The 131,605-nt window shown below is 41.7% G+C and overlaps 3 protein-coding genes, 1 long non-coding RNA gene and 1 pseudogene across 4 annotated transcripts in view; all 5 read right to left on the bottom strand.

Annotated features, from left to right (window-relative positions):
* LOC132781046 (uncharacterized) overlaps positions 1–18,244 on the bottom strand; it is a 21,807-nt gene extending 3,563 nt beyond the window's left edge. Inside the window, exons 1-3 of the long non-coding RNA XR_009631961.2 lie at positions 17,745–18,244; positions 7,990–8,097; positions 4,573–4,683 (exon numbers count right to left, since the gene is read on the bottom strand). This is a non-coding gene — a long non-coding RNA (uncharacterized lncRNA). The remainder of the gene's footprint in view (positions 1–4,572; positions 4,684–7,989; positions 8,098–17,744) is intronic.
* Positions 18,245–24,281: 6,037 nt separating this feature from the next.
* On the bottom strand, positions 24,282–37,911 carry LOC132780181 (phospholipase A2 inhibitor and Ly6/PLAUR domain-containing protein-like). The gene is made up of 4 exons (XM_060783747.2): positions 37,779–37,911; positions 30,559–30,677; positions 27,102–27,218; positions 24,282–25,969 (listed from the first exon to the last, which is right to left on the bottom strand). Exons 2-4 carry the CDS (start codon positions 30,605–30,607, stop codon positions 25,755–25,757), a joined length of 381 nt encoding a protein of 126 aa, XP_060639730.2. The 5' UTR covers positions 30,608–30,677; positions 37,779–37,911; the 3' UTR covers positions 24,282–25,754.
* Positions 37,912–63,259: 25,348 nt separating this feature from the next.
* On the bottom strand, positions 63,260–69,446 carry LOC132781049 (phospholipase A2 inhibitor NAI-like). The gene is made up of 4 exons (XM_067473414.1): positions 69,291–69,446; positions 67,846–67,971; positions 64,492–64,611; positions 63,260–63,608 (listed from the first exon to the last, which is right to left on the bottom strand). The coding sequence occupies exons 2-4, from the start codon at positions 67,892–67,894 to the stop codon at positions 63,421–63,423; spliced, it is 357 nt and encodes a 118-aa protein (XP_067329515.1). The 5' UTR covers positions 67,895–67,971; positions 69,291–69,446; the 3' UTR covers positions 63,260–63,420.
* Positions 69,447–107,812: 38,366 nt separating this feature from the next.
* LOC137097944 (phospholipase A2 inhibitor and Ly6/PLAUR domain-containing protein-like) lies at positions 107,813–130,467 on the bottom strand. The gene is made up of 5 exons (XM_067473413.1): positions 130,147–130,467; positions 127,193–127,309; positions 125,304–125,456; positions 115,274–115,414; positions 107,813–108,155 (listed from the first exon to the last, which is right to left on the bottom strand). The coding sequence occupies exons 1-5, from the start codon at positions 130,202–130,204 to the stop codon at positions 107,950–107,952; spliced, it is 675 nt and encodes a 224-aa protein (XP_067329514.1). The 5' UTR covers positions 130,205–130,467; the 3' UTR covers positions 107,813–107,949.
* LOC137097938 (aminopeptidase O pseudogene) lies at positions 123,204–124,446 on the bottom strand (annotated as a pseudogene).
* Positions 130,468–131,605: the final 1,138 nt, after the last annotated feature.

The following is a 131,605-nucleotide window of genomic DNA, read 5'->3' as shown; positions in this document are numbered from 1 at the left end:
ATATACAAAATAATACAAAAACATACAATATAAAAAAGCATAGGCATAAACTATTAACACAACATATACATTAAAATCAATTTAAAACCAGTTCCGCTCTCTTCCGCTCTCTAAAGACCTTGGCCTGCATGTTAACACAATTGGCACTGACAAAATTACCATCTGTCATCTGCAAAAGGCCACCTTACTGGGATCTGCACACATTATTCGCCAATACATCACACAGTCCTAGACACTTGGGAAGTGTATGACGTGTGATCCAATACAACAGCCAGCAGAGTGATCTTGTCTGCTGTGGACTCATCTTGTTGTGTTTCAAATCATCACCATCATCATCATCATCATCATCATCATCTTTGTTTATACCCCGCCACCATCTCTCCAAAGGGGACTCGGGGCGGCCAACATGAGGCAAGCCCAAAATTACAATACAGCAAATAAAATACAACAAACAAATAAATAAAATATATAAAATAACAAAGCATAAAATAAACAAACACAACATAACACGGCGGAGAAATGAACAGACAATGGGTGGGCCAAATGCATAGAGAAAAATTGATAAAACCCTGGGTGAGATAAGTATATGGAATAGTATGTGTCTGGAGGAGAACTCGGAAGGGGCGAACAATGGGGTCGATTTTTATTAAGGACAGGAGAAAGTGCATCATGAGGACAAATCTGTAATTGGGACAGACATGGGGATATGTGTTCATTCGTCAAAGGCACATCAAAAGAGCCAGGTTTTTAAGCCTTTCTTAAAGGCTGCCAGGGTAGGGGCTTGCCTAATACCGCTAGTTAGCGAGTTCCAAAGTCGGGGGGAACTTCCTTCCCTTCCTTCATCCCTTTTTCTTCTTTTCTCTCCATTTCTTTCTGTTTCTTTCCTTTCTTCCTTCCTCTTTCCTTTTCTCCCTCCATTCCCCCTTGGCCTTTTCCTTTCTTTCTTTCTTTCGTTCATTATTTCCTTCCTTCCTTTCTCCCTTTCTTACACATGCCACCTAGCAGAAGCTAATCTGCTTCGCTTCTTTCATTCCCAATCATGTGACAAAGGGCAATGTTAACTAACAGCAGCCAATCCTCTTTGTTCTTTTCCTTTCCCTCAGCTTTGCATCTGAAAGAGGTGGATTTTTCAGTCGAAACCTCACTGTTGTTTTGTATTGGATAATGAAGGCTTGTCACAAAAATTTAATGTGCATATTTTATAAATGTGGATTTAATATGATGTGTAGGAATGAATGGAAGAATGGAAGGATGTATGAAGCTAATAATTTTGGAAACACCAGTAAAAGACCCAGGCCTGCAATGACTAACTACCTGCTTGCTGGACTATAATTAAAAGTTGCCAATGAGAAATGAAAAGTAAACTCTGATAAGAACTGGGACAGTGATAACAGAAATGTTTGCAACATTCCTTATGTTAAGAAGGAAGTCAGCACAAGCCTTGTGCTTGTCAACACCAATCAAGAAGGATCAACATCTGGCCAGGAAACTGAGATGGAGGATGGAAGACATCTATCATTAATTTACAACTTTGGGATGACATCAGCAGAATATGCCTATAAAAGACTCAATCTAATAATGCTCAAAGTGTGACAGACATGAGGAGTCTGGTTCACCCACTATGCTGTGCTCCATGGGATGGAGAGAGAAAGTGTACCTATGGATAGTGGCAGATTTGTACGGGAGCAGTCTGGTCACTTTTGGGCTTCTTTCTCAAGGGAAGCGGAAGAAGTGCACTTTTGGAGTCTTAGATTTTGTGCAGGGAGTCAGGTTCTGCTGTATGGAAAACAGAGATCTGGTCCTTCGCATTGTTCTTAGGGAAAGAAGTTATGCTGTTATGGAAGTTTTGGAACTATGCGTTGGAAGGGCTGCAGGAAAACAGTGTCTAGCCTAACAGGTGCTTCTCCAATGAGGGAGAAAGGGATATAATAATATTTGAGAGGACAAATGCATGTATATGTGTGAATGTTGAGTGAAAATGTAATTCTCCTTTGTTTGTTTGTTACCCATGTAATTGTAATTCCAATGTAGTTGCATAGAATCTGTATGTCTGTGTGTCCAATGTCATTCTTTGTCTAAATGTTTTTCTGTAATCTGATGTACCCTCTCACACTAGAAATTGCAATAAAAAGAACCTATGCTTCAAAATTATTGAAAAGTCATTCATGACAGGCTATGTGTACCAAATCTTGTCCAGATCTATCAAGCTATGTAGGAGCCTTTATGGAACAAACAAATAAAACTACATGCATATCCATTTTGCTCTTTTCATATATATATAGCTAGGGTAGAAACTAAGATGTCATAAATATTACAAAATAGTGAGAAAATGAGTAATTGTTTTTACAGAAATATTTTTGGATTGGTATGTGGGAAGCCAAGTTATTATTTATTTTTTATAAGTCAAATGTTGGAAGTTGTTTTTTTTTAAAGTTGTGGAGTATATCAGAAAGTTATTTATTTTTAGTTATTTATTTACTATGTTTATATCCCACCCTTCTCGACGCCGAAGGGGAATCAAGGCAGCTTACAGGATAGGCAATAATTTAGTGCCTTAAAAACAATATACATCCAATATACAATTTACAATATACATCCAATAGACAATATACAATTTCCTCCAGGAAATAAAGCCCGACTGCTCATTGGAGCGAAGGATACTAGAGACAAAGTTGAAGTATTTTGGCCACATCATGAGGAGACAGCAAAGCCTAGAGAAGACAATTATGCTGGGGAAAGTGGAAGGTAAAAGGAAGAGGGGCCGACCAAGGGCAAGATGGATGGATGGCTCCTTGAAGTGACTGGACTGACCTTGAAGGAGCTGGGGGTGGTGACGGCCGACAGGGAGCTCTGGCGTGGGCTGGTCCATGAGGTCACAAAGAGTCGGAGACGACTGAACGAATGAACAACAACAATACAATTAAATAAACATTTAAATTAAAAATTTAAATGATATCATGAGCATTAAAACATACAAAACATTGCAATTACAACTATAAAACCACATTATCTGCAATCATAGTCAAACCATTCCAGTAATCATTACACATAAAACCAAGTCCATCTATTGCACTGTGTTACTTGCTAAAGGCTTGATCCCAAAGCCATGTTTTCACCCTCTTTCTGAAGGTCAGGAGGGAAGGGCCTGATCTAATATCACTGGGAAAGGAGTTCCATAGCCAAGAGGCCACCACTGAAAAGGCCCTTTCTCTCGTCCCCACCAATCGCACTTGCGAAGGAGGCAGAACTGAGAGTAGGGCCTTGTCTCCTGTGTTATTCTAATAATATAATATAATATATACAAATAATATTTATAATATTATAATGTAATGCAAAATAATAATAATATGATATTATAATTATATATTTATATTACATGTAACATTACTAATAATATTACGATATAGTGGTATGGGGCAATATAGCAATGTTTAATGCTGATATTGTACTATGCTAATAATATAATATATTGTATGTAAATATATCTTGTAAGCCGCTCTGAGTCTCCTTCGGGGTGAGAAGGGCGACATATAAATGTCGTAAATAAATAAATAAATAGGGCCTCTCCAGACGATCTTAATCTCCGATTTGGTTCATAGGGGGAGATACGTTTGGATAGGTAAGCTGGGTCAGAACCATTTAGGGCTTTATAGGCTTATTTATTTATTTATTTATTTATTTAAAACATTTATATTCCGCCCTTCTCACCGCAAAGGAGACTCAGAACAGAGCACAGCATATATACAGCAAACATTCAATGCTGGGACAAGAATTCGTTATATGCATACATAAACATTAAAAACATTTATCTCAATATTAAAATACACTGTTTAAAGCCAGCACTTTGATTTTTTTTCTCTTTAGCGGAAGTTTTAGATATAGGTAAGTTTTGGTCCTACTTATCTATCTGAACATATCTCTCTTTATGAACCACCTAGGACATTAAGATCTTCTGGGGAGGCCCTGCTCTCGCTCCTGCCTTCTTCGCAGATGCATCTGGTGGAGGACGAGAGACAGGGCCTTCTCAGCGGTGGCCCCTTGACTGTGGAACGTCCTGACTAGAAATATATGATAGGCTCCCTCCCTCCTGGCTTTTCAAAAACAGGTGAAAACCTGGCTTTTTGAGCAGACCTTCCCAAATACGGCATAGCTAAACTGAATTATGGAACTACTTGATAATGCAATGGAATAACGATTTGACATGGAGACGCTCACGATAATGTTTTAAGATTTTTTGTGGTTTTTATGATTTTTATATTTTATATCATCTGCTATTGTTTTTAAACTGAATTTGATTGTTTTTACTTGTTATAATTGTCGAGGCATCAAATTGTTGCCAATTTGTGAACCACTCCGAGTAGCCTCTGGGCTGAGAGGGGCGGAATATAAATATAGCAAATAAATAAATAAATAAAAATAGGTAAAATAAATTGTTCATATATACTTACGGGGAATTTTGAATACGAATGTAATATTGTAACTATTTAATAACAACACAAAACCATAACAACAAGGGGGCACTGTAGGCACATGGGCTTATGTGATTTGAAGCTGGTTCAATAAGTTACTCACTGTCTTTGGTTTCCAGAGCCATAGAAAAACAGACATCCTTTTCAGGAGGACAAGTTACATTCTTAGCAGTGCAGCCAGGCATTTTGCATTGTTCACACTGCAAAGAGAAAGCTAGAGGAAGAAAGAAAAAAGCTTGTCATAATTAGTAGCATGGTGTAACCAGGGCTCACAGGGTCAAAAACCCCAGACACTTTGGTAAGCAGGGACCATAACATCATATGCTGCCAGCCCTAGATTGCCTGTTCCTTTTCATTTGAGCCAAAGTCTCCTCAGTAGCTGGAGGAGAAATGAATACTCCATTAACTGAACAGTGACAATGCCAGAATGGTGTAGTTGTTTGAATGACTAGGGGTATACCTACATGAACCACTTAAAGTGGATTCAAGGCAACTCAAAAATCCAGTGTATAAATGATGCACAACATGAACAAATGTGAAATAGAGGCATTAATCTGAGATAAGAAAAATCACAGCATATTCCAAAACAGTGCCATATTGCGTATGAGCGCACATAGAATAATAGAATCATAGAGTTGAAAGAGACCTCATGGGCCATCCAGTCCAACCCCCTGCCAAGAAGAAGGATTATTGCATTCAAATCACTACTGACAGATGACCATCCAGCCCCTGTTTAAAAGCTTCCAAAGAAGGAGCCTCCACCACACTCCAGGGCAGAGAGTTCCACTGCTGAACAGCTCTCACAGTCAGGAAGTTCTTCCTCATGTTCAGATGGAATCTCCTTTCTTGTAGTTTGAAGCCATTGTTCCGCATCCTAGTCTCCAATGAAGCAGAAAACAAGCTTGCTCCTTCCTCCCTGTGACTTCCTCTCACATATTTATACATGGCTATCATATCTCCTCTCAGCCTTCTCTTCTTCAGGTGTAAACCACATTGTATGGTGTAACCAATTAAAGAATGGTCCCTTCGGTGAACCACACAAATACATGGTAACCATGGCAATTTTAGTGGTGTCAAGCTGCATTAATTCTGTAACGTAGATCAAACATGGGCAAACTTCGGCTCTCCAAGTGTTTTAGACTTCGACTCCCACAATTCCTTACAGCTTGTAAGTTGTTAGGAATTATGGGAGTTGAAGTCCAAAACATCTAGAAGGCTGAAGTTTGCCCATGCCTGGTGTAGATACATCGATTGTCTTTTATTTCAGGATGAATTTTTTTCTACTTAAGAGCAGTTCTATGCAGACATTATATAGGGGTGTGTGAAATGGCAGAAATCCATTCTGTTTTCATTTCGAAACAAACAAACGGTCAGAATACTAATGTTGAAAAATAAGCCAGAATCAACTAATCTCACCTGAATTTAGCCAAAAGATTTGGCGGCCCATGTTTCATAAGGCTTCGGAGGGGGTCCTTCCTGATTTGTATTGGCAGTTTGATACACATTCCACCCCAGGGCCTCATTTTCAAGGATCACGTGCCAACACCCCCAGGAATTGGTTCAAGGCTTGGATGGTGGACACAGTATCTGCTGAATGCAGGGGCGGCTCAACCCATTACACAAAGTAAGCATTTGCAGTATAGTTGATTTTGCCCAGGGGTGCTCTTGAGGCGCTCTTGGGGGAAAATAGACCTTGACATATGCGAGTTGTAGTTACTGGAATGTATAGTTCACCTACAATCAAAGAGCATTCTGAACTCTTCCAATGATGGAACTGAACCAAATATGGCACACAGAACTCCCACGATGAACAGAAAATATATATCAGTGATTGGTTGGGGGGGGGGGGGGCACGCCAAACAATCTGTTTGCTTATCGTTGAAAATTACCTAGGGCCGCCTCTGGCTGAATGCAAATCAGAACTGAATCCAGAAACCGCAATATCAGTTTTTTTCCCCCTTAATCAGTCTGCTGAAATACATTGTTGTGCATATACATGTCTATTCAGGATCAGTGCTGGATTATGGCAGGGCACAACCAATGAGATTAAAATGGTTGAGAGTGTGAGTTCCCATGGGAATTATGTAGGTTCTCCTCCTGTAGAAGTAATTGTTTACCTACTGGGCAGCTATGTTTTTCCATTTTTAATAGTGTTCAGTGCTTGGCGTCTACATTTTTTGATTCAATTTCAGACTTTGCATGGGATATATTCTGATCAGCTGCAGCACGTGGTTTGGCTTGTTTCAGATTCCCTGGCAAGTTTTTTTTAACATGCTGTTTCTAGCTCGATAAACACTACAGTATAAATTGGGATGTACATTTTGTGGACACCTTGACTTCAAGCCAAATTGCATGATAGTATTTGTGTAGCACCGCTAATGATGAGGAACAATTGTCATGTTGGCCAGAGATCGGTTCAACATAGCGGGTGGGGACTGCCTTCCCATGTTCCCAGACTGCCCAAGCCCAGGGAAGGTATGATGGCAGAGAGGACAGTTGAGGACAGTTCCATTGGGTGGGAGGAGGCAACTATCTCCACTGCAAGCTCACATTTCCTAGACTTGGGCAACCCAGGGAAATGGGATGGCAAGTTTCCTTCCCCACCCCTACATAGACTGACATTGACCTTGCCCAGAATGTGTCCAGAGGAGGGCAACTAAAATGATCAAGGGTCTCGAGAACAAGCCCTATGAGGAGGTGGGCATGTTTAGCCCGAAGAAGAGAAGGCTAAGAGGAGACATGATATCCATGTATAAATATGTGAGAGAAAATCATAGGAAGGAGGGAGCAAGCTTGTTTTCTGCTGCTCTGGAAAATAGGATGCGGAAGAATGGCTTCAAACTAAAAGAGATTCCATCTGAACATGAGGCAGAACTTCCTGACTGTGAGAGCTGTTCAGCAGTGGAACTCTCTGCCCTGGAGTGTCATGGAGGCTCCTCCGTTGGTGTCTTTTAAACAGAAGCTGGATAGCCATCTGTCAGGGGTGCTTTGAATGCAATTTTCCTGCTTCTTAGCAGGAGGTTGGACTGGATGTCCCATGAGGTCTCTTACAACTCTATGATTCTATAAGTAGCCAGTGTAAATGAGGCTTTATTCTGTGTGAAATGTGCATATGCTTGCCTTGTAAAAAAAACTGAATTTCTCTGCTGAAATATTGTTTCTGTGCAGAAAATTCTGTTTCTTATGCAGAAAATTTCTTTTTCATGCAGATCAAATATGTGCACATTTTGTATTTTCATGATTTCAGGATTTTTCTCATCAAGGTTAGCAAATATTTGAAAAACTTTTTAATGTTTTCCAAATATTGTTTGTATATTCTATCCATCCTTCTTTGGATGCTTGTAATTATATTTCATCCATTCCAACTTGATAACCACTTTTGAGAAGCCCGTCTTCTCCATCTTTGAGGAGTTCCAGTGGATTCCAATAATGATTAAAAAAATGGCAATGACTTCTGTATGGCTCCCATCTGGCTCCACTGATCCTAAGAGAAGAAGGATGGGGATACAACATTCAGTACCTTTAGTTAGAAATACAGAGAAAAACAGGAGTCCTAGGAGAGTTTGCATGGTGACGGAGGTGCAGTGTAGTCTCTTTCTAAGGAAGAATATATCTTGGGGTGAAGAGTCTGCAAGACACAAACACACAAACACATATATATCCAGAACACACAAAGAGAAAGAGTCCACCCTCCATATCCTTGGAGTCAGCTATCCATGACATGAAAAATATTTTTAAATAAAAAAATGCCTTTGTCAGTTTGTATAAGGGGCACCTCTTTAATGTCATTCTCTATCATAGGACTTGAGTATTTATAAATTTTGGTACCCACGTGTGGCCCTGGAACCAAATCCAGTGATAATCAGGACCCACCTTATACCCATAAACATCTATGCACACATATATCCATGGAAGAGTTTAAACAGGTGATCGCTGTTAACTTACCCGAACAATTTACCCCACAGTAGTCCGTGCTCTGGTTACATCCCATATAGACTACTGCAATGCGTTTTATGTGGGGTTGCATTTGAAGACTGTTTGGAAGCTTCAAATGGTCCAACCCATGGCAGCCAGATTGCTCACTGGAGCGGCGTACAGGGAGCATACAACCCCCTTCCCCCCGGTTATGTCAGCTTCACTGGTTTCCAGTCTGTAACTGAGCAAAGTGCTGGCTTTAGCCTATAAAGTATTAAATGCTTCCGGCCCAGCTTACCTGTTCGAATGGATCTCCCCCTATGAGTCATTTCAGAGTATAAGATCGTCTGGGGGGAACCTGCTCTCGGTCCCTCCTTCCCGATCTCCCCTTTGAGCCATCTTGGAGTTTAAGGTCATCTGGGGCGAACCTGCTTTTGGTCCCTCCTCCTTCGCAGGGGGAGATCGAGAAGGAGGGAACGAGAGCAGGTTCTCCCCAGACAATTTTAAACTCCGAAATGGTTTATAGGGGGAGATCCGTTCAAACAGGCAAGCTGGGCCGGAACCATTTAAGACTATGAGCCATCTTGGAGTTTAAGGTCATCTGGGGCAAACCTGCTCTTGGTCCCTATTCCTTTGCAGGCGAGATTGGCAGGGACAAGAGACAGGGCCTTCTTAGTGGTGGCCCCTTAGCTGTGGAATTGCCTCCCCAGGGGTATTAGATCAGCCCCCTCCCTCCTGACCTTCCATAAGAGAGTGAAAACGCGGCTCTGTTACCAAGCTTTTGGAGAACTTACGTAGTAGATATGGAATGATGTACAATGGCTATTGGAATGGCCTGGATTACGCGGAATTTTACAATATTGTGAAAATATTATCTTAAATGTTTTTAAGATAAAATGTTTTAATGTATTTTATAATTCCATTTAAAGGTTTATTTTAATGGTGTATTGTTTTCTGGCACCAAATAGTTTTCTGTTTGTAAGCCACCTTGAGTCCCCTCCAGATTGAAGAAAAGCAGGGTAGAAACGTCATAAATAAATAGAGTTCCCTATGAGTATGTAGCACAGACAACCCCTTGTTTCTAGGATTAGGTAGCTATAGTTAAGACTTTCCATTGAAATGGAAGCATGTGGTTAATAGTCCTCAGCATATCTTCGCCCTATTGTCAGAAAACCCAGCCTCACCCTTTTTCCTGCTTTCCAAAAACATAACAACAAATTGGCCAAGGCAGTTGAGGATCATTGCCAGCTATGTTCATGCAGCAAGTGGATGACAATGACACAATCCTTTGGATTTTTCCTCTCTTAAAAGAATGTCCTTGAAACTTGCACAATTTTTAAAGACGTTCCCTATTGTCTGTTTTCCCAATTAATGTTAGACAAACCGAGAAGCTGACAGACAGCTGAGGAAATATTTATTGCTTCAGACTCCAGCAGAGCATTGTAGACAAGATCTGGCAGAAACAGTGCCTTCTGCTCATTAAATACAGAAGCAGTAAAATGTTCTTTATAGAAACATTACACAAGACATGAGTATTTCCTGTGTGCCTTAGAGCCACTTAAGACTTGCAGCAGCCCACAGTTGAAACTATCACAAGATTTTCTTGGTAAGGCTTGCAATTTCCTTCCTCTGAGACTGAAGGCTTATCTACTGGTGTTTAACCTATGGTCAGGAAAAAGCAGCCACACATGCACATGCCAATGGCAGGGCAAAGCCTCTATGAGCCCGCTTTCCTAAGCACACCCCTCAGCTTTCCTTAGTGCAGGGATCAACCAATTTAACCAGGTTTATCTTAGGGTTAAACCCTTGTGTCTGTGGGACTGATGATCGATAGGTCAGAGGTTCAAATACAGGGAGAGTGTGGACGAGCTCCCTCTGTCAGCTCCAGCTGTCCATGCAGGGGCATGAGAGAAGCCTCCCATAAGGATGGTAAACATCAAAACATCCGGGTGTTCCCTGGGTAACATCCAATTCTCTCATACCAGAAGCAACTTGCAGTTTCTCAAGTCACTCCTGACACACACACAAAAGAAAATCCTACAGTTTCTCCCATGATAAGGAATAAAAGTCCCTGGATATCTTGTTGACATCTAGGAGCAACGTCGCAGCCACTTCAGATGTTTGGGTTCATGTTGATGAACCTTGAGAGAATATGACTTGTCCAAGGGTACTCAGTGGGTTACAAACCCTGCGGTCTAGAACTGTCATTCAGCACTTGGAACACAAAACAAAAACAAATACAAAAAACAAATGCAACACGGTTTAAACCATTTGTTCTCTCTCAATGTAATTAATAATTTCATTAAGTACATCCCTATGAGAAGACAGTCCTCAGCAGATGTTCCAAAGCACCAAAACACTCTTACATGTATGGCTCGCCCAGTGATTTATTTATTTATTTATTTTAAATATCTTTATTGAGATTTTCTATAACATGCTTGAAATCAAAATCAAAAAGGGGGGGGGGGGGGGAAATGGCCTTAAAAAGGCAAAAAGAAAAGAAAAAAAAGAAATAATAATAATAATAATAATAATAATAATAATAATAAATTAATGAAAAAGATAAAAAGAAATTTCAGTTTCTTCATGATTTCCTGAGTATCTTCTGTGAGGTATCCTCCTTTTCCCTTTTTCTCTCTCTTTCTCTTTTATTCTTCTTTCTTCAGTCCTTCTCTCTTTCTTTCATATGAGGTTGATTCCATGAATTTATATTATTGTCTTATAGTTTTTTTTTCTTTTAAATATTCTGTGACTTTCGCCCAGTTTGTCTCTTTTATCGGTGTATCCTTGTATCTGGATAGCAGGTAAGTAAGTCTGTCCATGTTTCTAATATCGAGCACTTTTTCTAGCCAATCTTCTGTCTAGTATTTCTTGTTTTTTCCATAGTTTTGCATAGCAGATTCTAGCCGCAGTAGTTGACAGAAACAGTAATTTATCTGTGTTTTTCTCCATTTTTTTGTTTCGTCATTCCCAGCAAAAATAGTTCAGGTTTTAGGTGAATATCTATGTCTAACATTTTTTGTAATGCCTCTTGTATTCTCTTCCAATAAATCTTTGCTTTTTCACACGTCCACCACATGTGGAAATATGTGCCCTCTTTCTTTCTACACTTCCAACATTCTGTGTTGACATTTTTGTAGCATTTTCCTAATTTATGAGGGGCTATATACCATCTGTGTTATATTTTTATCCAATTTTTTTTAAGGTCAGATGCATATGCATATTTCAATTTCCTAGTCCAAATTTCTTCCCATTCCTCTATTTTTATATTTCTTCCGATGTTTTCTTTCCATGTTTTCATATATTCTTTTTCTTCATTTGTTTCCTTATTCCACTAGTAGTTTTTTAGATATATATCTTCGTTATTATCTTCTTATCTGTCTGTATTATCGTGTCCCAAAACGTTTTTTGTTCTTCAAAGCCTATTTTTTTTGTCCTTTTTGAAACACTCCCTTATCTGCCAGTATTGGAACCATGAGATTTTTTCATTTACTTCCTTCATCTCTTGTTGCAATTTCAATATTAGGAATCAGTTTTCTTTTTTTCCGTTAATTCTTTGTATTTTGGCCAACCCTAACTCTCTTCTTTGCAGAGCTTCTAGTGGCAAGGCCCATAGTGGAGTTTTCAACAAATTTTCTTTTTGTATTTTTCCCAAATTTTGTAAGTTGCCGATCTTATAAAATGATTTCCGATTTTTTTCCTTTTTTCACTCCCTCATACCAGAGATATTTATGCCACCCAGCTCTCAATTCTATTCCTTCTAAGTTTAATATTTTTTTCATTTTCCAATGTTATCCATTCTCTTGTCCACATTAATGCACATCCTTCAAAATATAATTTAAATTCTGGAACTGCTAAGCCTCCTCTTCTTTTTTTTTCCTCTATCATATTTTTAAAATTTATTCTTGGCTTTTTCTATTGTCATATGAATTTCATAATATCTCTATCCTATTCTTTTAGCATTTTTTGAGTTCTTATTATTGGTAGATTTTGAAATAAAAAGATCATCTTTGATAAGATTTTCATCTTTACAGTTGCGATTCTCCCCAGTAAACTTAGGTTTAAACTTTTCCAATTTTCCAGATCTTTCTTTATTTTCTTCCACGTTTCTATGTAGTTGTTTTGTAACAATTGTAATTTTTTTGTTGTTAAGGTAATCCCTGAATATTTTAATTTTTTCACAATTTGTATTTATTTTAGACATTTATATCCCGTCCTATCTCGACCTCCACAGAGGGACTCAGGGCGGTTGACAACAAAAGCATAAATATACATCTTAGGTAAAAACAGTATAAAACATTATTAAAACATCATAAAAACAGTAAAACATTAGAACAATCGCCAGAATCGTCTTCCTACACACAGTCCATTTGAGTCCATCAGAGTCCAAACCTTTCTTTTCCGACAAGCTTTTGATGAGTGAATAACTCGGGACTATATCTGCTCTCGTTTTTATTGTATTTTAAAGTTGGTTGTATTGTTTTAATCTACTGCTGTAAACCACGCCGAGCCAAATTGGAAGTGGCGGTATACAAGTCAAATAAATAAATAAATAAATAAATAAATAAATAAATAAATAAAAAATTAAACCATAGCTCTACCATCATGTTGGTCTAGTCTGCAAAGGCCTGATCCCACAGCCAGGATTTCACCTTTTTCCGGAAGGTCAGGAGGGAAGGAACAGATCTGATTTCACTTGGGAGGGAATTTCATAGCTGATGGACCACCACAGAGAAGGCCCTGTCTCTTGTCCCCACCAATTCTAGACTCCAGCAAAATCTAAGTACCCACTGTGCAAGGCTAATCCAACATCTTCTCCTGTAGATGATTGAATAGGACATCCTCTTATTTTCTTCATCATTCAATGTAACCTCCAGAAGAGAAGCCTTCTATCTGCATGACTCAACCAAAAGGCTTCAATTCCTAGAACTCTAAATGCTATAGCATCAGATGGTACGCCAAAAATGTGCATTTTCTTCTTCAATATATGTGCCAGTGTTCCACTTACAGATGGCACAGTGGTGATACCAAATTGAGAGCACACATAGTTTAAATATTAAAAAAGAAATTTCAACGCACAATTAAAAACACAACAATAAGAAGAGAACAGCAACATTAAACCAGCCAATGTCACCTCCCTGTTCTTGCAAGAACTCTGCTTTGATATAAAACACCAGCTTTTGACTGTTGATAGAAAGGAGTGGTTGAGCTTGCCTTCCTTAGTAGATTATTCCAGGAACCTGGGTGTAGCAATACAAATGTTTGTTTCCAAACAGCATTTCCTAATTTGCAGCTCCTGAAATGACTTCCTATCAGAAGCCTTGTCTCCCTGCCTGGTGAGCCATGTATAATAGATAGCTTCTTATAAATATACAATATACCATATAGACTCTTGGATGTGTCCAGAAACTGTTGACAAACAAAAAATCTGGGTTGACTTATCCATGAGCCAATGTAAGTATTGCACTTTGACTCTTCTTAAAAAGGAAACCTCTCCTTTTTTGAGTAGGGTCGGAAAGGGTGAGAATGTAGTCCGTTCCAAGAAAACTCAAGAGCACTGAATTCCACTACCGCTTCTGGCCTTTTTAAATACCAGGGGCAGCTGACCAGCTGAACTAGAACTGGCACTTTTCCCTCTCCACAGAAAGAACCCTAAACTTATCCACAGGTCACATAAAAACCCATCGTTTTGGCCACTCTCGATTTATACATGAGGTCAACATATATAGTAGCTATAAAATAATTTTAAAGAGACATTGTACACCTGTAAATTCTTCCTTTGGGGTAAGTTTTCATAATTTGGTATCCTTCAGAGCTGCAACCAGGGGCATAATGCGTAAGGGCAAGGTGAGACTATTGTGTCTCCAAATATGAATTCCAGACTCTGTGTGCTCTCCCCAATCCCCACCCAATACCTCCTCAAATCTGGAGAACAAGCCCTATGAGGAGTGACAGAAGAGAAGGCTGAGACATGATGAGGGCCATGTATCAATATCTGAGGGGAAGTCACAGGAGGAGGGAGCAAACTTGTTTTCTACTGCTCTGGAGACTAGGACATCCTATATGATTCTGGCCCAGCTTACTTGTCCAAATGTATCTCCCTCTACGATCTTCTTCAGAGTTTATAATCATCAGGGGAGGCCCTGCTCTTGATCCCGCCACCCTCACAAGCGCGGTTGGTGGGGACAAAGGACAGGGCCTTTTCATTGGTGGCCCCCACCTATGGAACACATTCCCCGGTGACTCCCTCACTCCTCTCCTTTATATAAAAAGGTCAAAATACAGCTCTGGGAGCAAGCATTTGGGCAGCTCGCTGAGCAGTAACAGCTATTGACTGACGAGAATTAACTATGAATAGACATCAGACTGGAACTCTGGACTTTGATTTGGATTTGTGATTTGGGCTTGGTGTTGTTTTAATGTTTCAATTTTTTAACGTTTTTAATATTTTAATGTATATTTGTAATCCTGTTGTTCTCCTAATTGTCAATTTGTTTTGTAATGTGATTGATGTTATCGTCAGCATCTAATGGCTGCCATCTGTAAGCTGCCCTGAGTCCCCACCTCGCGGGTTGAGAAGGATGGGATGAAAATATTTGATACAAAATAAATAAATAAATAGGACATGAAACAATGTCTTAAAACTACAGGAAAGAAGATTCCACCTGAACATGAGGAAGAACTTCCTAACAGTGAGAGCTGTTCAGTGGTGGAACTCTCTGCCCTGGTGTGTGGCGGAGGCTCCTTCATTGGAGGCTTTTAAGCAGAGCCTCGATGGCCATCTGTCGGAGGTGTTTTGAATGTGATTTTCCTGCTTCTAGGCAGGGGGTTGGTCCACTAGATCTCTTACAACTCTATGATTCTATGATTCTAAGTTCTTTCCCCTCCCACATATGTATGAAGAAGCAATGCTTTTTTAATTCCCACCCACCCTGAGAAGAAATACTGAGAAGTTTCTCGGGAGTACAATGAAGATTGGCTTCCCTGAGCTTATTTTGCAATAATAAGACAGCCAAAGGGAAGGCTATACTTTCAAACCCATGAGATTCCCCGCCCCATTTGTCCTACAACCCCATTTTGCTCTAGACTTCTGGAATACATCTTCAAAGACTTCTCACCATATGACATCTTTTCTTTGAGCTTACAAGAGCTGCTATTGGCTCAATGACAGAACATCAAACAGTGTTTTTCTTGTTTGCTTGCTTTCAAGAAAGGAAAAAAAATCTTTTTATGAACAATTAAAACCAAGACCTTGCTCAATCTTCTGGCACTCAGTATCTGAGAAAACAAACTCGGCCCATGGTTGGAATTTCATATTTATGCTGCCGGTAATGTCATTTGCTGAGCTACCCTTGCAACTAAGGGAGCATTTATACTATAGAATTATACAGCTTGGTCCCCCTTTAACTGGCCAAAGGCTATGGATTCCTGAAGTTGTAGTTTGTCGAAGCACTAGCATTCTGAAAAAAGGCTTTGCAAAACTACAACTCCAAAATTCCAAAACATTGAGTCATGGCAGTGGGACCGGGGACAAACTGTAGTAATTCTATAGTGTAGATCAGGCCTAGGCAAACTTGGGCTCTCCTGGTGTTTAGGACTTCAACTCCCACTACTGGCTGTTAAGAATTGTGGGAGTTGAAGTTCAAAACACCTGGAGGGCCCAAGTTTACCCAGGCCTGGTGTAGATGCATTCAAACTAACTGAACGTTGGTCTGAGAGCCAGAGATAGTCCAGACCCCAAAGATGGCATCCTTTCTAATTCTTGCCTTGCAGAGAGACTCCTGATTTATTCTGTCACCCCACTTTTTTCATCGGCTTCCCAAATGTCCCAGTTTCTCTCTCCTTGTTCCACTTTCTCCTAAAACTCCTGCAGACGTCAAAGTGCAAAAGTAGTTTGCACTCAATGAACTCAAGAGGGGAAAAGAGAAGACTCAGGCAAAAGCAAGCCTCTCCTAGCTTGTGCATCCTTTTGGATTCATTACTTTTTCCATGTTGATCACATACTGATGTTGTTTGGGCAGATGTCTCCCAGTTTCATCTGTGAAATATTGGAGAAAGATATCATAACATCAACAGGTCTCTGATTTTGCATACCTGCAATTCGCAATATACTTCTTAGGTGTTCCCTGCTCACATTTAAATTAGTAATATACTCCTTAGGTGTTCCCTACTCACCTGAGAACCTGCCTTCATCAGGTGTGAAACTTGGGAAATTGTTTCCCCAGATCTCTCCAAGGGCCATATTAGTTCCAAAGGGAGCAAATAAATATTATCTCACTTGACACATCCAATTATGGTGAAATTATAGCAATACTGCTCAATATATCCATCTTGTAGTCTTACAAAATCTTTAGCTTTCTCTGCTGGTGCCTCCCCAAACTACAAATCCCAATATTCCATACATTGAGCCATGGCAGTTAAAGTGGTGTCAGAGTGCATTAATTCTACAATGTAGATGCACCCCAAGTCTAATTAGACTGATACCAGGTCAACCGCCTGAAGTTCTTCCCACAGAATTCCGGAAATTGTACTTTGATAAATTATCAGAGTTCTCTTAAAGACCATTTTTATTCCTGCAGAAAACTACAAATTGCAGGTTTTTAATATGATGGCACTATGGTACACAAAGTGGTGTCAAACTGCTTTGTTCTGCGGATACACCTAAAGATAACTATAAAACTACAAATCCCAGGATTTTATAAGAAACAGCCATGATATATACACTGGTAACAAAATTACTAAAATGTTGCCCGAGGACATGCCCAAAGATAACTACAAAACTGCAGATCCCAGGATCCTGAAGGGAAGAACAGTGGGTGTTAAAGTGGTATCAAATTGCTATAACTCTGCATTGTGGACACACCCAAGATTGCTTTCCATTCTGTTCTCTCATCCACTTCTCCACAGCTGAAAGTGAAAATAGCTTGCAAGATGAAATGAAAAACAGATTAAAAGCACAAGTAGCAGAAACCATGCCCAAAGCGATGATTACAAGAGACTTGGACCTTGGATAGCATTACAACTCTAACACTGAAGGAAAAAATAAAAGGAGAACAACACTTTATTCTTGTGAAATAATTGGTTACAAAAACCTGCTACAATACTAATAATACTAATAAATAAAGTTTTCCCCTGTCAATGCCAAGACAACAAAGAGAGAATCTGGGATTATAGCAAGAACAAGGGCCTGGAACAAATCCACTAATTTGGGAGTGCCATACACTATGCCTGAAGCAGATGAGACAATCATTCTGGGAAAAGCATCTTTTCAAGGGCGACGTGCAATGGGCAGGCATGGGCAATTGAAGGATGCCACCACCCCATAATAATAAACCCAAAGCGTAGCTCAACGGTACTCACCAGTTTGCTGAGAACCTGGAGTGGAGGCTAAGAGGGATCAATGCGAGATTTGACCAGGTGACCTTCTTTGGAAGTGTGGGTTGCAAAGACGCTGCTGCCTCTGTTTGATGTAATTGTGGGTGTTTTCCAGAAGCAATGAAGGAAAGAATAGATTTTGCAAGAAGGGGAAAGGTGTTATCAAAATCTCCCCTCTCTTCCACCTTATTCCCAGGCACAGGATACAACGAGGTAAGGCTTATCAGATCTCCAAGGTAGGACTTGCTGAGAACGCCAGAATTGCTTCTGTTCTGTTACAACCCTGAGACATAGGCTGAAGGATGGGATGCAGCTCACAAAATGCTGCTCACTGATGAAGGAAAACCACAGACTGCTTTTCAGCCATATCCCACTTTGAATCACTGCTGGCTTTTATATGCTTTGGCTTTCATGACCAAGCTTTCAAACGAAATGGTCCCAGCTGGGTTTCAGAGATACGGCAGAGCTTGCAGCCGGAATGGAATCGACGTCATACTCTGTGATCCACAGCCTCGCACATGCCAGTTCAATTTGCTTAAAAACCCCTGACTGATTACATGAGAGGCTTGACCCATCTTCCTTAAGATCCCATAGAGGCACAAAAGGAAAAAGGGACAACAAGGGTTTGGGGACAATGGAGCCTTCCCTTCCTTTTCTCGAAATTGCATTGTGAGCAAGGAGAAATAGCTTCATCATCCATACAGGCCTGGTTTGTTTTTCAGTTGCAGCAATTTGAACCAAGAATGTAAGCTGACTGGGGAAGCATACCAGCAAAATTCATGCCGCATGGCCCTCTAATAATGACAATCATGGAATGCACAGAACAGTTACAAGGCAAAGCTTGTAACTCCGAAGCTAGACATTTGCTTGGCTTTGAAAACGGATGGGGCACATTTTCTTCCACTTTTGAATTTTATAAATTCCCATGGTTTTTTTTTTTACCATCCAGACAATTTGTCATCCCAGAATCCATGTATATTTCTCTCCTTCCTTCTTATGCAACTGCACAAATATTTATTTATATTTAGCTAGTATTGTGTCATCTGACATTCGTCGGGAAGTAGTAACCAATAATGAAAGGACCAAGGCAGTGACATCTTTGACCCATCCTCTGTTCAGTCATCAGCCAGCATGCCAACAGCTTAAATGAAGTAACAGCCTCCCAAGATTGAGAGAAATACTCACAGGAACACCTCAGCAAGTAAGAATCCAAAAGTGGCAGGTTAAAACCCATCACCTTAATCAGTGGCTGAGACCAGATGAGAAACTCCCTCCTGGCCACACAGAAGATTGGGCAACCTGGAAGGTGCTGAACAGGCTGTACTCTGGCACCACAAGTTGCAGAGCCAATCTTAAGAAATGGGGCTACAAAGTGGAATCCATGACATGCAAGTGTGGAGAAGAGCAAACCATAAACCACCTACTACAATGCAACCTGAGCTCTGCCATATACACAATAGGGAGGACCTTCTCACAGCAACACCAGAGTAACTCCAAGTGGCCAGCTTCTAGTCAAAGGACATTTAGCATAATGCCAAGTTTTAAAAAAACTTTGTGTTTTTAAATGCATTTTAACTGTACACTCAGCTCCACTCAATCAACCACAAATGAGTCCACATTAAAGAAAAAAGGAAGATGACACGCCTTGTATCAGTAGCTGTCTTTTTATAGGAAACAGAAACAACAATTTTATTGTATTGTCGAAGGCTTTCATGGCTGGAATCGCTAGGTTCTTGTGGGTTTTTTCGGGCTATAGGGCCATGTTCTAGAGGCATTTCTCCTGACGTTTCGCCTGCATCTATGGCAAGCATCCTCAGAGGTAGTGAGGTCTGTTGGACATAGGACAATGGGTTTATATGTCTGTGGAATGGCTGGGGTGGGGCAAGCAGCTCTTCCTTGCTGAAACTAGGTGTGAATGTTTCAGCTGACCACCTTCATTAGCATTTGAAGGCTTGCCTGAGCCTGGGAAAATCTTTTGTTGAGAGGTGTTAAGATGTGCCTGGTTGTTTCCTCTCTGTTGTTTTGCTGTTGTAATTTTAGAGTTTTTTAATACTGGCAGCCAGATTTTGTTCATTTTCATGGTCTCTTCCTTTCTGTTGAAATTGTCCACATGCTTGTGGATTTCAATGGCTTCTCTGTGTAGTCTGACATGGTGGTTGTTGGTGTGGTCCAGCATTTCTGTGTTCTCAAATAATCTGCTGTGTCCAGGCTGGTTCCTCAGGTGCTCTGCTATGGCTGACTTCTCTGGTTGAAGTAGTCTGCAGTGCCTTTCATGTTCCTTGATGCGTGTCTGGGCACTGCGTTTGGTGGTCCCTATGTAGACTTGTCCACAGCTGCATGGTACACGGTAGACTCCTGCAGAGGTGAGAGGATCCCTCTTGTCCTTTGCTGAACATAGCATTTGTTGGATTTTCTTGGTGGGTTTGTAGATTGTTTGTATGTTGTGTTTCCTCATCAGCTTCCCTACGCGGTCAGTGGTTCCCTTGATGTATGGCAGGAACACTTTTCCTCTGGGTGGATCTTCATCTTTACCTCGTGGCTACCTCTGAGGATGCTTGCCATAGATGCAGGCGAAACGTCAGGAGAAATGCCTCTAGAACATGGCCCTATAGCCCGAAAAAACCCACAAGAACCTAACAATTTTATTTCTTATCCACCTCTCCTCGTAGCTCGAGGGGGGTCACAGCACAGTCAAACCACACAAATATTGCGATTGTTTTCTAAATATCCATATTAAAATATAGTTCTATAAAATACATAGTTTATCCACTATACAGCATCAGTTCCTTTATTGTCCAAAGATAGAACATTTACACAATATCGTATAACCTCAGAATCCAGACTTTGTGTGGATGTGCAAAACTACTAATAGTAGCAAACCCCCAGTCTCAAAATAATCATAGAGTTGCACTGAAGAACCTAGCTGCCTAAAACCAAAAGATGAGAGCTGTGTGTGCAGAGTATCTGCACACACAAATCATCCATGTGTATAATGCAAAGTATCTGACACAATGTTGGGCTTCTTATTGCAAACTTATCTTTACCTAATAATGTTGGGAAATACCTTGCATCCCAGCCCTTGGAGACAGTGGGTTGTAAATCAAATAAATAATGGACCAATATACACTTCTGCTTTTTGTGTAATAGGAACTTGTGTAATACAGATACAAACCCACACTAAAAGGCAAATCTTTCCACACCCATCTTTAAACCACAGCACCAGGAGGGTTGAGTGATATTGAGTGTGGATTCACTGCCCTTCTCCATGAATTTACTCTAGACTTGGTGGTAATATCATGAAAAAGGGATATCTTTTTTAAATTTCTGCATACAACATTTGCTTCATTTAAAATATATACAGTAGAGTCTCCCTGATCCAACCTTCTCTCATCCAACATTCTGTATTATCCAACGCAGTTTGCCTCCCGTTCAGATCCACAGCTGTTTCAATACATTGCAATGTTCTGGTGCTAAATTCGTAAATACAGTAATTACTACATAACGTTACCATGTATTGACCTGCTTTTTCTGTCAATTTGTTGTAAAACATGATGTTTTGGTGTTTAATTTGTAAAATCATAATGTAATTTGATGTTTAATAGGCTTTTCCTTAACCTCTCTTTATTATCAAACATTTTTGCTTATTCAAGGTTCTGCTGGCCCATTTGTGTTAGATAAGCGAGACTCAACTGTATAGGAAAAATACAGGCAAAGTGTGAATGTTAAGGGTTGAGAACACAGAGGAAACGATGTCCCTTTTCCATGTTCTAATGCAGTGTTTATCAACCTGGGGGTTGGGACCCCCGGGGGAGGTCACGAGGGAGTGTTAGAGGGGTCGCCAAAAACCATCAGAAAATACAGTCTTTTCTGTTGGTCATTGGGGTTCTGTGCAGGATGGTTAGCCCAATTCTCTCATTGGTTGGGTTCAGAATGCTATTTGCTTGTAGGTAAACTACAAATCCAAGTAACTACAACCAAATGTCTAGGTCTGTTTTCCCCAAACTCAACTAGTGTTCACATTTGGGCATATTGAGTATCTGTGCCAAGTTTGGTCCAAATCCATCACTGATTGAGTCCACAGTGCTCTCCAGGTATAGGTGAACTACAACTCCAAAACTCAAGGTCAATGCCCACCAGACCTTTCCAGCATTTTCTTTTAGTCATGGGAGTTCGTTGTTCCAAGTTTGGTTCAGTTCCATTGTTGGTGGAGTTCAGAATGCTTTTTGATTGTAGGTGAACTATAACTCCCAGCAACTGCAACTCTCAAATGACAAAATCAATCCCCACCCAACTCTACCAGTATTCAAATTTGGTCATATCAAATATTTGTGCCAAATTTGGTCCAGTGAAAGAAAATATATCCTGCATATCAGATATTTACATGACAATTCATAACTGTAGCAAAATTACAGTTACGAAGTAACAACAAAAATAATTGTATGGTTGGAGGTCACCTCAACATGAGGAACTGTATTAAGGGGTCGTGGCATTAGGAAGGTTGAGAAACATTGTTCTAATGGTTGTGTTCTGGTACAGCTGTACCAGGAGCTCCAATTTTATTGGCTTTGTGTTTAATATTTGCTCGCACCCTGGGTTTCAGGGACTCTGCAGATAGGTGGCTTCCTTTGGTTGCAGTGATAGGGCAAGTCACCTGTCCATCATCGTTAAGTTTTGGTCCCGCCCCTTGCTCAGGGCAACTGGGAAGGGAAGGGAGCCATTTTTTAGTTAGTCTCAGCAAGGTTAACCAATGTACAGGACGTGTGTAAACTTCCCCTGTACAAAAGCTTCAACCTTTAAGAATTTTCCAGGGAAAGAATTTCCAGGAAAACAGCCCTAAAGACTAAAGAACTCCAGCTGGAGAACATCTACTGCCTTGCTGGTAGGTCCACTCGGTGTTCAAGACGCAGTTCGACTCGGTAGCGGAGTCCACATCAGTAAGGGTTAGATTACAGTCAGCCTGGGAGAAGTTAAAAAGGGGATTTTCCTTTAAAGAAGAAGTTATTGAAGACAGTTGCCTTAGGAATTCACCAGTTACCTAAGATTAGGAATTCACCAGTTACCTAAAAGTTTGGAATCATTTGCTTAACTTTACTGAAGACAAGAGACGTTTCTGTTTGATTGTTCATTAATAAAAGACTTTGTTGTACTTCTCAAGCCATCTAAAGACTGTTTGTGGTGGAAACCTCTGAGAACTTCTCTTTGGGCCCCCTGGCTTCCCGTTGGGCAAAGGTTGCACGTCCTGTTTTAAAGACAACTATTTACAGGCCCAGCATGCGACAGAACAGGTTGTCTCATTTGAATCCACAGACAGAGTCCAACTTGTGTTCAATCATCTGGTTTGCTTCAAGCATTATTATCCATCTGGGACATTAACAATCTTATGAAATATAAATCTGCTTGGAAACTGGTCATCCCAAAGTTACAGTATGGGCTTTGATTTTGAAAAAAAAGTAAAACACAATCCAAAGTCCGAAGCAACACTTTCGTTTGGCCACCCCAAAGGAGCAAATGTCATTACCTTTGAAGCCCATTTGCCTCTTCTTTGGGAGACATCTTGGTGTGGTGGTTCAAGAGTTAGAGTATGACTCTTAAAAAATTGGATCCCCCAAAAGCCCTGGAAACCTACTATGACTTTGGGCAAGTCACGTTCTTAGAGAGAGGCAATGGAAAATGTTTTATGAATAAATCTAGCCAAGAAAACTCAATGCTATGGAATCATGGATGCTGTAGTTTTAAAAGTTCTTTAGCCTTCTCTGCTGGTGCCTCACCAAACTACAAATCCTAAGATTCCATAGCATCAAAATGATGTCAGAGTGCATTAATTCTACAGTGTAGATGCACCTCAAGTTATGGCTCTGCATCTTGTTGGAGCATGTAAGAAATCAGTTAAGTGTTTGTTGAGTCAACTGTAAAATAAGATGCAGGAAGCTGATTGGTTGAGCTATGCCTGGGGAGCCAGCTGAGCCTGGGACTTTTGGGTACTGTTACTTTTATCAGGCTTGAGCTATGCAGGTGCTTGGAGAAAAGCAGAGAGTGAAGCACAGAGAGAGTTTTGGAGTGTGTTCTTGCTTCATGAGCTGCTTGAAGGAGTTTATCCACATGGAGAAAGACCATTTTAAATATCTCATAAAAGGGCATTATGTGAGTCGATGCAACTGATCATATGATTGTAAATATGCTGTTCTGAATTATGAAGAGTAAACTACTTGTTCTTTATTGATCATCTATGTGGCATATTTCCTTTCTTTGGAAGGCAGTCTGTAAGCTGATCAAAAGTGAGCTATGCATCATTTTCATTTTGTCACAACTTTGGATTTTAGTCTTCATGGCTGAGGTACGTGGAGGTGAGAATCAAAGCCAGTCACTGGAATCCCAGCAGTTTCCAGGACTAAACCAGCTTCCTAAAAACCTCAAAAATAAGAACATTGATTTCCTTTGCCAATGACTTTGAATGAGATCTTGATCCAACTGTTATAACTGGCCCCTTAGAGCCTATGATTAATAAAACTCTAGACGAGAAAATGTTGGTGAAGCAGCAAATTTTATAAAATTACCTGCAGGTAGGTGTGTTTTACAAAATAATACACAATACAGTGAAGTTCACATCGAAACCCCCCCTTTCTCCATGATGCATCCCTCTTGGATCATGTCAGGAGCATTGTCAAAAGAGCCTTTGACCAATCACATTTCCGCTAACACAGAGCCAGCTCACTGCTGTATCTTGAGTTTCATCAGTGTCCTTTGGCAAAGCTGCACATTTATCTCCTCCCCACTCCCCAATTTGATTTTAATTATCTCAATTCTATGTGACCAATCTCATCAGTCTTTAAGTCTTCAATTCTTCCAGCATTAACAGCCTACTTTTATTCAACTCTAATTTCTTCCTTTGTTTTGCCTGTTTTGAATATCAATTATTATTTCTGTGGGATGCCTGTGTAACATTTGCCATTCCTATAACCTGTCAACTATTCTCTATCATAGGTAACAGACTAAAGGCGCTTTTAATGGAAACTCCTTCTCTTTAGATTATTATATCATTTCTATTTATCCCTATTCTACTGAGTGTGAGTGTATAAACTAGTTGTCCCCTGCCACCCGTTGCTGTGACCCAGTCTATATGTGTTTTGTGTGTGTATATGTGTGTATATATTTGTGCATATGTGTATATATGTGGTTTTGCACATGCATTCTAATGTATTATTTATTTTTAAGTCTCTTCTGCTGTGTTTTTCAGTGTTTTTATGAGTGATGGTCACTCGTTGGCCTGATATGTGTATTGTGTCCAAATTTGGTGTCAATTTGTCCAGTGGTTTTTTTTAGTTATGTTAATCCCACAAACACACACACACACACACACACATGTATCATTAGAATTATTTCTTACACAACCAACATTGCTGAATGCCTGAAACATGGCCTAAGAAAACAGCAAGACCTATTTCATTACACCTTGGTCCTGGAACAAATCCAAACAATCCAGGCCTATTTTCAGATCAGACAAATTCATTTGGGAATCACAGTTTAGGCATTGCATAGTTGCCCAAATCTGCCTCAAAGCATGGCTGAGTCTCTTTCTCTAGAGGTTTTTGGGCACAGGCTGGATGGTTATCTGTTGAGGCAGCTTTGATTCTATGTTCCTGCATGATAGGGGGTTGAACTGGACGTTCTGGGGTTGGACTGGATGACCCTTGTGGTCTCCTCCAAATCTGTGATCCTATAATTTGATGAACATATACATTTTTGCATCTAATATCAAGCCAATTGGAGTAGGAGGAGTAAATTATTTCCATATATTATATTATATTTCTTGCCTCTCACCCCTAAATGAACAGTAGCAGACAATAACTGAATTTCATTTTTTATAATTTGATTTTTATTTTACCCCCATTGAGTAAAATGTAAGTGATAAGCATAACACTGAAAGCTTCAAAGAAAACTGCACACATGCAGATGATAAAGAGTAGCTTTTCCTAGCTGACTCAGATGCAAGATGCTTTAGAAGAGGAACTTCTTCAGCAGGAGAGTAAAGATGGCCAACAGGAGGGATGTAGAAGAGGCGGAGGCCTTGTTGCACACCACACTTTTAATAACAGATCCAGCTTGAAGGTTCATAAATTGTGCAGAAACAGGCTTCCCCACTTCTCCCTGTAATCTTCGACACTCAGATTTCTGGTTACATCCCTTCACAGCAGTTGTAAAGCCTGCTCCTCCTAGATGTAACAAGAGAGAGAGAGAGAGAGAGAGAGATGGACAATATAATCCAGGCTTATAGCGCCGTGGGTTAAACCACTGAGCTGCTGAACTTGCTGACTGAAAGGTCGCAGGTTCAAATCCAGAGAGCGGGGGTGAGCTACCACTGTTAGTCCCAGCTTCTGCCAACCTAGCAGTTTGAAAACATGCAAATGTGAGTAGATCAATAGGTACTGCTCCGGTGGGAAGGTAATAGTGCTCCATGCAGTCATGCTGGCCACATGACCTTGGAGGTATCTATGGATAATGCTGGCTCTTTGACTTGGAAATGGAGATGAGCACCAACCCCCAGAGTTGGACACAGCTGGACTTAATGTCAGGGGAAAAGTTTTACCTTTACCGTATTTACTGTGAACCAAATCAATTCATCCATGCACTTTCTACCCCATCCTTTCCCTACTGTGCTACAAGGTATCTAGCAAAACTTTAAGGAACAATCACAACACAACCATGTTATCTAAGGACCTTCCTGCTATTACTGCAGGGAAGAGGGCTTCTGTAGTGTAGATGCTATTACTTCTTTCCACCTACTGCTAAGGAGGCTGTTCAGGTCCTGAACAGGTGGCAGCAAGACTGCTCACTGGAACAGGGTACAGGGAGAACACAACTCCACTGTTACACCAGCTCCACTGACTGCCAATCTGCTACTGGGCACAATTCAAAGTGCTAGCTTTAGCCTATAAAGCTCTAATTGGTTCTGGCCCAGCTTACCTTTGCAAACATTTCTCCTTCTATGAACTATCTAGGAGCTTAAGACCATCCAGGGAGGCTCTGTTCTCATAGGCAACCACCAGAAGTTGCCTTGTGTCATGTGATGGTCTGATGAGGTCCCAAGTCTTTGTGGGTGTTCATTGTGCTACACTAACCTAGTGCTGAAGTAGCCGATTGTGCAGCTCAAAGCACCCTGGAATGCACCATAATGTGCTCACCCTTGTAAGCATCAGCATTACACGTACCATTTTGCTTCCCTGACCTTGAACTGAATAAGGATGCTCCATACTGGACAAAATTAGCGAGCTATTTCCATAGGAGGAGGTTTAAGAAACCAATCAAATTTTGGACTTTATGACCTGGGAAATCCCCTCAACTCACCTGATTTCGTTTCAGTCACCATAGCGATGCAGACATCTGAACTAGAAGGACATGCTTCTTGCTTGCCAGAACAAGTGTCACCTGCTGCAAAACATGTTTCACAATGCAACCCAGCACCTAAAAAGTGGGAGAGGGGGAATGACATGTCATTGTCAATATGAGATAAAGTCAGTCACTACCTTGGTGCATTAATTTAAAACTACAGTAGATCTACATATCCTAGTATTCCCTTTCAGGGTCCTTCATGTAAACCATTTTCACATACAATGGAGCTAGTTTTCTTGCCTGAAATTATCTATATCTTGGGTTTCTTGATGAAGCATACCATAGAATCACAGGATGGTAAAACATCTGGGCGTCCCCTGGGCAACGTCCTTGCAGACGGCCAATTCTCTCACACTTGCAGTTTCTCAAGTCGCTCCTGACACATACAAAAAGATGGAAGATCTAGAAAATGCCTAGAGAAATATTCTTTCCAAGAATGCCTATGATCAACTGGTAGAACATCCAGCAAAAGTTGACCATAGAATCTGATCTCATAATCTCCACTCAAAGGTTTTGTGAATCTCCAGTTGTCCTATCCTGTGGGAGACAAACTATGCCTAGGGCTGAAATCCAGCATTAGGACTGTGCGTAGGGTTGCACCTTGAATGATGTAGAAAAGAAAGAATTTCAACAGGTGTCATGCTATTGAATTCCCTCTTTGGCACCACTGTAAAGGTATAGGGGTTCTCTCCATTTTCACGCAAGATCCTGTATTTCTTGGTTTGGTGTGAGTAGATGTCATAGAATCATTGAGATATTATTATTATTATTATTATTATTATTATTATTATTATTATTTGGGGTGCTTCTACCCCGCCCTTCTCAAGCCCCTAGGGGGGACTCAGGGCGGCTTACAAAAGGCACAATTCGATGCCCAACAATTCACAAAATACAATATACAAATTACAAATTACAATATAACGTCAACAGTTATAACTAGTTAAAACAATCAAAACAATACAATAGCAGCAATAAAATCATCTTGTGGTCAATGTTCACCAATTCATAAATCCATAATCCATCTAGCATCGTCAGAGTTGGAAGGGACCTCGTGGGCCATCTAGTCCAACCCCCTGCCAAGAAGCAGAATAATCTCATTCAAAGCACCCCCGACAGATGGTCATCCAACCTCTGTTTAAAAGCTTCCAAAGAAGGAGCCTCCACCACACTCCGGGGCAGAGAGTTCCATTGCTGAACAGTTCTCACAGTCAGGAAGTTCTTCCTAATGTTCAGGTGGAATCTACTTTCCTGTAGTTTGAAGTCTAATGTATGATGTATTCCCAATGGGCTGTTGTAATTCACAATGAAGAGAGATAAGTTGTGTGGGTCATTAGCTGTTTGGAGATGAACAAATCAAGGAGCCAAGGCACACCCATGGAAATCATGGCAGAGGCATGCATAGAAAAGTAATTAAAATCTAGCTCCATGTTTCCAGAGTGTTTGGGGTGTCTTTCACCCAGAGAGTGGGACTGAGTTTGCTTCTGGTGTCTGTATTTCATACTTGCCTTATTCTATCTGAGCTGTATGTGTTCCAAGCACCTTTGCTCAACTGATATCTCAAAGGGAGGAAACATAGACCAACAACCAAGCATTTGATATGCAGAGAAATAGTTGCAAGTAATGCTGGGAACAGTAGGGGACACCTACAAGATCATGGGTGGGATATTGCTTCTCTTCTTCCTTCCCAGTTAGCCATGCAGAACAACTTCAAATTGTGCCTCAGCTGCTTCTTGCCTATAACTAGGGTTTGCCAGAGTGAAAACCCTTAGAGGTTTCCTATACCTTTAAGGGTTGCATGCAAGAGGGAAATTCAGCAAATGTTGGTTGCTACTCAAGCTGGCAACACACAATACTTTTTCCGTGTAGCCATTTAAGGTATAAGAAACCTCACCAGTTTTCTCTTTGGCAATCCTACTAATAAACTCACGCCATAGCACTAGATCCACAGCAAAATGGTCACAAACAAGGGTCTTCCTATTGTGAGTTTGTGCTGCTGTCAATTCTTCTTATTTACTTATTTATTTATAGTATTTATATTCCGCCCTTCTCACCCCGCAGGGGACTCAGGGTGGATTACAATATACATATACATGTCAAACATTCAATGCCATAGAAACACAACATATATAGACAGACACACAGAGGCCATTTAACATTGAGGGTATTCTGGACACCAGGGGAGCTGTTGCTTCACCATCCATTTCTGACACTGATGGAGTACTTCCTCATTCTTTGCATGCTTGCTGGAGATTTTTAAGGCGTTGTAAGTTAGTTAAATTAGCCTTCCTGCATAAGCGGTACCTAAATTTCCTACTTGACAGATGAAACTGTCTTTTGGGCTGCAAAGGTCGACAACGAGGTACACAATGGTCGGAAGCTCACTCCGACCTGGGCTTGCTTCGAACTCATGACCTTTTGGTTAATAGTGATCTAATGCATCTGACTCCCAGCCAGCTACGCCACAGTCCCAGTTGTTATATAAGGCCTGCCTCAAGTCTTACCAGAAAAGGGAATTTGACATGATCCCAAATCTTTTCATGAAAGTTGAGGTTCATATAGGTTCATATAGTTGAGGTTCATATAGGTCTGCCTCACATGTATCAACCAGTCTTGAGCTGACTAGGGATCAGGGAATATTGTCTGGTGCTGGTATCTGACAAAATGAGCAACACTAATAGAAATGGAGCAAGATCTAAACTAGTGGTTTTGAACCTTTGAGTCTTCAGGTGTTTTGACCAACAGCTCCCAGAAATCCCAGCCAGTTTACCAGCTGTCGGGATTTCTGGGAGTTAGAGGCCAAAACATCTGGGGACCCACAGATTGAGAACCACTGATCTAACACATCTTGACTCAGATATGTCTAGATCACAGTTCAGAAACGGTTCCTTCCCAATATTTATAGCTTATAACTTCCATCATCCCTAGCATGTATCATCAATGGGAACAGATAATTGATGCTGTGTGTTCACATGGCGGGCCACATTTGCCCTAGATTACCTTTGAACCCTCTTCATTTTGTGTGCCTGCCTTCAGCAAAACCTTTCTCCATCTTTGACCAACTCTAACAGGTTCTCACAGAAATCAACCAATGCCAAATTTCAGAGTACATTTGCCCTACACTATTATATTAGTTCGATCAATACCCATTTAATTGTTCTGGCTCAAACATGTGGAGTCTTGAGAGCTGTGATTTGGAAAAGCTTCTTCTAGAGAGCTCTTATGCACCCCTGAACTACAGATGCAAAAAAAATTATAAATATATCATGAAACAACAGATCCTAGAGTTCTGCGGGATGAAGGAGGGGCAGCTGAAGTGGTATCAAAATGCTGTAACTCTGCTGCACATGCAGCATTGTTTGACCGTAACAGAACAAAACTGATCCCTTCTCCAGTGAGAGGCATCACGCAATACCTGTAGCCAGGAAAACAGAGAAGAGAAGGAGTCCCAGAAATGCCTTCATGGTGATTGGGTGGTGGTTGTGATGGGAAAAGATCACTTTTCAGTCAAGGAAATCCTGTGGACCAATGTGTCTGCAAAAACAAATATACAAACACACATAAGGACGGATAGATGGGTTGCAGCATAAAACAGGAGCCTTCCGTTCATATACTCCCACCTGGCTGCCCTGCTTGGCACAAGTCTACCTACATGAGGCAGGTAAACATAGCATTGAATGAAACATGCAGAATAATCACAGGATGTCTTAAACCTACACCTGTTGATAAACTCTACAAGCTAGCTGGAATTGCCTCCCCTGATGTGCAACAGGAAGTTGCTGCTGTGAGAGAAATAAGGTTGAACACTGTGAAAGCCACCCACTGCATGGCTATCAGCCTCCTCCCAGTAGACTCAAATCAAGGAAAAGCTTCATGAGAACCACCACTCTTCTTAACATTTCCCCAGCAAGAGTATCCCCCTGGGGAGCTAAGCTAGGAAATCTCAATCGGATGAGGGTCTACCTCCAGGGGCAAATCAAGAATGGGCAACTTGGAAGTCCCTGAATAGATTGTGGAGTGGGCAGATCAAAAGACAACCTGGTAAAATGGAACTACCTAAAAGAATTCCCCCACCTTGTGGGACTGTGGAGCAGAACAGACAACTATGCATCTGTATGCTTGTCTGCCTCATATACAGAGCAAGAATTGTTTGAGGCTACAGACAGTGCAGTCACTGTTGCCCATTATTGGTCAAAAGATGTTTAGCCACTTGTGCTCCTTCTATTTCTATCAGTTCGATACTAATTTATGCAATGTTTTTGATACAAAATAGATAAATAAAATATCCTCCAACAATTCAAAATTTCCCTGAACATGTTCAAATCTTTATGGGATAATCACATACCACCCTTCCTATTCCAAGAAAGGACTGGTAAGCTCCGATCATATCTTATATTCCAAATGATGCCAAACAGCATGTGGTAGGAATTCTAAGCAGTAAGCATGTTGGGTTGCTGTAAGTTTTTCGGGTTGTATGGCCATGTTTCAGAAGCATTCTCTCCTGACGTTTCACCCACATCTATGGCAGGCATCCTCAGAGGTTGTGAGGTCTTTTTGAAACTAGGAAAATTGGGTTTATATGTCTGTGGAATTTCCAGGGTGGGAGAAAGAACTCTTGTCTGTTGGAGGTAGGTGTGAATATTTCAATTGGCCATCTTGATTAGCATATTCATACCTACCTCCAACAGACAAGCTGCTTTCAAGGTGTGGCTTCAAGTGAAGCTCCAGACAAGAAACAAGCAGGGAAAACTAATCACCTTTCAACAAAGGATACCCCCAGGCAATAAGAAGCCACAGTTTGTAGAAATGATGCGCCAGGAGAGTGGGTGGGGGGAGAGGAGTGATTTTCTCCCCCCCCCCCCCCCGCCCAGCTCTACTGGTGCATAATTTCTGTGTGCTGGGAGAGCTGCTGCAAGAGTGTACTGAAGGCTGGGTAAGTTTTCTTGACTTTTCAAAGAGGTTTGGGGGCTTTGGGGAAGGGGCTAGAGCTTCCAGATGTTCTCGCGGGCCAGTCCTGCAAGAGCAACTGTACACGCACCCCATAAATCATGTGCTTTATGGGGTAGGTGTGGACAGGTCCCCAGGAACATCCACGTTTTTAAAACGCGAATAGTCCTGGGATAACTGCCTGTCTGGAACCGCCCTGAGGAAGGAGGAGACGAGACAGTTCATTTCTGTGGTAAGCAAGACACCACCAAAAAATACCACAGTTAGCTTGGGATTCATTGTGATAATAGTATGTGAAACTCCATTGACAAAAGGAATCACAGAAATCTGGACTAGTTTAAAATTGCCAATTAATTCCAGAATTTTAAAAAGTGCTGGTTCTTATGGGAAGAAATGGGGTCCATCAGAAAAAATTACAAGCCAAACACTTGAAACAGGACAGGACCCTTCTACACTGCCATATAATCCAGATTATTAAAACAGATCATCCACATTATTGTCTTTGAACCAGATTATATGAGTCTGCACTGCCATATAAGCCAGTTCAAAGCAGATAATCAGGATTTCCAATGGCAGTGTAGAAGGGGCCATAGTTCTCATATCGTAATTCCTCTTTTAAGCATTGAATAATACTCTGCTGTATTGCTTCCATAAATGGAGAAATGAGCTACTGGAATGTGACTTACTGCTGAAAGATGATCACTAAAAACAAAGTTCCCACAGACTTGGCTGTTCATGCGCAATGATCTAGGAGTGCTATAAAAATGTCTTGGTGCATTGTTTCTGCACAAAACAACAGAGACAGAAGGGTGTGTCTGTGAGAGAGAAAACTGAGGCCGTGTCTAGCTCAGATATAACCTCACCACGGAATTATCTACGAATGACACTAATGAACATCTGCTTAATGTCAGACTCTTTTCAGGAAGAGCCAATAAGCGGAAGCCCGGAGGCTTGTTTTTGTGAATTTCTCCCTTAACCCATATTTAATTCAAAAGGGCTGAAGAGAGATGTCCAAAACATGGGCACATTTAGTTTTGCATTGCTAGCCAAGTACCACAGCAGCAACAACACATTCTAGCAAAATAGTCTTTAATGAAAACAACAACCGATGTATTGTCGAAGGCTTTCATGGCCAGAATCACTGGGTTGTTGTAGGTTTTTCGGGCTGTATGACCATGTTCTAGAAGCATTCTCTCCTAACGTTTTGCCTGCATCTATGGCAGGCATCCTCAGAGGTTGTGAGGTCTGTTAGAAACTAGGAAAATTGATTTTATATATATGTGGAAAGTCCGGGGTGGAAGAAATAACTCTTGTCTGTTGGAGTTGGGTGTGGATGTTTCAGTTGACCACCTTGATTAGCATTAGATGGCCTGACAGTTTTTAGGTGTGGCTTCTTACTCACTGGGGGAATTCTTTGTTGAGAGGTGATTAGCTGTTCCTGATAGTTTCTTCTCTGGAGTTCTATTGTGTTTGAGTTTTGTTCTTTATTTACTGTTATAATTTTAGAGGGTTTTTTTAATACTGGTAGCCGGATTCTGTTCATTTTCACGGTTTCTTCCTTTCTGTTGAAATTGTCCACATGCTTGTGGATTTCAATGGCTTCTCTGTGTAGCCTGACACGACAGTTGTGCGAGTGGACCAGCATTTCTGTGTTCTCAAATAATATGCTATATCCAGGTGGTTCATCAGGTGCTCTGCAATGGCTGACTTCTCTGGTTGAAGTAGTCTGCAGTGCCTTTCATGTTCCTTGATTCGTGTTTGGGTCTTGCTGCGTTTGGTGGTCCCTATGTAGACTTGTCCACAGCTGCATGGTATATGGTAGACTCCTGCAGAAGTGAGAGGGTCCCTCTTGTCTTTTGCTGAATGTAGCATTTGTTGAATTTTCTTGGTGGGTCTGTAGATAGTTTGTAGGTTGTGTTTTTCATCAGCTTCCCAATGCGATCAGTAGTGATGTATGGCAAGAACACTTTCCCTCTGTGTGGATCATTGTCTTTATTCTCGTGACTTGTTCTTGGTCTTGCAGCTCTTCCGATGTCTGTAGTGAAGTATTAATTGGCCTGTAAAGCCCAGTTTAGTTGGTTCAGTTCATCTTGGACGAAGTGGGGTTCGCAGCACCCAAACACGAATCAAGGAACATGAAAGGCACTGCAGACTACTTCAACCAGAGAGGTCAGCCATAGCAGAGCACCTGATGAACCAACCTGGACACAGCATATTATTTGAGAACACAGAAATGCTAGACAACTCTAACAATCACCATGTCAGACTACACAGAGAAGCCACTGAAATTGACAAGCATGTGGACAATTTCAACAGAAAGGTAGAAACTATGAAAATGAACAAAATCTGGCTACCGGTATTAAAAAAAACTCTAAAATTCTAAAAATAAAATAAAGAACAAAACTCAAACAAAGGGGAACTCCAGAGGAGAAACAATCAGGGACAGCTAATCACCTCTCAACAAGGGATTCCCCTAGGCACTAACAAGCCACGCCTAAAAACTGTCAGGCCATCAAATGCTAATCAAGGTGGCCAATTGAAACATTCACACCTAGCTCTAACAGACAAAAATTCTTTCTCCCACCCTGGACTTTCCACAGATATATAAACCCAATTTTCCTAAATTTCCAACAGACCTCCCAACCTCTGAGCATTCCTGCCATAAATGCAGGCAAAACGTCAGGAGAGAATGCTTCTAGAACATAGCCCTACATCCCAAAAAACCTACAACAATCCAACAACCGAACTACCAGAATAGTCTTACATTTAAAAAAAACACAACTTTCTAGTTATCTGACCTTCAAAGTCATGTCCAAAGAAGTATTGAGGACTAGGTCTGGATTATTATGATTCATCCCAAGTAAAGAAGGTCCATCAAATCCATGGGATTTACCCAAAAATTGACTTATTCTATAACTGAACCAATGAATCTACTCTAGTTTTAACTATTTTCAGTAGGCATCAGGACTGGGGAGCCAGGTCTACCCTGCCATTATACTCAGTGGGTGGGTCGAAACTCTGCTTCTATATGCTCAACAGAAATAATAAGTTACTGTGACACTAGATGTTTTGGAACTGAAAGAAAATGTAGGAGAGTGGAACTCTTATGGCAGGAGCAATGGTGTTATTTTAGCCCCACCTCAGCTACACCTATTACATGCATCATAAGGAATGGAGCCCCCAGTGGCACAATGGGTTAAACCTTTGTGCCAGCAGGAGTGCTGACCGAAAGGTCGATGGTTCGAATCCAGAGAGCAGTGTGAGCTTCCGTCTGTCAGCTCCTGCTTCTCATGTGAGCACATTTAAGAAGCCTCCCACAGGATGGTTGTTATTATTGTGTAGTCTGTAATTTACTGCCATGGTTAGAGGATGGCAGCTTGATTGAGTCTTAATTTTGTTTTTATATGTAATTTACTGTATTTTATTGTATTTTATATTGTGTTCACTTTTATGTTTTGTTTTTAGGCACTTCGTGCTGTCTATAAGCCATCCCGAGTCCCTTCAGGGAAATGGTGGCGGGATAAGAAGTTATTATTATTATTATTATTATTATTATTATTAAAACATCCAGGCCTCCCCTGGGCAACATCCTTGCAGACGGCCAATTCTCTCACACCAGAAGTGACTTGCAGTTTCCCAAGTTACTCCTGACATTGAAAAAAAATCATAAGAAATACTCTGCTTACATCTTTCTATCTCCCACGACCCAAGACCACCCGGGTGTCCCATTTGCCCTCTCCAAAAACTAAATTGTATATCTTAAATTGTTTTAAAAATACTTTGTTTGTAGATGTCCTACATAATGTTGATTTTCATGGCGAGAAGTGACCCGAAGTGACATTAATTGCTGACATACAACAGATGTGTGTTGAAATGGCTCTGCTTGTTTTGCAGTCATTGATTTATTTTGGCTCTTTGAACTCAAGGTTTACAGGCATTCAGAAGACAACACTTTTAAATAAATATTATTCTGAACAAAAAATCAAGAGATTCTTCATATCTAGAATTTCTATGTGTACAGCAAATGTACGCAGCACTTTTAATCTGATCTCTGAGACAAAGAGTGGGCTGGAGTCAAGATTAGAGCAGTGTTTCTCAACCTTCCTAATGCTGCAATCCCTTAATACAGTTATTTGTGTTGTGGTGAACCCCAACCATAAAATTATTTTTGTTGTTACTTCACAACTGTAATTTTGCTACTGCGTTGAATCACAATGTAGATATCTGAGATTCAGGATGTATTTTCATTCACTGGACCAAATTTGGCACAATTACCCTATACGCCCAAATTTGAATACTGGTGGGATTGGGAGGGGGGGGGTTGATTTTGTCATTTGGGAGTTGTAGTTGCTGGGATTTAGAGTTCACCTACAATCATAGAACATTCTGAACTCCACCAAGGATGGAATTGAACCAAACTTGGCACACAGAACTCCCATGACCAACAGAAAATACTGGAAGGATTTGGTGGACATTGACCTTGAGTTTTGGAATTGTAGTTTACCTACATCCAGAGAGCCCTGTGGACTCAAACAATGATGGATCTGGACCAAACTTGACATGAATACTCAATATACCCTAATGTGAACACTGGTGGAATTAGGAGAAAATAGATCTTGACATTTAGGAATTGTAGTTGCTGGGATTTATAGTTCACCTACAATCAAATAGCATTCTGAACCCCATCAACGACAAAATTGGGCCAAACTTCCCACTCAGAACCTCCATGATGAACAGGAAATACTGTGTTTTCTGATGATCTTTGGTGACCCCTCTGACACTCTCCTTGCGACCTCCCCAGGGGTCCCGACCACAGGTTGAGAAACGCTAGACTAGAGATATGAACAGTCTTTCCATTTTTCTCACAATTTACAATCCTGTTGTCAGTAGCAAATCCCCCCACCCTTCTTCCTTAGCTAGTCTGTTTTCGTACTCGTCTTTTTTCTTTCTTTTATATCAGCCAACACTTAAATTTCTTAAATGTGCATTTGAAAAACACACTTCTCTCACCTCCCTTGAGAATTTACCTTGAGGACAATCAACCCGGGAAACCTACAGCATTTTGTAATATCCCTTTATGCTCAAATAAGTATGGTCTGCAAAGAGGAGCAGGCAGACAACTGTCTCCAAATACCAAAATCCAACTGCTCAGCTCAAATGGAGTCAGATGTGTTACAATGATTGTAGAATGGTAAGTCAATATTTATGCAAAATCCATTGTCTTAGTTGGTCTATGCTAGTAGGAACTAAAAGCAATAGCCTTGTAGGGTTTTTTCCAACAGGGATTCACAAACTGAAGAGAACAAGAGAAATAAAGTGAAGATAAAACAAAACTGCAAGTTATTTTTAGATATCCCAACTCTCCAGCCCTACTTGTCAGATCTGCTGATTCATGGTCATCAAGTTATACCAGAACACTATTTCTACAGTATTTTACAATGCCAGGGAAAATATATTAATTACTTCAATGCTATGGGTCTATTTTAATATGCTAGAAAAAAGATGTTAATCAGTTCACATGCCCAGAACTACAGTACAGTATTCTTGTTCTAGATAAGATGATAATTCAGAGAACAGTTGTTGTTCAAGTAACATTTGCCATTTGGCATTATTCACCCAAATAGACCCCCAGCCTTGGCCACAATTAGTCCGCAAAGATTCCAATCTTGAATCACCAAAAATACTCACCAATAATTATAAAATTATGGCAGCAGCTAAGAGAAGCCAATTCCAGGTGTGTTGTTAGCAAGGTTTGACTGCAGCAAAGTTTCTGCCTGTGAGTAATTTAGCTGGGAGGACTTTTCAGCAGAAGAGAGAAAACACATGTAAAAAAGAGGAGGAGCAATTGAATAGTCCCACATCCTTCTCCAAATCACTGGGGATATGTCAAGGTGGCGTCTTCTGACTTTTCTAAACAAGAGCAAACTGGGAGAGCCATGAAACTCTTTGTTTTAATGTAACAAGTAGTGTGACTAAATTACACATTATTATTATTGTTGTTGTTATTGTTATTTTACTAATACAAAACACAGTATGACACAGGAAATGAGATATAAATGCTGGATTTCATATCACAAAATCACAAGTTGAACACTTCCCAACAACAACAACAACAATTCCATCAGCAACCACTGAAAAAGGGGGCTGACGAGGAGATAGAAGGGGTTTGGGCATCTATCAAAAATCAAAAAAAGGAGCACAATACTCCTCACAAAGAATTGGTGGGGTCACAAGCCTGAAAAAGTTACAGAAAATGAACATGTCAAAGTCCTCTGGGACTTCCGACTTCAGACTGACAAGAGTTTTGGAGCACAATACTCCTGATCTAACAAACGGTATCTCTTCCTTTTTCCATAACTTTGCGGCAAGAATATGCTACACAAAGTTATGGACAAAGGAGGAGATACCGGAAGAAGATTTTTTTTTTTGTCATGTCAGGAGCGACTTGAGAAACTGCAAGTCGCTTCTGGTGCGAGATAATTGGCCGTCTGCAAGGACTTTACCCAGGGGACACCTGGATTATTTTTGATGTTTTTATCAACCTTGTGATAGGCTTCTCTCATGTCTCCATATGAGGAGCTGGAGCTGACAGAGGGAGCTCATCCGCCTCTCCCTGGATTCGAACCTGCGACCTGTCGGTCTTCAGTCCTGTTGGCACAGGGGTTTAACCCACTGTGCCACCAGGGGCTCCACTGGAAGAAGAAAATTGGCTGGAAAAGATAGTGGACTTACGAAATATGGACAGACTCATCTACTTGATATCCAAAAATAAAGGAAAGCCGATAAAAGAAACAGACTGGGAGAAAGTTACCAAATACTTGCAACAAAAAAATAAGAAGATACTAATATAAAAAGAGTACATCGCTCCCATAAGAAAGGAAGGGAGAAAAACAAGTAGAAGGTAGAAAATAGAAGAAGGAAAAGGATGACTCCTCACTGAAGATGCACCAAACCTTCTTTGGTGGTGGGTTTACTGTTTTATTATTGGATTTTTTTAAAAAAAATGTATTAAGGCTGTTTATAAATGTTGTTTTTATTTATAATGAAGCTCTTTTTTCTGTTTTGTTTTGCCTTTCTTTTCTCTTTTATTAAAATTCTCAATAAAGACTTAAAAAAACACCCAAAATAAACCAAAATATAGATAATTGATGTTGCAATCCCAGGCGACAGCAGAATTGATGAGAAACAACTGGAAAAGCTGACACAATACGAGGATTTAAAGATCGAACTGCAAAGACTCTGGCGCATGCCAGTAATTGGCACACTGGGTGCAGTGCCTAAAGACCTTGGCCTGTACTTGGACACAATAGGCACTGACAAAATTACCATCTGCCAGATACAAAAGGCCACCCTACTTGGATCTGCACACATTATTCACTGATACATCACACAGTCCTAGACACTAGGGAAGTGCCTGACGTGTGATCCAATACAACAGCCAACGTAGTGATCTTGTTTTCTGTGTACTAATCTTGTTGTGTTTCAAATAATAATTTTATTTCTTACCCACCTCTCCTCATGGCACGAGGTGGGTTACAAAACAATTAAAATACATAAACACAGCAAAAAAACCCCCCTATAAATATATATTAAAACGTACCTCCGTAAAAGTTACATACCAAAACTTATCTCTATGAAATACATTTTAAAACAGACAACACAGAGAATATTTATTTATTTATTTTTTACCGTATATTCCGGAATACAAGGCGACTGGGGCTATAAGACAATCCCCCAACTTTTAAATGCAAAACAGAGAGTTAGGGATATACTCACCGTTTAAGACGACTCCACATTCCATTCTTCCAAAGGCCACTGGGCTCCCAGAATGCTTCCTTCCATATCTTATGGTCACTCTTGAGGTTTCTAGATCCAAGGTGCGGTGACATCATGGCTATGGTGGTTTCTTTTTCGTCACCCCTACATCTGTCATGCAGTTGCATCATGGCGTAGTCTCGCGGGACAAGAGCCGCTTCTTGTGAGGCTTGGCGGGGCTGGGAGGCTGGGGCATGATGGCGGTGGAGTGGGGCTGGCATCAGGAAGAAGGAGAGTGGCCCGAGCAGCGCAGGAGGCCCTTCCGGAGGCAGCGCTGGAAGCAGCCCAGGGGCCCGGGTGCCAACGAGGGAGAGGCCTGGGCCTGAGCAAGGAAGGCAGCCAGGAAGGGAGGAAGGACAGGGAGCCCACCTGGGAGGCCGTCATGAGCCAAGGCAGCGAAGGACTTTAGGAGAGCTTATTTCCGAAAAATGAAGGAAACACTGAGCAGCATTCCGTGGAGACAGATACTAAAAGACAAGGGAGTTACGGATGGATGGGAGTTTTTCAAAAGTGAAATACTCAAGGCTCAATTGCAAACAGTACCAACAAAGAGGAAAAATAGTACAAGTGCACAGAATGGATGTCCAAAGAACTTCTCACTGTGCTAAGACTGAGAAGAGACATGCACAAGAAGTGGAAAAAGGGAGAAATCAACAAAGATGAATTCAATCAAATAGCCAACTCCTGTAGGGAAAAGGTCCGCAAGGCTAACGCACAAAATGAGCTCAGGCTTGCCAGGGACATTAAAAACAATAAAAGGGCTTCTTTTCTTATGTCAGTAGAAAAAGGAAAAACAAGGAGGCGATAGGGCCTCTTCGAGGAGAAGATGGGGCAATACTGATAGGGGATAGAGAAAAGGCAGACCTTAATGCCTTCTTTGCCTTGGTCCTCTCACAAAAAGAAAGTAATCTTCAACCTCAGCAAGATGGAGTGGATGAGGGATTAGAGGACATCCAACCCCAAATTGGGAAACAAGTCGTCCGGGAATACCTGGCTGCTCCAAATGAGTTCAAGTCCCCAGGGCCTGATCAACTACACCCAAGAGTATTGAAGGAACTAGCAAAAGTAATCTCGGGCCAAAACTAACAAAATGAAGTTCAACAGTGACAAACTCAAGATACTCCACTTTGGCAGGAAAAATGAAATGCAAAGATATAGAATGGGGGGACTTCCGGTGGGTAATGGCTGCGGGCAAGCCACGCTGAGAGGGAGCTCCGGCGAGGCACCAGCGTAGAGGTGGTTTTGGGTGAGCAGATTGCTCCCCCACCTTCGCCGGATCGAAGGCGAAGGTGAGGCGAACCTGCAGAGGCCCGTAGAGCCCCCAAGAACCCCTTTCCCTCAAGGAGGGGGGTCGAGGGGGATCCGGGTCAGCGGGAAGCAACCGCCCCGCTGGGATCAGGCGCAAGTCTGTTTCAACCGTAGCCAGCCCATACACAACAAAGAAGAAAGAAATAAGAAACTCGGGGGAGCTGCGCATGCGTCAAATAAGATAGACGTGCCTAAAAGAGCTCCCTAACTGCAAAATAAATAAAGCTTACTTTAAAAAGCCCAGGAAGACCGTAAACCTGTCTCCAACTTGGACCCGGTCGGGGAAAAGGAGGAAGAAAAGCAGATCGCGGTTTGAGTGACTGAAACTTGAATCCTCATAGAATAAATCAGAAGACCAGCGAAGGAAAGAACTGAACGTGAGTTCCATAATGACGGAGGGAGTGGAATGGGGGCAGAAGCTGGACCAAATATTACAAACATTGAATGAACTTAAGATAAGCACTGAAAGCTTAAGGAAGGGGAATGATGAATTAAAAGAACAAGTTAAAATGATTAATACCCGGCTGGGATCAATGGAGTCAAAGGTGCAGCAGTACGAAGGAAAATTTATGGAGGTGGAAGAGGAGACTAGAAAACAGAAAGAGGAGATAGCCAACTTAAAACAACATTTAGAAAGTGCAAAGCAAAATCTTCTAAACAAGATTGCGGACCAGGAAGATCGGTCTAGAAGGGCAAATATACGTCTGAGAACAGCAGGGCAGGATCTTCAGATAAATGACAATTTAAAACAAAATATTGTTAGTTGGCTACAGACTTTGACCCAAATTATACCAGACGATATAGAAAGAGTGCACTGGGCTTACAGAGGCAGAAAAAAACCCAGAGACATTTTGATCAAATTCTCAAGAGAGGCTTTGAAGGAAAGAGTTTATAATCAGCTCCGAAAAACAAAAGACCTTACCTTGGCAGGCAAAAAGGTCTGGCCTCTCCTGGATTTATCATCAGAGACATTAGATAAAAGAGCACAAATGAAGGAAATTACAAGAGTCCTGGAGGAAAAGAACCAGCGCTATACTTGGGCTTTTCCAGCCACTCTAATTGTCTATAAAGATGGCAAATTATTTAAAGCTACAGATTTGGCTAGTGGTAAGACCATGCTTAGACTTTTGAGATTTTGTACAGAAGGGGGAGTGTCGGATGAGACAGAGGAATCAGACAACGAAGAGGCCCACAGAAGTCTCAAAAGAAAGAAGGGGAGGAAAAAGGCCAAGGACACTCTACAGCCAGCTGGACTGATAACATCAACAGAGCTGGAAGCTGCAGACAGAGGCGAGCGGACTGAGAGTTTATTTGTTATTGGAGACTCGATGAACAGGGAAGGAGAGCAGGGACAAGATTTACAAGAGACTATAGATTTAAGAAATTTGAAGCAAATGGACTTGGATCAAATACGAACTTTAGAAAAACAGTTGAGAGAACTGAAAAAGCAAAAGCTGAAAGAGGAATCAAGAAGAATGGAGACAAGATCCAAGATGCAAGCATAAAAAAAAAACTTTTGACAAACTGGGTTTAAAAAAAAAATTATCTTTTTTTTTTGCAGGAGGGGGAACTGGAGAAGGGCAACGCAGCCACCAAAAGGACTCTGGGAAGGGAAGAGAATATAACTCTTTCAGATCCTTCTCTGATGAGAGAAGGGGAAGCACTGGACTCAGAGGGGAAGGGGCACATTGGGGATCCAGGGAGGGGGGCAAAAAGGGTGAGAGGAGAAGAAAGGAAGCTGAAGAGACAAGGGGGAAATACAAAAATGAAATCAAACAAAACAAATGTGTGATATTTCTATTCTTGCACTAAATTTGAATGGAAATGCAGATCTCAAGATTCATAGATTGTTGAAATTGGCAAGGGACTGTAAAATAAATGTGATGATGTTATCGGAAACTCATAAAAAGAGGGGGAGGGATAAATTGATTAAGGATAAAACATGGAATAGAATTTTTGAATCTAGGGGGACAGGGAACTCACGAGGGGTAGCGATTCTTATTAATGAAAATGTTCCATTTGAGGTGCTTGATGTTCAAAAAGATAGGGAAGGCAGAACTGTATTCGTGAAAGGGAAGATAAATCAGGTTAAAATAACATTAGCTGTGATGTATGCACCTAACAGAAACACAAAACAGTATATACTGAATACAAAAAAGAAGCTGGATAATTATGCGGAAGGGACATTGATTTGGGCAGGTGATTTCAATTTGGACTTAACTACTAAAATTAATAAAGCAGTAAATGTAAATAAGCTTAATATGGTGGATGCACATGCAAATCAGAGTATTAGAGATACTTATTACTCAGCAAGACATAATAAATTTAGCTGTATAGATTATATTCTAATAAACAAAGCAAGTAAAGCTCAAATAAAGAAGGTAGAAAGGAAACCAATATTTTTGTCGGACCATAGTCCCCTGATTGCAACTGTGGGATTGAGCAATGAGATAAGACAAAGAATTTGGAGGTATAATTCGGTGGTAATAGGAAAGGATGAATATAAAAGGAAGCTTCAGGAGGAGATAAAAGAATATTACAGAATAAATGATACTGGAGAATTATCTAAAGATGTGGTATGGGACTCATTTAAAAGTGTATTACGAGGACAATGTATTAGTATTGAGTCCCATATAAGGAAAAGTTGGAGAGAGAAAAGAGAAAAATGTATAAAAGAAATCGAATTAATACAGGAACAACTGAGAATAACAAGGAGAAAAAATATAAATAGTATTCTAAAGCAGAAAAAGAAAGAATTGGAATTAATGGATGAGGTGCAATGGAATAAAATGAGACAGTGTGTGAGACAACGAATCAATGGATGGGGTACAAAATCAATGAAACAAATGGTGAGATATTTAAAGAGGAGAAAGGAAAAGTCATGCATAACAAAACTTAAAGACAAAAATGGATTGGTGAAAGAAGGGAGAAAGGAACTAGAAAACATAATGAGAGAATTTTACAGGGATTTGTACCAAAAAGAACAGGTGAAAAATGAAGAAATAAAAATTGGGAATAAAGTAAATGAGGAGGATAAAAGCATGCTAAACGAAGAAATTACACAGGAAGAAGTAATTCAGGTAATTAAAGGACTGAAACAATTTAAGGCACCGGGTATAGATGGATACACAGCAGAATTTTATAAGACCTTTATGCATGAGTTGGTACCATATATGACAGCAATGTTTAATGAGGTATATTTGAGAGGTATTGTCCCAGAAACATGGAAACTTTCAGAAATTATTCCAGTTTTGAAGCCAGATAGACAACCAGAGCTCCCAGAATCATATCGTCTGATCAGTTTAGCAAACCAAGATTATAAGATATTTATGAAAATTATAGCCAATAGATTGGAAGTTATTCTACCAAAGATTATAGGAGAAGACCAATATGGGTTCGTTAAAGGGCGGGGAATCAATGAGCCAATAAGGAATGTTGTCAACGCGATTTGCCATTCGACAAAAATGAAAAGAAAACTGTCAATTCTAAAGTTAGATGTGTACAAAGCTTTCGATAAAGTAAACCATGTATATTTGTACAGATTATGTAAAGAACTAAATTTGGGAAATAACTTTTGTGAAATGATCAAAAATGTATATAGGGAAAATACAGCTTGTATTAGAGTGAATGGACAAAGAACGGAAAACATTCAAATTGAAAATGGGACCAAACAGGGGTGTCCGTTATCTCCAATGTTATTTGCTCTGGCAATAGAACCCCTAGCACATAGAATAAGGACGGATGAAACATGGGAAGGGTATAAGATTGGGAGGAAGGAGGAATTGAGATTGAACCTGTATGCGGACGATGCAATAATTTTGACACAGAGACCAAGGGAAATGATTAAATCAATTCAATTAACTTTGAGGGAGTTTAAAAAAGAATCAGGGCTATCAGTTAATATGGAGAAATCAGAGATATTATTTATCAATACACCCCCAAGGGAACAATTGGAGATAAGGAAGGAATCAGGGTTAAAATTGGGTATTAAAAAGATTAAGTATTTGGGAATCTGGATATATAAGACACTGGAATCTGGATATATAAGACAGATGGAAATTACAGAATGGCATGGAAGAGAATGTTAAAACAATTGAGTAGGTGGAAGAATAAAAATTTGAGACAGATGTCTAGGATAAGGGCATTGAAAATATTGATAATTCCAAAAATTATATATCTATTTCAGGCTCTCCCAGGAATCCCTCCCTTGGCAAAATTAAAGGAATGGGATAGGAAACTAAATTATTGGGTTGAAGGGGGGAAAAGACCAAGAGTAAGGAAAAAATTGAGAATTGCAAAAGAAATGAAAGGGGGATGGGGCTGCCCATGCCTAGAGCTATATAGTGATGCCTTCCAAATTGAAAGAGCAATAGAATTACAAGTGACAAATAAAAAATGGGTGAGATTTGAAAAGGAAATGAATGGAGTTAATTGTGAAGAAATAATTTTTAGAAAATGGGATAAGAGAAATATAGATAAATTAACAGGACCAATGAAAGGAACAATGCAAGTGTGGAAGAAATGGCAAGGGAGAATAAGTAGTTTAAAATCCAAAATGTCAACAGTATGGATAATTAACAAGGAAAAGGAATCAAATATGAATAGAAATATCCAGATATTGAAGGAAAAAGGAATAGAGAGAGTAGAACAATTATATGACAGAGAGGGAAAGGTAAGGGAGAATAAAATTAAACAATGGCTTGGGCAAGAAAACTGGTTACAGATAAGAGCAATTTGTGCATATTGCAAAACAAAAGAAAATATCAATATGGTTAAGAGAGAAGATACCGCCTTTGAAAAGATAATAAGAGAAAAAGGGGAAGGAAAGAAGGCACAGGCCAGCAAAATATATACAATGCTAATAGAGGCCGATGGATGTACAATACAGGACTTGAAAACTATGTGGGAAACGGAGTTACAAATCTCGGAACAAGAAATGAGAAATGTGGTAGAGATAATAGGGATGGAAAGGAATACTAAAGTACGAGAAACGAGGAGGAAAATATTGCACAAATGGTATCGCACACCCTGCCAATTAGCATACTACTATAAAGAGGGGAGTAGTCAGTGTTGGCATGGATGCCACCAGAAAGGGCACTTTATGCACATGATGTGGGAATGTGAATATGTACAAGACTTTTGGCAGACTATACAAAATGTGGCAAATCAAATATTAGGAAATGAGTGGGTCATAACAAAGGAATTAGCGGTATTAGGGAAAAGAGAGGAAATGGGAAATAAAAGGGAAATAAAAGAAGCAATAATTGAATGTGCACAAGCAGTAATAGTATTAGGGTGGAAAGATAAATCAAAATGGACAATAAATAAATGGTACCATTATATGGTGGAGCAAATGGAATTCGAAATTATGAATGTGAAATTAAATGATTTAAAAATCAATGAAAATCGAATGAGAGAAATGGAAGATAGATGGACAAGGGTAATGAACTATATTATGAATCATTCTGGAGATCAGGTCATAAGAAATAAGATACAAATGCTATATAGCATACAGGATGGAAATGTATAAAGATAAAGAAATAATGATTGTCTCAAAAAGAAATGAATATGTGAAAGATAATAATCCTCATGTTGGTGGTGGGAATTGTAAATGTTTTGTGTGTGCAAGGTATGTATTTTCTGTATTGTAAAAATAAAAAGTTATAAAAAAAAAAAAAAAAAAAGAAAGAAATAAGAAACTCGGAAGAGAAAATCGAGAAGATCTCATTACCAGGTACGAGATTTATGTGAAACAGTCAGAGCTTGAGAGAGAGGAGCAAGAATTTGGGAGATTTGGAGATTAGAGAATTGAAGAGGAGCCAAGAAGAAGCAGTGGAATATTATAAAAGAAAGAAGGTTAAACAAAAACGGAACCGGGAAGGAAATTAAGAGTTAATTTGATGAAATCGGAACATTAATTAATAAATTTGAAGCTATATATAAATTGCCGTGCTGAAGGAGAGGATTAGAAAGAAAAAGAAATAAAACCCAGCGCTGAATTGGAAAGCTAAGGGAGTTGTTTACTTGCCGCTTATCCGATTGTGTTCTCCTCTGCTTCTTTTCCCTTCCCTGCCTCTCCACCTCCTAATCTGGGCTAAGAAGAAAAACAAAACTCCGACCTTGAGCGCCATATTGTTGTGGCTAGAGTCCCCTTCTTTATAAACAACCTTCCAAAGAGGTTTCAGGAAGTGACGCAGGAGAAGAGAAGAAGGAAGGGGAAGTGACGATAAAGGAAGAGGCGGATCAATTAAGAAGAAAGGCGGAAGAAGGCAGGAACCATAGAGAGGCAGGAGGAATCATAGAGAGGCAGGAGACACCATAGAAAAAGAACGCTACGGAGAGGCAAGACACAACGGAAAGCGACAGGGCAAAAGCGAGGACGAGAAGCAGACGCGGAGCTGAACGAGGACGAGAAGAAGACGAGTTACGAGGAAGAGAAGCAGACGAGAAATTTAGGATCTACAGGGACCAGGACGAGAAGAAGACGAGAACCAGGAAGAGAAGCAGACGAAAGGAGAAAATTGAGGCAGGATCCCAGAAGAGGCCGGAAAGGAAAGAAGAGGCTGGAAAAGAAAGAAGATAAATGAGATTGAATGTGATTGGATACAGATAAGATAAGATAAGATAAAACAAATTATATAATTGACTAACTGATATAATTGATTAATCAAATAGGCAAACAAATATAAATTGAGTTTTAATTGGATTAAATTTATAGTAATTAATAAAGACTATCCCCAGGAAATTAATTGTAACTGAAGAAGATAAATTTATTACATAAATTTATTATTGTCTGATAAACTAATTCAAAATATTGATACATATCTAAATAAAATTAATTACTTTGATATATAATTAATTAAAAATTAAATAATTGGTGCTAAGAAATTTTTAATGAATTGAAGAAAGCAAACATAAATTGGTGGTGTAATTGCTGGTGTAATTAATAAAGAAATAGATGTCATTAAAAGGGAAGCAAGAGAAGGAGAAAGTCCAGATAAGAAGAGGGTCTTTGGATACCAGTCTCAATATGGAGAATATTTTGAAGGAAATAAAAAAACTGTCGGAAAAACAAGATGCCTTAAAAAAGGATATGGCGGATAAACAACAAGAGTTCTTCAATAAGCAAGAAAAGAATTATAAAGCGATGACGGAAGAGTTTCAAGGAATGAAAAAGAAGATGGAAGAGGAATTTGGGCAAATAAAAAAAGATATATCCCATTTATATGGAGAAGTGAAGGAATTGAAAACCAGTAAGGAGAAGATTGAGGAAACACAATCTCATATGTTGAAGAGAATTAAAGGTATAGATAGACAAAAGGAAAAGATGGAAATAGAACAAGAAAAGTTACTACAAAAACAAATGGACTATTATTTAAGATTCAGAAATATCCAAGAAGATAAAGAAGAAGATATCGGCCAGTTGATAACTACTGTGATAGCAAAATGCCTGGAATGTGAGGAAGACGAATTGGAGATGGAGCTAGATCAAACATACCGAGTTTCTTCATTTTACTCTAGGAAAAATAAAACACCACGTGATGTGATAGTACAATTCACACGAAAGAAGACTAGAGATGAAGTGCTGTACAGAAGTAATAAGAAGCCAATTTATTATAAAGAAACGAAGATTGCAGTTCTGAAAGAGTTCCCACAAGCGACCTTAAGTAGAAGAAGAAAATACTACTTCCTTACAGATGAACTTAAGAAAAGATCAATTAGATTCCGATGGGAGAGAATTGAAGGAATTATGGTGACGTATAAAGAAGAAAGGTATTGGCTGACATCTGAACAGAAAGCTAAGTCTTTCTATGAGAATCTAATGAAGGAGTCAGAAAAGCCCGAACCAGAAGAAAGAAAAGGAGACAAGAAAGCATTAACACCAGGAAACGGAAATGGAAATGGTAAAGAAAAGAAAAAACCGAGAATTGAAACCCCAGAGGAATACAGAAAATTCAGTAAATCATTGGGGAGTACTGTACCAATAACAGAAGACTTAGGGGAAGGAGCATATGGCCCGGACATAACGGCGCAAGGGATTTCGGAACTGAACTTAGGTGACATTGGATAAGACACAGATTTAATGGGATAAGATGGCAGACAGACAAATTAAATGCTTCTCAAACAACATCAACGGTATGAATTCACCCCAGAAACGCAAAAAATTATTTGGAAAACTACAAAAGGCAGATTTGGACATCATACTATTACAAGAGACACATATATGCCACAAACATGTGGCGCATTTGGAAAACAAAAAAATAGGCAAGACATTCTATTCATCATATGAAAAGAAGAAAAGAGGAGTTGTCACATACATAAAAGAAAAACTCTCCCCGGAATTGGCGTTTAAGGATTTGGAAGGAAGATGTGTGGCAGTTAAAATTATGATGGGATCTTTAAAAATTCTTATCTGTAACATATACGCACCAAATGGCCCAAAGACTAAATTCATCCAATTTTTATCAACAAAATTAAAAGAAACAGAATTTGACGAGCTCTTAATGATCGGAGATTTTAATGGAGTGATGGACAAGCAAAAAGACAAAAGTAAGACAAAGAGGAACGGAGATGGAGGGGGACTATTGCCACAAAAAAATTTTGAATTACAAAAGGAATTCGATCTGGAGGATACTTGGAGAGTCAGAAATGAAAAGAAACAGGACTATACCTTCTATTCGCATCGCCACCAAACATGGTCAAGGATAGACATGGCATGGATATCAAAAAAATTGGTGACAAAAGTAGTACAAATGGAAATATTACCTAGGGATATCTCTGACCATTGTCCATTGGAAATAGAAATAAACCAAAAAATTATCAAAGAAAATGGAGACTGAACGAAAATCTGATTAAGACAGAGGAAGATAAGAAACATTATAATACAATTATTAAAGATTACTTAGAAATTAATGATATTGAAGAGACAAAAATACAAGTAACGTGGGACGCGTTGAAAGCCGTTATGAGAGGACATTTTATTCAACATGGAGCTAGGAAAAATAAAGAAAGAAACAGACAAATGAAAGAAGTGATGGAAAAGATCGGAGACAAGGAGATGCAGTTAAAAAAGAGACCAGATAGCAAAAAGTTAAATAAGGATCTAGTGAGACTAAAACAGGAGAAGTCCCGTTTGGAGATAGAAAAACAAGCAAGAGAGCTAAAGTTTTTAAAACAGCAAACGTTTGAGAATTCGAATAGATCTGGGAAATGGTTAGCAAGACAAGTACGTAAAAAGAAGCAAGCTACACAAATAACGAAAATAACGGAGGGAGACAAAGTCTACACAACGGATAAGGAGATTATGGAAGAATTCAGAAGATATTATAGTAAATTATATACTAGTGATGGAATAAAGAAGGAAGACATTGCTGAGTACATAAGTCAACTTAAATTAGAAAAAGTTTCAGAAGAGATACGGGAAAAATTGAACAAGGAAATTACAGAAGGAGAAATCGATAGAGCTTTGAGTAAAATGGATGCAGATAAGGCCCCAGGCCCTGATGGATTTACAGCGGGCTTTTATAAATCAATGAAGAATACTGTTCTACCAATGTTGAAAAAAGTCTTAAATGAGGCCTTGTCAAATCAAATAATTCCAGAATCCTGGAACCAGGCTGAAATAGTGATGATACATTGACGGTACTACCGAAGTTATTATTTCTATTCCAAAATATTCCCGTAATCAGAAGTAAAATAATTTTTAAAAACTGGAATAAAGAACTCCTGAAATTCGTATGGGACGGAAAGAGACCCAGAATTAAATATATAAATTTAATTGATAAAAAAACAAGAGGTGGACTAGGTTTCCCAGATCTACAAACATATTATGACGCAAGTGCTCTCTTGTGGATAAGAGATTGGATGTTGCTAGAAAATGAAAAATGTTTGAATTTAGAAGGTCATGACTTACGTGTGGGCTGGCATGCCTACACGTGGTATGAAAGAGAGAAAAAGGAAAAGAACTTTGGAAATCACTTTGTTAGAGCATCTTTGTTGAGAGTTTGGATAAAATATAAAATTTTTTTTTATAACAAAACACCCCTTTGGGTCTCACCAATGGAGGCACATCAAAGAAGATTATTAGGCTGGAGAGCGTGGCCGACATATAAGGATATTTTGAAAGAGAATACAGGGGAGATTAAGTCTTATGAGCTTTTAAAGGAAAAAAATAAGAATATGACATGGTTACATTATTTACAAATGAAAGACTATATTAAACAAGATAATAAGATAGGCTTCGCCTGGGAAGGATCGACTTGGGAAAAAATTTTAAAGGTGAAGAAAAAAGTTATCTCGGTTATCTATAATACTCTTCTGATGTGGGTAACGGAAACTGAACAGGTCAAACCATGTATGATAAAATGGGCACAAAACATAAGAAGACCTATTCAATTCAAGGAGTGGGAACAGATGTGGAACAAGAAATTAAAGTATGTTTATGCAACTGATTTAAAAGAAAATTGGATAAAAATGTTCCACAGATGGTATACCACTCCCAAAAAATTATCTCTGATAAACAAGAATTCTTCGGATAAATGTTGGAAAGGATGCCAACAGACAGGTACTTTTTATCATATGTGGTGGTCATGTAAAGAAGTAATGAAATACTGGTCTTTAATTCACGAAGAACTTCAAAAAATTTTGAAAAAAACATTTAAGAAGAAACCCGAATACTATTTACTGGGCTTTACTGACTGTGAATTACAATTACAAGAAAATGAGGATAGACTCTTTACTTATATGACAACGGCGGCGAGAATCGAATTAGCAAAAGTGTGGAAACAAGATAGTATGCCTACTAAGGAAGATTGGTTGGGAAAAATAAGAGAAATAAGGGAGATGGACGAGTTGACTTTTTATTTGAAGAAGAATACCGGAAACCCGATAAAGAGGACAGATTGGACATTTTTTGATAAATACGAGGAAGAAGAGAAAAACTAAAAAAGAGTTAAAGTTTAGAAAAACAATAGAGACAATTTTGGAGATACCACACCTGACGATGAGATGGAAGTCAAACCTTTTTATATATATATTTTTTTGCCTTTTGTTTTTATTATTAGAATTTTGTAGTTTTGTATTTTTCTTTTTCTTTTTATATAGCACGTTTTTTCCTTATGCACTTTCTATCTTTTTTCCTACTGTTCTATCTTCTTTAAATGTTCTCACTCTTTCGTTGTATTATATAAACACCTTAATAAAAATCATTTAAAAAAAAAAAGATATAGAATGGGGGATGCCTGGCTCGAGAGCAGTACGTGTGAAAAAGATCTTGGAGTCCTCGTGGACAACAAGTTAAACATGAGCCAACAATGTGATGTGGCAGCAAAAAAAGCCAATGGGATTTTGGCCTGCATCAATAGGAGCATAGTGTCTAGATCTAAGGAAGTAATGCTACCCCTCTATTCTGCTTTGGTTAGACCACATCTGGAATACTGTGTCCAATTCTGGGCACCACAATTCAAGAGAGATATTGACAAGCTGGAATGTGTCCAGAGGAGGGCGACTAAAATGATCAAGGGTCTGGAGAACAAGCCCTATGAGGAGCGGCTTAGGGAACTGGGCATGTTTAGCCTGAAGAAGAGAAGGCTGAGAGGAGATATGATAGCCATGTATAAATATGTGAGAGGAAGCCACAGGGAGGAGGGAGCAAGCTTGTTTTCTGCTTCCTTGGAGACTAGGACGCGGAACAATGGCTTCAAACTACAAGAGAGGAGATTCCATCTGAACATTAGGAAGAACTTCCTGACTGTGAGAGCCGTTCAGCAGTGGAACTCTCTGCCCCGGAGTGTGGTGGAGGCTCCTTCTTTGGAAGCTTTTAAGCAGAGGCTGGATGGCCATTTGTCAGGGGTGATTTGAATGCAATATTCCTGCTTCTTGGCAGGGGGTTGGACTGGATGGCCCATGAGGTCTCTTCCAACTCTTTGATTCTATGATTCTATGATTCTGGAACCATTGGCAATCATCTTTAAGAGTTCTTGGAGAACGGGAGAAGTTCCAGCAGATTGGAGGAGGGCCAATGTGGGCCCAATCTTCAAGAAGGGGAAAAAAGATGACCCAAACAATTACTGTCCAGTCAGCCTCATGTCGATACCAGGCAAGATACTGGAAAAGTTTGTTAAGGAAGTGGTCTGCAAACATTTAGAAACAAATGCGGTGATTGCTAATAGTCAACATGGATTTATCAAAAACAAGTCATGCCAGACTAATCTAATCTCTTTGTTTTGATAAAGTTACAAGCTGGGTAGATGCGGGGAATGCCGTAGATGTAGTGTACCTGGATTTCAGTAAGGCCTATGACAAGATCCCCCATGACTTTCTGGCAAACAAACTAGTCCAATGTGGGCTAGGCAAAACTACGGTTAGATGGATCTGTAATTGGTTAAATGGATGAACCCAAAGGGTGCTCACCAATGCTTCCTCTTTATCCTGGAAAGAAGTGACATCCTGGGTCTGGTCCTGTTCAACATCTTTATTAATGACTTAGATGAAGGGTTAGAAGGCATGATCATCAAGTTTGCTGATGACACCAAATTGGGAGGAATAGCCAATACTCCAGAGGTCAGGAGCAGAATTCAAAACAATCTTGACAGATTAGAGAGATGGGCCAAAACTAACAAAATGAAGTTCAACGGGGACAAATGCAAGATACTCCACTTCGGCAGAAAAAATGAAATGCAAAGATACAGAATGGGGGACGCCTGGCTCGAGAGCAGTACGTGTGAAAAAGATCTTGGAGTCCTTGTGGACAACAAGTTAAACATGAGTCAACAATGTGATGTGGTGGCAAAAAAGCCAATGGGATTTTGGCCTGCAACAATAGGAGTATAGTGTCTGGGTCCAGGGAGTCATGATACCCCTCTATTCTGCCTTGGTTAGACCACACCTGGAATATTGTGTCCAATTCTGGGCAACACAATTGAGGAGAGATATTGACAAGCTGGAATGTGTCCAGAGGAGGGCGACTAAAATGATCATGGGTTTGGAGAACAAGCCCTATGTTTAGCCTGAAGAAGAGAAGGCTGAGAGGAGACATGATAGCCATCTATAAATATGTGAGAAGAACTCACAGAGAGGAGGGAGCGAACTCTCTGAACTGCTGCCATGGAGACTAGGACGTGGAACAATGGCTTCAAACTACAAGAAAGGAGATTCCACCTGAACATTAGGAAAAACTTCCTAACTGTGAGAGCAGTTCAGGAGTGGAACTCTCTGCCCCAGAGTGTGGTGAAGGCTCCTTCTTTGGAAGCTTTTAAACAGAGGCTGGATGGCCATCTGTCAGAGGTGCTTTGAATGCAATGTCCTGCTTCTTGGCGGGGGGTTGGACTGGATGGCCCATGAGGTCTCTTCCAACTCTATGATTCTATGATTCTACGAAGAGGAGGAAGAGGGCCTGAGGCCAAGGCCCTCCACACCAAGAGGCTCTACCGGTGAGGAGGAGGAGAGAGAGAGAGACCCCCAAGGGCTGCAGCGTGCCTGGGATGGGCTCACTGCGGCATTCTGTTTAAAGACTATCTGAGTAGACCTGCCAGAAGCGACAGGTCTTCACTTGTCTTAAATTCCGACAGCTGATCTAGTTGTTGGAGCTCTACCAGCAGGTCGTGCCACAGCCTTGGGCGGATCAATAAAAGGTCCTCTGGGTGGTGGTTGCCAGTCAGGTTCTGGCTGGTTGGAGCAGACACCCTCCATCCCGCTGAACAAAGTGTGTTGGATGGATTGTATGGGAGAAGGCAATCCTTTAGGTAATCTGGACCCAAACTTGGTTTGGATACAGCTGAGAAAATGTCATGGATGGAAAACATGCAAAAGCACTCCTCTTTGGATGATTTACTGAATTCAGAGCAAAGACTGGTCTGCTTTTGTTCTGTGGTTCATGAGAAAGCACTGTCTCTCACTTTGCTGCTAGCTTACTTACTTACTTACTTACTTACTTAGGCGAGCCCTCATAGCCCAAGAATGATGGTCCTCCACGTGTAGTGTCTTGGCAGTGGGTCCGTAGGTGGCTGTGGAGCCCTATTCTTGATCCGCATATTCTCCTGCAGTGAGGACATCAGTTTCCAGGTGGAAGGTGGTCCCCAGTGAAGGTTGGCTTGATGCGCCTTTCTCTTGGCACATTTTTCCCTTTTGCCCTCCATTTGGGCCCTAATTCTGCTTTCCAGTTCTCAGTGCCTATGCCACAGGTTGGCTTTAGGACCATCTTTAAATCTCTTTTCCTGTCCACCAACATTACATTTCCCATTCTTGTGTTGGGAGTATAGGAACTACTTTGGGAGATGGTGATCGGGCATTCATAAAAAGTGGCCACTGCCAGTCCAGCGGAGTTGATGGCGTAGGAGCATTGCTTCAATGCTGGTGATCTTTGCTTCTTCCAGCATGCTAACATTTGTCTGCCTGTCTTCCCAAGAGATTTGCAGGATTTTTCGGAGACAATACTGATGAAATTGTTCCAGGAGATGCCATCTGTAGACAGTCCATGTTTTGCAGGCGTATAACAGGGTTGGAAGGACAATAGCTTTATAAACAAGCACCTTGGTCTCCCTACAGATGTCCCGATCCTCAAACACTCTCTGCTTCATTTAGAAAAATGCTACATTCGCAGAGCTCAGGTGGTGTTGTATTTCAGTGTCAATGTTGACTTTTGTGGAGAGGTGGCTTCCAAGGTAGTGGAAATGATCAACATTTTCTAATGTTACACCATTAAGCTGTATTTCTGGCATTGCAAAGAGATTGGCTGGAGACTGCTGGTAGAGCACTACGATAGTAGAAACTGTAGCCTGTTCGGAAATAGCAAGCTCACAGCACTTTATATCAGTTCAATTTACTTGAACTCCTTGATGGATTCCAACAACTGGCTGTCCTCTCCTGCTCAAGAATGGCCTGACCAAGAGCCCATTAACAAAATAAAAAGAATAGGAATAAATATAAATAGCTGTACACACAATGGTCCTTGTTCCTCCCTCTCCCAAATCCGTTTTGTAGGTTGAGATAAGATTGTTTTAGCATTTCCTCCATCATTCTAAACCAAAAATGCACCCACTGAGATGGAAAGCAAACAGAGCTTCTTAACTGCTTGAAACTGGATAATAAACTAAATAAGACTTCAGTGGTGTTAATTGTAGGAAAAAAATGACTTGGGCTTTAAAGCATAGAGAGTTGTTCCCATGTCAGCAATGAGATGAATCTACTCTTTGTTTTAGTTTTGATACTTTTCAGAAGCCTATCTTCTGCACCTTGTATTATTATGATTATTATTATTATTATCATCATCATCATCATCTTTATTTGTACCCTGCTAGCATCTCCCGAAGCAGGCATGTAGCCGGGGGGGGGGGGCGCTCGGGGGGCTTCAGCCCCCCCCCCCCCCAAATTCTCATGGTGGTTCATGAAAAGGCCTTACTGGTGCATTATTTAAACTGTTATGTTTATTCATATTATGATCTGATCACCATACTCAATATATCCCATATGCATGGGGGTATTGGGGTAATGATACAAAAGGTTTGCTAGGCTAGACCCTCTTTCACTCAGACTCAGCCCCCCCCCCCTGAAACTCAGCCCCCCCCGAAACCCCCCCTGAAAAAAATTCAGCACCCCCCCCCCCCCCCCCCCGAAATGAAATCCTGGCTACGGGCCTGTCCCAAAGGACTCAATGCGGCTTACAAAGGCCAAGGCCACAATAAAACAACAATATAACAATTACATATAAACCAAAGCAAATCAAAAACATTAAAGCAATAACAGTAAACAGCAAAAACAGCACACCGTGACACAATAAAACTAGGCCGGGCAAATGTACTGGGTACAGATTAAAAGTGCTGAGTATGCTGAGTGATATAAGGATTTTGGATAGGTGCAATGTGCGGACAATCTTAATCTCTAATAAAGTGCTTTTGGGACGTGTTGCTGGGGTTTCCTATTCTGGAAAGGCACACCGGAATAGCCAGGTCTTCAAGCTCTTCCTAAAGAATGCCAATGTAGGGGCTTGTCTGATGTCCTTGGTGAGGGAATTCCAGAGTCGGGGGGCTACCACAGAGAAGGCCCTGTCCCTCGTCCCCACCAGCCGCGCTTGCGACGCAGGTGGGATCGTGAGCAGGGTCTCTCCGGATGAACGAAGAGAGCATGCGGATTCATAGACGGAGATATGGTCCCGGAGGTCATCCACCAAGGCGACCAAAGCCGTCTCGGTGCCATGGCCAGGCCTGAACCCAGACTGTGACTGGTCCAGGTAATTGATGTAATTGTAATTCTGAACCTGGTCAGAAAAGCAAGACACAAACATGGACTATACAACTTGAGAGCAGGGAAGACGAATATACTGAATGCTCACACAACTTTTACATACCCTATAGCAAAACAAAGAAGAGAAAGGTTCTTTACACGACCCTACATGCTTATCTTTTAAAACTTGCATAGCTGAACTGTGACATCCACTGCTTAAGGAACAGATCAAAACCAGTTTGGATTAACCTTGTAGTTCCATAGTCCCCTTATCTGTATTTCATAGACAAAGGTCATGAAAAGTATAAAATACAAAGGAAAAACCCGAAGAAACACAAAATGCAGACATTTATTTATTTATTTACACTGTGGTCTATTATTTTAAAACCTCTGATAGTCTGACCTCTATAGGAAGTATCCAAGGTACTTATTTAGGGAGAAGATTCAAGACCTTGGCTGGCTCCCTATAATATTGAGATTAAAACCCAGTAGACCCCACTGGCATAGAAACCACCAGTTGCCACTAGCATCTATATTCACCATTTAGAGAATTAACATTGTGGATTTTAAATTCACAGCACTACTAGTTTGTGAAGAGCTATGATAGTGGGGAATAAATCCCTCTTGCTCTTTCAGTGAAATGAAGTCATTGTTTTTCTTCCTTCTGTCTTGTGAATTGCAGCAGGGATGGGAGGCAATAGCCACTAGGGTTGTTCAATTTGACTGCATCACTATCTGTTTTCTGTATCTGAATTTCATTGGATACTTACCTACATCCGTTTTCAGGAGCCTCCCGAAATCGGCTAATGAAAAACCTGTTTTTGGCTCAACAACCGAAAGATCCAGGAAGATTTGGCCCTTTGGTGGCAATGGGGAACTTACAAGGCTCCCCTTTCTGGCTTTGGACTTAAGAAACACCGTTCCTGGAATCCTTTCACTTCTGACTTTCAAAGAGACCTGGGTTTAAAGCAAGGACTTCATAAACCCTCTTTCTGAGATCCTTTCCCTTCTAGTGGCTGCCTCCCTCCCCGCACTCTACGTGTAGCAGAAAGAAGCTAAAAGCAGTCATTTTTTGGCAGACACTTTTCTGTTGCAGCTGGGGAAAAATGGCAGTGGGGGCCATGCTGTTAAGGGCGTCCGAATTAGCCAAATCAGCTGATGACCATTTTTGAAAATGGATCTGTGCGCAACCCTAGTACCCACTGCTCAACTGCCTGCTTTTTTCCCCTCTACCTCCTTCCCTCTTTCTTCCCTTTTTTCCCTTCCCCTTTCTAACCACAGTAACACTTTGTGGGTCTTGACAGCTGCTGGAAAGAGGACACTTTGGATAGATCTCAATAACTCTTGTGACCCATTGGAAACAAGGCAGATGGAATTGTAAACTTCAAATTTGGTATACATATGTCAGGGTTACAGTCAATTCCATTCTTGTTTTATATAATATTTTGAGAAGTGTAAATTAGGTTAGTATGCATTAATAGGTGAAACAAATACTGACAAGACAGAGGTCCTTCAGGTCAGTCACACGTCGGATCAGGGTATAGGGTGGCAACCTGTGCTTGACAGGGTCACACTCCCCCTGAAGACACAGGTCCGCAGCTTGGGGGTACTCCTGAATTCTGCGCTGATGCTTGATGCTCAGGTGTAGGCAGTAGCCAGGTGAGCCTTCGCACAACTAAAACTCATGCGCCAGTTGTGACCGTACCTCGTGAAGTCTGACCTGGCCATGGTGGCCCATGTCTTAGTTACCTCTAGATTGGACTATTGCAATGCACTCTACGTGGAGCTGTGCTTGAAGATGGCCCGGAAACTTCAACTGGTCCAGCGTTTGGCTGCCAGACTTCTAACTGGAGCAAATTACAGGGAGAGGTCTACCCCCCTGTTTAAGGAGCTCCATTGGCTGCCATTTATTTTCTGGTCCCAATTCAAGGTTCAGGTTATTACTTACAAAGCCCTGAACCGTCTGGGACCTGTCTACCTTTATGACCACATTTCTGCCTATGCACCTGCACAATCCCTTCAATCATCTGGGGAGGCCTTCCTTTCGCTCCCACCTCTGTCGCAAGCGCAACCTGTGGGGACGAGGGAGAGGGCCTTCTCTGTGGTGGCCCCTGGACTTTGGAACTTGCTCCCCGGTGAGATTAGGCACCCACTTTGGCAGCCTTCAGGAAGAGCCTAAAAACTTGGCTGTTCCGGTGTGCCTTCAAGGAATGAACAACATGTCCCTTACCTTGACCAACTCAGTACATAATGTCTTTCGATGTACTTTATCTCACCCTTCCGTGAATTAAATTCCATTGTTTGCCCCATCCAAACCTCCTACCAGATACATTACCCTACTCATCCATCTCACCCAGGGTTTTAAAAACCTTATCTGTTGTATTTGGCCTTGCCCACTTGGTTCAATGTTTTGTTATTTATGTTATAATCTGTGTTTACTTGGTACTATTTTTAAATTTATTTTTATTGAATTCTATTTGATGTATTATTTTATGATTTTATGTGTATTCTTTTGCTTTGTTGTAATTGTTGGGCTTGGCCTCATTTTAGCCGTGCCGAGTCCCCTTGGGGAGATGGAGGCAGGGTATAAATAAAGATTATTATTATTATTATTATTATTATTATTATTATTATTATTATTATTTAACAGCCTTCTCACAGAGGGAAAACAAACTGAAACCAAATCTGGTGATAATCCGATGAAATCCACAGAAAAAAATAGGAGACATGCTCAAGATGACCAAAGCATGGTGGTTTTGTTAACAGAAAAGCCCAAGCCATTTTGGCCTATTTGTGATGTTAAGGCTTTCTCCAGGAACTTGTTTAAAATCAAATTTCAGAAAGCTGGGAAAGAAATTAAAAGATAAAGTGATGCATGACATTTTTTGATAGAAACCAATGGAAACTGTTGGGGCTCTCATATCCCGATTAAAAACAAGGGCAGTCTTGAACTCAGGGGAAATGAACTGTTTGTTTAATTGAGCTGTTTGCATTTTCTCCTAGAAATCTAAATGCATCACTCTGTATTCTCAAAGATTATAATAAAAATGGTTGAATTAGAAGATCTGAGTGTGTGTTGCAGTTTTTCCTGAAACAGACTTCATTATTGCTCCATCCCCCCAAACTTTTGAAAAGTTGGATGGGTACAAATGACTCTATATCGTATGGAACATTTTGTGGCTTTCACAAAAGCTATTATAACCTCTGGACAGCTGTGTGCCAGCCTAATAGGCTTTGCACATCTACTTAATGGTATCTATCTACACTCAGTACATGGAAAAGGTTTCTAAGAAGTCTTTCGGTTTGTAAGAGGCTTTGTATTTACCAGTGTTTGAATATGTAAGTAGCAGTTATGCCTTGCCAATATTTTCTGCATAGGTAATTTGCACAGAATGAGTCCCAAACCTCAAAGATTCTTGCTGTTCTAGAATAATTTGCATCAAGAATGCAGATGTTTGTCTGAATATTTTGAAATATCTTTCAATCCTTATGCCCAGTTTGACTATGTAAGAGTTATCAGTCATAGAATTTGCAGTTTAAAAATGTCTGAATTATACTCGGTTGCCTGATTTAGCTAATCCTGTTAGTCAAAGGTGGACTGGGACTAGAATCTTCTTGATTATCACCATCAACGTAACCAGAGGTCCTTTGTTGTTGTTGTTGTTTTTGTAGAAAAGGGAGGAAACTGTGGGCTGTTGGGCTTTGCACAAGCGTTGCAAAAGCAGGTTTCCAGTACCTCCTTGCACAATTCATTTCCTCCTGAAATCTAGATTGTACATTGGCACATTCTCCCTGTCCCCAACATGACAATGATTAGTCATGTCAATGCACCTATGGATTTCATTACAAGGAGCTAGAGAAAATGAGGGAAAGTGGTGGGAAAGGGGAGAGTTTCATGGTATTCTGTCTTTAAAGAAGATGAAGAATTGACACTCCCATCACACAAAGATCGCCTCCTCCAGCTTCTAGCTCAACCATCTGCTTAATTCCCATCACATGGACAGGCCAGCACACTTTTAAAAACAGGCATCATTTAAGGCAGCACTGCATTCAAGACCCTACCACTGAAGCAGATTTCAGGCATCTTTCTTATGGTGATACTTTCTATGGCAGTGGTTCTCAACCTGTGGCTCCCTAGGTGTTTTGGCCTACAACTCCCAGAAATCACAGCCAGTTAACCAGCTGTTAGGATTTCTGGGTATTGAAGGCCAAAACATCTGGGGACCCACAGGTTGAGAACCACTGCTCTATGGGGTTGTTTGCACTCAAGACCCTTTTACTGAAACAGAAGCACCTTTCTTATTGTGGCACTTTCCCTGGGGTAATTTGCACTGAGTTTTCCTCCCATTTCGATTATTTATCTTTTTTTAAAAACAAAACTCACCCCAGATCATAGGACGTGGTTTCCCAGAGCCTTTGCATTGGTAATTGATTTTCAATTCAAGGGGCAGGTGATTACCTACAAAGCCCCAACTGTTCGGGATCTGCCTATCTTTGCGATAGCATATTTTCCTACGAACCAGCATGTACCCTGAGATCATCCGGGGAGGCTCTGCTCTCCCACCGCCATGGTTGGTGGGGATGAGAGAGAGGGCCTTCTCAGTGGTGGCCCCCCAGCTTTGGAACTCCCTCCCTAGGGAGATCAAACGGGCTCCCACTTTGTCCATCTTTCGGAGGTAATTATAAAACTGGATGTTGTGTTGCACCTTTGATTAGGCAGTTTCACCAGAGAACTATCCTGTCCCTGCTCTAAGTTCTGCACTTTATCTCCTATCGGTTACCTAGACATTTTCACTTAAGGTATTCCCTAGTCCTTGTTTATTTGATCTCCACACTTTCCATCGGCTCCTTTTAGGAATTGTTGTACTCATTGAGCCTGAACTCAGGTATAACTTTTATCTCAGACACATTGTTTTAAGATGATGTCTATGATTATGTTAAGTTTTTAATATTTTTATTTGATGATTTTAATTATGCCTTTATTTTATCTGTAATGTTTGGGCTTGCCCCTTTGTAAGCCACCTCAAATCCCCTAGAGGAGATGGTGGCGGGGTATAAAAATAAAGTTAGTATTGTTATTGTTATTCCTATTATTCCTATTATTATTATTATTATTATTATTATTCTCCAAGACTCTGCCTTGGTGATCTGGGGAAATGGGGAGGAGCTGAAATGGGCATTTCAGCTCCTCTCACACACAGTGTAATCATTTTATTTAGAAGTGGGTAACAAAAGCAGGCAACAAGGATTAACATCACATGGGGAAATTGGCCATTTTGCCTGTCTCTATGCAGGGAATTTGAAAAATAAGTCTATTGCCAACTGGCTTAGGAATCATTGGAAAAACCAATGTTTTAAAAAGGGCAAAATACCACACACCAACAGTGGAAGCTTGCATCGTGTGAAGGTCACCATGGGTTGCCGTTTCTTAAATGTGTAGAAACACTGATTTTACTGCGTGTGATGAAGTCATCTGTGTCATCCAAGTATTATTGAGCAGCCGGGAACAGAAGGAAACTCAGCCTCTAGCAAATGATAACTCTAATAGAATGTTAAGTCCTTTGCACACTACACAATTGTTGTGCTTTGATTCCACTTCGTCTGCCATACCAACACCCTATGTAATTCTGGGATGTGTAGTATAGTGTGGAATATTTCAAATTCTCAGTCAGAAAACGCTAGTGCTTCACTAAACTACACCTCCGGGGTTCCATAGGATTTTGTCATGACAGTTGAGATGGAATCATAGTGGTGTGAAAGGCTTCTCAATCTTTGTCTTTCTTCTCCCATCTTGCACATAGATTGAAACCAAAATCCAACCAACTGAATTTGAGTTCTCTTCCCCATTTGTGTTTATTTGATACATTTTGACTTAAGAATCAGAGCTGAAGACAGTTCTCTTTGGGAAAGTAGGTGGCCAGTAAAAGAAAGGGCTGCATGGAAAGGACATGGAAGCCCTTTTCCGGGCGGTGTTGCTGGGAATGGTTCGTTACAGGATCATCTTCATCAGCAAGAGCCCAGAGAGACACAAGAAGGAAACTGCTGCTGGCGAGGCATTGTTATGACATTCAATCCTTGTAACAGTAACAGCATCTGGTATCTGAATATTGGGCATTTCAGTTGTACAGGCAGATTTTGGAATGCAGGTTTTTGTTACTGAATTGCTGGACACATCTCCTGGATAAGAAAAAGAAGCATATCATAATACAGATGAAAACCGGGATTTGTGTGGCCAAGAAATATTGGGGTATGATCAAGAAAGATAAAGGCAACGGTTTTGCCCTGGCACTAAGTCCAGTCGTGTCTGACTCTAGGGGCTGGTGGTGATCTCCATTTCTAAGCCAAAGAGCTGGCATTGTTCGTAGGGAAGTAGGGACGCTATACTGTATATGTACTGCCTCAGCAGGTTCAAGGCATAGGACTGCCCCCTCCTCGGAGTGGCTCCCCCCTCTCCCCCCCCCCTCTCTCACTCAATCCCTTCGCCTTCTCTTTCCTCTCCTCTTTCCCCTCCGTCCCCCCTCCCTCCCCCCTCCCCTTGGACACTACACTTCCCACTGGCTCCTTGCGTGCCTGGCTCCCCCTCCTCCTCCTCCTCTTCCCCTTTCCCCTCCTCTGCTCGCGCGCACCTTCTTCACCTTCCTCTCTTCCTCTTTCTCATCTTCTTCCTCCTCCTCTTCCTCATCTTCTTCCTCCTCCTCCTCCCCTCCCCCCCCCCACAGCTCCCCCCCCCCCCCCTCGCCTCCCTGTCAGTGCAGTGGCTGCAGGAGAAGGAAAGGGCTGTCAGGGAAGGAAAGAAGGAAAGGAAGCAAACCCTCCTTGCCTTTCCCATCGCCGGGTGAAGAGAGAGAGGAAAGGGAAGGAAGGGAAGGACCTTCAAAGCTGGAGAGAGGGAGGGAGGACGGACTGAGAGGAAAACCGCAAAACAGCAAGTCCGTGAAAAGCGAACCGCAAAGTAGCGAGGGAACACTGTAGTCTTTTTTTACATAGGTGGTGATACTCAGGGCCATATTTGGACATCCAGCAACCCTAGACATAGTAGTACAGCCAGCTTCTCACCCACCTATTGTGATTTCTGTAACAATAGTGGCACAAGTATCATAACCAGCTTGACATGACATGTTCTTGCCAGTACAAGTAGGCATGCCAACACCAACACAAGTTTCGCATTCTAAAGCAGTACCTGGTGGGAGAAAGAGAAATCATTATAAATTAGTTGTGATCGCTAATTTCTAAGCTATATGCAAGAGAAAGGACATTTTCTTCACACACAGTTTCCTTTCTTTTGTATGTAGCTTAGCAATATGAAGTTCATCTAAAGTTATTTTGAGCTGCAGTTCAGCAAGGCCTAACCTTGCAGCTGTTGAAGTTAGAGACTGTAGTTTCTACACCATGTGTGCAGCCTTTTAGCTGGAACACATCTAAGTACACCCTGCAGAGACACAGCAGAATGCAGGTGAAACATTGCAGACATGAATTCATTTCCTTTCCTTCCAGTCGTTATTTTCTTGTCTGACCCAGGGCGGGGATGCATCAAATTTTGAAAACGTTATTTTTCACCCATTAATGCAGTGTTTCTCAACCTGGGGGTCGGGACCCCTGGGGGGGTCGTGGGGGGGGGGGTCAGAGGGGTCACCAAAGACCATCAGAAAACACAGTATATTCTGTTAGTCATGGGGTTCTGTGTGGGAAGTTTGGCCGAATTGTATTACTGGTGGGCTTCAGAATGCTCTTTGATTGCAGGTGAACTACACATTCCAGCAACTACAACACCCAAATGTCAAGGTCTATTTTTCCCAAACTACACCAGTGATCACATTTGGCAATACTGAGTATTTGTGCCAAATTTGGTCCAGATACATCATTGTTAGAGTTCACAGTGCTCTCTGGATGTGGGTGAACTACAGCCCTCAAACACAAGGTCAGTGTCCATCAAACCCTTCCAGTATTTTCTGTTGGTCATGAGAGTTATGTGTGCCAAGTCTGGTTCAATTGCATCGTTGGTGGTGTTCAGAATGCTCTTTTAATTTAAATGAACCATAAATCCCAGCAACCACAACTCCCAAATGACAAAATCAATCCCCTCCCCAACCCCACCAGTATTCAAATTTAGGCGTATTGAGTATTTGTGCCAAATTTGGTCCAGTGAATGAAAATACATTCTACATATCAGATATTTACATTATGATTCATAACATTAGCAAAATTACAGTTATGAAATTGCAACAAAATAATGTTGTGGTTGGGGGTCACCACAACATAAGGAACTGCATTAAGGGGTCACAGCATTAGGAAGGCTGAGAACCACTGCATTAGTGTGTGGGTGGGTGAGAAATAAGGTGTCCCCCCCCCCTCCCAAAAGAAACCCTGCTTCCTACAACAAAATAAAGCTTTGAGGAGAAGGGGAATGAAATTATGAATTAGATTCTTTTTCACCTGCATTTTGGTATGTTTTTAGCGCAGTAAATTGATGTAAAGTCAAAGAACTGATACAAATTAACAGAACTAAAATTAGCATCTACTTTTCAGTACAGACATCATCAACATAGGTTTTATCCCCTAGCCTTACAACATAAAAGTATTGCAAAGGCATACTAAACCAATTTTCTTATATTTGCTCATCCCTAGGGATAGCAAGGTGCTTGTTTATAAAGCTATTGTCCTCCCAACCCTGATATACGCCTGTGAGACGTAGACTGTCTACAGATGTCACATGCAACTCCTAGAACGATTCCATCAGCGTTGCTTCTGAAATATCCTGCAAATCTCTTGGGAAGAAAAGCAGACAAATGTCAGCATGTTGGAAGAAGCAAAGACCACCAGCACTGAAGCAATGGTCCTCCACCATCAACTCTGCTGGACCAGCCCTGTTGTCTGGATGCTCGGCCACCGTCTCCCAAAGCAGTTGCTCTACTCCGAACTCAAGAATGGAAAATGGAATGTTAGTGGGCAGGAAAAGAGATTTAAAGATTGGCTCAAAGCCAACCTTAAGAACTCTGGTATAGACACTAAGAACTGGGAAGCCCTGGCCCTTGAGCGCTCCAGCTGGAGATCAGCTGTGACCAGCAGTGCTGCAGAATTTGAAGAGGCACGAGTGGAGGGCAAAAGAGAGAAACATGCCAAGAGGAATTCACGTCAAGCCTACACTGACCAGGACAGCCTTCCACCTGGAAACCGATGCCCTCACTGCGGGAGAACATGCAAGTCAAGAATAGGGCTCCACAGTCATCTATGGACCCACCACCAGTACACCGATCTTGGAAGACAATCGTATTCGGAAAACGAGGGTTCGCCTAAGTGAAGTGATATTTGCTCAGATCTGGGTTCTATCTGGCTTTAAAATATGAATGGAGATGAACTATGCAAGCCTTCTCTTGCTTGAGATGGACTGTTCAAATACTCTTTTACTTGTTGCAATTCTGTACCAGCTATGGAATTGTGAGAGTTGTAGTTTTACAGAGTCTTTAGCCTTCTCTGCCAAGGAGTCATGGTGCCTCCTCAAGTTACAACTCCTAGGATTTCATAGCATTGAGCCACAATAGTTAAAGCAGCAACAAACTGCATTAATCCTACAGTGTAGATACACCCTAAAAGAGAGAATATACAATGGAGGGAGTTACCATTCAGAACCTGCAGCGCCTGCACAGTCAGTTCAGAATCTTCTAGAACTCTTAAGATACATTTTGGTGGAAGCCTGGTCCACACTCCCCATGGAAGTATATAGCCAGTGGGAGGGGCTACCGCCTCAGTCCCCATGTCCTCCGCATGATGGCAGCAAGAGAAACTGAGGCATGATAAAATAGCGGGGAGCATGGGCGGAGATGTGCGAATTTCACAGATGACCACTCTTTACCTTTACTTCTCCATCGTGGTCTCTGTGAAATCACAGATATGGTAGACTAGCAAGATACTAATCTAGGATGGTGGGAGTCATGCCACCCAAGACAAGAGGACTACTCTTCCAAGAGACCGGCTCTGCTGTGAGACCCTATCTCTCTCGGAGAGTGCATTCACTTGTAAAAGGTAACAAGGTGAGAGGGATAGATCAGCCCTCCCCTCTTCTCCCCCCTCCCCATGTTATTATCCCACCCACCCCCCCCCCATCCTTATCTTTACCCATACCCATGTCCTTACCCGCTGCCATTCCCCCCATTTTTCCTCCTTGTTTTGTCTTTTTTAATCTATATAACAAATAAAATTCTTAATAAAAAAGAAAGAGAATTCCTCCTTTAAATAAGTTGCAAGCCCACCCAATATTTTTTAAACATTGCATAATGCTCATAATGTGTGGCCTCTTAAAAGGGACACAGATACATTGCAGTTGCCCAATCTTGCTTTATCTTAAATTAAGTTGGATTGAATTCTGTTCCTCTATAGAAAAATCTGCTCATGAGATATATTTCCTGTTGTCCCTTACCTGCTGTTAGAAAAGCAGAGATGATGAAGAGCCCCAAGATAGCCTGCATAATGGTCAAAAGGTACAGTGTGGCAGGTGATATGAAGATTAGCTCTCCAATGAAGCAAATTCTTTGGTCAGAAGTGTCTGGGGAAAAAAATCAGGGTAAGCATGGTTTGGACAGATTAGTTTTTTTCAATTTGTGCATCCGGATTTGGAATTGTTTCAAGTTGTATTCTGAAAGCTTCCTTCTCCTTTATTTTCTTTCCTGATAGCACAAGGAATATTGTTGTTCAAGTGTGGAGTTCCAGAACATTTTATTCACACGCACATGGGGTGTATGTACAGAATTAATGCAGTTTGACACTACTTCGACTTCCATAACACAATTCCATAACACAATAGTTTGGTGAGTCACCAGCACTTTTTGGTTAACAGCCTTGTACAATTACACAATTCCTGATTCCATAGTATTGAGTCATAGCACTTAATGTTAAACTGCATTAATTCCATAGTGTAGATGCACCCACTCATATGCAGACACACATACTTCAACACTTTGAGTATTACAGTGTTCCCTCACTTATTTTGGGTGTTACATTCTAGGACCACCCGTGAAAAGTGAAAATCCGTGAAGTAGGGACGCTATATATGTATATCGGGTTCTGAGGGTGAGGCAGAAGCAAGGAGAGATTTAAAGACACCATGCACATTTTTTTTTTTTTTGCTAGCTAACTCTGCTTTGGTTTCTTGTAGGTTTTCTGGACTATATGGCCATGTCCTAGAAGTATTCTCTCCTGACGTTTCACCTGCATCTATGGCAAGCAGCCTTGCCATAGATGCAAGTGAAATGTCAGGAGAGAATGCTTCTAGAACATGGCCACATAGCCTGAAAAACCTACAAGAACCCAGTGATTCCAGCCATGAAAGCCTTCGACAATATATCTCTGCTTTGCTTTGCAATTTTTCTTGATTGGCTGCCTCTCTCCTCAGGAGGAGGGTGAAACCCCCTTCCACACTCCATCATTGCTAGGAAATGGGATTAGAACGCCACTCTGGACAATGGCAACCATTCATAAACTTGGAGGCAAAAACCCTTAAATCCGCGAAAAGCGAACCGCAAAGTAGTGAGGGAAAACTGTATTAATAATTGGCTTTATAATCAGCCATGGTGAGATCATGAGAGAGACTTCAGTGATCTCAAAACTCCTGGGAATTCAGTTTATTGTTGCTGTTGTTATATTTGTTTCTTGTCTATCTCCCAAAATTGGAACTCAAAGTGGGTTCCAAAACCCAACAAAATAAAAAAAACATACAAAACATTGAAATAGAATCGAACTTTGGACAATATTAAAATAATTTAAACCTGGTATGGATAGATGAAGAAAGTTTTCGCTTTCCTTATGTATATTCCTGTATATTCTTGACTTCCTTAGTATAAGGAAAGGCAGGATTCTGTAACTTACCTTACGTCAATAAGGATTGTAGTCTGGATCCTTACCAGCAAAAGGTGTTCTGATCACTGTCTTTAACTGCTGAATGTCATACTTCCTTCACTCATGCACCTCTTATAAAGGAGAGAACACTTCAATGCTTGATTGAAAATATTCACTTTCTATTCTCCTGCTTAAGTTTCTTTTTCTGCCTTCTGATGCCAATTTTGATGAAGCGTTGGAAGTTCCCTCCCATGCCAAGCTGGCAAAAGGAAATACCAAAAGTTCTAGAATCTTGTAAATCTTTCTAGGGATGGCATACAAGGCTTATTCTTACATTTTGTGATCTCTCCATACATTGACATATTGCAGCTGTCAAGACCTGGGAGTCCATTGCTGATTTTTAATGTTGAAGGAAAGGAGAACGTGACTCACGGTGCAGCTACACTTTATAATCAATGCAGTTTGATACCATTTCACTGCCATGGCTCAAGGCTATGGAGTCATGTGAGCTGTAGTTCAACAACTGCATTAATTCTACAGTGTCTACATGGTCTTTAGCTTGTTCTTGCCTTGTCAAGCAAAACCCCCATGATTCCATTGAGCCATGGCAGATTTATTTTATTTTATTATATCGTGTCAGAAGCGACTAGAGAAACTGCAAGTCGCTTCCGATGTAAGAGAATTGGCCTTCTGCAAGGACATTGCCCAGGGGATGCCTGGATGTTTTGATATTTTACCATCCTTGTGGGAGGCTTCTCTCATGTCCCCGCATGGGGAGATGCAGCTGACAATGGGAGCTCACCCGTGCTCTCCCCAGATTCAAACCTCTGACCTGTCGGTCTTCAGTACTGCTGACACAAGGATTTAATTCACTGCACCACTGGGGGCTCATGCCATGGCAGTAAAAGTGGTATTAAACAGCATTAATATACCACAGTGTAGATGTGCCCTCGGAGGACGAAGGATCTGTTTAATGCAGCTTCAAAATGACTTCGAAATCCAGTTGCTACAAAATCCACACTGCCAATGTGAGCTTCAGCATGATTTAAGGCCAGTAAACCTCATGAAACAAAGTCATTACAAAGTTCGAATTAAGGTCCTCCATGTGTATCAGCAAGCCCCAACTGTATACCACATCAGAAGGTGAAATCTGCAGAATGAGAAGCACCTTGTAGAAGCTTCATAAGATTCAGAACATGGGAGCTGGGGGAGGGTGGTGTACAGAAAAGCACCCCAAGGGCATGGCAAGGCAGCAGATAGCAAAGCAATTCCTTGGAAGGGGTAATCATTTTCATGGCCTCAAACCAGTCCTAGACTTGGCAATGCAGTCGTCCACCCAGAGAAACCAATCTGTCAAAGCGATCCAAAACAACATACATGATAGTATAGATCAATCTTTCTCAATCTTCCTAATGCCACAACCCCTTAATAGAGTTCCTCATGTTGTGGTGACCCCCAACCATAAAATTATTTTCGTCGCTACTTCATAACTGTAATTTTGCTACTGTTATGAATCATAATATAAATATCTGATATACAAGATGTATTTTCATTCACTGGACCAAATTTGACACAAATTCCTCACACATCCAAATTTGAATACTTGTGAGGGGGGGGGGGGCAAGTCTATTTCCCCCAAACTCCACCAGTGTTCACATTTGGATATATTGAGTATTCATGCCAAGTTTGGTCCAGATCCATCATTGTTAGAGTCCACAGTGCTCTTTGGATGTAGGTGAACTATAACTGTAAACCTCAAGGTCAATGCCCACCAAATCATTCCAGTATTTTCTGTGGGAGTTCTGTGCCAAGTTTGGTTCGGTTCCATCCTTGGTGGAGTTCAGAATGCACTTTGATTGTAGGTGAACTATAAATCCCAGCAACTACATCTCCCAAATGACAAAATCAACCCCCCCCCCCCCAAACACCACCAGTATTCAAATTTGGACATATTGGGTATTTGTGCCAAATTTAGTCCAATGAACAATGAAAATTATTTTATGGTTGAAGGTCACCACAACATGAGGAACTGTATTAAGGGGTTGCAGCATTAGAGAACCACTGTATTACATGAACAAGTACTGGGATATTTCAAAGGAATCCGATCAGATCTTGAATTTTGAACAGACTCAGGAGTGGAGTTGGCAGACCAAAAGACAGCCCAGCTAAACCGCACTACCTAAAATAATCCTCCACCTTGTGTGACTATGGAGCAGAACAAACAACTTAGCATGTGTATGCTTGCCCATAATGCCCTTTCTCATGCACAGAGGAAGAACCGTTTAAAGCTATAGACAACGCGGTCACTGTTGCCCGTTTTTGGTCTTAAATTATTTAGCTGCTCGTGTTTCCTCTATTTTTATCTATTTTATACTAATATATTTATGCTTTGCTTTTGACCTGAAATAAACTTAAAAAGATCAGATCCTGATCCTCTACTTTCTAATATGAAGGAAATCATGGACGATGGGAGTTCAACAAAGCAGGCACACCCAAGATTATTATCTGGGAGATTCAATTGTGAATTTTAATTAGATTTGTTGAAGTAACACGTTAGCTGAAGAAAAAGGAAAATTCTAGCCAGCACCACTCATGAGGATAGCAGACCAGAAATATTCAGAGAGTCTTAACTTGTCTATCTGTCATTTTAATCAATTTTTATTTAATATAGCTTGAATTACACATGGATTCCTGTTTATTTCGTTAAAATCAGGAAACGAAGAAAAGGCTTCCTGTTACCCTTGAGTGAACTTATCTAAAACAGTCCTAAAAATATTTATAGGCATTTGCTGTAAGAATAAGTTTCATTTTGCAGGAAAGAGAAACTTAAAGGCCCTTGACAAAGACATCCGGCCAATTGTCATTATTCATTTCCATTGCACTAAGACCGAGAAATATGCCATGCATTGTTCCCATGCTTAGTTCCGACCACAAACTATTCGTTCGTGTCTTCTACTACTAATTTTTGCCAGCTTCCCTTTCTTTGTTATATTTATTCTAGGCTCTATCAGGTGCATGCTTTGAAACCACAATGATTGTCTTCGTGAAAATAAGAATGCACTCTTTCAAATGTATATGCAATTCTTTGAAAGCTGCACAAACAAAAAGAAAGGTATTAAAGACTACTGCTGAATAAATATGGGATCCTGTTAATGATGTTCCCAGTTAACTTCATGTTGTGCACACACCTATGTCTGTTTTTGGATATGAGCGAGATTCTCTAGAGTGTGGTAGGCACAATATGACCAGCTCTATTGATGATGTGCCATGGAAACTAGGAGGACTTTTTCAACAGACTGATCCCACAGGATGAAAGATGGGTCCATCACGATGATCCTGAGACTAAAGTCCAGTTGAGCCAATGGAAGCATCATGACACACCGCCTCCAAAGAAGGCACGTAGCCAACTCTCGGCAGGCAAGATCATGCCCACAGTATTTTGGGACCAGCATGGAGTAGTACTGGTGGATTTTCTGACAAAGGGTACGATGATCACTAGGGCATACTATGCTTCACTGCTGCAGAAATTGTGGGAGGCCATCGAAACCAAGAGATGTGGCATGCTCATCAAAGGTGTCCACCTTCTCACAGTTCACAACTCACTTGTTGTCCAAATGGAAGCATGCTCTTACGGTTTTGAAATTCTACTGCATCCCCCTTATTCACCCGACCTTGCACCATTGGACTTCCACCTCTTTCCAACAAGAAAGTTATTTTTGAAGGGCAAGCATTTTTAGATAATGGGACTCTGATTTCCAAAGTCACAACATGGCTTTTGGAGCAACCTGTCGACTTCTACAAACAAGGTGTTTCGATTGTTTAAAAAGATGGGAGAAGTGTGTGTCCCTAGGTGGTACCTATGGAGAGAAGGACTTGTAACTGTGCCAAGTTTCATTGCTCTCCGTCCACAGGAAGTGGGTGAGGGGAAATCTTTAACAAACACCCCTCGTAGCTTGAATTACACATGGATTCCTAATTATTATGTCAAAATCAAGAAACTAAGAAAACGCTGTCTGTTACCCTTGAGTTAACTTATCTAAAACAGTCTTAAAAACTGGATTGTTGTAGGTTTTTTCGGGCTATATGGCCATGGTCTAGAGGCATTCTCTCCTGACGTTCACCTGCATCAATGGCAATCATCCTCAGAGGTAGTGAGGTCTTAAAAACATGAATACACATTTGCTGTGATAATAATTTTCAAATGTGCTCTTTCAAACATATATGCAATTCTTTGAAAGCTGCACAAATAAAAAAATGTATTACATAAATTTGGCAACAGAAAATTAAATATACATATGCAGTAGAACTAAAGGAGAACTGGATCAAGATGTCACATAGATGGTATATGACCCCATAGAAATTAGGAAAATGTTATAAAAATATAAACACAAAATGTTGGAAATGTGAGAAGAAGGAAGGTTCATATTTCCACATGTGGTGGTCATGTGAGAAATTGAGAATATATTGGAAAAAATACAAGCCATTTTACAAAAAAATTAAATATAAAGATTCCTCTGAAACCAGAGATGTTCCTGCTTGGAATAATGGACAAAAATACTGACAAACTCCTCTTTCTATTAAACAGTGAGAATCTGTTATGCAGAGGTATGGAAAAATAAAGAGATTCCAGAAGAAGAGGATTGAATGGGAAAAGTTGCAGACATCAGAAATATGGACAGACTTACATACTTTATTTATTTATTTATTTGGTAGTTTTGTATACCGGTCTTCTCACCTCCATTCGAGGGACTCGGTCCGGTTTCCAACATCAATATTTCTAAATCACACTAAAACATTAAAACATTGAAACAATGAAAATGGCAAAAATACAATCATATGACTACAGTGGTCAGTCGTCATCAAAGTTATTATTCGTCGTCATCCATCCATATCACAGGATCATGGCTCATTCGTTGAATGCCAATCCCCAAAGCCAGGTTTTCACCTGTTTCCTGAACGTTAAGATCGAAGGGGCAGTTCTGATCTCCAGTGGAAGGGAGTTCCAGAGTCGAGGGGCCACCACCGAGAAGGCCCTGTCTCTCGTCCCCACCAGCCGCGTCTGTGCGGCCGGTGGGATCGAGAGCAGGGCCCCTCCAGATGATCTTAATAATCTTGATGGCTCATAGGGGAGGATACGTTCGGACAGGTAAATTGGGCCGGAGTCATTTAGGCTTTATAGGTTAAGACCAGCACTTTGAATTGTGCTCGGAAGCTGACTGGCAGCCAGTGGAGCTGGCGCAACAGAGGAGTAGTATGCTCCCTGTATCCTGCTCGTGTTAGCAACCTGGCTGCCGCACGTTGGACTAATTGAAGCTTCCGGGCAGTCTTCAGAGGCAACCCCACATAGAGAGCATTGCAGTAATTTAAACAGGATGTAACCAAAGCATGGACCACCGTGGCCAAGTCAGACTTCCCAAGGTACGGGCACAGCTGGCGCACAAGTTTTAATTGTGCAAAAGCTCCCCTGACCACCACCGAAACCTGGGGCTCCAGGCTCAGCAATGAGTCCAGAATCACTCCCAAGCTGCGAACCTGCACCTTCAGGGGGAGTGTAACCCCATCCAGCACAGGCTGTAACCCTATGCCCTGTTCAGCCTTTCGACTGACCAGGAGTACCTCTGTCTTGTCAGGATTAAGTTTCAATCTGTTGTCCCTCATCCAGTCCGTTACAGCAGCCAAGAACTGGTTCAGGACTTGAACAGTCTCCTTAGTAGTAGGTGGAAAAGAGTAACAGAGTTGGACAGCATCTGCGTACAAATGACACCGCACCCCGAAACTCCAGATGATCTCTCCCAATGGCTTCATGTAGATATTAAATAACATAGGGGACAGTATTGAACCCTGCGGGACTCCACAGTACAATGGCTGTGGGGTCGAGCAGGAGTCCCCTAGCGACACCTTCTGGGATCGCCCCACGAGAAAGGACTGGACCCACTGCAAAGCAGTACCTCCAAGGCCCATTCCCGCGAGGCGTCCCAGAAGGATACCGTGGTCAATGATATCGAAGGCCGATGAGAGGTCCAGCAGAACCAACAGGGACACACTCCCCCTATCCAGTTCCTGGTGAAGATCATCCACTAAGGTGACCAAGGCTGTCTCGGTACCATGCCCCGGCCTAAAGCCAGACTGCGACGGATCTAGATAACCATGTCTACCAGGAACTCCTGGAGTTGTGAGGCCACCACACGTTCCAGGACTTTGCCCAAATAGGGGAGATTGGAAACTGGCCGAAAGTTGACGAATTGAGTGGGGTCCAGTGATGGTTTTTTCAACAGCGGTTTTATAACAGCTTGTTTTAAGGTGGCTGGAATGTTGCCTTCCCGAAGGGAGGCATTAACCACCACCTTTACCCGCTCTGCCAAGCCCCCTCTGGCTTCCTTGACCAGCCAGGATGGGCAGGGATCTAGGATGCATGTGGTCGGCCTCGCCTCCCCAAGAATCCCAATGACATCCTCGAGTTGAACAGATTGAAACGAATCCATCAAAACTGGACAAGCAGATGCTTGTGTTACATCCTCAGAGACTGCCGTTAACATGGTGTCAAAGCCCGAACAGATCAAAGCGACTTTGTCCGCAAAGTACTGAGCAAAGGCTTCACAGCGAGCTGCCGAGTTGTCAGGGGACCCTTCCTGAGAGGTGGGATTCAACAGCCCTCTGACTACTCGAAACAGCTCAGCTGGACAGTTCCTTGCGGACGCAATATTGGCTGAGTAGAAGGAGTTTTGTGCGGCCTTTATTGCCACGCCATACGCCCTTTGATCAAGGCGCAGGCGTGTTCGGTTTGACTCTCTAGGATCTTTCCGCCACACGCTCTCTAGCCACCTCTTTGTTCGCTTCATCTCCACCAACTCTTTGTTAAAACAAGGAGATGGTTTGGTTTGGCGACATAAGAGCGGGTGCCAATATCCAAAAATAAGGGGACGCCAATAAAAGAAACTGATTGGATGAAAGTTACAGACTATTTGAAACATAAAAATAGAAACATATTAATATAGAAGGAAGGGAGAAAAAGTAGTAGAAGAAGAAGATATAAGAAGGAAAAGGAAGAATCCACATGGAAGATACCCAGGAAGTCAACAAAGCTTATATATTTTGGTTTTTTTTATTTTGCTTCTTTCTTTCTTCTTTCTTTCTTCTTCCTATCTTCTTTCTCTTTTTTCTTTCTTTTTTCTCTTTCTCTTTGTTTTCTTTGGTTATCCAAAGATTTTATATACATTTTTATTTTTTATTATTTATTATATGAATATGTGGTATTGGGTCACACATATTAAAGAGGCACAAACAGGTATTTTAAGTCATCTCTCTCTCTCTCTCATACAAGCTTCACTCATCTCTCAAATATATATAAAATAAACAAAGCCTCCGCAACATGCACCACTACTATCTTAGTCTCCTCATCACCCTGGTTTTGTATTTTTGTCATTTGTTCATCATTCACCTTTTACAGCATCATTTGGACACTTCCGATAAAAACTGAGACAGGTCCTGGTTTTGGGGTTTGTCTGGATGGGCCCTCAGCCATGAAAACTCATTGAGTGACCTTGGACAAGCTCTATTCTCTCAGCCTGTGGTGAAAGTAATGTCAAACTTCTACTGAAAAAATCTTGCCAGCCCCCCTTTCCTACAATAGGCTCATTTTAGGGTCACCATAAGTTAGAAATGTCTTGAAGGCTTTCAACAATGACAAGAACACCATGGAAGGCTATAATGCCTGCTGCATACACATAGGGCTCCCAATTCTTTGCCTTGAAAATGCACTTCCTGTTCACGTTCTGTTTTAATTAGCTTCTCCTGACCCTAAAGTAGCCTACAAGAGCAAAGAAGTAGCTTAAGGGGGCAGTTCCCCTATACCACGTGGAAATAATTGGAGGTAGTATTCTGGATAGATAAAAACTGACATACGAAAAAGCATATGGTCCAGAGGCCACACTATGCCCACCTTGAGCGATTTCTAGCCCATACTGTTGCAAAGTGTTGGTTTCCTTTGTGTGACTGTGGTTTAGTTAAGTAATGTAGGCAGTTCTTGGAAAAGGCTCTCACAACTGTGAAAAAAAGAAGAAGCTCAAGATTGATGCAAGATATTTTGTTGACTTGAAAACAAGGAGAAACATTTGTCAGCTGTACCTCTCCTTTGAGCCGACCTTAAGGTGGGTTGAGGGTGGTCTTTCATTTGATTTTGGTCATCCTGCCATTTTATTTTAGAGATTTTGCTGCTTACCGAACTCCTCATACTTCCCATAGAAAGCATTATCCACTATTATTTCTGTTTGGGTCTTAAATGAAATGCAGGAAGCCTTAGTCCAGTGATTCTCAACCTTCCTAATGTTCCGACCCCTTTATAGAGTTCCTCATGTTGTGGTGAGCCGCAACCACAAAATTATTTTTGTTGCTACTTTTATATCTGTAATTTTGCTATTGTTATCGTAATGTAAAAATCTGATATGCAGGATGTATTTTCATTCACCGGATCAAATTTTGCCTAAAGACCCAATACAACTGAATTTGAATGCTGGTGTTATTGATTTTTTTATTTGGGCGTTATAGTTGCTAGGATTTAATGCAGGGGTCCCCAAACTAAGGCCCGCGGGCCTGATCTGACCCCCCGAGGGCATTTCTCCGGCCCGCGAGGTGTGAAGAAGGTTGAGAAGTGGCGGGCAAATCGGCGACAAAGCTGCTTTGCCCCCCGCCTCGGCCTGTGCTTCTCCTGCCTCCGGGATAAGGCCTGGCCTTATCCCAAAGGCAGGAGAAGGGCGGAGGCAGGGAGCGAAGCGGCGCCAACGCTGCTTTGCCCCCCGCCTCGGCCTGCGCTTCTCCTGCCTCCGGGATAAGGCCTGGCCTTATCCTGAAGGCAGGAGAAGGGGGGAGGCGGGGAGAGAAGCGGCACCAAAGCTGCTTCGCCCCCTGCCTCGGCCTGCACTTTTCCTGCCTCCTGGATAAGGCCTGGCCTTATCCCAAAGGCAGGAGAAGGGCGGAGGTGGGGAGCGAAGCGACACCAACGCTGCTTCGCCCCTGCCTCGGTCTGCGCTTCTCCTGCCTCCGGGATAAGGCCTGGCCTTATCCCAAAGGCAGGAGAAGGGCGGAGGTCAGGAGCGAAGCGACGCCAATGCTGCTTTGCCCCCTGCCTCGGTCTGCGCTTCTCCTGCCTCCGGGATAAGGCCTGGCCTTATCCTGAAGGCAGGAGAAGGGGGGAAGCGGGGAGAGAAGCGGCACCAAAGCTGCTTCGCCCCCCGCCTCGGCCTGCACTTTTCCTGCCTCCTGGATAAGGCCTGGCCTTATCCCAAAGGCAAGAGAAGGGTGGAGGTGGGGAGCGAAGCGACGCCAAAGCTGCTTCACTCCCTGCCTCGGTCTGTGCTTCTCCTGCCTCCGGGATAAGGCCTGGCCTTATCCTGAAGGCAGAAGGGGGGAGGCGGGGAGAGAAGCGGCACCAAAGCTGCTTCGCCCCCCGCCTCGGCCTGCACTTTTCGTAATGTAAATATCAGGAGAAGGGGGGAGGATAAGTCCTGGCCTTATCCCAAAGGCAGGAGAAGAGCGGAGGTGGGGAGCGAAGCGATGCCATCGCTGCTTCGCCCCCTGCCTCGGCCTGCGCTTCTCCTGCCTCCGGGATAAGGCCAGGCCTTATCCCGAAGACTGGAGAAGGGGGAGGCGGGGGCGAAGCAGCTTTGGGGCCGCTTCGCCCACCGCCTCCCCAAGTTTATATTTTACTAACCGTCCCCAGCCACGCATTGCTGTGGCCCACATGGGGGTTCTGTGTGGGAGCTTTGGCTCAATTCTATCGTTGGTGGGGTTCAGGATGCTCTTTGATTGTAGGTGAACTATAAATCCCAACAACTACAACTCCCAAATGTCAAGATTCTATTTTCCCCAAACTCCACCAGTGTTCACATTTGGGCATATTGGGTATTTGTGCCAAGTTTGATCCAGATCCATCATTGTTTCAATCCACAATGATCTCTAGATGTAGGTGAACTACAACTCCAAAACCAAAGGGCACTGCCCACCAATTCCTTCCAGTATTTTCAGTTGGTCATGGGAGAACTGTGTGCCAAGTTTGATTCAATTCCATCGTTGGTGGGGTTCAGAATGGTCTTTGATTGTAGGTGAACTATAAATCCCAGCAACTACAACTCCCAAATTACTAAGTCAATTTTTGAGTGAAGAACATACATTGGGTTGTTAAGTGTCTTGTGTCCAAATTTGGTGTCAATTCGTCCAGTGGTTTTTGAGTTCTGTTAATCCCACAAAAGAACATTACATTTTTATTTATATAGAAGTGTGGGTTTGGGGTGTTTTTGTTTGTTTTTTTGCACTGCAAATAAGATATGTGCAGTGTTTTTTTTCAAATTATAATCCGGCCCTCCAACAATTTGAGGAACTGTGACCCGGCCCTCTGGTTCAAAAAGTTTGGGGACTCCTGATTTAATGTAACTATCTGATATGCAGAATGTATTTTCATTCAGTGGACAAAATTGCCATAAATATCCAATATGCCCAAATTTGAATACTGGTGGAGTTGTTGTTGGGATTTACAGTTCACCTACAATCAAAGAGCATTCTGAACTCCACCAATGATAGAAGTGAACCAAACTTGGCACACAGAACTCCCATGACCAACAGAAAATACTGGAAGGGTTCAGTGGGCATTGACCTTGAGTTTGGGAGTTGTGGTTCACCTACATCCAGAGAGCACTGTGGACTCAAACAATGATGGATCTTGATCAAACTTGGCCGAAATACTCAATATGCCCAAATGTGAACACTGGTGGAGTTTGGGGAAAATAGACCTTGACATTTGGGAGTTGTAATTGCTGGGATTTATAGTTCACCTACAATCAATGAGCATTCTGAGCCCCACCAATGATAGAATTGGGCCAAACGCCCCACACGGAACCCCCATGCCCAACAGAAAATACTGTTGACCCCTCTGACACCCCCAGGGGTCCTGACCCCCAGGTTGAGAAACACTGCCATAGTCACTTTGCAACAACTATAAAAGCAACTTGACTGCAACCCATCCATCCATGAAGACTTCACTGAAATGTCTTCCTCATTTTTCAAAAGGGGAGTGGCATACAATTTGTTTTCTATTGAACATAAAAAGTTGAAAACCACAGAGTATCTGGGTGGGGCCCAGGATGCTTCTTTACTTTTGCAGCATGAAATGGGAAAAAGGATGTGGAGGTTGTTTTCTCCTCCATTCTGCCCGTGCCCTGGCTTTGTGACGTCAGTACTAATCAAATCGTACATTGGCTTCTAATGCTCTTTTCCCCTGTGATCAATATATTATTCAATAAAGCAAAGATGATAAGATTTAGTTCCAGGAATGCATTACCGAGGGATGAGTCACTTTCTTAATAGTAAATCAACTACACTACAGAAAAAGATTTTGAGTTAGCTTCTCCATCCCAAATCAAAATGTTGGCCAAAGAAAATTGGAAAGAGAGAACTAGGGGCCTTTCCAAACAGGTCGTTATCGCAGGAGCGTCCACGTTTAAAAATGCAGATGTTCCTGGGAGTCTGTTCACATACACCCCAGAAAGTGTGCGCTTTCTGAGATGGGTGTCCAGATGTTGTACTGGGACTTCCCAGTAAAAAATTGGGACACCATAACCCCCTCCCCAAAAGCCCTAAAATCCCATTTAAAAGTAAGGAAAACTTACCCGGCCTCCAGTTGAGTGTTGCCAGAGTTATTATATTATTATTATAACTTTATTGTACCCCGCTAGCATCTCCCGAAGGATTCGATGCGGCTTACAACAGGCCGAAGCCCAAAACAATACAGCAATACAATACCTAGCAAATAAACAGTCAAGCAAAAAACCATAACAATAGCAACACGACAAGACATTATTAAAAACTGAGTCGACCGGAGTAGGGGTACAGGATTAAGAGTGCTGATGTATCGGAGGGGTGTGGGATTATAATATAAGTGCGGTGTGCAGTGTGCGGTGGTCTTGGTAACTAAAGTGCTTCTGGGATTTGGTCCTGGGAGATTCCTAATCTGAAAAGGCACATTGGAACAGACAGGTTTTCAAATTCTTTCTGAAGACTGCCAGTGTAGGGGCTTGTCTGAGATCTTTCGGGAGGGTGTTCCAGAGGCGGGGGGCCACCACGGAGAAGGCCCTGTCTCGCGTCCCCACCAAGCGCGCTTGTGACGCGGGCGGGATCACGAGCAGGGCCTCTCCAGATGACCGGAGTGAGCGTGTGGGTTCGTAGACAGCGATGCGGTCACGCAGGTAGGGTGGTCCCAAACCGTTCAGGGCTTTGTAGGTAAGCACCTGCACCTTAAATTGGGCTCGGAAAATAAACAGCAGCCAGTGGAGCTCCTTAAACAGGAGGGTTGACCTCTCTCTGTAATGGGCCCCAGTTAACATCCTGGCTGCTGCCCGTTGGACCAATTGGAATTTCCGAGCCGTTTTCAAGGGCAGCCCCACGTAGAGCGCATTGCAGTAATCCAGTCTAGAGGTGACTAAGGCATGGACCACCCCGGCCAGATCAGCCTTAGCGAGGTACGGACGTAGCTGGCGCACAAGTCTCAGTTGTGCAAAAGCCCTCCCGGTCACCGCCGAAGCCTGAGCCTCAAGCGTGAGCGATGAATCCAGAAGGACTCCCAAGCTACGGACCTGTGGCTTCAGGGGGAGTGTAACCCCGTCCAACACAGGTTGCCATCCTATACCCCGATCTGGTTTATGATCGACCAGGAGGACCTCTGTCTTGTCGGGATTAATCTTCAGCTTGTTCGTCCTCATCCAGATAGACACAGCAGCCAGGCACTCGTCTAGCACCCGAGAGGCCTCCTTGGAATTGGGTGGAAAAGAGTAGTAGAGTTGTGTGTCATCTGCGTAGAGATGGCACCCAACTCCAAAACTCCGGATGACCTCTCCCAGCGGTTTCATGTAGATGTTAAAGAGCATGGGAGAAAGAATAGAGCCTTGCGGGACCCCATAGATCAAAGGCCAGGGATCCGAGCAGGCATCTCCCAGCTTCACCATCTGAGTTTGTCCCTCCAAGAAGGACCGGAGCCACGACAGAACCGTGCCCCCGAGGCCCATCCCAGAGAGGCGACCCAGAAGGATACCATGATCGATGGTATCGAAAGCCGCTGAGATGTCTAAGAGAACCAGCAGGGTCACACTCCCCCTGTCCAGTCCTCTACGGAGGTCATCCACCAAGGCGACCAAGGCTGTCTCGGTGCCGTGACCAGGCCTGAAACCTGACTGTGCCTGATCTAGGTAATTGATGTCATCTAGGAAGCCCTGGAGCTGGAGGGCGACCACCCGCTCCAGCACCTTACCCAAAAAAGGGAGGTTGGAGATCGACCTGTAATTGTTCAGCACCGTAGAATCAAGGGAAGGCTTTTTAAGGAGTGGGCGAACCACAGCCTGTTTCAAGTTAGATGGAAAAATCCCTTGCTCTAACGATGCACCTGGAGGCGAATCTAGTGATTCTGATGGGATTTAAGGAGTAGCCTTGGGTCCATTATGTTGCAGAGTTCAAAGTGTTATGTACCTGTGTATTCTGCTGTTAACTCTTGCCTTGAGTCCTTGCATCCAGAATCGTGTTTCCGTGACCGTGCTGACTACTTTGCCTGCCTTGGAACTGTGAGTCTTGTCTCCTGCCCTGACCTTGGACAGTCTTGACTATTCTGTGATTCTGCCTGTCTCCTGCGTTGACTTCGGACCGTTCCTCATTCTGCTTTTTGCTTTGTGATTTTTGAACTGCCTGTATTCCATTCTAACCACGAACTGTTTGTCTGTTTTACTTCAGTTTCCTTTTTTCTGCCCAGACTGCCTGGGTTGCTGCCTTGTTTACATTCCTGCAAGCTCTTTTGTTTACACGCTCTGCTGATAAGAGTCATTTGACTTGTTAATTTGCCATTAAACACCTTTTGTTAACCCTTAAGCTGCTGTTTCGCCTCGTTGGTTCGCCTGGGACTTGACACAAACTGCTGCAGCATCTTCAAACTTGGCTGTTCTTCTTCATTAAGAACTTTTGTCCTCTTGACCACTATCTGATGTTTCATAGCCAAACTTTTCTCCTGTGAAAAGTTGTGGGATACGCAACACTGAAGTTTACTGATATCTCTAAGCATGTAGCCACTTGTGACCTGAGAATGTGAAGCATAACTGCAAACTTTCTCATCCTCTACATGTCAAAACAAACTGTTGAGTCAGTTTGGTTCTTTGAGCAAGAAAAAAAGGGCCAACGCCTTGGTGTCTAAATCCAGCAGTTAATCTCAGGTAAACCCAGAGGATTAGTGGCATTTATATAAGCAATGATTTACTATTTAGCAATCAATGCAATGAATCTGCTCTAATGAAGACAAGCTTTTGGATTTCTTGCTATTTATTTATTATTTATCATTTCTGAATTATTTATTATTTCTGAACCTTTCTATCCCATCCATTAATCATGAGATCTCAGAACAATAAACAGGTAAAACAATAGAATACATGTATACCATTTCCAGTTAAAATAAATGATTTAAATGTGATAAAAGCAAGCCAAACAATTGGAAAGAAGTTTAAGGAATTGAAAAAAGAAGTTGAAACTAAATACAGTAATCCCTCTAAGGTCCAAGCTTAGGGCCCCAATGAAAGCAAAAAGAAAACACAAGACATTTACAGAGAAAACACAGTATTGTAGCATTGAGCCATGGCAGTTCAAGTGGTGTCAAAGCCCTAAACAGTTCTGGCCCAATTTACCTGTCCGAACACATCTCCCCTTATGAGCCATCTAGGACCTTAAGATCGTCTGGGGAGGCCTTGCTCTCAATCCCGCCTTCATCACAAGTACGGTTGGCGGGGACAACAGACAGAGCCTTCTCAGTGGTGGCCCCTCGGCTATGGAATGCCCTCCCTAGGGATATCAGATCAGCTCCCTCCCTTTTAACATTTTGGAGGAAAGTTAAGACATGGTTGTTTGAGCAAGCGTTTACAAATGCAGAGTAACTAACATAGGAAATGGAATGACTAGACGATGGAATTGGACAATGTTTTAACAAGGAGACGCTAATGATGCTGGTTTTTATTGTTTCTGTTGTGGTTTTATATTGTATTTTAATGTTTCTATTGCATTTTGATATTATGTGTATTGACTTGCTGCCTGTAAACGGCCTTGAGTCACCGAAAGGCTGAGAAAGGCGCTATACAAATACAGCAAATAAATAAATAATAATAAATAAACTGCATTGATGCCACAGTAAAGATGTACCCCTAAAATGAACATTTTGATTAAATCAGCAACAAAAAATATATCTGCTAAAGTCAAATCCACAAATGTGGAGGGCGGTCTGTATGGACCTAAAAGTAAAATAGACTTCAAGGACTTTAATAAATAGCCATAGCTTGATTTGATACCAAAAGGAAACCAGGAGAGCCTTCAACATGCCACTAAAGCAGTGGTTCTCAACCTTCCTAATGCCGCGACCCCTTAATACAGTTCCTCATGTGGTAGTGGCCCCTAACCATAACATTATTTTCATTATATTCATTTTCATTAATTCATAATGGTAGTTTGGTAATGATATGAATCGTAATCTAAATATCTGATATGCAGGATGTATTTTCATTCAATGGACCAAATTTGGCACAAATACTTGACACTGGTAGGTTTGGGAATGGGGTTGATTTTGATCATGTGGAGATATAGTTGCTGGGTCTATAGTTCACCTATAATCAAAGAACATTCTGAACTCCACCAATGATGGAATTGAGCCAAACTTGATACACAGCACTCCCATGACCAACAGAAAATACTGGGTTTGGTGGGCATTGACCTTGAGTTTTAGAATTGTAGTTCACCTACATCCAGAGAGCAGTGTGGACTCAAACAATGATGGATCTGGACCAAACTTGGCATGAATACTCAATAAGCCCAAATGTGAACACTGGTGGAGTTTAAGGGAAATATATGATGTGCTAGAGTTGTATTTGCTGGGATGTATAGTTCACCTACAGTCAAAGACGTTGAACCCCACCAATGATAGAATTGCGTTAAACTTTCCACATGGAATCCCCATGAGCAACAGAAAATACTGGAGGGATTTGGGATGAATTGGCAGTAATTTAGGGGAGAGCCCGCCTGCTCTCACCTCCCTGTTTGGAGTCTCAGAAACAGCCTTCCCCTTGGCAGAGAGGCCAGGCGAGAGGCCTGCCAATCACAGCAGGAGGAGAGTTTTTGGTGGGAGGATTCGCTGTCTGTTTCCAAAAAGGAAGAGAAGAATCGGAGGAGAGATCTTCAGCCTTCTCAGCCAGAGGATTCCTAAGACCATCAGAAATATATGTTTTTTGATTATCTTTGGTGACCCCTCTGAAACCCTCATCGCGACCCCTCCCCAGGGGTCCCAAACCCCAGGTTGAGAAATGTTGCACTAAAGGCAGCATCCAAAAACAAATGAAACCACATTATCGACAATAAAAACATGTTTTTAAATGACCATAAAGGCTTTTTAAAAAAGACTATAAAGATCTCTCCTGCTTATATGGTAAAAGTCTTATTAAATAGAATTTAATAGTCCCCAACCCTTTGACAGTTTTAAGACCAGGAAAAGTCTGTTTTAAATAACAGGAATGTTTTTTTTAAATGAACTTTCCTAGCTAGAAAATGACTGTGGGAAGGAAACAGAGTGAAAATGCATTGCCTGTTTCCTGTGTGGCATTTGGGGACATCTTGGAGCAGACATTTATAGAAAACATATACTTTGAAAAATAAACAGGGGGGACTTGAGCCCATAGAAGTAACCCCTAGAAGTGCATGTATTGTGCTTGATGAAACAAAGGGAATAAGGAGACTTTAGAAAGCTATGTTTCCTCAGGCCTGGGTGGGGAGGACTCACACTGATAAATTAGTGCTCTCTGAAATATCTGGAGGTGTTGCATTTGCTTCTAGGGATTGAAGAATTAGCATTTGGTGGGCAGCCCAAGAGAAGCCAATATTCTTTTAGTAGCTGCATATTTCTAAACCACATCCCAGATTACTCAATTAATATCCAATATAGAATCACAGATTTAGAAGACTATAAGGATCATTCAGTCCAACCAGATACTGCCTCTCAGGAACACACAATCAAAGTAATCTTGTCCGATGGTCATCAGTGTTGTTTAAGACAGGAGACTCTTATCTAGCACCACTACCCCCATCCCTAATATAAGGAGCCTCCAGTGGCACAGTGTGTTAAACCCCTGTGCTGGCGGACTGAAGCCCGACAGGTCGCTGGTTCGAATTCGGGGAGAGCATGGATTAGCTCCCTCTCTCAGCTCCAGCTCCTCATGCGGGGACATGGGAGAAGCCTCCCACAAGGATGATAAAGCATCAAAACAGAAGCAACTTGCAGTCTCTCAAGTCATTCCTGACACGACAAAAAAAATCCCTAATAAAAAGGAATTTATAGTTAGTCATGAAAGGGGTTTACAATTCTCCAAGGGCAAGGGGCCAAAATGAATTGCAATTTCGCCCTTCCCTCTAGATCAGCCATGGGCAAACTTGGACCCTGCAGGTGCTTTGGACTTCAACATCAACAGCTATTAGGAATTGTGGGAGTTGAAGTTCACAATACCTGAAGGGCCCAAGTTTGCCCACACTTGCTCTAGATGAAACCTTTCACAATCTGGCATGGACCGGCAACAGACTACATTCCCCATGAAGTCCATTTTTTTCCATTTACACTTTTTGGCCCAACTCCAGTGGTTCTCAATCTGTGGGTCCCCAGATGTTTTGGCCTTCATCTCCCAGAAATCCTAACAGCTGGTAAACTGGCTGGGATTTCTGGGAGGCCAAAACATCTGGAGAGCCACAGGTTGAGAACCACTGCTTTAATATAAGCTGATCTGGATCAGTGCATGTTCAAAGGGAATTGGGATACCCCAAATGTGCACTCCATGTTCTACAGGAGTTAAGATTCCCCAAATGTGAACCCTAGGATCAAGTGTGGATCACTTGGAGTTGGGTCTACCCAAGATCGTCTGTCGTGGAGTCCAGAAATCTTTAATGGATGCACCAGTCCTAATACTGCTCTAATGGAGTCAACCTTGGCTCCCTAATTGGCGCAAGTATGCACGAGTGTTTGTCGCAGGGACTGTGGCCTCAGTGGGAGGTTTCTCTAGGGACACAAAGTATCCAGTTTACCAAAATGAAACATCCTTTTGTTGTTGTTGTTCATTCGTTCAGTCGTTTCCAACTCTTTGTAACTTCATGGACCAACCCACGCCGGACTCCCTGTCGGTCATCACCACCCCCAGCTCCTTCAAAGTCAATCCAGTCACTTCAAGAATACCATCTATCCATCTTGCCCTTGGTCAGCCCCTCTTCCTTTTTCCTTCCATTTTCCTCAGCATAATTGCCTTCTCTAAGCTTTCCTGTCTCCTCATGATGTGGCCAAAGTACTTCATCTTGGCCTCTACTATTCTTCCTTCCAGTGAGCAGTCAGGCTTTATTTCTTGAAGTATAGACTGGTTGGATCTTCTCGCTGTCCAAGGCACTCTCGGCACTTTTCTCCAACACCACAGTTCAAAAGCATCTATCTTCCTTTGCTCAGCCTTCCTTATGGTCCCGCTCTCACATCCATAGGTGACTATGGGAAATACCTATCCTTATGATGCTCCAATGTATCTATTTCCATGGGATTCTTAACACTCTCTTTCCTTATGTCTCATTTTTCTCTTTTTTTCTCTGTATATCCACAAGTGTGCAGGAGCTAGATAACAATGAAATAAAGGGAATAACCTTTTCCACCCCTCTTCGATGAATGACACTTAGATCTCTCAGAACCCTGCTTCTCTCCCTATTTCCTTGACTAAGAATTATGCTTGATTCTATGTTATTCTTTTTATTAACTTTTGTAAATATATAAAATAAAAGGCAAACTTCAAATGAACTGTTTTAATCTCTGCCTGGCCCTGGGCAGGGTCCACATTCCCGGAATTTCTTTCCAATGCCTTAAGCGAAGGCGCAACCAAGATAATTATCACTCAAACAGTATCTTCCTGTCAACCTGCTGATGACCGCAAGATTGTTATTTGAGATACCACTCTGGGAGGCTCAGGCCATTAGTCAGACTAAATTCACGGACAAAGAAATATGATTGCTTTGCCATTTCAATAGATATTTTTGGACACAGCCATTTTTATTCAACCTGAAATCAGACCCGGGGGCTTGCCAATCATGGTCCCCTACATCCTGCACTTGGCATTAACCTAAATCCACCATTCCATTTGTTTCCCAAATTCCATCAATAAACATTCAGAGTGGGAGCCCACCTCCAGCCCAAGGAATGGCTCTGGCTGCTAATTGGAGGACCCAGGATGTTGTGACTCAGCTAGAATCACAAAGTGCCTCTGATGAGGATGATAGGATTCAGGTTGACAATCTGGCTCAAAATGTTCCTGTTATAGTCAATGAGGAACAGGATGTGGAAGTTCAGTTTCCCACAGCAAGAAATGAGTTAGTTGATACTGAAACTAGCCAGGTGCAGGTGCAAATTGACTCAGAGAAGAAGGAAAGTTCTCAGCCTGATAATGAGCAGGAAGGCAAACTGGATAACACTAACGAACAGACTGACCTTGACGAAATGGGAACCTTAGATTGTGCTGACCTTTTGGAATTCAGAGTTCGAAGGAGTGTGAGAATAGCCAAGAAGGAGGAGGTCAGAGGCCAAAGAAATGCCTTCATGTTTTGCAAAGGGTATTAAGCAGTGTGTTTGGGACCAAACCTTTGTCAGAGCAACTTTTCATTTAACCAAGAAACTTGCATTTTGCTTGTCTAGATTATCTTGCAGTTCTTGTGTTCATGATCTCAGGACTCAGTCATGTTCTTATGGGATTTTGCTTTGCTGGTGCTCTTTTGGATCATGCTTCAAAGTGTTGTTTTATATTGATCTTTTGGAACATTACTTTTGCTTTTAAGAACTTTTTATCTTTTACTTTTTAATAAACTATGAAGACTTCTGGCTGTATGCAGTTTGGTGTTTTCAGCAAGGTGAACCTATTCTGAGGTGCAACACAGGACTTCTCCACATGGTTGGAAGGGAATCCCCAGTTGTCTCATCAGGGCTGGAGCCAATTGCAGCATGCACCACCTAAGCCTCTCCCAGCCAATCAGAAGTGGAGGCGGTGCCAGCTGGCTTCCAACACTTGGCCAATCAGGGAGAAGGAAGGGAATTTCATGCAATGTTAATACATGGTGTTTCTTCTGTATAAAAGTCACTGCATCTCCCATATAGGTTATGTTTGTACATTTTGGTATCCATTGTGTTACATAGCATCTCTTCTGTAGATTGAATAACTCTTCTGTTGTCTGCCTTCACCTGATAGGGCCTAATATCTGTTCCGAAACATTATCGGTTAGCAGAACTTGCCGGGCAGCCCTTGTTATCCATAGGCTTTAGAAAACTAAATTTTCTACCTCAACTTTACCATATTTTGAGGCAGCATATTCTACTGCTGAACAGCTTACCTTCAGGAAGTTCTTTCTAATATTCAGATAGAAATTCTTTTCTCTCTCCTTAATATGACATCCTTTCAAAAATCTAAATGTGGCTGTTATGTCCCCTCTTAACCTTCTCTTTTCCAGACTAAACATACCCAGTTCCCCAAATCTCTCCTCATAATGCTTGGCTTACAGCACTTTGACCACTTTGTTTGACCTCCCCTGGAAAACTGGGAAAATTTATTGACTCAAGCATAAGCCAAGGGTGGGAAATGCAGTAGGTACTGGTAAATTTCAAAATAAAAATAGATACCAATAAAATTACATTAATTGAGGCATCAGTAGGTTATATGTTTTTAAATATTGACATAAAACTGTAATTTAAGATAAGACTGCCCAACTCTGAATAAATCATTATTCTAACCTTCAGTGTAAATGTGCTTATGTATCCTTCCAATAATCCCCATACATTTGGGGGAACCATACATTTGGGGGGAAATGCTATTGTTCTGTCATGCGCTGGGCCTGTAACAATTTACTTTGAATAGGACGTGCACTTTGTGCCCAGCGGGAAGCCAAGGCGCCTCAAAGAGAGGCCCTCAAGGGTTTTCCTGTAGAAATGGTTAGAGTCTTTAATGATTTAACAAAGTCCTTTATTATTTAACAAATTAAACAGACTTCTCAAATCTTCAATGAGTCAAACAAATGCTTCAAGGCTTTGAGTCAACTGGTGGCTTCCTTACTTTTGTCCTCAAGGGACAGGCAACTGTCTTCATTAACTGTTCTTTCACTTTAAGAGGAAAACCTCTCCCAGGCTGTCTACTATCTAACTCTTACTGATGTGGGTTCTACTACCGGATTCAAACTACATCTTGAGCACCGAGTAGACCTATCAGTAAAGGCTTGCAGATTCTCCAGCTGGAGTTCTTTGGGTCTGTAAAGCTGCTTTCCCCCGGAATTTCTTAAGAAACCTTTTAGGGCTGTTTCCCTCAGATGCTGTAAAGCTGAGAGGCTGTAAGCTCCCTGCCAGAGCTTTGAGACTGTTCTCCCTGGAATTCTTAAGAAGTGAAGCTTTTCTGCGGGTGAAGCTACTCCACGTCCTATAGCTTGGTTTCCTTCTGTAAGACTAACTAAAAATGGCTCCCTCTCCTCCCATGACCCTGGGAGAAGGGGCAGATCCAAACTTAACAATGATAGACAGGTGGCTTGCCCTGCAAACCAAGGGAAGTCACCTTTTGAAAAATCCCTGAAGCCTTGGAATGCATGCAAACATTTAATAGAAATAAAATAAAGTTGGAGCTCCTGATACAGACATACCAGCACAGCTATGCGTATATGAGTGGGAAAGACTAACGCCAAGAGAGGAGGAAAGGAAGGCCCACGCTGCACCGAGAGAGGAGGAGAGGAAGGTGAATGCAGCACTGAGAGAGGAGGAAAGGAAGGTGCGTGCTGCGTGAGAGAGAAGGAGAGAGAGCTGGATTGCTGTGCGGAGAGGTGAGGGAGGGTCCTAGGAGGACCCTCACCCGAGTATAAGCTGAGGGAGGCTTTTTCAGTCTAAAAAGGGGGCTGAAAAACTAGGCCTATACTTGAATATATAAAGCAATTCAGTAGAGAACACAGCTCAATAACAACAAGCATTCTTGTTGTCTTGGGGATGCTGATTCGGAAAATTAAATTGGATAGACTGTGTCAGGTCTAATCTCATGATTCTTTTATGGGCAAGCAGATGAAGACTTATATATTGCGTATGTTATCATAAACTAGAACGGATAGGGGGAAAATGCCACCATTTTTTGAATCAGTAGGTCAAAAATATCCAGATACAGGCCTAACAATTGAGGTATCAAAATGTGTTTGCCTGTCAATTAATCCCCTTTTACTGTCAAGAGTACAATTAAAATATGTATCAACTACTTTGGTACTATTATTAATAAAAAATAAATAAACATTTATTAATTTCCTTTGTGACAAATTTTAAAGATTAGAGTTTCATGAAATGAATTAAATTTGCTTCTACCAGCCTTTTATTTTTATTTATTTTATTTATTTACAGCATTTTTACCCCACCCTTCTCAATCCCCGGAGGGGGACTCAGAGCAGCTAACACAGGCAGAAATTCAATGCCACGATATCAATAAACACCAGTATAAAACCATAAATAAATAGAAGGTTAAAACAATAACAATTAATAATAATAATAATAATAATAATAATAATAATAATACTTTATTTGTACCCCACTACCATCTCCCCAAGGGACTCGGTGAGGCTTACATGAGGCCAAGCTCGCAGTACATCAATAAAACGAAGGCAATAACAAAATAATCAATACAAAACAGTAAAATAAATCTCAAAACAAAAATTAACAATAAAAAATAACAATAACATACAAGCATTTAAAAACCTATGGCCGGGCCAAATGTAATAATTTAAAAATAAAAAAATAAAAAATAATAATTATATAATCACAATTAATTATATAATCACATAATCATATAGCCGTTGCCAATTATCATAACAGTCGTCAGGTCCAGTTCCATGTTCAAAGTGCTGCTGCACCCACTAGCTGAAAGCCTGGTTCCAAAACCACAATTTTAGTTTTTCCCTGAAGGAGGGAGCACGCCAATCTAATCTCTCTGGGGAGCGAATTCCACAAGCGGGGGGTCACCAACGAGAAGGCCCTGTCCCTCATCCCCAATTATAATATTTATCAACTACTTTGGTACTATTATTATTAATAAAAAGCAATTAAATTAACATTTTCAATCTCCTTTGCAACAATTTTTTTTAAAAAAATTAAGGTTTCATGAATTTAATGAAATTTGCTTCTATCAGATCTCCCTGATTACTTCACAATTTTGAAAAAACACTACACATTCTTGGTTTTGGTTCTTGTAAGCTCAGTATTTATTTTCTCCGAGGAAAGGAAAGTAAATTCATCTGCCAGGCTGTTTAAACAGAAGTTGGAGTCCTGATTGAACACAGCGTAATCGTACTGCTATGTAAATGTGTTCTACATGAAGATCTTCATCAGCAAGAGAGCAGAGAAGGGTGTCAAGAAGAGGCTGGTGGGTTGAGATCCCTTAGAATGGGTTGCTTTACATTGAGCCTTCTGGACATTGTCGAAACCATACCAGAACTGGGGAGGTTGTGATTCTATTGTAGCACACACGCTCTTACTCGTGCAGCCCATCATTATTTCGTCCAAGTAGCCTCCACCTTCACACAGGAAAAAAATGGGTGGTCAAGGGAATTGTCAACACCAGCCATGGTTCTCCAAACAAAGGTCTGTCTGGTCCCTTTGGTTTGGTTTGCTGGAAAGAATCTCTGCCATTGCCATGTTGTAAACTGTAATCTTATGCTCAGACAGACCTGAGGAATCTATGGCTCTCCAGATGTTACATCCCCAGACAGCTTGGCCAATGACCAGCAAAGCTGAATCATCAAGATTTAGGACTGAGCAACTGTGAGAGGTTGGGGTGAGGGATTTGCCAATCTGAATATCTAAAAGAGGCACACTACCTCACTTGTACGCCCCCCAAAAATGTTGTGTTTATATTACTACTAGCTGTCCCCTGCCATGCGTTGCTGTGGCCCAGTCTGTGCATATGTGTTTTGTGTGTATATATATTTGTGTATATGTGTATTTGCTTATATATATGTGGTTTTGTACATGTGTTGTAATGTATTTTTTGTTTTATAGCTTTTAAAGTATCTTCTGCTATGTTTTTCAGTGTTTTTATGATGAATGATGGTCACTCATTGGCCTAATAGGTGTGTCGTGTCCAAATTTGGTGTCAATTCATCCAGTGGTTTTTGAGTTATGTTAATCCCACAAACAAACATTGCATTTTTATTTATATAGATAAATGTCTTCAGAAGAGGTGGAGGTCATGATTTTATTCACCCTGTCCTATATTATGTTGTGCTCAAAACTAATCTAGTTCTTAAAGAGATAATGTGCAGAAAGTAAGTTCTGGTCACATTCTGCTGTGTGTGTGTTTTTAATTCTTTTGGGTCTAAAATAGCTAAGAAATAATAATAATAATAATAATAATAATAATAATAATCACAACTTTATTTTTGTAGCCCTCCTTCATCTTCCTGGTGAAGGAGGGCTACAGGTGACTTAAATATGGCACAAAGTGCCAAGACAAAATAAAATAAACACACAGCACAACTACAGTAATTTAAAACTCAAAACAACGCCTAATGACCTATAGTGACAAATGAAAACATGGTAAACACACAGCACAACTACAGTAATTTAAAACTCAAAACAACGCCTAATGACCTATAGTGACAAATGAAAACATGGTAAAATTACCTCACAACCCCAAGCTGGGTTTGGTTTGAGTACCAAAAAACATAAAAGAAATTTACCCCAGTAGAGGAACTGGAAGTATAAAATAGCCATAGTTAAGGAGTGTGCAACACTCATCTAAAATTCTGGAAGACTTAGAGCAGTCAATTGTGCTATTCTTTCCTCTCTAGAACATCCCTATTATCTCTATTTTTCATTTGGAGAATTCTAACCCTAATGGCTATTGCTATCATGTTGAACTATGGGAATATATCAATACCAGACGTTTGAGCATGGATGGGCATTTTTGTAATGGGAGTGTAATCTTTTCACTGGTTTTCATTCCAAAAGAAACAACCAATAATCTTAGCAGCTTTCTTCCCGCTGAAAAAAAAGGGATTCCAAAAATGTTGTCAAAAACATTATCTGCAGAAAATTCTATTTTCTACATAGAAACTGATGAGGGACCATGATGGCGCAGCTAGTTAAACTGCTAAGCTGCAGAACTTGTTGACTGGAAGGTCGGCAGTTCGAATCCGTGATAAGGGGTGAACTCCTTTTGCTAAACCCAGCTTCTGCGAACCTAGCAGTTCAAAAACATACAAATGTGAGTAGATTAATAGATACCGCTTCAGCACTTCATGCAGTCATACTGGTCACATTACCTAGGAGACGTCTACGGACAACGCTCTCCAGCTTACAAATGGAGATAAGCACCAAGCCTCCCCCTCCAGAGTCAGACTTGATTAGACTTAATGTCAAGAAGAAACCTTTGCATGTACCTTACATAGAAGTTGATGTTTTCCACACAAAACAATTGCATGCAAATTGTGTACAAACTGGATCTTTAACAACACATTTTCAGCACATACAATAGCTTTTCTGCACAGAAAATTGTATTCATGCACAGAAATAACTGTTTCCTACACAAGATAACCACAGGGAAATTTTGCATGGAAGATGTTGGGAAAACTAACAATCTTGCATGCATTTTTGAGGAAGGTGAATTTGTGGATTGGGAAAAGGTGGATTTAGCAAAGCGGCATGGGCAGGGCTATGAAAGCAATGGGGGCTGGTGTCAGGGAGGCACTTGTTCTCCCCTCTCTCCCCCATCCCCCCTGTTTGCTATTGTGTTGTTTCAATTGCACTTCATGACATTTTGCAATAGAGCTTACCATGGTTTCTGCACTTTAGATCTCAATCACATACACAATGTGTGTCTCACTCACATACGCATAACTTTGCTCCTGCATCAGTCCATAACTTGAACTCACCATCTAAGATGACGGGCTCACTTGACCTCAGAGAAAGGGCATATTCTTTTTGTAGATGAAAATGAAGGCACTGTCATCTGTTTTCCCAGGTCAGTGCTGACCACCTGCAAAATGCGGGAGTAGTAAGATAGCCTGCATATCAATGTGAAATCACTCACCATGTTCAACTGTTAATCTCGCAACCATCTCAAGGCATTTGTTATCTTTTCCAGTACACTCCACCATCTTTGGAATGCAGTAGTCTGCAAAGGTATTGCATGAGGGGCACAGGTTTCCATTGGTTCTTTGCTCCAGTGGTGGTACTGAAAATAGAAAGGAAGGGGTGTTCAATTCATTTCTGGTGGTCTTCCATCACATAGCGCCCTTCAAACACGTTGAACTACAACTCCCAGAAGCTCCCAACTTAGGGCATTGGGAAGGTGGATTGCAACACATTTAGAGGGCACAAAGTTGGAGCATGCCGCATTTAGGGTTGGTGCCCAAGGTTAAAATATGGCATTAGCTATCTATACATTTATTTTTGAGTGAGTTATAGACAACTTCAGATGGGCTTAATCCACAAGGTATGGTTATTAGGCTTGTGCTTTTGAGGTAAACCTTGGCCTATTTCATGTCCCGGCTATCGTTGGGGGCTCTGATCCATTTTCAAGAGTCTCCCAAAATCAGGACGGTTATTTTTTATTCAGACCATTATTGGGAAAGGGGGGGGGGGGAGTCCCACTCACTGGCTCCTCAGCATTCTTCTTACCTAGAACCTGCTTTTTCTCCTCTAGAGTACCAGGCGCTCAGCTGCAGGCACTCCAGACTTACCTGCATGCCCTGCCACACATGCCCCTCCATATTCTCTGACAGTGCATGTGCAGACAGGCCTGGATTGTGCCTGCAGCCAAGCTCCAGGCCTGTCTGTATGCCCCACCACACACTCTCTCTCTTTCCAAGGCAAGGAGGCAATTTTGGCTTGACATAACAGCAAGCTTTCGTGTCAAGCAGATTTCCATGTGTGGAGGGGGCTTTCCATTTTGTGCTTCTGAAGAAGTGGAATTTCTGCAAGGGAAATGGGTCTTCTGTATAGCTTTCTATGGGATTTCTGGAATGTTGTTTAGGTTAGTCAAAGCCATAGTAAATCCAATCTTTAAGTGTGGTCGGACCACATGCCCCCAGGGGATCCTTCTGCCGGGGCAGGAGTTGGTTACTGGAGGGTCAGGGTGGAACACTGGCCAACAGTGGCCAGCTAACCTAAGAGGCACCCCACCCCATGGCTCTGGGGGTTCATTCTGCTGGGCAGGACTTGGTTCCTTCTGCTGGGGCAGAACTTGGTTACTAAAGTGGTGGGGTTGGAACACTGGCCAATGGTGGCCAGCCAGTCTAAGAGGCACTGTGCCCCATGGCCCCAGGGGTTCCTTCTGCTGAGACAGGACTTGGTTCCCTCTGCTGGGGCAGAACTTAGTTACTGGAGGGGTGGGGTGGAACACCGGCCAACTGTGGCCAGTCAGCCAGCCAAAGAGGCACCCCTCCCTTTGCCCCTGGGGATCCTTCTGCTTGGGCAGGACTTGGTTTCTGCCTCCGTTGTCCAGACTTGATAATTTGTTCTGAGATTTAAAGGCTCTCAAGATGGCCACTGAGGGACTTCCGCCGGAAACCTCAGCAGTTTTTTAAAAACCTTTGAGATGCAGATATGCAGATATGTGGAGATTTGGTTACTGCAAAAGTTCCATTTTTTGCCCTGGCCAAAAAAAACCTGTGCCCTCCAGACATTTCATGAAATATCTACTGCACAAACAAACCTCATAGGGTAGAACCACTAATGTCAGCAGTGCACAAACAGGAACACACAGTTTTAAGCCAGGAACAGAACTTTTTCATTATCTCCTATTTTTAGCACCTGACTGCCTGGCCACCTGGTTGTGGCATCAAAAAACAGGGAGCTGCTCTTGGGTTATACTTGGTGGTTCCTGATTGCCCTTCTGGTGAAGAGATATACAACATTTACTAGGAGGCCACAACTTTGTCCTGGCCAGAGAAAATGTGCCCTCCACACATTTCATGAAGTTTCTGGCACACAAACATTTTTTTTTTTTTGCCTTTTACTCAAGTGTCACCTTCTTTTTAGGAACCGTCCAATCAGGAACAAATATCTAAAACCCGGGAACAAACCCAGATAAAAAGAATCCCGTTATTTCCGATTGCAGAAACATACAGACATGCGAAGATCTGTATATTTGGCTGAAAACCATGATAGCCCCACACCTGGAAATCTTGCAAATTTTGCCTTTTGTAGCAATTGCTCCTGGGTTTACAGGGAATGCCATCTGGTCACCCTCCTGTTTGCTGCAGAAGATTCTGGGATAAATTCTATCTTTGAGGAAAACCTTTAGAAAGGTCATAGAGTGATGTAGAGACGTAAATGGATTGGGAGGAGCCAGCCTTCCGTAGTGAGTCAAGCACAGTATTTTCAAAACGTGAGAATCAGGTGTTATGAGAGTATGCATCCCATCTCAATGCAGTATGCATCCAGTCCTAAAAGATATGGGATGCATACTGATATAAGCGGATTATATCCCAATGCGATAAGGTCCAAACTGTAGAACTGCAATTGTATAGCAGTACCGCTGTAATCCACAACTACTTAAAGTTTACAGGTTGCGGACCAACACTCTTCTTGGACATACCCCGCACATCCCCCACAATCCTCTCTTAAACAAGACACAAAGCAGCTAAGAAAGTGAAAGGGGGAGGAGGGGGGAGTTGAAAATGTTATACATACATGAAACAGAGGCAGTTTTGCATTCCTCTCCTTTGCAACAGGTCCAGTTTTTCCTGATGTGAACTAAAGGACCCATATAAATGTGAAATGGGGGTAATGAGCATCGTTTAACATTGTCACAGCGTTTTATGGTTTCCTGATGTAGTACGTTATCTATGTGGAAAGACAGAAGGAGAGGAGAACATTATCATCATCATCATCATCATCATCATCATCATTATCATCATCATCATTATTCAGATGTCAGCAAAAATTCCCATTTCTAAGACAAGTCAACTCTTTCATACTGATGTCTAAGGTCCCTGTGGCTGGTAATATATAAACAGGGAGGGAGGAGCCCCCGGTGGCGCAGTGGGTTAAAGCCCTGTGCCGGCAGGACTGAAGACCGACAGGTTGCAGGTTCGAATCCAGGGAGAGGCGGATGAGCTCCCTCTATCAGCTCCAGCTCCTCATGCGGGGACATGCAAGAAGCCTCCCACAAGGATGTTAAAACATCAAAATCCTCCGGGCGTCCCCTGGGCAATGTCCCTGCAGATGGCCAATTCTCTCACAATTCTCTCTTTTGGTCCTGACATGACCAAAAAAAAAACAGGGAGGGGAAGAAATTCCCCTGAGTTCAGACCCAAAGGTCTAAATGACCCATATATTAAAAGAAAGTACCTCTGCCCAGTTTTCCCAATTATTTCCTTGGCCACTTATGGACACTGGAACCAATTCTTCTTAGGGAAATGGGAATCGGGAAACTTTATTCTAACATATGTATGTCCAGTGAGAAGATGGACACAGATTAAAGCATGAATCTTTGCACCACATAGAGAAGAAGGAAGCTAAGTAAGTCCATAGAACTCCTGGAGGACCATATAACCTCTGGAGACTTAGTTCTGGCAACCCCCCTTCTCTCCCCCCCCCCCCCCACAAGCATATTCACCCCACATTGGCAATATTGAAGAGCAACTAACCCCACACTAGAAAATGTCATGCTTGGGTGTTGTGAGTTTTCCAGGCTGTATGGCCATGTTCCAGAAGCATTTTCTCCTGATGTTTTGACTGCATCTATGGCAGGCATCCTCAGAGGTTATGAAAGTCCTTTTGGCTGAGAGTAATTGTGCTATAGCATCTGTGTTTCTGCAGCGTAGAAGAAAAGTCAGAGAGCAGAGTAGATGTGCTTTCCTGGTCCTTAGTTTTTCCAATTTCCATGTGTCATGGAACAGTTTCTCCCCATAGAGATGTTCAATGGATTGTCGAAGGCTTTCATGGCTGGAATCACTGGGTTGTTGTGAGTTTTCTGGACTGTATAGCCATGTTCCAGAAGCGTTCTCTCCTGATGTTTCACCTGCATCTTTGGCAGGCATCTTCAGAGGTTGTGAAAGTCCTTTTGGCTGCGAGAAATTGTGGTAGAGTATCTGTGTCTCTGCAGATAAGAAGGAAAGTCAGGGAGCAGAGTAGATGTGCTTTCATCATCCTTCGTTTTTCCAATTTCTATGTGTCTTGGAACAGTTTCTCCCCATAGAGATGTTCAATGTATTGTTGAAGGCTTTCATGGCTGGAATCACTGGGTTGTTGTGAGTTCTCCGGGCAGTATGTCCATGTTCCAGAAGCATTATCTTCTGATGTTTTGCCTGCATCTATGGTAGGTATCCTCAGAGGTTATGAAAGTCCTTTTGGTGGAGAGGAATTGTGGTAGAGTATCCGTGTCTCTGCGGGATAGAAGGAAAGTCAGGGAGCAGAGTATATTTGTTTTCCTGGTCCTTCTTTTTTCCAATTTCTGTGTGTTTTGTGAGTTTTCTGGGCTGTATGGCCATATACCAGAAGCATTCCCTCTTGACGTTGTGTTTTCATCAATGGTAGGCATCCCCAAAGGTTGTGAAAGTCCTTTTGGCTGAGAGTAATTATGGTATAGTATCTGTGTCTCTGCAGATAAGAGGGAAGGTCAGGGAGCAGAATAGATTTGCTTTCCTGGTCCTTAGTTTTTCCAATTTCCATCTGTGTTGGAACAATATTTCCCCATAGAGAAGTTCAATGCATTGTCAAAGGCTTTCATGGCAGGAATCACTGGGTTGTTGTGAGTTTTCCAGATGGTATGGCCATGTTCCAGAAGCATTCTCGCCTGATGTTTCACCTGCATCTATGGCAGGCATCTTTAGAGGTTGTGAAAGTCATTCTGGCTGCGAGAAATTGTGGTGTAGTATCTGTGTCTCTGCAGATAAGAAGGAAACTCAGGGAGCAGAGTATATGTGCTTTCATCATCCTTAGTTTTTTCAATTTCCATGTGTCTTAGAACAGTTTCTCCCCATAGAGATGTTCAATGTATTGTCATAGCTGGGATCACTGGATTGTTGTGAGGTTGCTTATGCTTATGGGGTTTTAAAAAATAAATAAACAGAAGGAACCCCCCCCCCCCCATGTCCCACCACATTTGCCTCATCTGTAAGAGTTCAAGGATGCAATCCATATTGTTTCCACATCATTCAACATCTCACTGGAGAAAACAGGGACACAGGTGGATAAGAAACAGCAAATTGAGACAGTTGGGGGGCAAATGCTTCTATGTAATAGTTATGAAAATCCATTTCCAAATCAGTTACCAATGTATTTGCTTTATTTAGTTGATGAACCATCAACTCACAGTGGATGATATGTTCATATGAGATTATACAGGTTTCTTCGCCTGTTTTACAAGGTTCCATGCGGCATTTTGGGCCTCTACTAATACACGTTTCACACTGTAGAGAAGCACCTGAAGGATGGAAGAAAACATGATAATAATCATTCTCCTTTTCTATGGATAATAGAATGGATAATAATTCCAGTTTTCAGCTGGACTAGGTGGTAGAGAAGCAGTATTACTCTAAAGGCATTTCTGCTCCAGACTAGACCCAGAATAAATGGCCAGTGCAAAAACAGCACCAGGGAATGCCCAAATTCACCCTTCAGTTTCCTTGCCTGAGCAGCAGACAAAATCCCGACTTCTAATCCAATGTTCAAGCCATTTGGATCAAACACACTGGGTCAAAGGAATTTTTACCAGACTCTCAATAAACAGAGCTTTCCTTCTTTACTGAACTCAGTGTGGTTCTAGATCAGTGGTTCTCGACCTTCCTCATGCCGTGACCCCTCATGTTGTGGTGACCCTCAACAATAAAATTATTTTCATAGATACTTCATAACTGTAATTTTGCCACTGTTATGAATTGTAATGTAAATATCTGATATGCAGGATGTACTTTCATTCACGGGACCAAATTTGGCATAAATACCCAATACGCCCAAATTTGAAGATTGGTGGGTTTGAGGGGGATGGATTTTGTCATTTGGGAGTTGGAATTGTTTGGATTTATAGTTCACCTACAATCAAAGAACATTCTGAACTTAGCCCACAATTGATCTGCACCAAACTTGACACACAGAACTCCCATGACCAACAGAAAATACTGGAAGGATTTGGTGGGCATTGACCTTGAGTTTTGGAGTTGTAGTTCACCTACACACAGAGAGCACTGTGGACTCAAACACTGATTGATCTGGACCAAACTTGACACAAATATTCAATATACCCAACTATGAACACTGATGGAGTTTGGGAACAATAGACCTTGACATTTGGAAGTTGTAGTTGCTGGGATTTATAGTTCAGCTACAATCAAATAAGCATTCTGAACTGCTCCAATGATAGAATTGGGCCATACTTTCCACACAGAAGCCCCATGCCTTGAAGGGACTCGCTGGTTCAAGCCTCCCTCCAGCCTCGCACGCTCTCCCTAACACACACATGTGCACCGAGCATGCCTGCTCTCCCCTCCCCACTTGGAGTCTCAGAAACAGCCCTCCCCTTGGCTTATAGGCCAGCCAATCACAGCAGAAGAGGGCCTTTTGCCATTTGTTTCCAAAAAGGAAGAGAAAGACAGGCAGAGAGATCTTCAGCCATCTCTGCCAAAGGGGTTCCTAAGGTCATCAGAAATATATGTTTTCTGAGGTTCTTTGAGGGTGAAACCCCTTTGTGACCCCAAGGTTGAGAAACACTTTTTTAGATTTGGTCAGATCTCACCTGGAAAACTGTGTCCAGTTCTGGGCACCATTACTTGCGAAATATATTGAGGGGGTGGGGCAAAAAATGGTCAAAGGTCTGAAAACCATGTATCTCCATGAGAGCAGCTTAGGGAGCTGGGTATGTTTAACCTGGGGAAGAAAAGTTTAAGAGGGACATGAGCCTTGTTTACACGTTTAAGAGCCTTGTTTACACTTTTGAAAGGGTGCCATATTTAATGGAACAGGTCTGTTTTGTACTGATCCAGAGATATGTAAGTGGAGTAAGGATTCAAGCTGCAGGAAAAAAAGCTATTCTACCCAATACCAGGAATAACTTCCTGTTGGTAAGAGTGGTTTGGCAGTGGAATATGTTCTCTGGGAGTCTGGTAGATTCACCATCTCTGGAGGTTTTTAAATAGAGCCTGGATGGCTATCTGCCAGGAGTGCTTTGGTAGGGATTCTTGCATGGCAGAATGGGACTGGAATGAGTGGCCCTTATGATAGGTATCTTCTAACTCTATAATTCTATGACTGAAGTGTTTTGAAAATCATCCAAATTGAAATATGTCCCCAGAGGACAACTACGTACATCTTACTTACCAGTTGTTAGAATTGTGAAAAATAGGAGGCATTTGAGAAGCAGGCACGATGGATCCATAAAACTCTCCTGATGGTAAGTCAGGCTCTCCAGCTTAATGGCCTGGAATGACATTCAAGGGAAGCATATTTGGAAAGGAAGACTGCACTATCGTTATCATTTAAACACACTTAATAATCCTGGAACATTGGCTGAATGTACAATGTCATCTAATGTGGTGTATTATATAGTCAGTGTGGACTCATATAACCCCACTCTCATTTGTTCTGCATTCATTTCAGAGAAGCCCCAGCCAATATTGTGTTGCTTCAAACTTTAGTGTCTTTCAACCAAATAATAAGAAATATTTGAGCATACTTTTGTGCCTTCAAGGCATGAGGTCCACCAGATTTCAGAGAAATGGGCCGGGAGGGCGGACCTTGTCTACCCTAGTCAGTAAATCCAGGGCCAGGTTGGAATAGAAATGGTCACAATGATCAGGTGCTCACACATAACTTTGTAGCTAGCCGGGATCCCAGTTCAACTCATGATATTTCCCAGAAGGGAAAAAACGTCATAGGGACAACCAGGAGCCAACTCAAGGTGTATCAAGGTAAAATGCTCATGTAGCCGAGTCCAACCAAACTGGAACTATTGAACCAATGGGATTTGCATGCTGCTTCAAACTTTAGTGTCTTTGAAAGGGAAAAAAGTCGACCCTGCAAACTACAGACCAATTAGCCTCCTCAATACAATCAGTAAGTTATAGGCAAGACATCATCAGTGGAAACTCCAGGACTGGCTGGAACAAGAGAGCATACTTGCTGAAGAGCAAGCTGGGTTCAAGGAAGTTTGATCCACCATAGACCAATGTCTGGCATTGCAACATCTTGTTGAAAAATACTCCTCCCAAAACATACCCTCACTCTATGTCACCTTAATTGACTTTAAAACAGCTTTCAACTTCATCTCTTGAGTCAAACTATGGGAAAAATTGGACAGCTCTACAATCGATCACCAAATACTTCACCTAATACACCTGCTTCATGAAGGGACCTCACTGAAAGTAAGAAGCAACTCTCAGGGTCACCTCATCAAGGCAGTTGGAATGGGAAATGGTGGCAAGCAAGGCTGCATCCTGGCCCCTCTACTATTTAACTTTTACATCAAGTCCATGGTGGACCATCTTCACAACATGGATTTCCACTACCCCCCCCCCCCCCCCCGCCCCCAAAATACTGGTGGGAAGACATATTTCCATCTTACTTTATGCAAATGATGCAGCTATTTGGAACTGAAACAAGAAGTTGAGACTAAATACAGTAAGCCCTCACCAGTCTAAGCTTAGGGGCAAATAAATGACCCAGGAGGACTTGAACTCATGAAAGTAATCCCTAGAATCACATGTATTTTGCTTGATGAAACAAAGGGAATAAAGAGACTTTAGAAAGCTGTGCTTCCTCAGGCCTGGGTGGGGAGAACACACCCTGACAAGTTAATGCTCTCTGAAATATCTGGAGGTGTTGCATTTGCCTCTAGGGATTGAAGAATTAGTCATTGGGTGGGTAGCCAAAGAAAAGCCAATGTTCTTTTAGTAGCTGCATATTTCTAAACTACATCTCAGATTACTCAACTATAATCCAATATGGAATCACAGATTTAGAAGATTATGGGCGAATCTAGATACCCCTAGATTCGCCCATAATCTAGATACAAGGGGGACATGATAGCCTTGTTTACATATTTGATGGAGCAAGTCTGTTTTCTACTACTCCGGAGAAATGTATGAGGAGCATTGGATTCAAACTGCAGGGGGAAAAGGCTATTCTACCCAATATCAGGAATAACTTCCTATTGGTAAGAGTGGTTTGGCAGTGGAATATGTTGCCTGGGAGTCTGATGGATTCACCATCTCTGGAAGATTTTAAACAGAGCCTGGATGGCTATCTGCCAGGAGTACTTTGATTCTTGCATGGCAGAATGGGATTGAAATGAATGGCCCTTATGATAGATATCTTCCAACTCTATAATTCTATGATTGAAGTGTTTTGAAAATCATCCAAGTTGAAATATGTCCCCAGTGGACAACTACGTACATCTTACTTACCAGTTGTTAGAACTGTGAAAAATCGAAGGAGTTTGAGAAGCAGGCACGATGGATCCATAAAACTCTCCTGATGGCATTCAACTGCCCTGTAATGACATTCAAGGAAAGCATATTTGGAAAGCAAGACTGCATTATAGTTATCATTAAAGCATACTTAATCTACAATGCCATATAATGCAGTGTATTATATGGTCAGTGTGGACCCTTATAACCCCACTCTAATTTGTTCCCCATTCATTTCAGAGAAGCCCCAGCCAATATTGTGCTGCTTTAAACTTTAATGTCTTTGAACCAAATAATAAGAAATATTTGAGCCTACTATTGTGCCTTCAAGGCATGAGGTCCACCAGATTTCAGAGAAATGGGGAGGGAGGGGAGAGAGAGAGCCTTGTCTACCCTAGTCAGTAAATCCAGGCCCAGGTTGGAATCGAAATTTTCACAATGATAAGGTAACTTACATATAACTTTGTAGCTGGCCAGAATCCCAGTTCAACTCATGATATTTCCCAGAAGGGATGAAGCATCATAGGGACAACCAGGAGCCAACTCAAGGTGTATCTTGGTAAAATGCTCATGTAGCTGAATCTAGCCAAGCAGAACTATTAAATCAATTGAATTTGCATGCTGCTTCAAACTTTAGTGTCTTCGAACCAAATAATAAGAAATATTTGAGTATACTATTGTGCCTTTAGATCAGACTAAAATATTGCCTCTCCTGTCCCTCCGAATGATGTCATGGAACAGCAGAATAGAGTCTGTTTAGGAAAGGATGGAAATGTCCCCACACACCTATGAGCAGGAAGTTGAGATGTTGCAAGCTGAGACGTTGAATAGAGGACAACAGAAAGGTGGGAAGCAGGGGGAAGAGAGAGGTGTTGCCATGACAAAAGTTGGCATGACATCCTTACATAGTATGACTCCTCCTGTGTCATAGTTGGTTGGTCATATCACAGCCCTGTGGGACCTGGAAGATCTACAGAGGGGACTTTGTCCAAACATGATTATGGTGATAATGTTGATTATTGTGTGCCTTCAAGTTGACTCTGGCTTGAATAGTTCCTAACACACATCATTTTCTTAGCAAGATTTCTTCAAAGGAGTTTTACTGTCTCCTTCCTCTAAGATTGAAAGAGTGGCCACCATTTTTTAAAAAGATTGTTAACCTCTGATCTTTTATGTTTAATTAGAGTTTTGTGCAAATCTCTATAGACCTCCACCAATATGACATGCATTAAACCAGAAGTGACCCCTTTTAACTTCAATACACAGAATCTCCCAGTGAGTGTGATCAATATTAATAGTTTAAACTTGCTAGCAGGAGGGAGGGTGAGCACTGGTCAAGGAGGTAGTGAAGTCTTCCTTCTCTCAACACCCCCCCCCCATAAATATATACATGTTAGGCTTGTGCATTTCAGCTGAACCGCAATCTGTTTCTGTTCTCTAAATTTCAGCGGACACGCGGATCCATTTTTGTGCACCTTCCAAAAACGAATGTACATCCAAAAATCCATTTTCAATCCACAGCCAAAAAATGCAGAAAGATCCGGCCCATTGCCAGCAATGGGGGAGGGGGCTTCATACGCTCTCCTTCCCATCATTTTTAGGGTTAGTGGGATGAAAACCAAAACTTTTCACATGTATTGACAACTATGGCTGCGTCCCCAAGGCTTGCACTCATTGTCCCCATCTACAAAAAAAAAAGGGGGGGGGGGAGGTCGACCCCTTCAATAGAAACTCCAGGAGTGGATGGACCAGAAAGCATACTTGCTGAAGATCAAGCTGGATTCAGGGAAGGTTGATCCACCATAGACCAATGTCTGGTATTGCAACATCCTGTTGAAAAATACTCCTCCCAAAACATATCTACACTCTACGTCGACTTAATTGACTTTAAAGCAGTCTTTGACTGCATCTCATGAGTCAAACTATGGAAAAAACTGGAGAGCTCTACAATCGATCACCGACTACTTCACCTAATACACCTACTTCATGAAGGGACCTCACTTTTTTTTGTGTCAGGAGCGACTTGAGAAACTGCAAGTCGCTCCTGGTGTGAGAGAATTGGCCGTCTGTAAGGATGCTGCCCAGGGGACGGCCAGATGTTTTGACGTTTTTACCATCCTTGTGGGAGGCTTCTCTCGTGTCCCCGCATGAGGAGCTAGAGCTGATGGAGGGAGCTCATCCATGCTCTCCCCAGATTTGAACCTGCGACCTGTCGGTCTTCAGTCCTGCCGGCACAGGGGTTTAACCCACTGCACCACTGGGGGTTCGCTGAAAATAAGGTACAACACTAAGGGCCCCTCACCAAGGCACAGAGAAAAGTCCTTATGACTCTTCAATCATACTTCTTTTGTGGCTCATGACATCTCCATCCTGGCATCATTTAGCTTGCTATGTGTATGGCCATGTTCCAGAAGCATTCTCTCCTGATGTTTTGCCTGCATCTATGGCAGGGATCCTCAGAGGTTGCAGGCAAAATGTAAAGAATTCTTGGGAATATGGCCATACACCCGGAAAACTCAAAGCAATTCCACGTGATTCCGGCCATGAAAGCCTTCGAAAACACATCATTTAGCTTCACGCTACTGTCTCTTGCTCTATTGTGTGGCAAGGTAAATGGTTGAGGAGGGTTTTCTTTTAAAGGGCGAGAACTGCAGTGCATAGCATTGAGATTTTTAAGGTAATTCAATTGCATCAGCTCTAGTTTCATGATTCTTTTATGGGTGAGCAGATGAAGACTTGTATATTGCATATGTTATCATAAACTAGAGTTTATAGGGGGGAACTGCCACCATTTTTGGAATCAGCAGGTCAAATAGATCCAGAAACAGGTCTAACAACTGAGGAACCAAAATGTGTTCGTCTGTCAGTTAATCCCCTTTTACTGTCAAGAGTAAAATTATAACATTTATCATCAACTTTGGAACTATTAATAATAAAAAAATTAGATTCACATTTCTTAATTTCCTTTACAACACATTAAGGTTTCATGAAATTAATGAAATATGCTTCTACCAGTCTCCACTGATAACGTCACAATTTTGAAAAAAAAACACCACACATTCTTGGTTTAGGTTCTTGTAAGCTTGGTGTTTATTTTCCCTGAGGAAAGGAGAGCAAATTTATCTGCAAGGCCAACCTGCAGGCAGTTTACATTGAGCTTGTGAACCTTGGAGCTCTGATTGAACACAGAGTAATTGCGCTATGCAAGTGTGCTCTACATGAAGATCTTCATCAGCAAGAGAGCAGAGAAGGGTGGCAGGAGGAAGCTGGTGGGTCGACATCCCTGAGAACGCATTGTTTCACATCGGGCCTTCTGGATATTATCAGAACCAAACCAGAACCGGGCACGTTCTTTTTCTATTGTTTCACAGACAAACTTATTTGTGCAGCCCATCATTGTTCGGTCTATGTGGCTTCCATCTGCACACAGGAGAAAAATGGGTGGTCAAGAGATCAAGAGAATTTTCAACACCAGCAACGGTTCTCTAAGCAAAGATCTATATGGTCTCTTTGGTTTGGTTTGCTGGAAAGGACCTCTGCCATTGCCACATTGAGTCTTAATGGAAATTTGTTTATGGCATTTCTACCCCACCTTTGTCCAACCCAAAGGGGACTCATAGCCGGACAACCATTAGATACCTTCAGAACAAAGTGCAAGTAAAACAAACATTTAAAATAAAAATAATAAAATGCATACATTAAGACATTCAAAACACATACAAACAATACCTTCACTGTTAGGGTGAAGTATTGTTTGTTACTGTAAAGAAGCACTAATCCCACCGCTTGTCAACAAAATTATGTGAGGAACCTTCTTTTAAATATCAATTAAGCTGCCACCAATATGTTTAGAGACGCTGGATTATGTCTCTGTTTATCTTTAGTTGTGCTGTGAGGTGATTTTGGTAGTGTGGAATGCACCAGGCATGTAAGCAATCGAGGAGGCAGGTTTGAAATATAAAGAGAACAAGTTTTATTGTTAACAGAACGTAATTGTTGCAGTTTTGAGACTTTGAACTTGGCACAAGGCTTGATGTTACAAAATGGCTGGTTTGAGATACATGCTTCTGATGATACAATTCTACAAACTTCTTCTTAGTGAAGTGCTTATACTACTTCAGAGTTCCCAATTGTGAATGTCCACACTGTTTGCCCTATACTCGGAACAAACCACTGATCACCAGTCTTTCCTTACTGGCAATCCTGAAAACCCCCTCTGTTAGATTCTTTTAACCTAAGCAATCTAACAAGGTAACACCTTCAGCTCTCTTGCTGAAGAAATATTCACAAATTCTAGGAACTACTGAATTCTCACAGCTTCACAACAGAGCCCTAACTGGCTATCCTCTTCCCCGGGTCTCTTCCACCGGACTGGAGCTTAACTGCCACTTTCAAACCTTTTCCTCCTTAAGCTCCGCCCACCTCCTCTGAGGCTTTGTCTTGTCACCATGGCAACCTATCCCTCACAGCTAGGCCATGGCAATAAATGTAATACATAAATACAGTTTAAATACAGTATAATAAACACTCTATAATAAACATTTCTCTACACCTTCCCCCCCAGAAAAATATTTTTGCATATTTCTTAATCCTAGAATAGCAAAAATAATCCTACATATCATTTAACAATAAATACATATACACCAATTCTGAAAGGTAAACATATTAGGGTTAAATACATTTCAATTACACATACATACAAACCTTTAACTTACGAAATTCTAGTATCATCTATGGATGTGGTATCCAAGTCTCACATTTTTATATTTATACATATATTCGTAAATATCTATTGCCTATTGTAAAACATATATATCTACCACACTTTATTATAATGGGATTATATCTTATATCTATGGTATGAAACATATACAGTTCACCACTGTAATAACATCCTATATTTTATAAGTTTATAATAAAACAGTATACCCATTTGGTTTAAATATTACACTATACTATTTTATACTATATTACACATACATTACCTTTATACATTAACATATATAATTGACCTTCTACCTAGTCTGGTCAATTTATAAGACATTTATCTATATACCATACCACAACTTTTCTCCATACATATGGTCTCAATTTGTTAATAGCCCATTCAATAGTTAAACTCCCACATTTGATCATTGACATAGATGTCTTAGTGTCCAATGTCCCATGGTTCAAACACAACCTCGGTTGTATTGGACCAACTGTCTACAGCAATGTCTCTTTATGATGATCTTTTAGCTTCTTTTTTCCACTTCTTCGTTTCTTCTTTTTAGGTTTCTTCTTTTGTCTCTTGATGTCTTTTCGATTACCTGGAGACATGGTTTTCTTCCTCACACGATGTCTGCAAGACTTTTCTCCTCTTTTTTTTGTTGCTGGGGTATCTTCTTTTAATCTAACCTTCCAATTATCAGGAACAGTTCTGTTTCCATCGACTTTCAGGGCTTGAACAATGGCTTGCTTCCATGAAGCATCAGGTTGTAGTGAATAATCTGGAATTCCTCTAGCATCTTTTCTTGGCACTGAAGAGAATTCACTGTCATTAGAAGAACGAACACAAATATTGTCCTTCTTCATGGCAAGCTCATCACTGCTATCTGGACAAACTTCTAAAGCTAGAAATTGCAGCTTTTTCTTTTTATCACCACCAATATAGTCTGCGTACATCAGCTCTCCTGACAGTCCATCAGCTCGGCCTCCACTCTCTCCTTCCTCTCCGTTCAAGGATAAAGGAGATCTCTCTTCCGACACATGGCCAAATCTTCTCTTTCTGTTCACTTTCTCTTCAGATGTATGGATCTTTGTTTCACAGAAGACCCCTGGATATTCTGAACTCGCATCAGCTTCTACTGTCACATCCAGAGTTTGTTTTTCTTCAGCTTTCCCTTTAGATTTTAATTTATTGTCTTTGTCAAAAAGTTCAGCTGAGGTAATTTCTTTACGTGGAGCTGAAGGAAATACATCTTTTAAGGCCAAGGATTCCTCTTTCTCCTCAGAGTTTATCACTTGTCTTTCCAGACCTATTGTTTCTATACTCTCTTCACTGGTTCTCAAATAATCAGCCACTGGAATCGGCTCTGCTGCAGGGCTTGTTCCTCGTTTGCATGGTCTCTTCTGGCTGTACACTTCTGACTTTATATTTGGAACACCATCTTCAGCAATAAATCTATAGGGTTGTTCTTCTGCTTTTTGTTCCTGTTGAATTTCCTCAACTCCTCCTGTCTTCTTAACAACCTTAGCAACTGTAGCACTGGCTTCTGGGCTCTCATCCCCATCTTGTCGGATGGCAAAACACAGGGCTTTCTGTTCAGGGCTTTTGTTGATACATTTTTTCTCCCCACACACCATCTTACAGTATTTAATCTCCTCAGCCAAATCATTTCCAATTAAACATTGGTATGGTATGTCAGGACTGACTGCAAAATCCCACACACCCTTCCATCCTTTATATTCTATCGGCAAGGTCACCACGGGTATCGGGATCGCGGGACCTAAACCTTTTAATTTTATTTCAGAGGTTGGCTGTTGAAATTTCTGAGGTATTATTTCAGGGTGCGCGATGCATACTTCGGAACCTGTATCTCTGAGTCCTTTCCTGTCTTTGTGATCAATAGAAATGGTTTCTAAGTAGTCCTTAGATGGGCTGCCTGACAGGATGAACAGACATTGTTTCTCTTGAGGCTCTGAGCTTGAACTCTCCTTTGAAACAGTATCTGCTTCTGCCCTTGGTGTTTCTTTCATTTTATTCACAAAGAGGGTTGTTTTCTCATTCCTTAACAGAGGACATTGATATTTTATATGATCCAATTTTCCACATTGATAGCACCGACGTTTTACCTCAGGAGCAGTTGGCCTTATTACACTCTGCCTCCTATAGGTGGTGTCTTCTAAGTCAGCACCCTTTTCTTGCTGTGGGCGCTTTTGTTGTGAATAAAATGGCTGCCTGTTTGTTCTTCTGTCCCCTGGCAGATCCTCCCTTCCAAATCCTTCTTTCAAGGTTGTTATTTGATCTGCCATACCCGCTGCCTCTACAATCGTGGATGGCTTGCGATCTTGAATCACCCAACGAATTTCATAAGGAACTAATTGGAAAAATTGTTCCAATTTCAAAAGTTCCCTCAGCTGTTGATAATCTTCTACCTCAGACGTCTTTATCCAACTATCGAACAGTTGAGACAATCTAGAGGCCACCTGAGCAAAACTTTGTGTTTTATCTTTCTTCAACGTCCTGAACTTAAATCTATAATATTCAGGAGTCAATCTATATTCCTGTTGAACCTGTTTCTTAAACAGATCATAGTCTCTACAAGACTCCTCCGGCATCTGTCCATAAATCTGTAAAAGCTTCTCATTTATCTGAGGCCTTAGGTACATCATCCATTTGTCTTTAGTTAACCCAAAATCTTGACAACATCTCTCAAAAGATATAAGGAATTTCTCTGGGTCATCTCCTTTAGTATATTTTGGGAATTTCTTTGTCAAATCTGGGGTATCCACTCCAGATCTCCCTTCCTGAACATCACTGGATGTTTGAGACAAAGCCAATCTTTGCTTTTCTAGCTCAAACTCCATTCTCTTCAATTCTAACTCCCGTTCCAATTCTCTCTCTCTTTGTCTCTCTTCAAATTCTCTTTCCCTTTGTTTTTCTTCCAATTCTCTTTGTTTCGCCTCTCTTTCCATCTCCAATTCTCTCTCTCTTTGTTTTGCCTCCATCTCCAGTTCTAATCGTCTCATCTCTAATCGTTTTTCCTCCATCTCCAGTTTGTATTTATAAGCCATTTCTGTCATAGGCACTGGCTCTGTCTCTGACTCAGAGCCCGAACTTTCTCCTTGGTCTCCCTCTCTTTCTTCAGCTAGCTTTCTCTGCCGCCTGGTAGCCATTTTTCAGCAACTTTTACCTCACAACTTATTTTAAAATTAAACTTAAGGCACTCGATTAGTTGTTACACGAATCCCGTCGTCTGCCACCAAAAATGTAAAGAAGCACTAATCCCACCGCTTGTCAACAAAATTATGTGAGGAACCTTCTTTTAAATATCAATTAAGCTGCCACCAATATGTTTAGAGACGCTGGATTATGTCTCTGTTTATCTTTAGTTGTGCTGTGAGGTGATTTTGGTAGTGTGGAATGCACCAGGCATGTAAGCAATCGAGGAGGCAGGTTTGAAATATAAAGAGAACAAGTTTTATTGTTAACAGAACGTAATTGTTGCAGTTTTGAGACTTTGAACTTGGCACAAGGCTTGATGTTACAAAATGGCTGGTTTGAGATACATGCTTCTGATGATACAATTCTACAAACTTCTTCTTAGTGAAGTGCTTATACTACTTCAGAGTTCCCAATTGTGAATGTCCACACTGTTTGCCCTATACTCGGAACAAACCACTGATCACCAGTCTTTCCTTACTGGCAATCCTGAAAACCCCCTCTGTTAGATTCTTTTAACCTAAGCAATCTAACAAGGTAACACCTTCAGCTCTCTTGCTGAAGAAATATTCACAAATTCTAGGAACTACTGAATTCTCACAGCTTCACAACAGAGCCCTAACTGGCTATCCTCTTCCCCGGGTCTCTTCCACCGGACTGGAGCTTAACTGCCACTTTCAAACCTTTTCCTCCTTAAGCTCCGCCCACCTCCTCTGAGGCTTTGTCTTGTCACCATGGCAACCTATCCCTCACAGCTAGGCCATGGCAATAAATGTAATACATAAATACAGTTTAAATACAGTATAATAAACACTCTATAATAAACATTTCTCTACAGTTACCTTGTTATCCAAAGCCATAGTCTGAACCGTTCCAACATTCAGTTGCCCAATTTCGTATTTATCTATTACACAAGATCACCAAAGGCTTGATCAAAAAGCCATGTTTTCACTTTCTTATGGAAGGTCAGGAGGAAGTTGATCTAATATTCCAAGAGAGGGAGTTCCACAGCCGAGGGGCCACCACTGAGAAGGCCTTGTCTCTCATCCTCACCAGTCTCGCTTGTGAAGAAGGCAGGACTGAGAGCAAGGCCTTCCAGATTATCTTAAGCTCTGAAAACTGTAATCTTATGCTAAGTCAAACCTGGAGAATCTGTGGCTCTCCAGATGTTGTCACATGCCCAGCAAGCATGTCCAATGACAAGCAAAGCTGAATCATCAAGATTTAGGACTGAGCAGTAGTGATAGCTTGGGAGCTTGGGAGTGATCCTGGATTCATCGTTGAGCCTTGAACCCTAGGTCTCAGCAGTGGCCAGGGGAGCTTTTGCACAGTTAATACTTGTGCGCCAGCTGCACCCGCACATTGGGAAGTCAGACTTGGCCACAGTGGTCCACTCTCTTGTGGACCACTGTGGCCCAAATAGATTATTGCAATTCACTCTACGTGGGGTTGCTTTTGAAGACTGTTTTGAAGACCATTGGACTAGTTGGAAGAACTCCAACTAGTCCAATGGTTGGCAGCCAGATTACTCACTGAAGCGACATACAGGGAGCACACCACCACCCCTGTTATATTAGCTCAATTGGTTGCCAGTCCACTTCTGAGCACAATTCAATGTGCTGGTTTTCATCTATAAAGCCCTATACAGTTCCAGCCAAGCTTACTTGTCCGAAATTGTCCCTCTATGATCCACCTTGGAGTTTACAATCATCAAGAGAGGCCCTGCTCTCGATCCTGCCACCCTTGCAAGCACGGTTGGTAAGGACGAGGGACAGAACCTTCTCGGTAGTGGACCTTCACCTATGGAACACACTCCCCAGCAAAATTAGGGCAACTCCCTTACTCCTTTCCTTTAGAAAAATGGTCAAAACATGGCTCTGGGGACCAAGCATCGCTCTCCTCCCCCCCCCCCTCTCCTGGCGAGTCATTTCTACACACCAGGAGAGCTGCTCCGAGAGTGTACTGGAGGCTGAGTAAGTTTATTTTACTTTTCAAAGAGGTCTGGGGGCTTTGGGGGAGGGGGTAGAACCTCCAGATGTTCTCACGGGCGAGTCCCACAGGAGCATCTGACCACCCACCCCAGAAAGTGTGCGCTTTCTGGGGTGGGTGTGGACAAGCCCCCAGGAAGATCCGCATTTTTAAAACACAAATTCTCCTGGGATAAAGGCCTGTCTGGATCCACCCTGAGAAGGGTGGCAATGTGAGGAGGAGGAAAGTGGATTTGTGGATTGGGAAAAGATGGGTTTCAAAACGCAGCATGGGCATGGCTATGAAAGTGATGGGGATTGGTGTCAGGGAGGTACTTGTCCCCACCCCCATCCCCAGTTTGCTATTGTGTCAGTTCACTTGCACTTCATGACAGTTTGCAATAGAGCTTACCATGGTTTCTGCACTTTCTATCTTAATCACACACCCGATGTGTGTCTCACTCACATACGCATATCTTTGCACCTGCATCAACCCATAATCTGTGATGGGCTCACTTGACCACAGAGAAAGACCACACTTAAAAGAAAATGAAGGCACGGGCATCTGGTTGTTCTAGCTCAGTACTGACCACCTGCAAAATCGGGGAGCAGTAAGATAGCCTGGATATTAATGTGAAATCACTCACTAGCTAATTCAACATGTGAAGCCATCTCAAAGCATTTGAGATCCCCTCCAGTACAATCCACCATCTTTGCTTTGCAGGAGTCTGACCAGGAATGGCATCCGGGGCACTTCTTTCCATTGCTTCTTGTCTCCACTGGTGGTACTGAAAATAGAAAGGAAGGGGTGTTCAATCATTCTCTTCCAACTCTAAGATTCTATGATTCTATGATTTCTGGTGGTTTTCCATCAGACAGTGCCCTCCAAACATGTTGAACGACAACTCCCAGAAGCTCCCAGCCTAGGGAAAGGTGGATTGCAACACATTTCGAGGGCACAAAGTTGGAGCATGCCACATTTAGGGTTGGCGTCCATGGTAATTCAAGGTTAAAGCACGGCTATCTATACATTTATTTTTGAGAGGGCTATAGACAACTTCTGATAGGCTTAATCTACGATGTTTGGTTACCAGTATTTAAATTGAATCTCCATGTGTCAACACAGTATTGCTAGAAGCAGCATTGGAGCTGTTACATCTTATCTTCTCTTTGGGACATTACTATGCTTAGCTGGGCTTATTGGAAGTACAGTCCAAAACATCCAAATATGCACTGCATTTCATACAGTCTCACTTGGAGAGGTGCACAAATTGATGTTATTTAGACAGGTGCATTAAGATACTAGAATGGGAAGATGATGCATTGGTTGTGGACAGTATCAGTCAAAACCACATAATGGTTTTAATTTTTAAGAGGGTAGAGTTCAGCTTTACCCTCTTAAAACTTAAAACCATTAGGTGAAGGTTTTGACTAATATTGTCCACTACCTATGCATAATCTTCCCATTCTAGTCTCTTTATCCACCTGTCTAAATAACATTAGAAGGAGTTTTTTGACTCTAAGAAGAATTTAGTGATATAATCCATTGCCTACAGAGCTATTATTTTATTTATTTATTAGGAGCATTTCTATCCCATCCTTCTCACCTCCAAAAAGGGACTCAAGACGGTTCCCAACAGGAACAATTCGATGCCGAACAATAAATAACAAAGCATAACATACCCTTAACATACATTAAAAACAATTGTAAATAAACATTAAAACAGTTCACCATTTCAAGTCATCTTCCAAATCAATCTTACCATTAAAGCAATCTATTCTGCAAACACTTGACCCCATAACCAAGATTTGAGCTTCTTCCAGAAGGTCATGAGGGAGGGGACAGATCTGATCTGATCTCATTAAGAAAGGGAGTTCCAGAGCCAAGGGGCCACCACTGAGAAGACCCTGTCTCTCATTCCCACCAAACGCGACTGTGATGGTGGTGGGACCGAGAGCAGGGCTTCTCCAGATGATCTTAAGGTCCTTGGGGGTTCATAGTGAGCTTTCTTTCTCTGGATGTCTTTGAAAAGAGGATGGACAATTACCAAATAGAGATAGTCAACCTGTATAGACAGGGTGATTTTTTGTTCATGTCAAGAGTGACCTGATAAACTGCAAGTCGCTTCTGGTGTGAGAGAATTGGCCGTCTGCAAGGATGTTGCCCAGGAGACACCTAGGCGTTTTACCATCCTGGGGGAGGCTTCTTTCATGTCCCCGCATGAGAAGCTGGAGCTGATAGACAGGAGCTCACCCTGCTCCCTGGATTCGAACTGACGACCTTTTGGTCAGTTTCACAGTTAAAATGCTTTCCCAAACATTTAGATGAAATCTACTTATAATTTAAATTTATTAATATAGATTTAATTTTAATAGATTTAAATTATAAGCAAAAACATTCCATCATGGAGTGAATTCTTTCCCATTTCAAGATATGGAGAAGATAGATTGCCCTGATTCTCAGATCAATGAAATGCTTTTTGTAAAAAAAAATTTGCAATAGTATCCACCTAATACATAGAAATCTACTTACTGTATTACTTTATATACATCCATAAACCATTACATTTTAACCCCCCCCCCCCCCCCGCTTTCCCCTCCCTCCAGCTTTACAAAGCAATGGCCATATAGCCCGAAAAACCTACAACAACCCAGTGATTCCAGCCATGAAAGCCTTCGACAATACATTTTTAAGTGCAGCCAGTCCAGGAGTCTGTCCATTTTCTCCTTTATCTGATCATTAGCTTTCCTTTCTTCAACCTATTTCACATATATTAACAAGTTCTCTTTGATTCTTTGTATTTTTATGATCCATGGAATATCTTGTTGTATTAATTCCATAATATCCAATTGTACTTGTTCATAAACATATTCATTCCATCTGTCCATTGCCCATTTTTTTATTCTTCCATCCCAATGCTATTACAGCATGGACAGCTTTAACCATTGCCATCAAATAGGTTCTTGTGGGTTTTTTCGGGCTATAGAGCCATGTTCTAGAGGCATTTCTCCTGACGTTTCGCCTGCATCTAAGGCAAGCATCCTCAGAGGTAGTGAGGTGGCCGTCTGCAAGGATGTTGCCCAGGAGCCTTCGACAATACATTGCCATCAAAGTTTGTTGGTCTTCTTTCTTCAACGTTTGTAAACCCATTGTTCCAATATCCAATAGTCCAGGCCCAATGTACAAAATTATTTTGAATAACCCATTTATTTTTTCTAGTACCCTCTTCCAAAATATCCTTTGTCTGATCAGGGAATCCAATTCGTTTTCCTCTCTTTTTACTTAGTTCTTAGCCATTTCCCATACTCCTCTCAATTTCAACCAATTTTCTCTTCCTCCTTTTTCCCACCAACTCCATAAAATCCATCAAATCTTCTCCATTATTATATAAGTCTTTCACTCTTGAAAATCCTGCTTTATTTAATTTCTTCAGCCAGTGTTCCTCTTCACCCTCAAACAAACTATACAATGGTGACCATTTAGACAATGTGGGGATCCACTGCCTTTGCTGTTTTCTCATATTGTAAAAGCCAGTCTTCTAATTCCCAAATATCGAATCTTTCTCTTGGCTATTGTAATTATACCCTTTTCCTGAATTTCCTTAATTTTCCTTTTGTTCATATTCATTGTTAGAATTTCTGATTTTGCTAGATTTTTTTTTCAGGCCGGATTCTTTTTTCAAAATATTCCAAAATAATTTTCATTTGCCCCAAGGTCTTTCTTGGATTTCCGTTATAATTAAAATATTGTCTGCAAATCAATTAATTCTGATTTCCTCCTTCCCTATTCTATATCCTTTAATCCATTATTCCTTATTCTATCTGCTAAAGGCTCCATTACTAATGTAAAAATTAAGGGTGACAGAGGGTGACATTTATCCTGATCCTCCCGTCAGCCTTTCTATACATCTCCTCTAACATCGTAATAAACTCTCTGTTGAACCCATATTTATTTAGGATTCTATATAAATACTCATGATTTACCGAATCAAAAGCACATCTAGTTTTATCATAGCCCATTCCTTCTTGTCCCTAATTCCTAATATATTGACTATGTTTCTTAATGGGTGGCTAATACTCCTACCTTTAACAAAGCTGTATTGTTCCTCTTTAATTAATTTTGGGAGGAGCTTCTCTAACCATCTTCTGCTAAGATTTTTGTAAAGATTTTATAATCCTGATTCATTGGGCTTATTGGCCTATGAGATGTTACCGCTAATAGGTCCTTCCCTCCTTTTAAAATTGTAAGTATTTCTGCCTGTTTCCAAGACTTTGGTGGTGGGCCCCATCTCATTATGTGATTAAACAATATTTATAGTTGTGGAGCCCCCAGTGGCGCAGTGGGTTAAAGCACTGAGCTGCTGAGCTTGTTGATCGAAAGATCGCAGGTTCGATTCCGGGGAGCGGCGTGAGCTTCCGCTGTCAGCCCTAGCTTCTGCCAACCTAGCAGTTCGAAAACATGCAAATGTGAGTAGATCAATAGGTACCGCTCCGGTGGGAAGGTAATGGTGCTCCATGCAGTCATGCCAGCCACATGACCTTGGAGGTGTCTACGGACAACTCTGGCTCTTCGGCTTAGAAATGGAGATGAGCACCACACCCCAGAGTCAGACATGACTGGACTTAATGTCAGGGGACTACCTTTACCTTTACCTATAGTTGTGGTATTAGCACTTCCCCCATTTCCTTATAAAATCGACCTGTAAATCCATCAACGCACAGTGCCTTATTACCTTTCAGCTCCCCTATCGCCTTTTTTATTTCCTCCTGAGTTATTTCTTCTATCATTAACTCTGCCTCCCTGGGGTCCAGTTTTGTATTTACTTCTTCTTCCCATCTTTTGACTGTTTTTCTTTTCTTTTTTGCATATAGTTCTTTGTAGTAACTTGCAAAAACCTGTAATGTTTTTTCTGCTCCCGTTATTTTTTTCCTTTTGCTTATTTCTTATCTGTCCTACTCCCTTCTTTTTTTAAAATAGTTAACCAATCTCTTCATAGATTGAATATTATTTCACTGGTAGCCATTTTTAACCATTACAGCAACTTTCCACAACTCCAAAGCATCGATCTCTGACAATTCCCTTTTTTAACTGGGCTAATCTATCTCCCTTCTCCTTATCCTTCTTCTGTTGAACTTCTCTCTGACATAGGGTATTTTCCTTCAATTTCTTTTCCCTAACCATCCTCCTGTTTCCCTCATAACCTATTTCCCTAGTTATGCATAGTCCTCTAAAGACCGCTTTTGAAGTGTCCCAAAGAGTTTGTATCCTGGCTGAACCATTGTTGTCATGGAAGAAATTTTTCATCTGTTCTTTCATATATTCTCTACTTTTCAAATCCTTCCAAATTATATTTTTATACTTCCATGTCTTATCCACTCCATCCCCGCTTATCTCATAATGAACCATCACCATGGCATGATCAGAGAGCCAGACTGTATCTGTAAAAACAAGATCTTATTTCCATACTGAAATTCTCCTTTAACAATATATGATCAATTGTGGTATATTTCTTGTGTCTATTCAAATAGAAAGTTAGTTGCTGTTGATCTTGTGTCACCTCATAAACATTTTTTAAGTTCCACCTTTTCCAATTCACATTACTTTTCTTACTGAAATCAAAGTTAAAGTCTCCCATAATCAAAACATCACCATCATAATAATTATCTATTTTCTTAAAAGGTTTTTGTATAGATTTTTCCTGACTTGTATTAGGAGCATAAACACTGACCAATGTCATTATTTTACCTTCTAGGTTTATTTTTAAAAATAAAAATCTTACGTTCTTGTGGGTTTTCTCGGGCTATAGAGCCATGTTCTAGAGGCATTTCTCCTGACGTTTCGCCTGCATCTATGGCAAGCATCCTCAGAGGTTGAGAAGGTCTGTTGGAAGTAGGAAAAATGGGTTTATATATCTGTGGAATGGCTGGGGTGGGGCAAGGAGCTCTTCCCTGCTGCAGTTAGGTGTGAATGTTTAGCTGATCACCTTCATTAGCATTTGAAGGCCTGCCTGAGTCTGGGAAAATCTGTTGCTGGGAGGTGTTAATCTGTGCCTGGTTTTTTCCTCTCTGTTGTTTAGCTGTTATAATTTTAGAGTTTTTTAATACTGGTAGCCAGATTTTGTTCATTTTCATGGTCTCTTCCTTTCTGATGAAATTGTCCACATGCTTGTGGATTTCAATGGCTTCTCTGTGTAGTCTGACATGGTGGTTGTTGGTGTGGTCCAGCATTTCTGTGTTCTCAAATAATATGCTGTGTCCAGGCTGGTTCATCAGGTGCTCTGCTATGGCTGACTTCTCTGGTTGAAGTAGTCTGCAGTGCCTTTCATGTTCCTTGATGCGTGTCTGGGCGCTGCGTTTGGTGGTCCCCATGTAGACTTGTCCACAGCTGCATGGTATACGGTAGGCTCCTGCAGAGGTGAGAGGATCCCTCTTGTCCTTTGCTGAACGTAGCATTTGTTGGATTTTCTTGGTGGGTTTGTAGATTGTTTGTATGTTGTGTTTCCTCATCAGCTTCCCTATGCGGTCAGTGGTTCCCTTGATGTATGGCAGGAACACTTTTCCTCTGGGTGGATCTTCATCTTTACTCTCGTGGCTTGTTCTTGGTCTTGCAGCTCTTCTGATGTCTGAGGTGGAGTATCCATTGGCCTGGAGAGCCCAGTTGAGGTGGTTCAGTTCAATCTACAAACCCACCAAGAAAATCCAACAAATGCTACGTTCAGCAAAGGACAAGAGGGATCCTCTCACCTCTGCAGGAGTCTACCGTATACCATGCAGCTGTGGACAAGTCTACATAGGGACCACCAAACGCAGCGCCCAAACAAGAATCCAGGAACATGAAAGGCACTGCAGACTACTCCAACCAGAGAAATCAGCCATAGCAGAGCACCTGATGAACCAACCTGGACACAGCATTTTATTTGAGAACACAAAAATGCTGGACCACTCTCACAACCACCATGTCAGACTACACAGAGAAGCCATTGAAATCCACAAACATGTGGACAATTTCAACAGAAAGGAAGAAACCATGAAAATGAACAAAATCTGGCTACCAGTATTAAAAAAATCTAAAATTAAAACAGCAGAGAGAAAAACAGGCAGGGACATCTAATCACCTTTCAAGAAGAGTTTGCTCCAGGCACTGTCAGCCCATTGTATGCTAATCAAGGTGGTCAGTTGAAAAGATTCACACCTAGCCCAACTTACAAAAGCCTTTTGTCTCACCCTGGTCATTCCACAGATATATAAACCCCTTTTTCCCAGCTCCAGCAGACCTCTGAGGATGCTTGCCATAGATGCAGGCGAAACGTCAGGAGAAATGCCTCTAGAACATGGCCATATAGCCCGAAAAAACCCACAAAAACTGAATTAGTGGTTAGTTCTACTCCGCTACTCAATTCTACCAAATTCAGGCCTTTGACCTCCTTGAATGAGTCCATTCAACTGCAGTGTGGCTTTCATTTTCTACTGCCTTCCTTTTTACCACACTTTATTATTTTTCCAAGTGAGTCATGTAAACTTATGATGCATTCAAAATATGAAAGCTCAGCTCTTTGGACTTCTTGTGAGACTTCAGGAATAAGTCTGAGCCTGTGGTTTTGAGCATTGGGTTGGGACTGCAGGAGATTGGGCTTCAAACATCTATAGAAACCCATTGGAAGATCTTGACCAACCACCTTATCACACTAAGGTAAATTGGCCCCTTGCAACATTTGGAGGACAGGGCCTGCTGAGTGCTATCACATGATGCTTGGCAGGCTCCACTCCACTGAACCTGGAAGTGGCAAGAAAGCATCGCAAGAGGCTTCCTCGGCCACGACAGAAAGTTAAATGTTTTTTCACCTATTTTCCCCATCTGATTGGGACAGGGCACCAACACGCCTTATCCCGTTCCCCCAATATGATGGGGGAAGGAGGGCAGACATGCAAAGAACAAATTGGGGAAGGGGTAGTGTGAACAGGTCCCAAGTCACACTCTCTTCATCATAAAATGGAGGCGGTGGCAACTTTCCTCTGAATAAATGATGCCAGGAATATCCTAGAACTGGGACACAGTAAGTCAAAGTTCTCATGGAGGCACATAACAACAAGAAAGAACTTATCCCATTATGAAATACTCTATTTGTGAGACGGTTGAGAATTATATCGAATTGGTCCCATCACATGATATTTGCCCCATCCCTTCAGTATTCTGCTGGAATCCATCTGCAAAGCGTTGGAGAAATGGGTTATTTGCAGACAGAATTCTAATTTATTTACTTTATTGTTATTTACTTTATTTGTATACCGCTCTTCTCATCCCTTAGGCGACTCAGAGCGGTTTACAGCAGTTTAGATATGCAGGATACAAAATCATTATGCATTTAAAAAACAAAAGCATCACAAGTCATTAACATCATTAACATAAGCATCAAACAACAATACATCAATATAACAAATCCATCCGGTCTAGTTGGTGAAATTAGAATCCAAAATTCGTAATCAGAATCCAAAACTCGTTATCCATTATTCCGTGTTCCAATAATCAGTTAATCAATCGCACTGCTTAGTCGAAAGCCTGTTCAAACATCCAGGTCTTTACTTTCCTCCAGAATACCATACAGCTGCATCTGAAGTCCTGGCCATTCCAAGACTGGAAAAGTTGGATGGGACAATCAAGACATCAAGGCGAGAAAATGGATGAGTGCCCAGTCGAGCATAAGATGCGGAAAGACACTGAGGAATCAATGGGAGTAGAATCTCTTCACAGGATTTCTGAAGGCATGGTGGAGCAAAGATACGATGAGGAATAACCACTTGAGAAGCGGCCGCAGGTTCTTGGAAACGACAGGGGTAAGGTACATGACCGCAAGCCCCTCCTAACAACCTGATATCCGCCTTTGAGAACAGTGGAAAGATCCCATCATTCCTCTAAACGCCAGTTGCATAAGTTTTTCTTTTAACTTCTGCCCAATATCCAACAGCAATAGTGAAAGTTGATGCTGGCATTGGCATGGTCACATAATAAAACCAGTTTAATACACCTTCTTCGGATTCTGTTATTTCCGCTGAGTTTTCGCCACTCAATAAAACAACAAGGCATGCATCTGCTCGGACTGTAGCTTGCCACGTTGACATGGCAACAGGCGGTTCTTGGCATGGAAAAAGGGCCGTGTTGTTTATTGGAGACCCCACTGTATAAACACACGGCCTGTCATTCTGGTCTGTCATCCAGCTGAGTGATCTTCCGTCTGGCTTTGTTTTGTACCAAATCCTTAAGGCATGAGGGAAGTCCTTTGGCAATTGGACACCTGCCTTCCTGATCTCCAAGCTCCAACTGCCGGTAACAAACAAGAGCTCTCCACAAGCAGGAGCTCGGCTGCAACGCCTGTCAAGCTGCTCCTTCCAGTGATCTGCAGGTAATGTCACAAGTTCATGCACAATTTGATTCCTGCGATCCCTGGCATCTTGAGACGATCCTGTTAACTTGGCAGGGTTTGCAAATTCCTCGACGGCTGGACCAAGGGAAATGTCTACCTCCTCAACCTTTAACACGGATAAATCACAGCAGTCTAGGACCAGTGAGGAATCTTCATTCCCATGAATCTCAATGTCACAGCAGTTCTTTGAACTAGAAATCCCAGAAGCCTGTTCCTTGTTGCCATGGCTACCGTTTTTATCAGAAGTATAAAGTTGCCATGGCTACCGTTTTTATCAGAAGTATCATTTTCACCTTTACCACAGGCAGCAAAATCATTACATCCACTTTCAGGACAGCAGGCGCTTGCATTTGACACAGGAACCGAGCCAGATTCAGGTGCCTGGACTTGGCAGGTTTCATCTGACCATGACCCACCAGCTTCTTCAGTCCGCTCTCTTGTGTTTTTTGAAATGCTACAGATTTTTCTGTTTCTGGAGTGCTGTTTTTATGTGGTCCTTATTCTGGTCTATGACCGTAATAAAGATTGTTGATCTGTATGCATCCCATTGCCAATCATATGACTTCTCATGTGTAGGCAGTCTCATGACCATAGACTTTTCATTATGGAAGCAGCTGCCACATCGAAGGGGAAAGATCTCCAGGATTACTGAAATCTCTAATTGCCATTTTATGTTTTTACTGAAAGCTGTACAAGTTATTTTCTCCATTGTATTCGTATGTGTAACATAATGTTAATATTTAAAAGAACTTTAATTAGTAGAAGTTCGAGCATCAAGGCTACATCACCTTGCAGTCTTAGAAAAAACCTTTTAAAAGGTCATAGAGTGATGCATCCTGATATAAACGGATTATATCCCAATGTGATGTAGGGTGTTTTTAATGGATTGGGAGGAGCCAGCCTTCCATGGTGTGATGAGTCAAAGCACAGTATTTTCAAATCCTAAGAATCGTGAAAATCAGGTGTGATGAGGAGAGTATGCATCCTGTCTCAATACAGTATGCATCCGGTCCTTAAAAAAAAATGGGATGCATCCTGATAGAAATGTATTGTATCCCAATGTGGTAAGGTCTGAAGTGTAGAACTACAATTGTATGGCAGTAGAAGTGTAATCTACAACTACTTAAAGTTTACAAGTTGTGAACCAACGCTCTTTTCGGATGAGTCCTCCACATTCCCCACATTCCTCTCTTAAACAAGACACAAAGCAGCTAGGAAAGTGAAAGGGGAAGGGAAGAGTTGAAAATGTTATACATACATGAAACAGAGGCAGTTTTGCATTCCTCTCCTTTGCAACAGGTCCAGTGTGTCCTGAAGTATTGGTTGCGACCCATATTAAAGTGAATTGGGGGGAATGAGCATCTGTAAACATTGCCACAGCCTTTCGTGATTTCCTCAGCTGTCTCTCCATCTATGTGGAAAGACAGAAGGAGAGAAGAACCTTGTTATTATTATTATTATTATTATTATTATTATTCAGAAGTCAGCAAAAATTCCCAATTCTACTACAAGTCAACTCTTTCATACTGATATCTAAGGTCCCTGTGGCTGGTAATATATTAACAGGGAGGGGAAGAAATTCCCTAGAGTTCAGACCCAAAGGCCTATATGAGCCATACATTAAAAGAAAGTACCTCTGCCCAGCTTTCTCAATGATTTCCTTGACTACTTGTGAACATTGGAACCAATTCTTCTTAGGGAAATGGGAATCAAGAAACTTTATTTTAACCTATGTATGTCTAGTGAGAAGATGGACACAGAGTAAAGTATGAATCTTGGCACCACATAGAAAAGGAGGAAGCTAAGGGCAGATTTAGACAGCCTCCTTATTGTGGAAAAAATCCAGAATTAATTCACCTCAAACCAGGAAAACCCTAATTTGTGGTGAATTAATTTGATAGTGGGTTTATTCCACACCTTCTTGGAAGATGCAGGATAAACCCACTACTTCAGGTGTCTGGACTGCAGAATACTGACAGTATTTCCACAGTTTTCTGGTCTAAATTAACCTGGAAAACCATGGGAATAACAAGCCCCTCCCCAGAAGCCCACCTAAACACGATAAAAAAGCAAAAGAACTCACCCTGCCTCCATGCGACGGCTGCCAGAGTTCTCCTGGCTCATACAAATGACGTGCCAGGAGAAGGGGAGAGCAGGAAAATCACTCCTGTCCCCCCACTTTTCCTGGTGCTTCATTTGTATGCACCAGGAGAACTCCGGCATCCGTCGCATGGAGATAGGATGAGTTCTTTTCCTTTTTACTGTGTTTAGGGAGGCTTCTGGGGAGGGAATTAAGTCTCCCGGTTTTGTGCTGGGAAATCCCAGTACAGCATCTTGATACCCATGTTCCTGGGGCCTCTCGCACTCATCCCAGAAAGCGTGTGCTTTCTGGGATGAGTGTGGACAGGGCCCCAGGCACATCCATGTTTTCAAAATGTGGAAAATGTTTTAGCACCCCTGGGATAAAGCCCTATCAGGAAGGCCCTAAGTAAGTCCATAGAACTCCTGGAGACCCATAGAACCTCTGGAGACTTAGGGCAGACCCTGAGTTCTAGCAATTCCCCCCCCCCCCCCCACACACACACACACCCAATATTGGCACCATTGGAGAGCAAATAACCGCACACTGGAAAATGTTGTGCTTCCTCTGGGATTTAAAGAAACAGCAGGAAATACTACCACATTTGCCTCACCTGGAAGAATTCAAGGATGCAGTCCATACTGTTTTCACAGCCTCGCGGGTGAAAACAGGGACACAGGTAGATAAGCAACACCAGAGTGTGATCAAAATGGGAGAAGTCATTACTGTTGAAAAACATACAAGCTAGTACATGCTGAAGCAGTTTGCTTTTGCCTGGACTTACTGGGAAGTACAAGATTCCACCCCTCTTCTCCTCTATCTTCGGCTTTTGCATTTTGAACTCAGTATACAGCAATTGAACGAGTGAAGGAAGTGGGAGGAGGCAAGTAAAAGGGAGATATTGTAATAGCAGCTGAAGTATGCGGTGCCAGAGAAATAATTAGGTTTGTCCTTGTCAAATTGGGACAGTTGGGAGGCAAATGCTTCTATGTAATAGTTATGAAAAGCCATTTTTAAACCAGTTACTAATGTGTTTGCTTCATTTAGTTGATGAACCATCAACTCACCAAGTATGTTCACAGTATATGAGATTACACAGGTTTCTTCGCTTGCTTTACAACCTTCCATGGCGCCTGTGCAGTTTTTACCCGGACCAGTACATGTTTCACACTGTAGAGAAGCACCTGAAGGAGGGAATAAAACATAATGATCATTATCCTTTCATATGGATAAAAATTCCAATTTTCTGCTAGGCTAGGTGGTATTTGTATCACACTAAAGGCATTTCTGCTCCACTGGCCCCAGAATAAATGGCCAGTGCAAAAACAGCACCAGGGAATGCCCAAATTCACCCTTCAGTTTTCTTTGGCCGAGCAGCAGACAGAATCCCGACTTCTAGTCCAACGTTCAAGCCATTTGGATCAAACACACTGGGTCAAAGGAATTTTTACCAGACTCTCAACAGTTTTCCTTCTTAACAACTCAGTGTGATTCTAGCTCAGTGGTTCTCGACCTTCTTCATGCCATGCCCCCTTAACACAGTTCTTCATGCTGTGGTGACCCCCAACCATAAAATTATTTTCATTGCTTGTTCATAACTGTAATTTTGCAACTGTCATGAATCATAATGTAAATATCTGGTATGCAGGATGTATTTTCATTCACTGGACCAAATTTGGCAGGCACAAATACCCAATACACCAAAATCTGAACACTGGTGGGGTGAGGGGGGGGGGGTGATTTTGTCATTTGGGAGTTGTTGAGATTTTAAGTTAACCTACAATCAAAGAAAATTCTGAACCAGGCCCACAATTGATCTGCGCCAAATTTGGCACACAGAACTCCCATGACTAACAGAAAATATTGGAAGGGTTTGGTGGGCATTGACCTTGAGTTTTGGAGTTGTAGTTCACCTACATCCAGAGAGCACTGTGGACTCAAACAATGATGGATATGGACCAAACTTGACATGAATACCCAATATGTTCATACGTGAATACTGGTGAAGTTTGGGGCAAATAAGCTTTAACATTTGGGAGCTGTAGTTTCTGGGATTTATAGTTCGCCTACCATCAGAGAGCATTCCGAACCCCACCAACGATAGAATTGTGCCAAACTTTCCACAAAGAACCCCCATGCCTTGAAGGGACTCGCTGGTTCGATCCTCCCTCCAGCCTCACATGCTCTCCCTCTTCTGCACATGCGCAGCATGCTGCCATGCACCGAGCATGCCTGTTCTCCCCTCCCAGCTTGGAATCCCAGAAACAGTCCTCCCCTTGGCTGAGAGGCCAGCCAATCATCAGAGGAGAGAGCTTTTTACCATCTATTTCCAAAAAGGAAGAGAGAGATAGGCGGAGAGATCTTCAGCCCTCTCTGCCAAAAGGGTTCCTAAGACCATCAGAAATATATTTTTTCTGATGGTCTTTAGCGATCACTATGAAACCCCTTCATGATCTCCTCCCCCCCCCCCCCCCCCGGGGTCCTGACTCCCAGGTTGAGAAATGCTTTTCTAGATTGTATCTGCTTTGGTCAGATATCACCTAGAAAACTGTGTCCAGTTCTGGGCACCATAATCCAGGAAATATATAGTTGTTGTTTATTCATTCAGTCGCTTCCGACTCTTCATGATCTCATGAACCAGCCCATGTTAGAGCTCCCTGACGGCCATCATCACCCCCAGCTCCTTCAGAGTCAAGCCAGTCAATTCAAGGATACCATCCATCCATCTTGCCCTTGGGTGGCCCTTCTTCCTTTTTTCATTCCATTTTCCCCAGCATCATTGTCTTCTCTAAGCTTTCCTGTCTTCTCATGATGTGGCCAAAGTAAATCTTTGCCTCTAAAACCCTTCCAGTGAGCAATCGGCCTTTATTTCCTGAAGTTTGGACTGGTTGGATCTTCTCATGGTCCAAGGCACTCTCAGAATTTTCCTCCAACACCACAGTTCAAAAGCATCTATCTTCCTTCGCTCAGTCTTCCATATGGTCCAGCTCTCACATCTGTAGGTGACTATGGGGAATACCATTGCTTTAACTATGCGGATCTTCGTTGCCAGTGTGATGTCTCTACTCTTCACTATTTTATCAAGATTGGCCATTGCTCTCCTCCCAAGAAGTAAACATCTTCAGATTTCCTGGCTGCAGTTTGCATCTGCAGTAATTTTTGCACCTAGTCTGTCACTGCCTCAATGTTTTCTCCCTCTATTTGCCAGTTATCAATCAGTCCGGTGCCAGAATCTTGTTTCTTTTTATGTTTAACTGCAACCCAGCTTTTGCACTTTCTTCTTTCACCTTGATTCGAAGGCTCCTCAGCTCCTCCTTGCATTTGTCCATCAAAGTGGTATCATCTGCACATCTAAGGTTGTTAAAGTTGCATTCGTCAAGCCCTGCACATCGCATGTGTTCTGCATACAAGTTGAATAGGTTGGGTGAGAGTATACAACCCTGCTATATGCCTTTCCAAATCTTGAAACAGTCTGTTGTTCCATGGTCAGTTCTTATTATATTGAGTTCTAATATATTGAGGGGGGCAAAAAAATGGTCAAAGTTCTGAAAACTATGAATCCCTGTGAAAGCAGCTTAGCGAGCTGGGTATGTTTAACCTGGGGAAGAAAAAGTTAAGAGGGATATTTGTTTACAAATTTAAAGGGATGCCATATTTGATGGAGCAAGTCTGTTTTTTTTTTACTGCTCCAGAGATATGTATGTGGAGCAATGGATTCAAACTGCAGGAAAAAACCATTCCACCCAATATCAGGAATAACTTCCTGTTGGTAAGAGTGTTTTGGCAGTGGAATGTGTTGCCTGGGAGTCTGGTGGATTCACCATCTCTGGAGATTTTTAAACAGAGCCTGGATGGCTATCTGCCAGGAGTGCTTTGGTAGGCATTCCTGCATGGCAGAATGGGACTGGAATACATGGCCCTTAGATATCTTCCAACTCTATAAATCTATGACTGAAGTGTTTTGAATACCATTCAAGCTGAAATATGTTCCGCAGTGGACAACTAAGTACTTCTTACTTACCAGTTGTTATAATTGTGAAAAATAGGAGGAGTTTGAGAAGCAGCCATGGTGAATCCATAAAACTCTCCTAGTTGGTAGTCAAGTTCTCCAGCTTAAAGGACCTGTAATGGCATTCAAGGGAAGCATATTTGGAAAGCAAGACTGCAGCATAGTTAGCATTTAAGCATACTTAATAATTCTGAGACATTGGCTAGATCTACAATGCCATCTAACACAGTGTATTATATGCTCAGTGTGGACCTATATAACCCCACTGTTTTCAACATCTATGTTAGACCCCTTGCTAGTTTGGCTCGGAGTTTCGGCCTGGACTGCTACCAATATCCAGACGATACCCAACTCCTTCTGCGCCTGGAGCCTGGAGCAACGTCAATTCCAGACAATTTCACCCTATGTCTGGAAGCACTGTCGAACTGACTACGTGCTAGCAGACTGAAGGTGAAGACTGAGATTCTCTGACATGGCCACCCGGCAGGTCTGACTTATCCATTACCCACCTTCGATGGTGCCACTCTATCTCTATTGACCACTGTTAAGAACTTAGGTGTCGTCCTGGATTCGCAGCTGACAATGGAAGTTCAGGTCGCTGCTGCCAGCAAACAGGCCTTTTTCCATCTATGACAGACAATTGGCACCCTACCTATCTGACGAGGCTCTGGCAACTGTCATCCATGCCACGGTCACGTCTAGGCTGGACTATTGCAACGCCCTGTATGTTGGCCTTCCTATGTCTACGACCCGAAAGCTTCATATTGTTCAGAATACGACAGCCAGGTTACTCACAAGAACGCCCATGAAATGCCATATAACACCAGTGCTGCAACATTTACATTGGCTTATGAGTACCGTGGCCTGTATAAGATGTTAGTTCTGACCTTTAAAATTATTTACGGTCAGGGTCCATCGTACCTTAGGGACCGTCTCTCCTTCTCCCATTGTCGGAGGTCGCAACGACCAGCCCAACGTGACTTACTCTATATACCGGGTCCTAGAGAAGTGCACTTGGAAAGGACCAGACGCAGGGCTTTTTCTATTTCTGCCCCTGCCTTATGGAATTCCTTGCCACCCTATATGAGAGCCATGCATGACTTAAGACCTTTTACTCTAGCACTTAAGACCTGGCTTTTTACTAGAGCATTCGATCTCTGTTAATTTTTTAATTTCTGTATGTATGTATTTTATCTTTTACAATTTAGCTGTAAATCACCTAGAGCATTCTCGGATGGAGGGCGATTAATAAGTAATTAAATATGATATGATGATGATATAATGATTTGCTCCCCATTGATTTCAGATAAGCCCCAGCAAATATTGTGCTACTTCAAACTTTAGTGTCCTCAAACCAAATAATAAGAAATATTTGAGTATACTATTGTGTCTTTAAATCAGACTAAAATATTGCCCCTCCTGCCCCTTCGAAGGATGTCATGGAAAAGCAGAAGAGAGTCTGCTTAGGAAA

The sequence above is a fragment of the Anolis sagrei genome, chromosome X, assembly GCF_037176765.1.
Source record: "Anolis sagrei isolate rAnoSag1 chromosome X, rAnoSag1.mat, whole genome shotgun sequence".
Taxonomy (NCBI): domain Eukaryota; kingdom Metazoa; phylum Chordata; class Lepidosauria; order Squamata; family Dactyloidae; genus Anolis; species Anolis sagrei.
Note: the sequence above shows the minus strand (reverse complement) of the source record. Positions and strands in the feature narration are given on the sequence as shown.

Coding starts and splice junctions, on each gene's coding strand:
- LOC132780181 (XM_060783747.2), bottom strand. CDS start 30,607: ATGAAGGCATTTCTGGGACTCCTTCTCTTCTCTGTTTTCCTGGCTACA. Junction 27,219..30,558: donor CTCTGTTTTCCTGGCTACAG/GTATTGCGTGAT, acceptor CCCACTTTTTAG/GTGCTGGGTTGCATTGTGAA. Junction 25,970..27,101: donor GGTGACTGAAACGAAATCAG/GTGAGTTGAGGG, acceptor TGTTACATCTAG/GAGGAGCAGGCTTTACAACT.
- LOC137097944 (XM_067473413.1), bottom strand. CDS start 130,204: ATGGATTCACCATGGCTGCTTCTCAAACTCCTCCTATTTTTCACAATT. Junction 127,310..130,146: donor TTTCACAATTATAACAACTG/GTAAGTAAGAAG, acceptor TCCCTCCTTCAG/GTGCTTCTCTACAGTGTGAA. Junction 108,156..115,273: donor TTCACATGTTGAATTAGCTA/GTGAGTGATTTC, acceptor TCCTGTGTGCAG/ATGGAAGCCACATAGACCGA.
- LOC132781049 (XM_067473414.1), bottom strand. CDS start 67,894: ATGCAGGCTATCTTGGGGCTCTTCATCATCTCTGCTTTTCTAACAGCA. Junction 64,612..67,845: donor CTCTGCTTTTCTAACAGCAG/GTAAGGGACAAC, acceptor TTCTCCCACCAG/GTACTGCTTTAGAATGCGAA. Junction 63,609..64,491: donor TGTTACAGAAATCACAATAG/GTGGGTGAGAAG, acceptor TTTCTTATCCAG/GAGATGTGTCCAGCAATTCA.